Source organism: Glycine soja, chromosome 19, assembly GCF_004193775.1.
Source record: "Glycine soja cultivar W05 chromosome 19, ASM419377v2, whole genome shotgun sequence".
Lineage (NCBI taxonomy): Eukaryota > Viridiplantae > Streptophyta > Magnoliopsida > Fabales > Fabaceae > Glycine > Glycine soja.
In genome coordinates this window covers 43,179,399-43,320,465 of record NC_041020.1, presented here as the reverse complement: position 1 = coordinate 43,320,465, position 141,067 = coordinate 43,179,399, and the positions used below count along the sequence as shown (strand labels likewise).

The 141,067-nt window shown below is 32.2% G+C and overlaps 21 protein-coding genes, 1 non-coding gene and 3 pseudogenes across 26 annotated transcripts; 14 read left to right on the top strand and 11 right to left on the bottom strand.

Moving 5' to 3' along the window:
• The first annotated feature begins 9,582 nt into the window (after positions 1–9,582).
• LOC114398184 (soluble inorganic pyrophosphatase 4-like) lies at positions 9,583–13,457 on the top strand. 2 transcript variants are annotated; one of them, XM_028360353.1, is made up of 11 exons: positions 9,583–9,603; positions 9,860–9,879; positions 10,465–10,505; positions 11,023–11,167; positions 11,293–11,321; positions 11,720–11,785; positions 11,860–11,967; positions 12,363–12,428; positions 12,518–12,638; positions 12,794–12,875; positions 13,157–13,393. In XM_028360353.1, the coding sequence occupies exons 3-11, from the start codon at positions 10,476–10,478 to the stop codon at positions 13,197–13,199; spliced, it is 690 nt and encodes a 229-aa protein (XP_028216154.1). In that variant the 5' UTR covers positions 9,583–9,603; positions 9,860–9,879; positions 10,465–10,475; the 3' UTR covers positions 13,200–13,393. The 2 variants fall into 2 exon arrangements, with proteins under 2 accessions (XP_028216154.1, XP_028216153.1); XM_028360352.1 differs by lacking the exon at positions 9,583–9,603 and adding an exon at positions 9,610–9,719 and having other exon boundaries at positions 13,157–13,457.
• Positions 13,458–21,483: 8,026 nt separating this feature from the next.
• Positions 21,484–23,542, top strand: LOC114398175. 2 transcript variants are annotated; one of them, XM_028360337.1, is made up of 2 exons: positions 21,484–22,226; positions 22,314–23,228. In XM_028360337.1, exons 1-2 carry the CDS (start codon positions 21,610–21,612, stop codon positions 22,375–22,377), a joined length of 681 nt encoding a protein of 226 aa, XP_028216138.1. In that variant the 5' UTR covers positions 21,484–21,609; the 3' UTR covers positions 22,378–23,228. The 2 variants fall into 2 exon arrangements, with proteins under 2 accessions (XP_028216138.1, XP_028216139.1); XM_028360338.1 differs by lacking the exon at positions 22,314–23,228 and adding an exon at positions 23,244–23,542 and having other exon boundaries at positions 21,511–22,226.
• Positions 23,543–25,854: 2,312 nt separating this feature from the next.
• Positions 25,855–26,497, top strand: LOC114398014 (probable histone H2B.3). The gene has a single exon (XM_028360122.1). It carries the CDS (start codon positions 25,934–25,936, stop codon positions 26,348–26,350), a length of 417 nt encoding a protein of 138 aa, XP_028215923.1. The 5' UTR covers positions 25,855–25,933; the 3' UTR covers positions 26,351–26,497.
• Positions 26,498–29,317: 2,820 nt separating this feature from the next.
• On the top strand, positions 29,318–33,215 carry LOC114400835. Its single transcript, XM_028363479.1, has 3 exons — positions 29,318–29,939; positions 31,102–31,469; positions 32,508–33,215. The coding sequence occupies exons 2-3, from the start codon at positions 31,128–31,130 to the stop codon at positions 32,928–32,930; spliced, it is 765 nt and encodes a 254-aa protein (XP_028219280.1). The 5' UTR covers positions 29,318–29,939; positions 31,102–31,127; the 3' UTR covers positions 32,931–33,215.
• Positions 33,216–36,943: 3,728 nt separating this feature from the next.
• Positions 36,944–39,724, bottom strand: LOC114399126 (organelle RRM domain-containing protein 2, mitochondrial-like). Its single transcript, XM_028361240.1, has 3 exons — positions 39,454–39,724; positions 37,585–37,653; positions 36,944–37,487 (listed from the first exon to the last, which is right to left on the bottom strand). The coding sequence occupies exons 1-3, from the start codon at positions 39,566–39,568 to the stop codon at positions 37,252–37,254; spliced, it is 420 nt and encodes a 139-aa protein (XP_028217041.1). The 5' UTR covers positions 39,569–39,724; the 3' UTR covers positions 36,944–37,251.
• Positions 39,725–40,695: 971 nt separating this feature from the next.
• On the top strand, positions 40,696–47,051 carry LOC114400891 (eukaryotic translation initiation factor 3 subunit A-like). The gene is made up of 14 exons (XM_028363552.1): positions 40,696–40,813; positions 41,283–41,357; positions 41,496–41,977; positions 42,417–42,632; positions 42,711–43,079; positions 43,180–43,209; positions 43,646–43,873; positions 44,002–44,163; positions 44,452–44,673; positions 44,871–45,077; positions 45,188–45,394; positions 45,599–45,679; positions 45,948–46,149; positions 46,362–47,051. Exons 2-14 carry the CDS (start codon positions 41,312–41,314, stop codon positions 46,781–46,783), a joined length of 2,874 nt encoding a protein of 957 aa, XP_028219353.1. The 5' UTR covers positions 40,696–40,813; positions 41,283–41,311; the 3' UTR covers positions 46,784–47,051.
• A 1,091-nt stretch (positions 47,052–48,142) lies between these two features.
• Positions 48,143–52,596, top strand: LOC114400764 (UNC93-like protein 3). Its single transcript, XM_028363393.1, has 10 exons — positions 48,143–48,523; positions 48,604–48,767; positions 49,648–49,711; positions 49,799–49,912; positions 50,003–50,050; positions 50,786–51,042; positions 51,163–51,253; positions 51,535–51,647; positions 51,749–51,872; positions 52,122–52,596. The coding sequence occupies exons 1-10, from the start codon at positions 48,284–48,286 to the stop codon at positions 52,314–52,316; spliced, it is 1,410 nt and encodes a 469-aa protein (XP_028219194.1). The 5' UTR covers positions 48,143–48,283; the 3' UTR covers positions 52,317–52,596.
• A 148-nt stretch (positions 52,597–52,744) lies between these two features.
• On the top strand, positions 52,745–53,884 carry LOC114400765. The gene has a single exon (XM_028363394.1). The coding sequence runs from the start codon at positions 53,092–53,094 to the stop codon at positions 53,461–53,463; it is 372 nt and encodes a 123-aa protein (XP_028219195.1). The 5' UTR covers positions 52,745–53,091; the 3' UTR covers positions 53,464–53,884.
• Positions 53,885–54,602: 718 nt separating this feature from the next.
• On the bottom strand, positions 54,603–58,473 carry LOC114398477 (short-chain dehydrogenase TIC 32, chloroplastic-like). Its single transcript, XM_028360683.1, has 8 exons — positions 58,269–58,473; positions 56,963–57,194; positions 56,557–56,636; positions 56,114–56,267; positions 55,919–55,997; positions 55,355–55,439; positions 55,211–55,257; positions 54,603–55,071 (listed from the first exon to the last, which is right to left on the bottom strand). The coding sequence occupies exons 1-8, from the start codon at positions 58,387–58,389 to the stop codon at positions 54,898–54,900; spliced, it is 972 nt and encodes a 323-aa protein (XP_028216484.1). The 5' UTR covers positions 58,390–58,473; the 3' UTR covers positions 54,603–54,897.
• Positions 58,474–64,424: 5,951 nt separating this feature from the next.
• TRNAC-GCA lies at positions 64,425–64,496 on the top strand. The gene has a single exon. It is a non-coding gene; the product is annotated as a tRNA-Cys (tRNA).
• Positions 64,497–67,726: 3,230 nt separating this feature from the next.
• Positions 67,727–71,799, top strand: LOC114399494 (ADP-ribosylation factor GTPase-activating protein AGD7-like). The gene is made up of 4 exons (XM_028361691.1): positions 67,727–68,664; positions 68,762–68,839; positions 70,509–71,115; positions 71,382–71,799. The coding sequence occupies exons 1-3, from the start codon at positions 67,879–67,881 to the stop codon at positions 71,112–71,114; spliced, it is 1,470 nt and encodes a 489-aa protein (XP_028217492.1). The 5' UTR covers positions 67,727–67,878; the 3' UTR covers position 71,115; positions 71,382–71,799.
• Positions 71,800–72,263: 464 nt separating this feature from the next.
• LOC114399495 lies at positions 72,264–73,767 on the bottom strand (annotated as a pseudogene).
• A 3,495-nt stretch (positions 73,768–77,262) lies between these two features.
• Positions 77,263–77,973, bottom strand: LOC114398106 (histone H4-like). Its single transcript, XM_028360250.1, has one exon. The coding sequence runs from the start codon at positions 77,956–77,958 to the stop codon at positions 77,488–77,490; it is 471 nt and encodes a 156-aa protein (XP_028216051.1). The 5' UTR covers positions 77,959–77,973; the 3' UTR covers positions 77,263–77,487.
• Positions 77,974–80,518: 2,545 nt separating this feature from the next.
• LOC114398090 (dolichyl-diphosphooligosaccharide--protein glycosyltransferase subunit 4A) lies at positions 80,519–81,460 on the top strand. Its single transcript, XM_028360234.1, has 2 exons — positions 80,519–80,602; positions 81,049–81,460. Exon 2 carries the CDS (start codon positions 81,049–81,051, stop codon positions 81,160–81,162), a length of 114 nt encoding a protein of 37 aa, XP_028216035.1. The 5' UTR covers positions 80,519–80,602; the 3' UTR covers positions 81,163–81,460.
• A 209-nt stretch (positions 81,461–81,669) lies between these two features.
• Positions 81,670–84,825, bottom strand: LOC114398857 (annotated as a pseudogene).
• Positions 84,826–88,221: 3,396 nt separating this feature from the next.
• On the top strand, positions 88,222–91,120 carry LOC114400757 (heat shock cognate 70 kDa protein 2-like). The gene is made up of 2 exons (XM_028363380.1): positions 88,222–88,547; positions 89,172–91,120. Exons 1-2 carry the CDS (start codon positions 88,334–88,336, stop codon positions 90,920–90,922), a joined length of 1,965 nt encoding a protein of 654 aa, XP_028219181.1. The 5' UTR covers positions 88,222–88,333; the 3' UTR covers positions 90,923–91,120.
• A 2,275-nt stretch (positions 91,121–93,395) lies between these two features.
• On the bottom strand, positions 93,396–95,850 carry LOC114400758. Of its 3 annotated transcripts, none has more exons than XM_028363383.1 (2): positions 95,582–95,850; positions 93,396–95,251 (listed from the first exon to the last, which is right to left on the bottom strand). In XM_028363383.1, exon 2 carries the CDS (start codon positions 95,137–95,139, stop codon positions 93,646–93,648), a length of 1,494 nt encoding a protein of 497 aa, XP_028219184.1. In that variant the 5' UTR covers positions 95,140–95,251; positions 95,582–95,850; the 3' UTR covers positions 93,396–93,645. The 3 variants fall into 3 exon arrangements, with proteins under 3 accessions (XP_028219184.1, XP_028219182.1, XP_028219185.1); XM_028363381.1 differs by having other exon boundaries at positions 93,396–95,218; XM_028363384.1 differs by having other exon boundaries at positions 93,396–95,172.
• Positions 95,851–99,828: 3,978 nt separating this feature from the next.
• On the bottom strand, positions 99,829–100,776 carry LOC114398856. The gene has a single exon (XM_028360972.1). The coding sequence runs from the start codon at positions 100,774–100,776 to the stop codon at positions 99,829–99,831; it is 948 nt and encodes a 315-aa protein (XP_028216773.1).
• Positions 100,777–110,031: 9,255 nt separating this feature from the next.
• On the top strand, positions 110,032–110,770 carry LOC114397994 (glycine-rich protein 5-like). The gene has a single exon (XM_028360096.1). The coding sequence runs from the start codon at positions 110,111–110,113 to the stop codon at positions 110,450–110,452; it is 342 nt and encodes a 113-aa protein (XP_028215897.1). The 5' UTR covers positions 110,032–110,110; the 3' UTR covers positions 110,453–110,770.
• Positions 110,771–112,957: 2,187 nt separating this feature from the next.
• LOC114398128 (glycine-rich protein 5-like) lies at positions 112,958–113,650 on the top strand. Its single transcript, XM_028360282.1, has one exon. The coding sequence runs from the start codon at positions 113,016–113,018 to the stop codon at positions 113,313–113,315; it is 300 nt and encodes a 99-aa protein (XP_028216083.1). The 5' UTR covers positions 112,958–113,015; the 3' UTR covers positions 113,316–113,650.
• A 5,275-nt stretch (positions 113,651–118,925) lies between these two features.
• LOC114400038 (26S proteasome regulatory subunit 4 homolog A-like) lies at positions 118,926–124,102 on the top strand. The gene is made up of 6 exons (XM_028362282.1): positions 118,926–119,453; positions 120,533–120,778; positions 121,813–121,982; positions 122,148–122,364; positions 122,478–122,618; positions 123,413–124,102. The coding sequence occupies exons 1-6, from the start codon at positions 118,971–118,973 to the stop codon at positions 123,494–123,496; spliced, it is 1,341 nt and encodes a 446-aa protein (XP_028218083.1). The 5' UTR covers positions 118,926–118,970; the 3' UTR covers positions 123,497–124,102.
• Positions 123,775–125,610, bottom strand: LOC114398855. The gene is made up of 2 exons (XM_028360971.1): positions 125,326–125,610; positions 123,775–124,299 (listed from the first exon to the last, which is right to left on the bottom strand). Exons 1-2 carry the CDS (start codon positions 125,608–125,610, stop codon positions 123,775–123,777), a joined length of 810 nt encoding a protein of 269 aa, XP_028216772.1.
• A 633-nt stretch (positions 125,611–126,243) lies between these two features.
• On the bottom strand, positions 126,244–126,900 carry LOC114398854 (annotated as a pseudogene).
• A 535-nt stretch (positions 126,901–127,435) lies between these two features.
• Positions 127,436–128,284, bottom strand: LOC114400031 (ankyrin repeat-containing protein ITN1-like). Its single transcript, XM_028362273.1, has one exon. The coding sequence runs from the start codon at positions 128,200–128,202 to the stop codon at positions 127,567–127,569; it is 636 nt and encodes a 211-aa protein (XP_028218074.1). The 5' UTR covers positions 128,203–128,284; the 3' UTR covers positions 127,436–127,566.
• Positions 128,285–137,132: 8,848 nt separating this feature from the next.
• Positions 137,133–137,811, bottom strand: LOC114399597 (two-component response regulator 24-like). Its single transcript, XM_028361802.1, has 2 exons — positions 137,555–137,811; positions 137,133–137,373 (listed from the first exon to the last, which is right to left on the bottom strand). Exons 1-2 carry the CDS (start codon positions 137,753–137,755, stop codon positions 137,248–137,250), a joined length of 327 nt encoding a protein of 108 aa, XP_028217603.1. The 5' UTR covers positions 137,756–137,811; the 3' UTR covers positions 137,133–137,247.
• Between the last annotated feature and the right edge of the window lie 3,256 nt (positions 137,812–141,067).

Genomic DNA, 141,067 nt, shown 5'->3' with positions numbered 1-141,067 from the left:
TATCCTAACTCTGATAGAGAAAGGTTTACAGAAGAAAAAAAAGGGGGGAGTTTGATGAAAGGAAAGGGTGTAAGACAGGGTTTAAAAGAATATTAAAAGTGGGAGTGTGAAAATAAGGTTAAAACAATAAATTTAGTAATAAAAAAAATATAGAAAGGGGAGGGTGTACTTAGCAAACTGGAGTGTACATAGCAAGAGCCTCTCCCCGAAGGAAACGGGTAATCTTGAAAAAAGAAGAAAAAAACTCATATGTAAAGAAGTAAAACTTGTGAAAAAAGAGTACAAACTCAAAAAAAAAAAAAAGGATATAAATCCATAAAAGTTGTATGGTATTACAAAACATTGCTATGTGACCACATGCCTTTTTCGGGGCACTGCCGACGAAGTGGCCAACACTTAAGTGTGTTATTCTCTTTTTTTTACGAAGAAAAATTTAGATGAGATGAGTTTCCAAGGACTCACCTAAACCAAAACATTAAATACGTGTTATTATCTATATAATTCAAAAGGAATTAAATAAAATATTGCGATTCAATTCAAGTACTAATAAGTATACTCTTTAAAAAATAATAAATAGAAGATTATTATCTATAAAAATCATACAAATAAATCTTTATATTGATAATGTATGAAAATTAAACTTTAATAAAAAAAATTATTATAAACATTGAATATTATATTTAATTAAATAATGATCTAGGATTATTTTTAATTATAGACAATTTTTTAAAAATATAATAGAGATAAGAGACTAAGAGACACCAGTTTAATGTGTGTAGATGATTTAGAGAGGAAAAAAATTATTAATTGCGAGAATAGTATGTGGTAAACAAATACTGAGAATGTATAGTTGAGAAAGTGAAAAGAAAAAATAAGTTATATGTCTTAATTTATTATATAAAGCTTTCAAAAACAAATATTATATAAGAATAAATTTTTCTATTACAAAGATATTGAACCTCCAACAATTTTGCTACCAATGAAAAAATTGAGATCCGTACTAGTTTAGCGAATTGATTGCATTTTTGTACAAAAAAACAAATGTTTTCAAACAGTGTGCTTTATTTTATTTTGCTCCCTCTCTTTTGATTTTTTTTTCCTTTTTCTTTTTACATGAACTCTTGAAATATTGATTTCAACATCAGCTGATACGCTTGGTACATGTTCATGGGTGATGATTTGCGTTGTCATTGACTGAAAATATGTGAAGAGAGACGAGTGTGTCTCTTATTTTGTTCCTCGTTTCGTATCCAAATCAACAAAAGTATTTTTTTTTTCATGCGATTGCGATGTGATGGCCGGTTCACGCGGTTTATCCAATTCAACTTTTGTCCATGATTTTAAATTTAATTATCTTTGATAACAAGAGTCAATTTTATGGTGGGTTGTGTTTGCGCATGTCCTTGTCTTTGTCTTGAATTGGATATGCTTTAAAGCTTGTGTTGTGTGCAAGATGAAAGTAGTAGTAGATAGTATTAATCAAACGTCTCTCGTGTTTCATTCTTCTCTTCCGTTGCATGCATGAATGATGCACCTCACTTTGAGAAAGCAATAGGTGAAGTTATAATACCGTCTTTGTGTGACGTTGTGAGCATTTTAGTAAACAATTGGTGAAAGAGAAAACTATTGCCCCCTCGATCACATATCCAGAAGATGAGAATGAAAAGATAAAGAAACCAAAAGAAAAAACGTGTTCGCGGCAATTGTGTAACGGAAAGTGGATGCTTAAAGCTACAATTGTATGACGAAGACGTTCAGCCCAAGTCGACTGGCATGGCACCGCATAAATTTCAAACAATGATAAACATAAATATCAAAGATATAAGGTTCATCTAATAATGAAAAAAAAAAAGGTCACATATTTAAATTTCCACCGATAAAAAACTAATAATATTAATAATTAACTAATAAAAAAATAAACCTCATTCACTTTTATATGTGTGTGTGTGTGTGACGTGATTTTAAGTGAAAATATTATACTAGTATTTATTTATTTATTTTAATTCAAACTAATTTTATTATTCAAACTATATATGTTTCTATAAAAATAAACAAATATAATGTTTGTGTCCAGTTGAAAATTATATATAAAGTTTTATTGTAAATTTAAACTTACAAATACAAATTATTGTATTTCAAACTCATGCAGTTTTAATTGACAGTTATTTGTAAAAATATACATCATCATCATCTTAAATTAAAATTGTAATACTTACCTAAATTTATACATTTTATTTTTATCAGCATTGTTTGCTAATTACTATTCCATCGGCTTAATTAAACAAAGTTAATGACCAATCTTCTTTCTTCGAGCAAGATGTGGTTAGTTGGTTGTTGCTGAATTTAAAAAGTAACAAGGTTGTGGATGATGTTTTTCTTGGAGCACCTTGTTTGCTGCTACTCTTGATAGGATTTGGTGGAGGAGGAATTCTTTGGTTTTTAACCAAGTCTGGATGTCAAACAGTGTGATGATTGCTAACATCAGAGCTATCCTTAAGGATATTAAGGGGAGTAAGATTAGTTGCACAAATCTGCAATATGGAGTTGCTGATGTGGTCAATAATGTTGGTGGCCTTGAGAATCACACTCTCAAGGATTGTTTTATTATGAATTGTGATGGTGCTTTATGTCAAGCTACTGAGGAAGGATAATGGTAATTTTATACAGGCTTTTTCTAGAATTGCTCTAGCATGACATTATTATTGGATGATATCGTAATCCTTTAATAAATTTTATTAATATAATATCTATAATAAAGTGGAATGTTTTAAAAAAAAAACTATTGGGTCATCATATTTTGGCATGTTAATTTTTTTATATTATTTTTTAGAGAATTCTTTTTTTAGGATATGTTTGAATAAATTTATTCAAAAATATTTCTATAAAAAATGAAATAAATTTCTCTATAAAGTCAAATTAATTTTTACACAGATTAATTTATAAAATTTATTCCATTTTTAAAAAAAAACTATATAAAAGACCTTTTATAGATTTTCTTATTCATAAACTACAATTAGTACAATTACTCATTGTAGTTTATGTAAAAACTAGTTTTTTATTTTATTTTTCTATAAATACTTTTGAATAAACTTACCTAAATAGCGAGATATATAAAGTGTGGAATAAGCAAGTAATATAGCTAATTGGTTTTAGCATATTTTGAATGACAAGTATATCTGACATTGGAACCTCGCCAAACAACTTAATTATTGCAAAAGTTACATTAAAATGCTTTTAAAGGATGCGGATCAACGCCAACATAGTGGAATAATGTCAAAGCAAACACTGCAATTGGGTTGCATTAGACCCTGGAGATTTAAAATACTCCTTATAGTTAAAAATTAAAAGCAAATTGCCAACGAATGGCAAACATAGCCTACATATAGTCCCCCTTATAGCACACACAAGTAGCACAACGTGTTTAAGTTGTATTCAGATAAATAATTTAAGTGTTTGTTTACAACTCAACAGCTATATTAATTGAAACAAGATTATTTTAGTTAAATTAATAGTTTTTTTTATCTTATCAATCTTCTTAAGTTTGAATTTTGTGTAAATATTTAGAATTAAAATTTTGTTATTTATAATGATTTTTTTGCTCGATTCAAGTGTAATAACTTCTTAGAATTGTTTTTTTATTTAAATTATAAGTTGTTTTCATAAATTATCTTAACAATTTTGTTAAAATAAACTAAAAGCAATTAATTGATATATGACAAATTATATTCATAAAATATCTTACATGTTGATACAACAACGAAGCAAATTAAAAAAAAAAAAAAAAAAGATTCAGAAGGAAAAAAACAACAACTTTGCCATATGGAATTGTTTACGCACAGTCACGCCATGGCATGCAATAGCTAGCTAAAAATGGACTCTGGGCAAAGCCTGGGATCCATAAGTTTGGACTCTGGACTCGAAGTCCATGCCTTGCTTTGCTTACTTGTATTTCTTGACTGGACATGCGAGTGTTGTATTGGGCCTTTGGCCCATCTTACTAAAGGATTAATAAAAAAGGCTCTTGTTATTTACATCCCCATTTTATTTTTAAGTTCAGCCTGTATCCCCTCTTTACCTCTTAGTTACCCATTATATTTTTTTTCTTAAAAAGAAGTACACCTTTTTTACTTTCAAGAAATGTATTTCTGAAAATACATATACATATTCTAGAAATGTAACTCTGAAACTATGATTCGTAGTTCTGGATATATACTTTCAAAATAAATATATATTTTCAATATAATATCACTTAAGAATTAAGATGATTGATGAGAAATTAAAAAAAAAGAGGATAAACACTTATCTTATATTCATATTTATTAGTTTTATTTTCACCATATCATTTGTATTTTTTAATTTTTTCTGCAATCTTATTTTTATTTTATCTTTATTATTCTTTAAATCCTAATTTTAAATTATCTTCACCATATATTTATTATATAGTATTGTTTTTTCATCATTATTATATAATATTTTATATTTTTATTCATTTAACATTGTGTTTCAAGATACATTCATCAATAAGTTCATATATTATACACCTTAATTACAAAATAAACCTCTTAACTTCTTTAACTGCATTCATTCATTTTCTAATCCAAGTCAACGTCAACGATTCAATGTCACATAAAATTATTGATGAACATATCTTGAAACACATTGTCACATAAAGAAAAAAGAAGTATTATATAATGAATATATAGTGAAGTTAGTTTAAAATTAGGGTTTAAAAAATAATAAAAATAAGATAGAAATGAGATTTTAGATAGAATTTAAAGAAATAAGATAAAAATAAGATTAAAAAACATGGGTATAAGATAAGTGTTTATCAGTTTTTTTTATTTTCTATCAGCCATCTTCATTCTTAAGTGATGTTTTATTTAAAAATATATATATATATCTATTTTGAAAGTATATCTCTATAACTATGAATCATAGTTCCAGAGATACATTTCTAGAATACGTATATGTAATTCCGGAAACAGATTTATGGAAATAAAAAAGTGTGTGTTTTATTAAGGAAAAAATATAATAGGTAGTTGAGAGATAGAAAGAGGGATATAAGGGTGTACTTAGGGAAAACAAGTGTATAAATAGCAAGAACCGGAGAAAATGCACTATGAAAAGTTGGGGTTTTCATGACCCGATCCATTCCACTAACACGATATATGATGGAACTTTTGACGGTTCTGGTCTAAGAATTAGACCAAGTACATTTTAAGAATGGATTTGGGTTATCCTCTTAGTCATCCCAACCTATCCTAATGTTACAAAATATTTTAAAAAGTATATACATTTTTTAAAAACAATTATATATTAATAATACAATTTCTTGATTTAATAAATAATATTTTATTTAAAATGATACTATATTTATATTGATAGCATGTATCTTAAAATATATCTTAATGTAGTTATATTTTTCTTTAACTCTATATTTTAGTTATATATAATGTCAAGATTAATGTATTGTCCCAAAAAGTTGAATTGACATATATAGTCTTATCCCAAATATTAGAGTTAAATTCACTAAATTGATCCAAACAAAATTATGGACCAAACAAGTTGATCAATTAATGTGGGAGTTTAAATTTAATCGATGATCTGAGTTAGAGTCCGAGTATGTAGTTATATTAAATACTTAAAAGAGAACTTTATTGCTTAACTCAAAATAAATTGTCTTTAAAAAAATGTAGGACAAGTGGCCTCAGAAATTTTAAGAAGGGGGGGTTGAATTAAGATTTCGTTGACTATTCCTAATTGAAAAATTCTCTTTCTTAGATATTCCCTAGATTCAATTATTTCTTTAATTATAAGTTACTCAAATAATAAATAAGGAGAAGTAACTTTAAAGAAATATAAACACAACAGAAAGTAAAAGATATTAAGGAAAGAGAGAATGCAAAACCGGATTTATACTGGTTCGGTCACAACCCGTGCCTACGTCCAGTCCCCAAGCAATCCGCTTGAGATTTTTACTATCCTTGTAAAATCCTTTATAAGCAATGAACCACAAAGGACTTGTCTCCTTTGTGTTCAGTGATTACAACCAAGAAGTTATTCTCATTTCTTGCAATGAACTCCAAGGAACATTGGTCCCTTGTTTTCAGTAATAACAACCAAGAAGTTATACCCACTTCATTGTGTCCAGTGATCAACCAAGAAGTAAATCTTGTTTCTTAGAAGTAAATCCTGCTTCTTACAATGAACCTAAGGAACGTTGGTCCCTTGTGTTCAGTGTTTGCAACCAAGAAGACCTTCTCTTGAAAACAGTCACCAAGAGTAGGTCTCTTGAAAAACTTTTTGTAAGAATGGAGAAGAGGAAGAAAATAGAATAACACAAGTTTTTGCCTAATGAACTTTTATTGACAAAGCAAATGTTGAACAAAAACTCTTAGAAAGATGCTGAGAAATTGTTTAATCAGTATTCTGAAATTCTTGTCATGGTCACATATTTATAGTCATTTGATGGCTCTTGAAGAACCATGTTAAAAGTTGTGACTCTTGGCAAAAATTAATCACTTTAAAAGTTGTGACTCTTTGGCAATTTATTTTTCAAAACCAGTCACTTTAAAAATTGTGACTCTTGACAATTTCTTCAAAATCAGTCACTTTAAAAGTTGTGACTCTTGGCAATTTTTCAAAACCAGTGGTAATCAATTACCATTATGGTATAATTGATTACACAGTTAAAGGTTGTGATGACTCTTCATGTTGAAGTTTAAAATTCAACGTTCAGAAATCACTCGTAATCGATTACAAATATTATGTAATCGATTACATTATTTTGAAAATATTTTGTCACAAGTTGTAACTCTTGAGATTTGAAATTCAACGTTCAAAAACATTGGTAATCGATTACATTTCCGTGGTAATCGATTACTACTTTGTAAAACAGTTATAAAACTGTTTTGGGCTTCTGGTAATCGATTACCAGAGAGTAAAAACTCTGGTAAAAGATTTTTCTTTAAAAAATTCTTTTGGACAAATTGTGTTATTCAATCTTTTCTTTGAAAAATTATTTTTATACTTACCTTGATGCTTTTCTTGAGATTCTTGAATCTTCTTGATTCTTTAATCTTGTTTGAATGAATCTTTAATAATCTTTGGCATCATCAAAATAATCTTGGAAGCTTTGCTTCTACAAAGAATACTTGTGATATAAACCAAAATATTTTTAAAGGGAATAAATTAAAAAAATGATTATCATGTCTCATAATATTAAAAGAAGATTTAATTCTTTGAAAGTATGGATCTATGCAATATGACGAGGGATACCCCGTTACCTCATGAACTCCATAACTTAATCTAAAATCTAAAATAGTTTGGATTAAATCAGCAAATTTAAATGAATTCAAACCTTGTTTGGTTTGAATAATGGGTTTATCATTTAAAATTCGTGAATCCAATGACTAGTGCTACTGGCTAATAGTGCATTCTTTTTATGGCTTAACATTTTTTTTAAGAGATACATTACGAGGATTTAAAAATGTTTTTCAATATTACATTTAAATCAAATCAATAATGGTGTAACTCTTACTGATAAAACAAATAATGGTGTAACTCATATATAAATGGCTTAACTTAGTATTACAGTATTATACTTTTTTAAGGAGACACTCCATGATATATCATAACATTTATGTGTTTACTTAAAAGCAGGTCATCTAACTATTTGGATTCCCCAGTCCCCTCCTTTTTTCTGAAGTGCTTGTTCCTCCTCAGCACCCTTGTCTTTTTTCCTCCCTTAATTTACTGACCCCTCCTTCTCCACGTACTACCGCTTCTTTAACAAATTCATCTCTTTTCTCCCATAATCCCCCACATCACAAACTTCACTTTGGATGACAAGCAAAGGGGGTGATGGTGGCTGGTTTGTGGAGGTTGGAGAAATGGCGATTATTGGGTGGTGGTTGGAGACTGTGACCAATGGTGCTTCGATCCTAATTTTTCTTTTGTTCATGGTTAAATTTTCATATAATTTTTTTAAAGATTTGTTTCAATATTTTTTGTAATTATAATTTTCAGTTGTTTGATTGAATGGATGTTTGTTTATTACATACATTATGCAGGTTGATGATACATTCTAAATCAAATTCTGGATTCATTGTATCTCTTGGTGTTTTGTTTTATTAAAATGAATTTGCATTTTGGGCCCATCTTATTCGATCATTATGCAACCCTATCACGTGTAAGGAAGGAAAATGAGAAACTTAGAAGAGAAATAGAAAGAAATTAAGATAAAATAAATATAATGAGTAATCTGATGAGAAATAAAAATAAGAATAATGTTATGAGAAATAAAGACTGAAATACGAAGAAAAGTTTAGATAAAGTTGAGACAAAAGAGAAAGAGAGTGTAATGAATTATATTTTCACTGAAATGTGACTTGATTCAATTCACATAGAATCACATGTTGAAATAGTTGCTTAACGAAAGAAATGGATTTTTAAGTAACTATGTTAAAGTATTCATGGGTGTATTATTATAATACTAATTTTGACCCAAGATATTGGAAAGAGTTGTCTCTTGGTGAATCCATGGAATATGAACTACGAAGGCTGACCTGAACCACATGGCAATTCCAAAGCTATCAACAAGCGAATTCAGGACTAGACTAGACAACTGTCAACTAATATCGCTCGCCACGCCAGATCATGACTATGTCCAATCAAAAAGAATATTCTTTTTCTATATTTTGGCACCAAAGTAAACCAAACTGTCCAAACCTAACAGAATATCTCAGTTACACTGCTCGACCGCCCGCTAGAAACGCTGTCATTGTCAAAAGGACCGGTTCCTGTCCCTTGTCAATTTTCAAGGACACCCAATCGGAAAAGGATGCGTAAAAGGTAACGGCTTAATTCTTCCACCGTCTATTTCTTTTTTCTTTTTTTAAGAATTAAACATATCGTCAGGAATTTATAATAATTTACATTCTTATTTAATTAATTAAGTTGGATTCTATTAACCTGTATTTCCTTGATCTTTTAAATAAAAGTCAATTTTTTTATCATTTATATAATTTAATGATAATAAAAAATTTAATGTATAACTTTTTTTTTATAAATAACATGTATTTTTTAACTGAAGTAAATTCTCGTGGGATAGATTGTTTTATTTAATAATCTAAATTTAATGTAAAGAGTTACCAATTAGATTCAATGCATATAGAAAAGAAATTTACATTTTTAATAATTAATATTTAAATAGTTATTATCAAAATAAATAAATTTATTATAATAATTTGTGGTTAGACAACAATTGGTCAAGTCTTCTACCTCGCTCATACCAATTGTAACTTGAGTTTGATCAAATGTTTCTTATTAATGAATTATATGAAAAACCTACTATAATTTTGTGTTCAAATTAGTGCATCTTTTTAAAAGAAGGGCGAGTTAAATAATAATGCAATGTTGTATATTTTTAAATAAATTTAATTTTTGTAAGTTTATTTTTTAAAATTTTAATTTTGATAAATATTTTATATTTTTAGTTTATGTAAAATTTATGTTTTTTTTAATTTTATCTCCTTATAGGCTAATAAATTGATTTCATACTTAAGTTACTTTTCTTTTTCCACCACAAGCCAAGCGAAGAAGGTAAGAATTTTCTTACTACTTGAGTTTCCTTTTTCTTATTGCTTTGCACTTTTATTTGTGCTCGTCTTCTTCTCCTTTCCTTACCACAGAAGAATAGTAGCAATCAGAGACTGAAGGTTTTCCCCTCCATCTCTCTTTTGCTCTTTTTGCTGACACACACACACACTCACTCACAAGTATTAACTTCTCTCATACGCTTTATTTGCCTTTTCGAGATCTGTGATTAAACCTTCACTTGTTTTCCTTCCTTCTGCAGACGAGCTTCCCCTTGCGCCGGTGAGTTTCTATTTTCGCTGCTCTCACTTCACACTCGCACGTCGTCGTTTCACTTGCGTTATCGTAACTGTCTATGTCGGATTTGTTCTGGTTTCGCTCTTGAGCCCGATCACTCGCTTTTAGTGTTTGCAACATTATCAAAAAACTATTTGCAGGCACACTCGTTCTAATGTTTCTGTACATGATTCTTAATGTGGTTTTACAAATTATCTTTTCAATCTGAAACATGGAACACTGCTCAGCTGATATCTTTGCAAGCGCGTTTGTTCTCGCCACTTGAGGTGGCGTGTGTTGCTTTAGCAAAACTCCGTTCTGTTAAGCGTAGGTCATGGATTCGAATTGATTAGATCTGCGCTCATTTTCGAAGTTTTTCTTTCCACGGTTTCTCAGTGTTTCCGGTTCACCTTTTGTAAGTTCTGGAAACGGAAAAAGGAAAAACATGTCCAGGATTGATTAAAAAAAAAAAACATTTTAGAGTGCTTGATTGATTCATCTATTCATTTTTTATATATAAATAAGATAAGAAGAGTGGTTGATGCTCTTTGGAGCTGAATAGCAGATTATTTTCTTTCTTTACTGTTTCAGAAGGGCCACCGATGGTTGAAACCGAGATGGATGCAGAAACTGTAAGTAATATCTTCTGCTTTCTTTAATTTATTAGATTGGAAAGTAAACAAGGGGCATCTATTTAAATATTTAAGTAATTTATTTGTTTATATGGTGTGATTATACTTTCTGGATGTCATTATAATATTAGTTTTCAGATTACGTGCTTTTTGGTACTCTCAGAAAGGTTAAATTGCAAAAATATTTTTTAATCTTTAAGTGAATATTAATGTAGTTGAGATTTAGAAATTATATTAGTCTGTGTTTGGTTTAAAGGAATGAAAGAGGTATGAAGGTGAAAAGGGATGAAATGAGATGAACCATTTGAATTAAAGTAGAGTGTAGGTGTGGTATCCACACTAATTTTTAAAATTTTCATCTCAAACAAACCCAAAAAAATTTAAACCAAACACTACCTTAACCAAGCTACCGGTGATTGCGCCTGGTGGGGAAAATAACTAGAGGAACAATGTTCCTATATATGGTGACTAATATAGTGATATCTGAAAAAGCTATTATTGATTATTATAATTTCAGGTTGCAAATGTGGTTCCACCAAAGGAGACTCCAAATAGTGTTTCCATTTCTCATCATTCCTCACACCCTCCCCTTAATGAGAGGATTATTTCATCCATGACCAGGAGATCTGTTGCTGCACACCCATGGCATGACCTTGAGATAGGTAAGCATTCAGAAATAGGTGAAAAATGGTGACTTGTTAGTGCTTCAATTACATCGAATTGTGTTTCTTCGTTTCTTTTCCTTAATTGGTTTGCCAAGGTAACTATGTTTTCTTCCGCAATGCAGGACCTGGTGCTCCAATTATCTTCAATTGTGTAAGTATGCCTGAATAGTGAATAGTAAAGTAAACGTTTCATTGTAGAATGTAGGAGCCATGTAGTTCACATATTCTTGAAATTGAATAATCAAATTTCTTCAGAATCCAGGATTATAAAGGTTAGGACCAAAGAACTTGTTGGATAAACTAGGTTTTCTGAAGAATTCAATATGGTCAAGTAACAAAAAGAAAATGCCCTCTGCTCTGTTTTTTTTTGTTTACTCCCCCCCAAACCTTTGATACTACCTTGGTAACATATGTTTGCATGTTAATTGTTAAGTTGTGGAGTTGTAATATTGTTGTTATATTTCCAAAGGACAAAAAAAAAGATTTTTTTTTCTTTTTCAAAGATTACATTTGAGCAATTTGTTAATGTAAGTTGACTGAATATTTCAGGTGATTGAGATTGGGAAAGGGAGCAAGGTGAAATATGAACTGGACAAAAAGTCGGGGCTTATCAAGGTTGTAATAGTTGCTGAGTTATTTTCGATTCTACGGTTACTAAGTCAAGTTGCTAAACACTAATCTATGCACAGATCGACCGCGTGCTTTACTCATCAGTTGTTTATCCTCACAACTATGGGTTTATCCCTCGTACTATTTGTGAGGACAGTGATCCCCTGGATGTCTTGATTATTATGCAGGTATTTATATATCCGTTCATATTATCAAATTTTCCTTGTAAATCAGTGGGCATCGTGTATATATTTAAAAATGAGATTACTTTCAAACTGACAAACTTTCAAAATAAGGTCATTCCTACGATTGTCTGCATCTCATTTTTTTATGAAGTAATCTCTATTCATTTTTAAATCCATTTTAAGCATGAACTTATTTTATAATGAATTTGATATTGATAATTATATAATGAATTTATCAATTTCAACCGATGTCTTCTAGTCTAACAATGCTTGGCGATCATCTCAATTCCCACAGTTATGGATCTTGTCGTTGTCGTCTTAGTATTAAATCTGTCTTAATTTATGTTATGTATGTTTTGTAAATTGTAAGATTCAAAACTTAACTCATACTTGAACAGGAGCCGGTTCTTCCAGGTTGCTTTCTTCGGGCCAAAGCAATTGGTCTCATGCCCATGATTGATCAGGTAAATTAAACCCTCTCATTTCCCGCAAGGCAAGAACTCCTCTTTTGATTATTGAATACTGAATAACCACTAATTGTGCTGATGTAAAGGGGGAGAAAGATGATAAAATTATTGCTGTCTGTGCTGATGATCCTGAGTATAGACATTACAATGATATCAAAGAGCTTCCTCCACATCGTTTAGCTGAAATTCGTCGTTTTTTTGAAGACTGTATCCTTCCAAGAATTCTAATTCCAATGTTTGATTTTCAAATTTTCTACTTGTTAACGTCTACAGGCATGTTGAAATCATGAAATACATTGGTCCTTTTCAGTGCAGCATGTGAAATAAATGTTATAGTTTGTTTTCCTTCATAAAGGATTTAGACAAGAAGAATGAAAACAAGGAAGTTGCAGTAAACGACTTTTTGCCTGCCTCAGCTGCTTTTGAAGCGGTTAAGCGATCCATGTAAGTCCTCTGACTCGCAAACACTTTACTGTTTTACCTAGTCATGAGTCTCATGACTAATCTGGAAACTGAATTGGTTCAAAAGTTTCTGATTGATCTATTTAGTTCCCCCAGTTCACACCATTTCTAATTTTCTATGAAATAGTTTTTTAAATTAGTAGAAACTCTTTCTCTTTTCAAATTCCCCGGCATTTTAGTTATAATATTTTGTTATTTTACATGCATAGATTATCAGATCACAATATCAATCTCTTAAAGTAACATTTTTCTATATTGAGAAGGAGCTTGTATGCGGATTACATAGTGGAGAGCTTGAGGCGGTAGCCGATGAATGATGCACGTCAAGGATTTTTAACTGACGGACCAATGGAAGATATTTGCATGAAAAAAGGCTGCATTATCAATATTATGTAGGGATAAAAAAAAAACATTTTACTTTAGCTGCCTCTTAGCACATGCGTGTTCTACAGACTACACGTGCTTAATTTCAAATATTTCATCTCTGCACTTTAGCCACATGTTTTATCCCTGTATAATTTTATATTCATTAGAAAGGGTAGAAAGGGTGTAATATTTTTTTTTGTTTTTTACAAGTAGGTTAAAATTATTTTCTCATTTTATGTCTTTATTAAATTAAAATATGACATGGAGTAAAAAGTACAAAAAATTATTTTTTTCCTAATTTGCTATATTTATAAATTCATGTTAAATGAATTTTCATATAAGTGTAACATATTAACATATAATAAACACATTATAATAATTTAAAGTATTTTTTTTTAACATGAAACAAACAACAACTCATTATAAAAGAAATTAAAACAAAAAAATAGTATATTAGTAAAGAATAAAAATATATTGTAAAAAAAACAGCAAAAATATATGATTGATGAGAAATGAAAAGAAAAAAAGAAAGAAAAAGAAAATGAAGAGAATTTATAAGAAATAAAATTGCACCAAAACATTATATATTCATATTGTTTATATATTTTCTTCTTTTAAATGTGACAACCTTATACATAAATATTTATGTGCAAATAATTTTTTTGGTGATGTAAATTGTGATGCATATTTTAGTTGTTAAGATTTATTAAAATCATATTTTTTTTCTTAGTGTAAACAAATGTATCATTGTTCCTCGAATTGTGTGTATATTTTTAATACAAAATATGTTTTCATCTTTAAATATTTGTATATAAGTGAAATTAGGTCTGATTTTCTTAAGTAAAATTTTAGATTTAAGTGTTGTGAAATAAAAAAATATAATTAAGAGAAAATATCTCATTAAAAAGTAGTTAGTAAAATTTCTCATCAAAATTTAGTTTTTGGCAAAATTAGTGAGTTTTTCACACAAATAAAATAATTACCTTAAAATATATATATATATATATATATATATATATATATATATATAAGAATTTTTATCTATTATTTTGCTCAGGCTCCATAAAATGTGAGATTGATCCTAAATCTATTGAGATAAAGTGTTAAGAAAAATTCCTAAAATCGTTCTATAGGAAAAAGTCATTGTTAAGATCCATGGTGTATTAAGGTCGATCTCAAAATAATATGAAAAAAATATAATGAAATCATTGAAAAAAGTCTTATTAGTAAATATATTAATTCAAAGATTTTAATTTAATAAATATTCAATATTTTCTGCTAAACATTTTAAATTGTCCAAATAAAGTAAGTAATAAATAAATTTTATATTTTTACTATAATTAATAAAGATGTCTTTTGTATTATATCAAATGATTAATATTAACAAAAAGAAGATGTCAAATAATAATAATAGTAATAAATATTTTAATAAGAATCTGGATTTTTTTAGAAAACATGGATACTTGTAAAATCTATTACGCTTTGTCAAAATTCCTTTCAACTCTTTTTAAAAAAAAATCCCCGGAACTTAATATCATTTTTCTTCTTTGTTAGAGTATAAATAAATATAATTAAGGTTTTGTAATTTCATGATTTTGTTGCATATTCTACCTAAATTAAAAAAAAATCATCAATCTCTCATATGTTTGACATGAATTTTATATTAGAAAAAAACTTATTTTGAAGTATATGTGTTTACAAATTGGACTAGACTACAGCATAAATATTTCACAAAAGGAAGTCGTGATGTATCGTGGTCAATCTCCCAATAATAAAAAATATATACATTGACATGACTAAAAAAGTCTTATTAGTAAAAATCATGATTTAAAGATTTTAATTAATACATAATTAATATTTATTTATTAAATATTTTAAAATCTTTAAATAAAGTAAGTATTAAATACCTTATACAAACTAAACGAAATGATTCCTTTACCATTTATATACTGATTCAATGTATCATCTTGTTGAAAAATGATTTCCTAAGAAAACGAAATGATATAAAAAAAACATCCAGTTAAATTTAGTTATAAAGGTGATCTCTACGCAAACATGCATTCAACTCCTTAGAGAAGCAACAATGACATTTTATGAAGATTATGAGTGGTGGAATCCCTGGTATCTAGCAATTTCCTAAAATCATGGTTCTTATGTTCCTTTTCCTTCTCATGGTTCTTATGTTTCTTTTCCTTCTCAAGAATGGGATGTTTCATATATATACTTAGGTTCTCCCTAACTTCCTTGTTGTAGGCCATGGCATGGTTGTGCCATTCCTACTCCTAATAGTCATCAATCTCTTCGTCTTCAAATGTCACACATATACGGTTGCCACAAGTGGATACAGTTTGCCCCAAATTGGACGTCAATAGAGATTCGTATTGTTGTTGCTCATGATAGTGGTTACCACTTGGCCTTCCCTTTCACTTACTTTGACTTGCCTTCTATTTGCTGTTGGAATTTTCTATTCCAATAATTAATGTAGGCTATTATTATAAGATAATTATATTATATATTTATCATTAATGAGTTTTATTTTATATTATCAAATTAAGTGAGTCTGTTAGACAATTAAATTAGAGGATAAAAAGGCTATGGTCCCTACTATACCGAGCAGTCACATATAAATTTTCTTCTCCTCATCTGAAGAGTTACGAAAGTCCTATTAAAGAATAAAGATATTTTGGTTGAGAAAGAACCGTGAAGTGACAGTTACATTGTTAGTTAGTTGTCCTTTCCGTAATAGATCCTAAAAATAGCACATAGATCAAAAATCACCTACAGATTTAGATTCTGCTGCGTTTGTTTAATCAATCATTATAAATCCAGATATTCCTAAAACTCTTTTTGATAATCTAATATAATGTGTTCGGGTGATTATATTGATATTTTATAAGAATCCTATAAAATTATAACATTTGTCACTAAAGGCAAGTGAGATTATGGCTAGAAAGGAGGTCGAGGTGGAAAGAGAAGTGATAAAGATTATCCTTGAGGGCAATGACAAATCCATTCTAAAGCTTAATTCAAGGTACGTCATGTTGATTCTCAACAACAATATTTGTGTAACATTTTAAGATGTAATGATTGTTGGTTATTGGTCGTGGGAGTGACACAACCATGTCATGACCTATAATGAGGAATTTGGTGAAAGCTTCAAGTATGTACATGAAACTTATGACTAGTTGTTTAAGCTTAGACCTGTTCCTCATGCTATTGCTGTTGTTAAGCCTCTCCAAAAGAGAGGATGAGGAGAAATGGGAGAACCTTGACTTGAGGAAATTCATTTATACCAAGAATTACATCGAGGCTTGCATTCTTCTTAGGAGCGTCAACGTTGCTCTTCCAAGGTGATGGTGCCACCAATGCTGGGATTATTGTTTTGGTCTCTCTTCTTTCAATCCAAGTTTATTTTAATCATTTTTACTCCAATTATAATTCTAAAAAAACATTATTGCATTTGTAAATATTTACACAAGGGAGTACCAAAGCCCAACTATTGTGAAATTGACAGATGAATAATATGATTAAGTATGAAATTTAGTAACTTAAGGAAAACTCTAAAAAGCTAAAAAGATTATTGCATTTGACAGATGAATGAATAATGTGATTAAGTATTTAAATATGCTAAAAAGTTCAAACCAAACTTTCAAATCATAAAACAAAAACTATGACATGTAATAAATTAGGCTTGGACCTTGATTTTTTTTTTTGATAAGTCAGGTTTATTTGAAAAAAAAAAAAAAACTATTCAACCTAGCTTATTTTCATTTGAACCACCAAAGTTAATAAAAAAGAAAGGACAATTACTTTTTTTGCTGGTGTAATTTCTACAAATTTTAATAATGAATATTTTGTAGGATGATTCTAGTTAATAATCAACCTCATGATAAATATTGAAAAAATGTTGAAATGATTAAAAATATACTTTTAATTAACATATTAATTCAAATATTGTAGTTAATAAATATTTGTTTTTAATACTTCAAATGAAGTAATATTAAACATATTATATTTTTAATATAATAAAGTTTTTTTTACAAGATCATATGATTAATATTTATAAATATTCGATAAAAATTTAGAAACTTATTTTTTTTAGAAAATATGAACACATATAACTCATATTGTCAAAAGTTATAAAATTAATGAACCATAAGTTGATTGCCAAATGAATAAATATAAATAATTTAAACATAATGTCACACTCACAAAAAATATTATCTTACTAAATTTTCTTTCTTTAATTTTTTTAAAAACTGTAATCACAATTAAATAAAGTCTTATTCACCCCAATTTATTTCACCCCCATTCACCAACGTCAATAAAAAAGAAAGGATAATTTCTTTTTTGTTAGTGTAATTTCTACAAACTTTACTAATAAATATTTTGTACGAAGATTATAAGTAACAATCAATTGTGATTTATCAAAGTCAACCACACCGTAATATCGGAAACAATACGTAGAATCGATTATAAAAGTCTTATTAATGAACATATTAATTCAAAGATTTTAATCAATAAATACTTAAATATTTTTTATCTACTAATTATAAAGTATAAAGTAGAGATTATAGATTGGAGTTAGAACTCTCGTTGGATGATTGGAAATAAAAAATATCTTGGTCTCAATTTTGTCATTAGTAGAAAGAAAAAAAATAGTTTTTTGAATGATAGGCTATAGAGTCGGATTAATCACTAATCTAATAAACATTTATCCAAAACAGACAAAAAATTTCTCCTCAAATCTTGTGTTCGACCTATTCTTATATATTGTATGAGTAATTATCTTTTTTCATCAACTCTAGAGGATGAAATTCAAAAAATGATGAATTCCTTTTGGTTGGTCTTGGGAACTAGATCAAGGAAGGGAATTAACTAGCTAAGCTGGGAAAATTTGATAATGTAGAAGGAATTTGGTGACCTAGATTTTTGTTATCTTCATGGTTTTAACCTAGCCATGCTAGGGAAGCAAGGATGAAATCTCACAACAAATTCTAATGCTATATTGACAAAGGTATTTAAATCTAAATATTTCCTCAATGGTGGTTTTTTGAATGCCCCCTGGGGCATAATCCAAGTCATACATGGGATAGCATCCATGCTTCACAAGCTTTGGTTAGGGAAGGCATGAGATGAAGGATTGACAATGGCAATAAGATCAACATTTGGATCCAACCTTGGTTACTTAATTCATACAATTCTTATATATCATTTCCTCCATCTATGGATTTTGAAAATTTGCATGTAACTTCCATCATTGGTCATGAATGAAATTGTTGAAAAATGGATATTGTCGAACAACTTTTTAATGATGTTGATGTGCAAGTCATTTGCTCTATCTCTTCAATGATCACACAAGCTAATGATCTTATTTGGAATCAAAATGCCACCAGAAAACATCTTTGTGAAAATAGCTTATCACCTTCTTATGAAAAAAATGATTTGCAACAATGCTCTTAAGGTGTAAGGCAATTGGTATCTTCTATGTGTTAACTTATTGACAAGTACACCAAATTGTTCCAAGTAGTAAAGTAAAACAAAAGTCCGAGTGTCGAGTCCACAATGACTTTGTTTGTACTTAGATTGATGTATATCCAATTTTCATGCAATTAATGAATTAATTTAAATAATTGTGAAAAGGACAATAAAATAACTTGACATAAAATTAAACTAATTATCTAATATGTGAAAGGGAAGAAAAGCAAACACTTATGGTGATGAAGCAACGATTGATTCAGAATGTGGATATGTTGGGACCTAGCCTACCAAACATACTTTCAATGTAATGTTAATAATTTTTTTCTATTTAATATTATTTCAGTTATTACCTACGTCCACTCATATACTCTAACCATGATCCCTTATATGAAAGAGCTCAATTCACCTAATTTCTCTCTTAATCCCTTAAGAGAATAAACTAGTTAAATTGCATTATAAACAAAGATGCATAAAACAGACTAAACAATGTCATTCTATCCTTAGATATAAATCATTTAGATGTCATTTTTTCAGTTCTTAAGAGATAAACATTTCTCAATGCCTAAATCCTAAAACATACCATGAATATGAGTGATCAAACCATAATCAATAAAATTAAGCACAGAAAAAGAGACAATGAAATAGAAATGATATTAAATAGATAGTAGGAATAATTACATCACGAGCGGTTGGTTGCTAAGTTCCCAACAATGGGGGAATTTAGCTTCTCATTGTCATGAGAGGCTTTACAATTGCAAGGGGTTGATAGGGAGAGAAGAATAATGGAGATGGAATGGAGGAATGACTCATAATGATTGGTTTCCCTTGTTCCTGCACGAATCCTAGCCTTTGCTCTCTATGAGAAGCTCTAATTTCATGGATATTTTGTGTGTCATTGTGTGTGTGTTTTTTCTATCCTTCTTCCTCTTTTATAAGTGTAATCTGCTTTGATTTTACGCGACCTCGTGCTAAGTGCAACTCTCGCGCAAAGAAGTCATATGGAAAAGTCTGATATGTGAAGACACGCTTAGCACAAGTCACGCGCTAAGTGAGAGTTTTCAGATTTTCAACTTCTCTTCAAAGCTTTTTTCTGTGTTTATGCAACAAATATAACACCAAAATACTATAAATTCACCATATTAGATATCTACCAAACAAAAATTTGAATGATGTTAAAATTCTAATTATTCACATAAAAAGAAGCAATAAAAGAGATGAAGTCTAACAATTTTTATATGAATTAATCACAAAATATATACATGCACAACAGTTATCACTATGAAACCTTAAAGTCCCACCAAAAGTGAAGCATTTCCTTTAGCGTACTCTCCAAGGTTGCCTTCCAACAAGAACATGTCTTCAACACAAAGGAGTTCAATGCTCGAGCTTGTGTGAATATTGTGAAACTAACATGGAGAATGAATGACATGTTTTGTTTTATTACTTTTAGGCTTGAAGTGTTTGCGAGGCTATTGGTCTATGGGACAACATAAACCTTCAAATGCAAAGATAAGAATCTATAGTGGACTTGATATTTTCTTTACTGGATTCTCTTTCCATGGAAACTAGACGCATTTTTGCCATCACCATATGGTGCATTTGGAATAAACAGAATGAGTGAGTTTGGGAAGGAATGAATACTCCTCCAACAATTTCAACAACATAAGCTATGCAATTCCTCTGTGAATGATCAAGAGCTTAATATAATTCAACAACTTTCTCTCGACACACTACAAACCAATGCAACAGAGACCAGATTTGGAAAAGGCCACCATCCAATGTGGTTAAGATAAATGTTGATGCAACCATCTTTAAAGATCAAGGAATTTATGGTGCAGGTATGGTTCTTAGAGATGACAAAGGTAGTTTTCTTAAGGCTAAATCCATAACAACTCAAGGAATTCCAGGCATGAAGAAGGAAAAGGCTTGAGCATTATTGCAAGCAATCCTTAGGAGTAATCAAATGGAACTTCAACATCTTATTCTTAAGGTGGATTGTAAACCTGTTGTTGATGGTTTATCATCCAACTCAAGAGAAGTTTTAGAATTTCATAGCATGTTTGCTAATTGTCAATCTCTTTTGAATAATTTTCCAAATTCAAGGGTGAGTTTAGTAAAGAGGCAAGCAAAGCAAGTTGCCCACTCCCTTAACAAGGCTTCTAGGTTCCACACCATGTGTTTTGAACGTATTCTCATGTGTATTTATGCTACAATTTTGAATGAGATGAAATAAGTTTGTTTCCTAAAAAAAAGTAGAGATTATAAATACTAAATTAAATATTATTTTATTGTAATAAATTTATTTATTTTTGTTTTTTTGAAATATTTTCACCACATTCACATCTTTTATGTCTAAAAAGGTATGACTCTATTAAGGAGATTTAATTCAGTCCATTAAGTAAAGTGTATGAATTGTTATAAATTCTCTTATACTTAAATTTAATTTCTTCATTTTTTTAATTAACGTATCCCTCACCCACAAGTCAAAAATTAATCCATCAAAATATTAAGATTCATCTCTCAATAAATATTTTTTCATACGCATGATAACATAAGTCAGGACTCGAATCCATGATCATATGTTTAAAGAACAAGATTATCTATTAATTTCTAAAAATAACAATAAATACAAAAAAGTCATCACTCTCCAAGAGATGTTGGGTTAACAACTCTCTTTCAGTCGGGCTAACAAAATGGGTTAAACATGGAACCAAGCCCGTTTTGCCCCGATTCGTTTCCCGTAAAGTGGCTAAGCAGTCGCACAAATATCCCAGCGGTGGCGTGTGTGTATAAATAACCCACCCATAAATCCTTTCATTCTAAAACCCTGTCATTTCATTTCATTCAGTGAGAACCTTTCTCAAACACCATGAGTGCATTCCCGAACGGTTCCAACTCGAACCTCGACAACCTCCTCCTCCAAACCATGATGGGCAGGCTCCAGCTGCGAGCTCCGATAAACAACCCCTTGGTCACACAGTCCCTCGAGGACTTCCTATTAACCGATCTCGGCGACGACGACGACGACAACGAGGGCGAGGAAACCTTCGAGGGACAGTCGGAGCTCGCGAGAGAGGAGGCCAAGCTAGAAAGGGAAGTCATCAAGATCATCCTCAGCGGAAACGGAGAGTCTGTTCTCATGCCCAATTCGGGGCAGGCCGTGTCGGTTCGCGACCACCACATATGCGTGGGGTTTCAAGACGAAGAGGGTTCTGGGTATCGCGTGTGGGAGTGGCATGGCCACATCATGGCTTTTGATGAGGAATTTGGGTACAATCCTGAGTATATATACGGTAATTACTTTCAGTGGTTTAAGGCTAGACCTTTTTCTGTTGCTGCTGTTGCCGATGCTAGGGCTGATGTTGAGAAAGAGGAAGAAGAAGAGGAGGAAAAACTGGAAAATCAGGGTTTGAGGGAGTTGATTGATAGCAAGGATTCCGCGGATGCTCGCATTCTTCACAGGAACATCAACGCTGCTTCTCCAAGGTTTGTTTTTGTCACCACAATCCTTTTTTTTTATGCTTCTCCTTTTTCAATCGGGTGACGCAGATTATTCAAATATTATGCAAATAGGTTGTTCATTTTTTTTATGGCAAACCTTGTTAATGGGGCGATTGATTGCTTGAATGGGGTATAAGCGAGCCACACATTCATAAAAGTACTCCTGGCACAAGGTTTTTCTATGTCAATCTGAAATGTTGGTTAGGTTTTTTCTCTCCCTGATTTCATATGCATAATGGGTGTGTGTTTGACTGAGCGGTTCTAAAATTGATTTTGAATGGAGTGTGTATCTCAATGAGGGTTTATAAAATGGATTTTAAATGAGATTGATTTTGGTTAAATTTGATTTTGAAATAGTGTGATTTATGTTTGATTTTTTATTTTATTTTAAAACGAAGTTACTAGTAAGTATAAAGTTTATTATCCAGCGCAAAAGCTAGTTAAAATTGTTTGAACTCAAAATTAATTTTGGACTCGGACTCAATAGTCCTCAACGTGAAACCAAACACATGAATAATCACCTAAAAATTACTTTAGCACATTAGCTGGTATCTCAACGTGAATCCAAATATGCACTGCAAATGGCAAATTTTAGTCTTTTAGATGGTGTCTGCTGGGAGCAAAATTGCTAATTGTTTCAGTGAACATAGGAGATGATTTAACCAATGCCTGGATTATAGTGTTGGTCCTTCTGGTTTCACCCAAAGTTGATTTTGACCTTCCTTATTTCAATTATAATAGTGTCTTCCCAAGAGTTTTGAAATTGATGTAAGTTGTTGTTGATGCGACTGTATCTTTGTTGAGATGGCTGTTTTAAATAATTCTGCATCACAATACCCTTTTGACATTCCTTTATGTGATTTTTCGTAGTGTTATGTTGTGCTTTATTAAAGCGACATCATTTTTTACAGTTTTCCCTGAATGCAACTGTGGAAACTTTTTATCATTTTTAATTTTTTATTACCCGTTTGACTTGTCTCATGTTTTCCCCTGCTGTGACAGCCTGACAGGTACTAGATAAGAAATGATTCTTCATTGGAAATTCAAGTTCAAAGTGTTGCGAGCAGAGGTTATAGCCAACATCTCATTTCCCGTGTTCAGCAAAGATTTATTTCCCCTGCTTTTCACAGTTTAAATCTCATAAGCCCGCATCGAGGAATTTGTTTGAGCTTTAAATTACATACTGTAAAGGATGTGAGACATAGATTTCTTCAATAGTACATTCTCTTTGCTCAGCTTTTTAATCTTATAGCAATTTTTTAGTTTTCCCTTTTGCATTAAAACTAGCTGTTTTGATGGTAGATGGTTTGTTTGTGGGTAGAAATGAGTTGCTTATTTACTTGGCAGAGAAATGCTCATTAACACATTTTTTTAATACACATTCTCTTATAGGGTGAAATTATTGAAAATCATATTAGTCTTCGATCATATTTAATGATTTTCCCGGTTAATTTTGTAGTTTTCAATAAATGTTAACCAGCAAGTCTACAAAAATTGGAAAATTCGTATAAAGACCTGTAGGAGTGTATTTTCTCTAGACTGAAATGGGTGAATTGTTACTTTAGTCCATTAAAGTATCAAAATATTATTTAGGTCATAAATGTGTAATTTGTTAGTCATTTTAGTCTCATTGTTAAAATCTTTCTTTAAAGTTAATATTTTGGTAAATGGATTTGGTTGAGAGACTTTATTGCTGTGTTCCTCTTGCAGTCCACGTTAGATGTGCTACAACCAAAGAAGGTCATATTGACACCCTAATAGTTGCATAAGGAGTTGCAAGCCTTCCAACACATCTTGTATTAATTTGAAATCCTCATTTCAGACCCTTGTCATCCACCTAAAAAGGGTGCTACACAAGGTCGATCTAACAGAAAATAAGAAAAAAGTTATAAGTGAGGTCTTTTAGTTGACATGTGAGATTTTTTTTTTTTACTTTAAAAATACTAATAAAAAGTGATTTTTTGGTAGATTTAAATTTCAAGCTTTAATTGTTGGTAAAATTATAAATTTGGTTCTCCATTTTATCTCTAATTTCGGATTTTGTCCCCTGGTCAAATTATTCATGAATTTTGTCCTCGTATTTAATCAAATCACGTAATGTTGGTCTCCCAATCCACAATTAGAAATATAATTTTGCCTTAATTGTTTTATCCTTGGATCTATTCTAACTATTACAATAATTTGGTCATTGGCGATCATTAAAGAGTATATACCTACTATCTGGAAATGTAATGTGAGGTTTATTCAATATTTCCATCAAATTCTTGAAGATTAGACTAGAGGAACGGTTTTACTTTAGGTTATTTGTTAATGTATGTGCATGGATACTTTGAATGGTTCTATCACATTTTTCAGTAAGGGTGCCAATGGGTTAACCCAAACCTGCATTCAACATGTTGAAAACCATTTTGGAGCAGGTTGGAGCTATTTTTGTATTCAATTGAAAATCCTAGCCCCACTTTTTTTTTTTTATTGGGTTGCAAGTTGCGTTAGGTTGGCTTGTCAATCTTTTATAAAAAAACATTTAATCATTTTATTTGTCTAAATTTTTTCTTAATCTTATAATCAAATATAACTAAAAAAAGAGAAAAAAAGTTATAAAGCTAGTAAATCAAGAAAACACTCAAGAGATGTTGAAAAACTCGAGTAGTTATGCAGCTCCCTAAAGGCAACCAATTAAAGTGAGTTTTTGAGATTCTTGTGTAAGTATATATATCTCCCTTGTGTATTGAGTGACAATAAAATCATCATAGAACTTACTTATATTCCTCTTTGTAAACTTTATTTGAGATTGTTGCATAGAAACATAAGTTCATGCTTGATTTGAGGATGGTTACTTAGGACATTGATGCTTATACCCGCAGGCAATACTCATTAACATTCACACAGTCAGGCATTATAGCGAGATACACATCAGAGGAGGAAGACCCATCAATGATGTTTTGGTGTTATTATTTCACTTGATTGTATTATTTTGTATCTCATGTTCACTTATTTTCTATTATACGTTGACTTATTTTGATTTTTATTTGTCTCATACTATGTGTCATTTTTATTTCTCAAATTATTCAACTATCAATACTTTTAAACAAATAAAAATGGTAAAATGAGCTAAATTAATTAATGTTTTATTTAACAAGTTATTCGACTCATTAACTACAAACTAGAAAACTGATTTTTATTGCATATTTTAGATGAAATACAAAGTAAAACTAGTTTCCATTGCATATTTAATTTAATATACAGAAAAAATAAATTAGTTTTCGTTGTGTATGTATATTACACAGTAAAAACTAGCTTCTGTTAAGAATTGAAATAAACAAAAACAGAAAGTGCAAAGATAAAAAATAATGTGAATAACAAACATGTCACATAACTGGGCCAAACCCCAACCAAGCAAATGAACTTATGAGCCCACGCGAATAGCAAAAGACGGAACGAGGAAGCTCCCGAATCCCCAGCAATCCATTCGGCGCAGAAAAAATAAGGCGCAATCTCAACCGTTAACAAAACCACCCCAACAACGAAATCAAACGCGACACGTCACCGATCCGTGTGACCCATCCCCCTCCAATCAAAACCTTTCTCTCTTCCCTATATATACACACACTTTCTGCGGTTCCCTCCCACATCTTTCACTCGTTCTCTGAAATTTTAATTGACTTTTCTCCCCTCATAAAAAAAACCTACCAATGGCTCCCGCAAAGGCAGAGAAGAAGCCCGCGGAGAAGAAGCCGGCAGAGAAGGCCCCAGCGGAGAAGAAGCCGAAGGCGGAGAAGAAGATATCGAAGGAAGGAGGAAGCGAGAAGAAGAAGAAGAGAACAAAGAAGAGCGTTGAGACCTACAAGATCTACATCTTCAAGGTGTTGAAGCAAGTGCACCCCGACATCGGGATCTCCAGCAAGGCTATGGGGATCATGAACAGTTTCATAAACGACATCTTCGAGAAGCTCGCCCAGGAGTCATCGCGTCTCGCTAGGTACAACAAGAAGCCCACCATTACTTCCAGGGAGATCCAAACGGCGGTGCGTTTGGTCCTCCCTGGGGAGTTGGCCAAGCATGCCGTTTCTGAAGGCACCAAGGCCGTCACCAAATTCACCAGCTCTTGATTGGTTTCGTGTGTTTATGTCAGGGTTTTCTGTTAGCCCGATTTAATTAGGGTTTCTTTTCCTTTTTATTTCTTTGAGTATGTAGATGTAAAATTAAAGCCTTTTATTTTTAAATAATATAATTGCCGTTTTGTTAACTTGCGTTTATACGATTGCGTCTTTGTTCGGTTTTGTGGTTGCGGAAATAACCAAATTGGTTCCGACCTTTTATATTCACTTTGTGCATTTTTCTCTGTGATACAGATGATCATTGTGGGGTTTCTCTCGGGAGATTGATTGGTCCTTTTAGTTGAAATTCGACATTCAGTGAAATGCTGGTTTTTGTATGTAGTGTTTGCTAACAGAAGTGCTTGTTTATGATTTATTTGCCTGTTTATGAATGGGGGTGTTTGGAATAGCGAGGTGTATATTTATGTTAGTTTATCAAGTATGTGAAAGTGATAATGTCTGCTCTCAGGAACTTGCATAATGTGTCTTAATTATCCTTATTCTTTGTGCCTAAGGGATTACGTCTACTTGCTCGTTTGTGAAAATTACCAATTTTTGGCTTGACCGTTGTTGGTGCTTGTTCTTTTTGTTTTTGGAGGATCGGGTGGTATGTGATTTTTCAGGGTAAAGTTATGAAAAATCTATATGCAGTAGTGGAAAATCAGAATATATTTTTACATCGAGAAAGAACACATCATCTATTCAACTATCAGTGTTTCATAATAATCATAGCATATATGATTTGTGCATTGCTATCATGTATACTAGTTGGTGTTTATTCTGAATCTAGTTGATCATGAGTTAGTGTTTATTCTGAATCTCGTTGTGCAGGTTATTGTTGCCACAGTTCTGTTGTGAAGAGTTGGAATTAAAATGTGAATGCTTTTTATTTATAACCAGTTTATTGTTGGTATATGTCACACGTCTTCCCTCTTTTTAGGAATTTGGTTGGTTAATTTATTTATTTTTTAGATGGGTGGTAACAGTCTTGTATGCCCTTTTTTTTTTTCCCGGTTTGAATTTTTGGCTCTATACTCTGCATCTTCCCGCGGTACCCCCAATTTGGAGGTGTCAATTTCGGTTCAGACGACTAAATACTACTATAGTAATGTCTATAGGATCATAGAAGAGAGCTAGCCTTACATGAGCATTTTTGCTTATACAGCTTGGTACAGTTTGTCAGATTCCAGATTCCGATTATATATGTGCATGCAAGTGATAGGTTCATTTTAATGCGACTAAGGATTTTTCAGAGGCTTGGCAAGTGATAGGTTCATTTAAATAGTATAAGATGCTCTCAAAAAAGAATAGCATTTACTGTATGCGGATAATTTCTATAGGATGTCACTCTTTCCTATAGATTGTTAGTTTGGAAAAGATGATGATAAATTATCGGATGTCATTCGTTTTAAACCATCGTCAATGCCATTTTTGTTTTGTTTTTTTTAATCTTAGGTAACAGGGCCATATAACATAACCCTCAGCTTAATTTCTGGCTGGGGTATACCTGGAAAACTAACAACATAACCCTCAACCTTAAGGGGGTGTTTGTTTCAAAGATCATGTTATATTTTCAGAAAGAATAGTATGACTAGTAATGATATTTATAGTATATTTAAAAATGTTTTTGGTTAATTTTCTTGAGAATCTTTTGAAATTCAAAAAAATTTAAATAAAAAGAAAGTTATTAGTATGTTAGGAAAATAACTTTATTTTTCTCATAGGAATAACACATTCTCATCCTTTTTCATAAAATAAAAGTGTAGAAACTTACGGTAAAAATTTATAACATTCTTGGAAATTAATAATATTCTGGGAACAATTTTTTAAAGCTTGTAACAAACATAAATATGTAATATTTTTTTAATCAACTTTTAATCCATGAAACAAACACTACCTAAGTTATTAAAAATATATTCAAACGAAAATAAAATAAAGATCATAACTTTTGATTTTTTTTCCTGATATTGCAAAATATCCAGATTAATCTGAATCATGCGGGTCCTAAGTAAGAGAACACATAAAAAGGGATTGAGTTAATTTAGCATTAAATACTTATTTATTCAATTATATTTTTAAAAATTTCTTTGAGTTAATCATTTTAAAACACAAGGAATAAAGTAATAAATAAAAACACAAACATATAAAAATTGTTCAAATAAAAAATAATTGCTTCTATAGGTGAAACAATTTTTTTTATATAGAAAAAATCAATAATTTTCAATACAATTTATAACATATTTCTTATTATTTTTTTAAAAAAATAATTACTTTGCAAAATAGATAGGTTACTTGTACAAAGTATGTTTACGTTTAGAGAATGAATTAGTTATAGAATGTGTGAAAAAACAGTTTAAATGAAGTGTAATATCAGTATTCTTATTTTGAAACATTAAATACTTGTTTTATTTCGTTTTTAGCTACCTCTTTTACAATTTTGACAAAGACATCCTTTGATCTTAAATGAGGATATTTGAGAAGATGGATTATCCCACGTCTGATGGACTAAAAATATAAATTTAATTTAGTTATTTGACATTGATAGAGAGAGTTGATTGCATGGGATAATAAAATAGCAAAAGGAGTGAAAAAAATCCAGGTAAAATAATTTAGAAAGACTCACATCTAACCTAATTGAATTATACAAATATCTAATTTTAACATAATATTATAGCTCCCTTTGATCTATATAGCCTACCTTACCTAAGAAAAAGAAGCTTTTGTTTTGGTGCATAACCGCAGAGTAGTTAAGAACAAGATTAGATGAGACGTTCCTTTCAGGATTTCGTTATAATAATATACACGGGCCCATGTATGTTAGTGGGCCTCAACGTAAGCAAATGGGCTGCCATTGATAGTGGTGAGAAGGTAAAAAATATCTACGATCATTACGATGATTGAAACGTGTACGTCGGAGATTCGGTCTCGTTTACAGACAATACACCATGTTCCTTGACATTCTAGATTCTCTTCCTATAAATCCATTTTTTCTCCTCTATCCCAACAAAAACAACAACCTAATCCAGTTTCGTTCTTCGCCCGACACATTTTTTTTCTCCGATCTCCTATTCCTCCTCCTATTTTTGTTACTCGAAGCGAGATTGATAGATAGATCGATCCTCTCTATGGGTTAAAGTTAAATCTGAATCCGAATATGATCTAATCATTTTCATTTTAGGTCTTTCTGATTTGGTTTTCGGTGTTGAATTGAGCGCGGTGGTTGTGTTTAGGTTTCGTTTTGTTGGGCGTGTGAGTCGTAGGGGGGGTTTCGAAGAGCATAGAATAATGCCTTCGGTGCCTGCTGATCTCCGTCTAGTTCCTTCTCTGACCGTTTTCCATGGTGAATCTTCCTTTCATCGTCTGAAAAATCTTGAAAAAAGTGATCGGCGTGGTAATCTTAGTTAACACTAGGTCTTTCGTTTTCTTCCACCCTCTCTCTCTCTTGGTCGTTGTTGGTTCTGCTCTGAACGAGGTGTGATATATTCGGCAACGGATCGGGATCGAGGGATTGATATTGTTGTTTTTTTCCCGTGATTACTTGCTATTTTCAGCTCCTGTTTTGATAGTGTTGTAGTTGCAGCTCCAAACGTCGTTTTATAAGGTATTTCTGTGTAATCTTGTTAAACTTTCAAGCTTAGGTGTCATATGCTTTCCGACTTGTGTTAGTAATGTATGAAGTGATTGATGCCGTGTTTGAATTTAACGAGCTTTTCCTTTGTTATATATGTAAATAAAACATGTTCATAGTTGATAACTATGTCTGAATTAGTTTTTTGTCTTCAAAAGCATGCTAGTGTTATCTGATCTGACTCATAGCGTGGTCATTTAGCCAAGGACAATGCGATTATGAGTTGGTTATATTTAATTTTGGTAATTAATAATTTATTTGTTTATTATGTGTTGTGGTAATTTTCTTCTGAATTGTGGTACTGTCTATATCACCTCAAATCTTCTTGAACTGACTATCTTCGGGGTACAAAGTTTACCTTGTTGGTCCTTTCTCTTTTTATTAAATTTTACTTATAAGGAAAAAAAATGAACATTTGATTCTTGGTATTTTGCATCCTCGCAGCACTTTTTTTTATTAGAAGTGATGTGATTACATGTCTATATTACGTTAATAGATCCTTGCTATAAAATGGGTATCCTGCTCCTGGAACGGGGTATGTTTTAATAAGAGATGTATTGGCCAAACAGAAGTTGGATAAAATGTTTGTTTTGCCAAAATGGAACATTCTGTTTGCATATTTTTGCATTTTGATTCTGAGTTAACGATTTTTTTAATTGATATCTTTGATTGCCCTTATATTTACAGTGAAATGATTTTTATATACTGTAATCAAATCCTAGATTGTCATATAGTTGAAATTTAATGACTTTTGTAATAATAATTTTAAAAGTCATATAATTTCTAATTGATTGATTTTTATATTGATGTGTATCAAAATTAAACACTATTTCCTATCTTCTCTAAAATAATGTTATATATTTTTGAAACATTTGATAGACACTAATCATGTTGCCGTCTTACTAGAGAACATCAGTAGGGGACTATTGGCTCTTATCTGCTAGTATTTATTGGTTCATCGCCTGTCATCATTTTAAAACCTTTTTGATGGCTTTTTTATTTTAATTCTGGTCCCCAATGTACATAGACTAATAATGAAACATATCTGTGGAATCTGTTTAAATTTTTAATACTTATTATGCAGACTAGTGATAATTGTGTTTTGATCATTGATCTGATGTGTTGTTTTTTTTAGTTGCCTCTTAGTACCTGATACAATTGATGGACACATGCTCTAATACTAATGTTGTGCTTGACGACAACTTCATAAGTAATCTTGGAAGGACTTTCAATGAGTCATTACAGATTCAAGATGCTCATAAATCTGTTCTTGCTTCTGAGGAGAATGATATCTATAATGTGAATGAGGAAAAATTATGTGAAGCAATGAAAGATCAAGAGACAAACATAAATATGACGTGCTTGAAAAAATCTGCAACTTTTCCAATTCCTAATACAATGTTGCCTTCAAGCCCATCTGATAAGGAGGCTGATACTTCAGTCACAGGACCACTCAATGAGCATTCTGCTCATCAAACTTACTCACTCTCAGTATCTCCGCCTGTAAGTTATCAGATTTATATTACTAGACTGTTAGTAATGTTTGAAGGTATCGTTTGTAAGCAATGCATGCTTTTGCTCAATGAGGAAATACTGAAAAATTTAGAAAGGATTATTTGACTTGTGTTTTCTTTATTCCTGTGTCTTACGTCAACAATTGCTTCCATGCTTCCTTTGGGGCGTTGGTTTGTTGGTATATTCTGCATTTAAGCAAACATTTTCTAGTTATGTAAAGGGTGATTTGGTTCTTGAGCCTCCCACCTATGTATCACATATGCAGTAACCCTGGTAAGCGAAGAGCCATTTTTTCAGCAAAATCGTGACCTAGGTCACATTGACAAGGCAGCAACCTTACTGGTGAAGGGTTGCACTCAAGTGTTTCTAGTTTTGTATCATATTGAAAATTATATTTAAGCATTTAACCAATGTTTTGTTTATGAATACACTCTGCCCCCAGCCCCGCCCCGCCCCCCCCCCTTCTCTAATTTTTTGGGCAATGAAAATTTTGGTCTGCCTTTTTGGATTTATTGCTGTTATTTATTTACAAAACTTTAGTTTCTCTACAATTTCTATATTTCCTACCCGAAGAGAAGTAACAAAACCTCAAAATATATATTGACACTTCAAATTTTTTGTATTTTCATGCTCATGTCAATGTCCATCAGAAGTTAGATATGAATTCAATGCTGTTAATACTTTGTTTTGAGAGTATCATGATTTTAGTTATATTTCGTATTCTGTCTTATGTTTTTGGTTAGGTTTTTGAGTCTCTATTGACAATGGGATAAGTATATCTTGTAAGGTTAGTATGTTACAACTTTGTCTCTGTAACATTTCCCTTTCTATTTGGCTCCTCTCAATAGAAGTGAGGCTTGAAGGGATTAGAAAATTCACATTACTATATATGCATTGAAGACAGGTGATAGAATCATATTTTGTGAAGTATAGTTTTTGGCTATGGACTGATATCTACATTATTCTTAGCATCTAACATTTCTTCATTAATGGCTTCCATTTTTTTTTCTGTATTTTATACCACAGGCTCCTCTGAAGCTTATATCTGCCATGAAAGGTAGCCGTGAGAAACATGGGGGATCACAGGTGAAATTGAATGTGAAATGGGCCTCTGATGTGTATGATCCTATACCTACATTATTATCACACACTGTTAGAAGCAACAAGAAGCAGCAGAAATCCAGGAAGAAGAAGCCTGAAAAGAAGAATGGAAAGAAGGGTCAAAAGGGAAATTCATCTCGAGGGGGCAGCAACAAAGATAAGCAGGTTCGCAAGCTAGGTGGGACTTCTGGTTTGTGCTACAAGTCAATGGATTCTTGTGATAAAGTGCTTGGAGCTTCTACTGAATTAGATGCTCTTGAAGTTCGAAGCCAGGATTCATACTGTGGAACTAGCTTCCTGAAAAAATCAGTTACTGAAGTGCACTACTCGGTTGCAGAAGCACTATGAGTGAAATACTCTGAATGTCTTTTCCTATTTCCTTGAATGTACATAAATAAGCGATATTTTGCTGTTGGCTTATTTGGTGGAAAAATAAAAAGAAAAAGACATTGGGTTGTATGGTGAAAGTTGTTTGGTTGATGTGGGTGGGACAAGTTTTGGTAGACGAGGTCATGTCTAGGCTTCTGGCTTTCCAGTGATAATTCTAATGAGGAATCTCTAAGTGGTGTTTTTTGTTGATAACCTCTGTATCGTTGGATTTGTGTTTTGAATAGATTGTTGTTTGATGATAAATGGTGGTGCTGCTGCTAAAATCTGAACAAGTACTTGACCACCAAAATAAGGAAATCTAGATCTAGACTCAGAAGCATATAAAGACGGGAACTAATAGCACATGTATTAGCTGTGTCAACTTGTTAATAGCTGGGATGGTAACGAGTTATGATCAAATCAAGTCATACTTGCTAAATAAGTAAATATTACCCTGGGTGGACCATGTAGCTAGGTGGTCCGTTTTGGACCGTGCTTTATTCACCATCCGATCAATGAGTGTTATATTCAACATGTGAGATTTGTTACTGGGAACAGCTTTCTCCAACTTAAAATACTATTAAGTTATTTAGTTGTTTTAACCTGAGGTTCATGTGTTTTACTTGGAGGCATTATGCATTTATGGTGCCAACGGGAAGTGCTCGTGGACGGGGTTTAGCTAGACGAATTTTGTTTGTGTTTGCAAAGCGAATGTTGTTAAATTGAAGTGGGAAGATCCTCCTTCTACAGCTTTCTTAGCCTTCTCCGCAATCATCACTGAAAACATGCTGAGAAACTGTCGATGTCTTCAACACACCTACGATCTCCCCGTTTGCACCACCGACGAGAACAAAGCAACTGTCAACACTGTCTCAAAGACTCAAACACGATATTGGACCGCAGCACTTGTCGGACTCACACCTTCTAATTCATAGCTTGCACTCTTCTGGGTAAAAACCCTTTTGTTCTCTTTCTGTTTAACTTTTATCAAGGGCTAAAAGGTCATTTCCAACTTACTAAAGTTATCATATCGCAAAATCAAAACATAAACATACTGAAATTATAATTTCCAACTTACTTATTATGTGCATAACCGATATCATTTTGGGATTCAGAGTTTTTCTCCAAAATTTGCTGATTTTTCATGGGAATCTAAATTCCAAACTCTATAATTTAATGAATGCTAAATGAGTTAAGAGATTTGTCATCTGCTGATTCGCAGAGGAAATCAATGAAAATTGGAAGATGCTGTAAAAAATTCTGTTGTGAAAACAGATTGAAAGAAGGGAGATACAATCAAGTTTGAGTTTGGAGACAAGAATGAAAATGTAACAAAGGTGACAAAGAAAACAGTTTAAAAGTGAATGAATTTGGTCATGCGATACTACGGGGTTAATGTTTTGGTGGTAGGTAAAAAATATAACTCAATGACTGAAAGTTTATGCAAACTATATTTTTGGTGTGTAATTAGTTATCTTAAACTTTTTGAACATTAGAAAGTACTTAAGGTTTATTTTCTTAGCACTTCTGAGGTATAGTAATCATCAATTACGTATCTGTATCTAGTGTTAGTGTTACTGCAAAACTCCCTGCTGTTGACCATTTACTATGACAGAAAATATATGTGAATGTTCTAACTATACTATTATCTATTTGTATCTAATGTTAGTGTTATTAGGATTTGTAAGTTACATTTTGAGTCACTATAAATATATTTTATCAAATATAGTTGAATGTTCTAACTAAATATAATAAGTTGTATTTAATGATTGCGAACTTGGAAACTTCTTTAGGAATCTTCTGCACGAAATATATTGCTTAACAGTCAAATATAAAGAACAAAAGATAAATGATTTTGCATAAGAGAACCAGAGGAAGTTTTTCCACCGTACACAAGAGTCAATAAGTATTTTTTTTTCTTTTATTTATTCAAAACAAAATCTACAAGTAATATTATGTTTTCTTTTCTTTATTTTTTGGAAACAATATTATGGAGAGATTGAGTTGTGCTTTTAGAATGTATTTATGTCAGAACTTCATAAGAGATGATTATTGTATGATGCTAAAGGAAACAAACATATAGTGAGTATAAATCTTGGGAACAATCTTTTATGACACAAGATTAATCTAAACTAAGGATGTTTTACAATTTTATTGAGACCAATCTATCATGTTTTGTTATGTGAGTCATTCAAGATTTCATATAATTATTTGTAAAAATCCATTTTTTACTCTACTAAGAACAAGCCATGTGGCAAAAAGACTCCAATGTGCATCATTCTTTGCCGGTAAAAATAAGTTTTTGATGGTTGAAACAATTGTAGTCAATTAGTAGGGCTTAGGTGATTAAAATAGTTTGTGTGCTCAATAAAAAATAATATCATGGTAGAACGCATATCATTCTTCGTTCTTATTTACTTCAAATAGAGGGATATATGTGCAATATTACCTTTTATATATATATGTTGTCTATTTTAGATGTTAGTTTTACCATTTACATTATATAAACTCTTATTAATTACACTTGCTTTGTTTCTTTAAATATGTTGAATATATTGATACAATATAATATGACATTACTTTTTAAATTATTTCTTTAATTTATAAAATATATATTATAAATAATTCTTAAATAATAATAAAAAATGCATGGTCCACGGGACCAATGAACTTATAGATATACCCCAATGTGGAATCACATTTATCCACGATTTTTGGTTTTAAGTAATTATTTTAAGACTTGTATTCGTAAGTATAGATCTATTGGTCCTAGAGGTTTATTTTTAACTTTAATAAATTTTACTATAAAATAGTTTTTTGGATTAGATTGAAATTGTAAAAGGTTAAGTCACATCTTGAATTGCACTGTTTTCTTTTTTAGTAATAATTTTCTTCTTAACTATCAGCGATAAAATTGTGCCTTGGTAACTTGTTGGTCATGGGTTTGAATCTGCATATGCAAGGGTAAGGCTGCGTACAATATCCCTCCCCCATACCTTCGCATAGCGAAGAGCCTCCGGGCAATGGGGTACGAAGTTTTTTTTTTTTCTTCTTAACTATTCTAAAATCACCATTATCTAACACATGACGGGTGAATTGATTCTTTTGTAATTTTAATCCCGAAATGTATTAAATGATTTTCTAAATTTTATATCTAAAATGTTTGTAAAAAACAATGTTTTACAAAATATTTTAGAATTGAATTTATAAAAGAATCAATGTTTTTTTTTTAAAGATTTAATTTAATTTTGTTTATATTTAGAAACAATTTTTCAGATGTAATTTACAAAATATTTTGGAAATAAATTTTCAAAAAAATAAATAATACATTTCAATATTAAATTTGTTGAAAAATGTTTTGAATGTGTTCTACAGATAAAATTGCGGAAGTTATTGAAAAAAACGTTTCAAAGATTTAATCCTTTTACATAAAATAATATTTTTGATTTTTTTTTAAAAATTAATGATGGTGAAAAAACCAACTTGCTAAACAGATCAAACTTGGTCCTTTAGTTTGGTAAGCGAGCTAAAATTAGATCTAACTCAAGTTTATGCTACTCCTATTTGATATGCATTAAAATAAAGTTTATAAAAAGTAAGAATGAATTTGTACATCACTTGTCATGTAAATTAGACGATTTATTCTCGTTGATATAGAAAATTAAGAGCATTAGAAAAAAAATACTACTGCAAAGAAAATTCTAAAAATCTAAAACTGTTCCTGACTTGTTGTCACTGATTTTAAAATTCGCATTTTATCATTAGGTAATAAAAAATAAATAATACACAAAAAACCTAGTTGTTACCATTACAGTGTTAAAATTGTCAGTTACTATCATTTATTTCGTTGGTAAGATTATATTGCTGGGCAGAAATATCTCCAACTTTGGTATGAAGAGGTGTTATGGAATAGTAACAAGTGACATTAATGTATTCATACTCAACTGTAAACAATCACAATTATAGCATTTTTCGTGACAGACCAATGAAAATTAATTAGTAACAATTTTTTTTACAGAACTTAGTAATGAAATTCCCTGCAGATGCACTACCAGGGAAAAGAAGTTAGATGAATATCACATCACGTCAGCAAAGGAACGATTAATTTCCCATAAACATCAAAATTTGCATAAATATAATTTAATGCCTTATTGCTACAGTTCAATCATCAATCACGACTGACTGACTGATACAAATATTTCTCAACAAATGGCAGTATAATTGGCTGATTTGAATTATAGTTTTTAAAAAATCATCCAAATACCGTGACTTGTGAGCATAATTGAAGTTTCTTTAGTGATCAACCACACCACCCAACCGTTTTGTTGACAGTGAAACCTGTTTCAGAGGGTTGAGACTGTGACTGCTGGGGAGGTCTGGGCTCTCTTGGCTTGGCAGGATCAACAAATATAACCCATCCATCCAAAAATTTAGCGTTCATTCCTTCTCTTGCCTTTTCAGCTTCCTCTATGGTTGTATAAGTTACAAAAGCAAACCCCTTTGATCTTCCAGAGGCTCTATCAATTATCACCTTAGCTGTATAATCAAAAATTCAAAAATGACTGAAGGTCAAGTACAACATACTTCAAACTGAAAAAATAATGAAGAAGAAGAAGAAGAAGCTCATTATTACCTTCAACCAGCTGCCCAAAAGACGAAAATGCTTCCTTAAGTTTTTCATCTGTTGTCAGTCTACAAAGACCTGTTTGAATACACAACATTCGCATTCACAAATGTTAAATACAGAATCACATATGCTAGATAAATTTATTGGAAATTTTTAACCAGCAAAAGGATTTAAAACATAATTTATATGTATGCAACAGTTATTGTCATACATACACAATTACATATGTTATACACCTAGTGCTTTCATACAGCAATGGTGCCAGAAGAAAGCATATAACTTTATTGAAGTTCATGCCAAATAGACCTCAAAATTGGTCCCTTCAAAGTTCACATAAGTGAACACTAGCCAGAAATAAGAGGGTAACCTGTGAAGAAATTCTTGTCAGCAGAAATCAAGTAAGTCATTCAAAGAAATCCAACTTGATAACAGCTATAATTTGGTTTTCACTTAAAGTAGCATTGTCAGGAACAGAAATTTGGGGTACAACAAAGTGCAAGATATAATAAAACCAAATTAAATCTGCAGGTTGAATATGAACTAATGGGCTCCATTGATTCTCTCTTCTTCCCTGTATATATATAAACAATAAACATTTTTTTCCTTCAATTTTGACCAATATTTCCAGTTTCTATGTGTTCACCACTGCTTTTTGGAATAAAAAGTGGAGCTTCATTAGAAGGGAAGAATGAACACAAAGAAAAGGATATACAATACTTTACTTAGACAATAAGACAGAAAAAAATAACCATGATAGGAGATCTCTAAATAGAACTGGCATTTATGCCAAGGAGAAACCTAGCAAACATACACAGAACACCAAAGAGACACCATGAAATGAATGCTGTTACAAAGCAACTGTAGCACCGAAAGTTTCCATTAGAAGTACACACTACAGAACACATAATCATAACTTGTTGTCCATCCACAATCAAAAGAAAACTTCTTGGTTCACGGACACACGAATGACCCACTTAAGACAAACAGACACTCCAAGTGTGACTAGTTTCTAGGGATGTTTAAATTATGTTCAGCAAGTTTCTGCCTTAGAGGAATACATTACACAAATTTCCAAACTTTTCTTAGACCCACATATCTGCATCACATCATTATTAGTCCTATTGAGTATCATGTCCAAATGGATGACTGGAGGTGATCTTTAAGTTTCAAAGGGGTATTTGTACAAGAAACCTCATTCAACAATTATGTTCCCAAACCACCGCCCCAAACCAGAGAACCAAGAGAAAACACTCAATGCAAAATGTTAAGCAGAATGTGTAATTTTCTAAGGGATCCGGCTCCTTAAAAGTGCAGATAAAGTATCAATAGTTAAGATTGTGATAAAAATCAATTAAATGTATAACAAATGCTCAAGTTAGTTACAATCACTGTAAGTGCACTTTATCTTCTAAAGTACATTTCCCTCATTTTACCGGAGCCAAATGCTTTTCTAATGAACATGTTCTTCTCCTTTACTCCCTTCCCTCGTGATTAAACAAACAGAATCTTGTTGAGGAATCATCTGTGGATGGATTGCAAATTGACAAAACATAATAACTAGGGCAAGTGAAAGTTGCAAATTGGATTTCGATGGCAAGTAAATGGATGTTAATATGGGTATGCCGGATTTACAATATTATGTATGGTAGGAAATGAAGGTTTCAAGAAACCCTCGTAGGAAAAAGGCATTATTAGTGACACACAGCAGCTAATTAACAGAACACATCACAACTATAAAAAAAAGGGGAATGAAATATGAACAGAACAATAAACATTCATAAGTAAATGATTCATTTCATTAAGTAAAAAGGTAAAAAAAAGAGGGAATTTGCGAGATGAAAAGGGAATAAGGCAAGGAATTGGGTAGTAGCTCACCGCTTACGAAAAGTTTGGGGGAAGTGAGAGTTGAGCTGAGACGAATAGAAGCATAGTGGGAATGAACAAGTGGAGTGCGGCGAAGCAGACGCTGAACTCCAGACATAAAAGCCATTTGATGAAACGATGTTAGAATAAAATCTCACCCAACACAACACAAACCTTGGACGAGGTTTTGGAGGATCCTTAAAACCCTGGTTCTCGTTACACTCCAAATAGGATCCCTAAACCCCAAAATAAGAGTTCCGTAAACCTAAACGACACATGGACATAAGAAAACATAATAATGGTTTTTAAGTGTGGAAGTTAAAACTGTAACTTTCATGTTTAAAAAAATAAATAAATACAAGAGATTATGTATTTTAAAATTTATACAAAAGCAATGAAAAGATGAAAAGTTATTCAATTTATTAATTATTATTTAATATAAATAAAAAAATCAGTATTAATATATGAAGTTTGATTTTAAAAAACTGAAAATACATTTTTTTATTTAGAAAACTAAAAATTAGATCCAGTTTAAGAGATTTAAAATATAATTAAACTTAAAAATTGATATCATATAAGACACCGTATATTATTATTTTTTTATCTCTTAAGATCTGGTGTTTTAAAAATATAGAAAGCAACAGGGAGCGAAGGCACTTCGAATAATTTGTATACTATGATTTCAACAAGATGAAATATGATATTTAAATCTAAAATACTTATCTTTAAAGATATTTAGAAGGACAAATTAGAAGGATATTTATTTAAAAAAAATGCACAACATAGTTATGATTTCGTTATATATTTTTTGGGACAAAAAAGAAATACACGAAAATATGATTTTGCTGTGTAATTTTCCTCTTTTGGAATAATGCATCAGAATCATGATTTTGTTGTATAATTTTTTTCATTCCAAAAAATACTTAAAATGAAAATATAATTTTGTTATGTTTTTGAAAAAAAAAAAAAGCACAGTCAAAGCAACTTCCTTTGTGTAAAAAAATGAAAAAAAAAAAACTTATGACACTTGTTTGATGGAGGGATGAAGGAGAAATGAGAGGGAGAAGAGATTGGGCGCATAAGGATGAGGGAAGGAAGGGAGAAGAGTTGGAGGTGTAGGAAAAAGATAGAAGGGTAAAATGGACAATTTGCTATGGATAGTAGTGCCCGTGGCAAATTTGGTAGTGGCAATAGCAATGGCTAAATGGGAGTGGACTCGGCTCGGCCCAACCCAATATATTATAGATCCACAGATTTACAATTTAGAATAGGCACTCGAAACGAACACTACTGCTTGTGCTCCCATCGTCTTCTAGGGTAACCACGGCGCCACTCGAACAAGTGCGGCAATTCCCAACGCTTCTCTTCTCAGGTTCGCTTCTCTCTTCTGTTTCTCATTCCTTTCTATCTCTATCTCTGTCTATATCCTTTGTTTCAAAACCCTAGCTCTGTACGCGACACCTTCGCCTGGGGCAGTGGTGGTGGCGCACGATAAAACCGCTCTACACTTTTTTCTATTTACCAGATCCTGATAATCGTGAATCTTTGTTTCTTCTTTTTGGTTCTACAACTATAATACTCGTTCTAGGTTTAATGTCAATTCGTCATTTCGCTTCCTGTATACGCCGATTTAATTGTCGTCGTAGTGAATCTGTGTTTTTCTGTTTTTTATTAGAGGTTAATTCAGCTCAGCTATGCGAACGTAGATATTTTCACTTAATTCCTCAGTTTTTATCTTGATTCCAATCCCTGAACTGTGAACCTTGCGTAGACATAAGATGTCGTCTTCTGTTGATGTGTCGGGCTGAATTTTTGTTTAATTTTTATTTGTACTTGAACAGGGGGAGTTCGAATCCTGTGAGCTTTCAATATGACGTCGTTCTTGAAGCCTGAGAATGCTCTGAAAAGGGCGGAAGGTAAGTTCAAGAGAATGATTATTATCCATTTGTGATTTATGTTGTTTTTCCTTGCATTTTTGTTTGAAAAGCGTCAATCCAGTCTTTTATATGTATAATGATGCTATTGAATGATTCTGTGTAAAATTCAATATGCAGAATTAATCAATGTTGGGCAGAAGCAGGATGCTTTGCAGACTCTTCATGACCTCATCACCTCAAAACGATACAGAGCATGGCAGAAGACACTTGAAAGGATTATGTTCAAGTATGTGGAACTTTGCGTCGACATGCGAAAAGGCCGTTTTGCTAAAGACGGGTTAATTCAGTATAGGATTATATGTCAACAAGTGAACGTTAGTTCACTGGAGGAGGTCATAAAGCATTTTATGCAGCTTTCTACCGAGAAAGCTGAACAGGCCCGTAGCCAGGCACAGGCACTAGAAGAAGCCCTTGATGTTGATGATTTAGAGGCCGATAAAAGGCCGGAGGACCTGATGTTGAGCTATGTCAGTGGCGAGAAAGGGAAAGACAGATCTGATCGGGAGACTGTTACCCCCTGGTTTAAGTTTCTTTGGGAAACTTATAGGACAGTGCTGGAAATATTGAGGAACAACTCAAAGCTGGAAGCCTTATATGCTGTAATATTTCTTTTTATGTTCTTTTACAACTTCATGCTATACGTAACTTATATTGATGAATGACACCTGACTTGACACTCGCTATTTGGCTTTTTATAAATTTTGATTTTTTTATAATTTGATGTGTAATTATTCTCCCCCACTCTGTGAGCGGGGTGGGTGGTCTTGATAGACTGGCAATGGTATGTCTCTGTGTTAGTATCAATTCATCATATTCCATATATTGTATTACTAAATTTAGAGATTTAACAGTGCCATGTATGCCTGGGCAGTAGTAATTAATCGTTTGTTTTTTGGGGATATATTGTTGCTGTTCTTATCTTAATCTTATTTTTCTTTGTTGTTTTCAACTGTTATATGCTGCTTTGTAACATGATAATTTAAGGATGCATACTACTTGTAATGTTGAACTTTTAATAGACTCTAATGCCTTGTGCAGATGACAGCTCATCGAGCTTTCCAGTTCTGTAAGCAATATAAGCGAACAACAGAGTTACGCAGACTGTGCGAAATCATTAGAAACCATTTGGCTAATCTTAATAAATATCGTGACCAACGAGACCGGCCTGATCTTTCAGCTCCTGAAAGCTTGCAACTGTATCTTGATACAAGATTTGAGCAGCTGAAAATTGCTACTGAACTTGGACTCTGGCAGGTTGCCCTGTTTCTCATTTTTATTTTTGCATCTGTTACATTTTGGCAATACGACCTGACAATTTGTTGCTGCATGCAGGAAGCCTTCAGGTCAGTGGAGGATATACATGGACTGATGTGCTTGGTCAAGAAAACACCCAAGCCATCCTTGATGGTTGTTTACTATGTGAAGCTGACAGAAATATTTTGGATATCGTCAAGTCATCTGTATCATGCATATGCTTGGTTCAAGCTCTTTTTATTACAAAAAAGCTTCAATAAGAATCTGAGTCAGAAGGATCTGCAATTAATTGCTTCATCTGTCGTTCTGGCTGCACTTTCAGTGCCTCCTCATGATCGAACCCATGGTGCATCTCATTTGGAACTGGAGCATGAAAAAGAGAGAAATTTGAGGATGGCTAATCTCATTGGCTTTAATCTTGAAACTAAACCTGAGAGCAGAGAAATGGTATTTTACTTCGTCTCAATTGTACTCCTAAGGTAGCATAGAGATGTCTGTTTTGTATATCTTACTATTTGCTTCTGTGTTCTTTTTGGTTTGTCCCCAGCTATCAAGAGCATCACTTCTTGCTGAACTGGTAAGATATTCTCTTTAACTTTATCTGTGTTTTACCTGTTGCCTCTAAATATTTGCTGTATAGTAATTATTTTAACCTAAATTTTCCTACGCTGTTGAGTAATGGCTGTTGAGAATTGAGATTACAAGGATTAGATGAAAAAAAGCAAGAGAAGATATAAACTATTATTAATTGGATGGCACTTGTGGCAGAAAATACTAACCTCACTATTTATGCTAATATTCTATGTAGTATAGTACAACTACTACAAGTGCTCATAGCAGTTTTGATTTGTCATATATCTTTTTTTTTTCCAATTTCATTTTGGCTTCAATAGCCTTTAATTGGAGGTTGGTTGAAGTCTGGGTTACCATGACTATTGCTAAGTTAAATACAATATTTTCAAAATGATGCCAGTAGACTCAGTCTAAAGTTTGTTTCTGTTGGTTCATTACAGGCATCCAAGGGTGTGATGTCTTGTGTAACTCAGGAAGTGAAGGACATTTACCATCTTTTGGAACATGAGTTTTATCCCTCAGATCTTGCATTAAAAGCACTGCCCTTAATAACTAAAATCTCAAAGTTAGGGGGCAAGCTTTCTACTGCGTCATCTGTTCCAGAAGTGCAATTAGCTCAGTATGTTCCAGCACTGGAAAGACTGGCTACCATGAGGTTGCTGCAACAGGTGGATTTTCCTATCTTGCTTTTTTTTTTGTGGGGTGGGGGGGGGGGTGTTATGTAAAAAGCTCATGTATTTTTCCTTCTGTTCGGCTATGATTATGCATTCTAACATGTTCCCCCTTGGTCTTCTAGGTGTCTAATGTGTACCAATCTATGAAGATTGAGACCTTATCAGGGATGATCCCCTTCTTTGACTTTGCTCAAGTGGAAAAGATTTCTGTAGATGCTGTTAAGCAGAAGTTTGTATCGATGAAAGTTGACCACATGAAAAATGCTGTGATTTTTAGTAAAAAGGTATGTTTTTGTTCATTTTGGTGTGGTTGCCTCCCTTTAAAATTTATTTTGTCTGTTTGAAGTTCATCTAAATAACTTAACAGATAAAATTTCTGGCATGTTATGTTATCCTCAGAATACATGGCTTTGTCAATCAATCGTGTTTCTGCAGTATTATTATACAATGCAATATAAAAATAATGTCTTGAATAAGTTGTTTAGAATGAAGTTTTAAATGTCAGCACCCAGCACTGCTTATCAATTTATCAGTTGTTTTTATGGCAATTGCCTGATTGATTTTTAATGTAGAGTCTCGAGTCTGATGGCTTAAGGGATCACTTGGGCAATTTTGCTGAACAATTAAATAAGGCAAGACAAATGATTTATCCTCCTGATGGGAGACCATCAAAACTTGGAGCTTTACTTCCAACTTTGACAGAGGTTGTGGCCAAAGAACACAAGAGGCTTCTTGCTCGAAAATCAATTATTGAGAAGAGGAAGGAAGAACAAGAACGACAGCTTCTTGAAATGGTATACTTTTATGAATTATAGTTTTTCTCTTCTTCCTGCTTATTTTTTAGTAATAAGATTTTTTTATAGCTCAATTGGGAAGCTCTAAAAAATTGTGTTTCTCCGAAATAAATTAATCCAAGCATCCACTTTCTACTAATGTTGTATATTATGAGTTCTTGATTTTTGAACGGATTAAATTTTTCCTTTAATATAAGGAACGGGAGGAGGAGTCGAAGAGGCTAAGACTTCAGAAAATAACCGAAGAAGCGGAACAAAGAAGGCTTGCCACTGAGTATGAACAGAGAAAGAATCAGAGGATCCTTAGGGAGATAGAGGAGAGAGAAAATGAAGAAGCACAAGCTTTACTCCAGGAAGCTGAAAAGCGTATTAAAAAGAAGGGAAAGAAACCAATCATAGAGGGGGTAAGTTGAAGTCTGCCTTTCGTTAAACTCCTGATTTGGTGGGTCTGCCTTTCGTTAAACTCCTGATTTGGTGGGTCTGCAAATGTTGACTATAAACCCTATATCTGTAGGACAAAATAACCAAGCAGACCTTGATGGAATTGACTTTGACCGAGCAACTCCGGGAAAGACAGGAAATGGAAAAGAAACTCCAGAAGTTAGCAAAAACCATGGATTATTTGGAAAGAGCCAAAAGAGAAGAGGCTGCTCCCCTGATTGAAGCTGCGTATCAACAGCGTCTAGTGGAAGAGAGACTTCTTCATGAGCGTGAGCAGCAGGTACACGTTGAATCCATGTTTGTTGTTGCATGTTTGCTTTTGTAACTTGGATATTGGCTTTTTCATTTTATTTTTCTCTTTGAAGTGATCAAGTTATTACATATTTCTCACTTGATGTTGTGCCTTTATCTTCATCTCCCACAACTCTCCATTTGAACCAATTTGTGTCTTGTACTAACTGGGTCAGACCATGATTTGATGCAGCAAGAGGTTGAACTGAGCAAACAGAGGCATGAGGGAGATCTCAAGGAGAAGGAGAGGCTTGTTCGAATGATGGGCAATAAGGTTATTATCAACAACTTTTTTGCTTCTCGTCTGTTTCTTGGCCATTATCGTACGCAAAATGTGTTTTCTGTCCTTTTTTTATTGCAAATTTTTTTGGAGGATATTACAGGCTATGACGTGTGAAGACCTTTTCTTGACTAGAAAATATTGTCATTTGGACATCATTTTTGTGGAACTATCTATTTATTATTTAATTTAATTTACCTAATAAAAATAGATTCTTGCCTTGGACTTCGGCTGATATGTTTTCTTGTCATTGACTATGCAGGAAGTATATCAAGCAAGGGTGGTTAGTCACCGCCAAGCAGAGTTTAACAGATTGAGAAGAGAACGTGAAGAGCGAATCTCTAGGATTTTACAGTCCAGGAGACAGGAGAGGGAAAAAATGAGGAAGTTGAAGTATTATCTCAAGTTAGAAGAAGAGAGACAACAAAAATTGCGTGAGGCGGAGGAAGCTCGGAAACGTGAAGGTAACTATTTTACTTTGTCTGTTCAGGAATAGTTCAATGCTAACTTTTTTAAATTTTACTAAGATTGTCATTTTTTTTTTCACTTTCACCTTATGTCATTTTTCATTCAGAAATGCCTAATACACTGTGGAATGATTATGCCATCTTTTACCACAATGTAGTAATAGCTTATCTTTTGTATTTATCCAACTTGTGGTTTCTTTGAACTTCAGATGCTGAAAGGAAAAAGAAGGAAGAGGAGGAGCGCCTGCGTAAATTGGAGGAGATAGCTGAAAAGCAGAGGCAGAGAGAGAGGGAGCTTGAAGAGAAAGAGAAACAAAGGAGAGAAGCATTGTTGGGTAGAGCTGCTGCTGAACCAGCTCCTCCTGCCCGTCCATTGGAATCGGGATCTGCTGCTCCTGCGGCAGCTGCCGCCGCCGCCGCTGCTCCAACACCTGGGAAATACGTACCTAAGTTCAGGCGAGAGAGAACCGAAAGCGCAGGAGCTGCGCCTCCTCCAGAAACAGATCGCTGGAACAGTAGCAGCAGGCCAGATGGTGACAGGTGGCGAAGTGATGATCGGAGAACCGCATTTGGTTCTGGTGGAGGTTCAAGGTCATCTTCTACTTGGTCATCTTCCAGGAATGCCCGTTGAACATTTTGTGGCCTGATTTATTGCTGGCGACTTTTTGGGAGTTCTCTTTGTACCGAGTTCTTAAATTTATTATCTTTTTAATACTTACGAAGTCCTCTATTGGATTGGGGAGCCTGCCAACAAAATTTTCTATTTATGATTGAGTGGATTGCATATGGTATTCGAAGTTTCGATTAGACGAGTACTTCCGAACAATTTTTCTATTTTTTGATAATGTTGAGCCTTCGTAGAAAATGAAGGGTAACCGTATACTTTATTTTCTACGAAACTTTTTGCTGCCTCTAATTTCTTTTATATGCGCGTATTTTCCGAGTTAGATTAAACCACTTCAGTTGAAGGTGAGAAACAATGGAAAGAGCGAGAGGAATTGAGTAGAAAATGATAGAGAAATTGAGTAGAGAAAATGATATTCACGTAACTCTGGTCTTATCCTTTGGACGTGTGGGTGGAAAAATAGAATTCAATAAAAATGTGGGACTCACCTAGTTGGTAGCTGTGACTCACTTAGTATGTTAAGTAGGCACCTAAAGTTAATAAACTGATGATTTTTCTTCGTGTAATTCTTTTGGAGAATGGTTGTTACCTTACTTTCCGGTGGTAATCGTAAATGTTATATTCAATTTTTGTATAAAATTGATTCTTAAAATTTCATAATATTCAATCTATATACTAAATCCATAAGGTTCATATCTCATTTCAATATTTACACAATGAAGAAAACAGCATAAATTTATTTTGGACTTGTGATATTAAGTATGCGAATAACCTAATTTATTTTTTCCTAGAGTGATATCATTCTTTTATATTATTTGGAACCTATGCTTTATTTTACACCATGGGTGGTTCCAAATAACTTGGATTAGATTCTCCTTTCTTTAAAAGAAAAAAAGTTGGATTAAAATGTTTTTAAAATATAAATACCTTAGTTTTTAATGTTTTACAAAAAAAAAATTGGGAAAATGAGATAATTATTTTTTTCTCCCACATATTTTTTCCTGTTCTTTTCTCTTGAATAATTTCTTTTAAAATGAAAGAAATGAAAACTATTGATGTAAGTAACTAGTAAGTCAAACACACCCAAATTACGAAATTAAGAAGAAAAAAAAACCCATCATTTCAATGTCGAGCTAAATTAAAAAATTATCATGTCAGCAAAGACTGTTACACCTTCAGATTAGTAATTTTTAAGTGTTTTTATGTGGAGGTAAATGAAGACGGGGAAAACGATACTACTAATGTCAGAAAGATGCCCAGACCAAACCCAATAATGAGAGGACTTATTTATTATTATTATTTGTATTTTGTTGACGTAATCAATCAATGGAAAGAGGAATCTTAAGACGGTATCTATTATTTTAGGTAACTATTATTCTGGGATCCCAAACGGCGAGTCTTAGGAATCGAGGATATTAAACTTTTAGATGTGTCTTGTAGCGTGCAACATTGGGGCCGGCAAATAATGAAATGCTGTAACTTTTTGTGTTTGAACGTTAATGCTTGATGACGTCTGAGGGAAGCAAATTTGGAAATATTAATAGCCAACCATCTTGCAATCGAGAACTACAATCAATGGCGTCTGCACTACCTGGCGACGAAGAAACGCCACTTGTGGGCGATATTTCGGGCCTTGAAGGGCGCAAGAGCCACCACACCAGGGATGTTCATATCCTGAGCTTGGCCTTTCTCTTGGTCTTTCTCGCCTTCGGTGCCGCTCAGAATTTGCAGAGCACTCTCAACACTGTCAGTCTCTCTGTCTCTCTCTCTCTCTGTGTGTTGATTCTTTATAGTGTTTTATTATTGGTTTTTGAATTTGACTTTAGGAGGATGACTTGGGTACCACCTCACTTGGGATCCTGTATTTGTCTTTCACATTCTTCTCCGTGGTTGCTTCTTTGGTGGTGCGAGTTCTCGGCTCCAAGAACGCTTTGCTTATTGGGACTACTGGATATGTGCTTTATGTAGCTGCCAACTTGAAACCAAATTGGTAATTACTATCTGTCTGTATGTATCTATCTTGTTTTTTAATTTTTATATATATAAAGTGTGCTTTTTGGTTCTTGAAGATTTGGTCAAACTTAGTCTTGGTGTACGTTTGGATTGGTGGTGAAGTGAACTCACCGTGATTTTTGGAAGCAATAAATAGTTGCTTTTGTGTTGAACTCACTCTGATTTTATCTGTTTGTTTGCTTCTAAAAATCATGGCGACTTCAACTCACTACCAATCCAAAAACACATCTAATCTCTGTATTTTAAAATCGATATATTTGGTCCTTGCATTTTTTAAATCTGGTCAATTTTAGTCCGAGATGCCATGTGGCGGTCACGTGACTGTCATGTGTCTACGATTGGCCATGTCAACAAACTAGGCAAATAAAGTGAGGAGAGGGACTAATTTCTCCAAGTTGTAGAAATGTAAGGATTAAATCATCGAAGAGTATGTAAAATTAGTTCGTTGAAGTCAGGATTATACATATTACAGTGCAACATATGCCGGCCCTACTGTTTTATTTATGGAGAGTAAACTGAACTCTCAAAATCTGACCCATATGTTGTACTTAGTTCCATTCTTCAAAATTTAAATGATCATTATTTTCCATAATGGATTGGTCCCTATATTTTAACTTAAGTCGCTAAGGGATCAAAATTCAAATGATTGACAACTCTGTGAAGTTGGGAACCAAAATCTACCTTAAACCTTTTCTTTTAAGGTTGACCATCATTTAGGTTGTTGCTCATACATGTTCGTGTTCATAGATCTGCTCTTCTATCCGAGTTCCATTTCTGTTTTACTTAATGACTATGTATACTTTCATAATACTAATTTATTATGCATATCCTTGACCATTGAGCGATTCTTCTTGCAGGTATACATTGGTTCCTGCATCTGTGTATCTTGGGTTTTGTGCTTCCATAATATGGGTTGGAGAGGTACATGTAACATGTCAAAGGTTTTATAGCTCCTTCAAATTGTCATTAGTCACCTTCATCTTTACTAATTGTAGTTTGACCTGTCAGGGAACATATCTCACTTCTGCTGCACGCAGCCATTCTACAGATAACAATTTGCATGAAATTGCAGTAATTGGTGACTTCAATGGGGAATTCTGGGCTGTGTATGCACTCCACCAGGTGATCACTTTGTTGTTTTTGTTTCTTTTTTTTTAAAAAAAAAAAAAACTTTTAAAATATGAAGTTGATTGAGAAATACCTGTTTTGCAGTTTATTGGAAATCTTATAACATTTGCTCTACTGAGTGATGATCAGCAGGTATGTGGTGGTTAGTCTTGCAAATTTTCTTTTAATCTGTTTGTTTTAAATATCAGTTCATGATATTGCCCAAGCTTACCCCTACTTTGTTAGCTACTTAGAATGAAGAACTGCCACTTGTGACAAATCTTCAGAAAAAAGAAAATACTTAAACTAACTTTAGAATTTATGGAACCCTAGGTCCAAATTGATGAATTGAAATAGAATTAACTTTTCTGTTAAAGAAGTTCTTAACTTGTGATAGACCTCTATTTATTTATGAGAAATGCTAGTAGCACACTTTTTAACACACTTTCTCTTATTAGATAAAATCCATGCCCATTTCCTATTTGGTGTGTCTCATTACCAAACTAGTGAGAACACTTGAATTTCGACCAAGAGAAGAGAGTGTGTTACTAGCACTCCTCTTTATCAAATATTAGGCCTGTTTTTGATTTTAAAACTAAGCAGTTGTAATGGTTTGCCAAGAAGGTTCATGGTGTTGACACTGTAATTTAGCATTTCCATGTTTTGCTTTTCAATTTCCTTTTTTTTTATGTTTGATTAATATATGAAAATATGTTTATTTGTATGATATGCAAAAGATTTCCAAGGAAATGTGAATATGAGCTTGGATTTCCTTGTACCCTTCAAGTCTTCAACAATAAATGCTCTCTCACATGCTAACAAGTTTTGAGTTCTATTTAAAATGTTCTACATATTCTCAGGATTTAATTTTGTTTCTCATCACTGCAGGAGGGAAGTACCAAGGGCACAACTTTATTGTTTATTGTATTCCTTTTCATTATGACCTTTGGTGCAATACTAATGTGCTTCTTGCGCAAACGGAGTGCTAATAGCAAGGGACAACAAGAGCTTTCAGGTGCAGATGCTGGCGCATGTGCGTCCTTGAAGTCTCTATCCAAATCACTTGCCAGTGCATTGTCTGATGTAAAGATGTTGTTGATCATACCCCTTATTGCATATTCAGGTCTACAACAAGCATTTGTGTGGTAATTTCTTATGAATTATAAGGCATTCATCCTTGTGGTCTTTCTATAATAGTTCTATGATTTATGGTGTCCATTTTATTCACATTATATCTTGTTTGTTAACGAAATACTTCTGTATAGGGCTGAATTCACAAAGTATGTTGTAACTCCTGCAATTGGTATTTCTGGTGTGGGTAGTTCAATGGCAGCGTACGGGGCTTTTGATGGAATAGTAAGTACAGGAATGCAGAGTTATATTTCCTTGCCGTTGATGGTTGTTTAAAATTAACTTTGATTATATCATGCTAACGAGCATCTGTTTCTTATTTCCTCTTCTTTTATTTATTTACTTATTTGTATTTTGAAATGTCTTGACCAACTGATACCAATATCTAGACAAGAAAACTGCCATGTTCTACATTTTTTGGGTGGTCTAACATGTAGAGCCCCTTGCCACATCAAAATACGTTCTAATGGGATCTATTTTATTTTCTTAATTTCTATGAATTTCAGTGTTCTCTGCTTGCTGGTCGTCTCACCTCTGGTCTCACATCTATTACAACAATAGTTTCTGTAGGACTTTTCGCTCAGGCAGTCGTATTAGTCTTACTTCTGCTAAATTTCAGGTCAGCAGTAATTAATTTTACTTGAATGAAGTTCATATTATGTAATTTATTTCCCCTCATGTAATTTCATCTAGCCTATTTCTTTGTCACTCCTGATGCAGCATAAGTAGCGGATTTCTTGGTACTGTTTACATACTCTTCTTGGCTGGTTTATTGGGCATCGGTGATGGAGTTCTAATGACACAACTTAATGCACTGATCGGAATACTATTTAAGCATGACACGGTATACAAATGATCTCCTAGTAACATGTTCATCATGTCTCTAAGCTGTTGTTTTGTTTGAGTTATTTTGCTTGCTCATCATATCACTAAGCTGGTGATTACCATATACTTGATTCACAACTTGGACACCCCCCGTTTTTTCTTCTCACACTGCACATGCTTCTTGCTTGACTTATTTTCTCTATCACCTGTTTTCCCATTAGCTCTTCTTTTATAATTAATGTCAAGTCTGTGTTGCTTTCCTGTGCAGGAAGGGGCTTTTGCTCAGCTAAAGATATGGCAATGCGCTACAATTGCTATCGTGTTCTTTTTCGCCCCGCTTATCTCGTTCAAAGCCGTGCTTGTGATTATGCTTGCTCTCCTTTGCTTCTCATTCTGCATTTTCCTATTGCTTGCTCTGAAGGTGGGGAAGGCACCATCACCCTCCACCAGTCAGCGAAATTAAAGCTGCTTCAACTGTAGATTGATTTTTTGTATTCATTCTCAGTCTGTCATCTCGCGTGTAGCACGCCCAATCTGGACTATGTCTTTATTTTTGTGGTAGAATTTCCTTAAGTTGAATGAGCTGTACAATTTGTGACAATCAGTGTGTTTGGTAACACATTTGTTACCACTGGCTGGACGTGGTTCTGCGAAAGCAATTAATAGTTGCTTTTGCATTTTTTGTGACGTGAATTTCTCATAAACATGAATCTCCTAAAGCAAATATAAGCTATACGTTCATTTGTCGCGTGGCTATATATAGTTATTCACTGAAGAATATTCATAGAAATGTGTCATACGAGCCAAATTCAGACACATATTTGTAGGTTTTGGAATCTGTCTCGGATCAATATATGTAACCTGCAGAGGATGTCTCGGGTAAGACATGAAAAATCGGTTTTGACCTTTGTGAACTACTACTATTTTGCCAACTACCATGTTTCCACGTGTGTAGTACTCTTCAATTTTTAATGTTTTGCCGAAGTCGCTCTACGGTCTAAGTGTAGACTAAACCGAACCTATAAATCACGGCCTAATGGCTAATTCTATACCTCACAACTTGGTCAGCACCCCCTTCATACGAGTCTCTCAAGTCATGCTCCACTTCAATGCTCAAAAAGTAGTTGTTATGATTAGGTAGTTCCGCACCAATTTCACTTCATTCCTGTCTTGTTTATAAAGGCAATTGCCAACCCAAAACACCAGCGATTTCACCTACCATCCTAGAGCTTCCCACCATGTCTTTTTTCTGGTTCTCTAACTTGGTCCGTATGCACCTCTCATGGCCTGTGCTAACCTATGCTGCCACGTGGATAATTCTGCTAACGTTGACGGTGGCAGTGGCATCTATGTCACCGCAGGTGGCATTTGTCTCCGCCATAACGCCTTCATCTTCGTTCTCTCAGAAGTGCAGCAGTGGTGGGTCCATTAGAATGCCCCTGGATGTTCCAGGTGACATCCTGTGTTTTCCTGCTCATATTTTCGTGAGGTCCAAGGTTGATCTAATTGTTCCACCCGTCTTTGCAGCGGTAATTGTAGCGGCTTCTGCTTGCGTGGTTCGTGCTGTGGGCTTGTGGGAGCATGACCAAACTTCTTCAAATGCAAATTAACTTGGTTATTGGTAGTTGTCTTGGGGTCAGATTTTCCATACCGCCGGCAAGAGAAATTATTAAATGGTTCAGGATTAGGATTACGTCAATTTTCATGTGACACAAGTTTTTCTTAGTTTCGGACAAAGAATGAATAAAACAAAATTATGTGTCACGTGAAAATTGAGCAGGATCATGGTTGTCCAAGATTATATGATAATTTCTAGTTGGGGAGTGCTTCTGCTAAACACGACCTGACGTGGAGATTAGGCTTCCCCTGTTTGTAAACACAAGGCTAAGAATTTGAGCTAAACTCATTGATTCTATAAACATGGGCTCATTTGTCTTTGTAAATCAACACAAAGACATTGTCAGCTATGCTGTCTTTGTAATAGACTTCAGAATTATTCAATTGCCAGCAATCATGTTGAAATTCCTGTTCCTTGTTCTTTTGTTCTTTTTTTTCTTTCTTTCTTTCTCTTTGGCCTATGCTGTAATTTGGGTTCGTGTCTGGAGTGTTAGACTGAGGACGATTTTGATCTTATTTTTCAATTAAAATCAATACTTCATACTATACAATAATAACAACAAATAATAATGTAATTCGATGACTGAAATGAAACGAAATGCTATTTTTAATTTCAGAACAAGTAGTGAACAACGCTTTTTTTTTTTGACAGAAAGTAGTGAACAACGCTAACAACCTATGATAATGTTTTTTTGTCTTTTGGCTGGTCCTTACTTTAGAAAGTTCGATATTCACGAGATCCTCAAAATCTATAATATATTATTATAAATTTTAACCATATAAAAATAGCATTTATTCTGTATAATAATAAATATTAAAATAACAGTTATTAAAAGAATTGTAGACTCAATAATAATATTGTTAAAAGATTAAAAAAATACAGATAGTGTTTTTTTTTTCCTCAACTTAATACAAGACCAGATGAATTCAAGAATAATATATAACCAAAATTTCTAAGATGGAAAAACTCTTCATAATGATACAAAATATGTAAAACAATTATTATGAGGGTGTGTTTTTTGTTATTAACAGAAAATGAAAGGAGGGAGAGATCCTATTTCTTCCAATTCTATCACGGCACTACTAACATGATAGGAACACTACTAGAGGTCTAAATAACCCAGAAAGATTATGGTATAAACATAAGCCAGTAAATTGCAAACAATTTTATTTGATTGTAACTACACAACTAACTTATGGATGAAACGAAACGTTTGATACAGAAATGTTTGGATGAAAAGAAATGAAACACCTCCTGGTGGTTCAGTGGGGAATAAAATGTTTGGAAACATCCTCAGACAACGACAAATTATAACTATAACTGTAACGTGCTTTTTATTGCATAACGAGCTAGTTTTCATAAACTGGTGACCACAACGAAGGCTTTTAATTTCCCTAAGGAGAAAACCACCTAGCTGCAAGTGCACTCAAGCTTTCGAAATTGATTTGATCAAATCGTTACTGAAATCCCAGAGTTTCTTTGCAAGCTGTTTGTTTTTGGCGTGTGAACTTGGTTTGCATTGATTGCAATCCACAAAGTACTTCCCAGTTACACCTTTCACGCTTGGGTGGAGAGCAACATAGCATGTCGTGGCTGCTCCCTATGATATATATATATATATATATATATTAATTAAACAGTGATTAGTGACAATTTATTTGGACTTTTGAACCCTTTCAAATGTAACATTTTGCACCTATATAGTGGAATCCTAAAATGATGGAGTGAAAGAAAAATACCTGGGGGACGTTCTTCCATATGTAAAAGGTGAAGACCTTTAAGAAATCTGCAATTAATAACATTTTGGCGTTACAAAGAAGTAATTAAAAATAAAAGTGCATCTACCTGTGTAGTTTGTTTGTGCTTAAGGGGAATTAACATACGCATAAGGTAAGATGAGTGTCTCATAAGAGGAGTCATTATCACTCCTGGATGGACCGAGTTGGCTGTGATATTCACACCCTCTTCCTGCACACAAATATCAGAAACCAAAAAGTAAAATAATACTTACTCAACGGCTAGTCAATTAGGACATACTCAGTTTCCAATCCATGGTATCATCATGAAAGGAAAGGACCTTTGGGTAGTTTCTCTTATTAATATGATCAATGGAAGAAATTTGCAGCAAAAACACATTGTTACATTAAAAAAATGTTAGCAACACAAACTATAACATATTCTTTAGAATACATTTTTTTTATCACTCCATTAGCTAAAATTTATTAGAAATCACAGAATTTTGAGGATTTTACTTCTTATTTAATTAATTCACTCGTGATTTTTGTAGTTTCAAATAAGTTTTAATAAAAGAAGATATGTTAAAAGGAGTATGTTGCTAGCACTCCTCTAGACATTATTTCTTTGTTTGTTTGTTTATCATTTTCTACATTGAAATTTATTTCAGGTTTATGGAGAAGGTCAGAGAAGCACAGCACTAGATGGATGACCTGCAGGCGACGAGAAAGCTCATTTGTATGTAATATGTTTGCTAACTTGGACTGCCCATACGCCTTCTTGTTACCATAACTGAAAAGTTATATCAATAGAAAAGAAATAAAAAGATGTTAAGTTCTACTTATCAGAATCATAACCATGAAGCAGTAAATTCAGGGCAGAAGCAACTGGAGTCAAAGTGAAAATACCCTTTTCGTTCATTGATCTTATTAAATCTAATCCCCTTTCTATAAGTGTAGTTATGGGCAATTGATGACAGATTTATGATCCTGCCCTCTATTCCAGTGGCTTTTGCAGTTTGTTGCATTTTGTCAAGAAGCAGGTTTGTCAAGTGGAAATGACCTGAAAAGTGAAAAAGATTAGAAAACATAATACTACTAATACCACCAGCAAGGGCTAAAGCAAAAGGCAAATGCTTTCCACCAGTGTCCTTATGACATTGGTTAAAGAACTAAAAAGAAAAAAAAAAATTATTAGGATGAACAGAATTGAGTTGTCCATAACTTTTTTACATTCTCATATGATCTTTACAATAAATATTTTCTCCTTCTATTTCCTTAACCAATGTCCTAAGGGCACTAGTTAGCAAGACTCAAAGCAAAAATGTTATGCAGGAATGCTGAGACATTACCAAGATGGTTTGTTGCAAATTGCATCTCAATGCCATCCTCTGAGAGCTTGAATGGGCAGAACATTACTCCAGCATTGTTTCTGACATGAAAAGCCCATGATATGATCCATATTTGGATTGACTAACTCAAAGATAATTAATGAATTGAACCTAAAAACTGAGAATGAGATAGAAGGTGGGGACTGAAAAAATTAGAAAAATGTAAGATACTCTCTAACATACGTTTTTAAACATATTCTCTATATTGGCCGAAACTCATTAGAAATAATAAATTTTTGTAAATTCTATTTCTTATTAAATGACTCTCAGCCGTAATTTTATATTTTCAATAAATTTACACTAATAGTATTAATAGAGAATGTATTAAAAAGAGTGTGTTTGCAAGTAATTAAACAAGAAAACCAACATTAAAATGTTGAGAGGAAGATCAAGAGCTATGAAGTTGTCCACAAATGATGTAATAGAATTCACTGAGCAAAGGTCGAGCTTCATTACGTCCACTCGTGCAGACTCATTCTCCTCTAGTATTTGTTGTTTAGCCTCCTTTGCAGACACCATGTTCCGAACTGCAATGATCACATGGACCTTTCGAAGAGCCAACACTCTTGCTGTCTCCAAGCCTATACCACTTGCTCCTCCTGCGTTTTTTTTTAGTGCTTAATTAGTAAAACAGATCAATATGTTATGTTAGCACAGGCATGATGCATCTTATGCATAGATAGGGGTGATTTAGAACAAACAAATAAAAATTAAAATGTTAAGTGTATGTTTGATTTATTTTATTTTAAAGAATTAATTGTTTATTCTTATCAATTTGTTAAGAACGTTTTTTTTAAAAAAAGTGATTATTTAATAAGCAATTGCTTCTTTAAAAAAGTATTCCCAAACAAGTATATATTCTTGATAAAAATGAGTTCATCATTTACTTTATAGGAAATGGTTATTTAAAAAAATATTATATTTTTTAAAGATATTTTTCAAAACTAACTGTTATTTTTAACCCTGCTGGATATTGGTGTCAAAGGTAAAAAATAAATCCTTCAATGTAGGAAGATTCTTTTAAGAAAGTGATTTCTTCCAACTAATTTTTTTCTATATACACATGTTGAAAAATCAAACCTCTTAATAATATTTAATATTAGCCATTAATACTCCATACCAATATAATAATAATAAATAAATAAAACTTATTTTATATGGGTATAAATAAATAAAAACTTAAGAGCATAATTATCTAGCAACTATATATTCAACACCTTGTTAATTAAACAAAGGGGTTAATTTTCTACAATAAACCTGGAGGAGATCATCAACACACTAATTTCAACTTCACCCTGCACTTCAAAATGAGTTGCAGGTGGTCCGCGCCAGACCTAAAACTTCTACAAGTATGTTTGAATTTGATTTACGGTGGGGAATAGTTAGTTATTTATATATTTTTTTGGTATCACCATAATTTTGTGGAGTAGAATTGATTTATGTATGTTATCCAAACATGTTATACATACATAGAGAATATGGACTAAAATACAAGAAGACAGCAGACAAGAATGTAATAGAACTGTTTAAATTGTTTCCTATGAACTTAAGAAGTGAGATTGATAACATAAGGTGTAAGGAATATCATGAATACGAAGATTTTGTTACACTTGTGGTACGAAACTGATGCATATATATGTAGAGGGATATTGAAATTGTAAATTAAAACTGACCTGTGATAATTGCAGTGAGGTTGCTGGCATCAATTCCATCAGTAACCTGTTCTGCAGTGGAAGCTGATCCAAACCCACTAGGACCAGCCATCCCTGTTACCAACGAAATAACACCCACCATCCTCTCACCACTCTAAAATGCGGAAGAAACCTCAAAGCTTTCCTTTCTGAGTTGTGACACAAATGAAGCCTTGTCTAGGAATATATATACACATGTGGCCATGTAAGGTATATAAGCAAATAGATAATGAGAGTGAATATGGGACCAAGAATTAAAAAATTAAAAAAAAAAAGGTTTTTTTATTAATAATAAAAAGAAGAAAGTTAGTAAGTATTGGTTAGGTCTGAAGCACGGAAAGAAAAGTTTAAATTTGACGAGTCGCGGGTAGTAGCTGCCCGGTTGTAAATCCCCTTTATTTAGAAGAGGTATTTAATCATCACCGGTGAAACACTGTTAACGCCTTCAACTACTTACGTACTACTCAACTCTTTATTTATGTACCGTATGGTCAGTAACTGCCCCAAATACCCGAAATAATGGAAGGATAATACATATAATAGTCTGTTGGTAAATATTTGTATTTTAATTTAAAATTTATAAATATATATTAATTATATTAATTCTATTTTATAAAATAAAATATTTATTTTAGATTTTTTTAAGATTTTATTTTAACGAGTCAACTAGTTTGTTAAATTTGTTTTAACAACTGTAGGTTGGTCTTCAACGGTCATAGGTTTGTCTATATATATACTCCTTTTTAAAAGAGAGACGACAGAATAACGTCTGATCTTTTTTCTCTCAAAAAAATTATCTTTCTTTTTCTATAAAAAAAATTTATTTTTGTGAGAACAAGAGCAATGGTGTTCAGAAGGTTCGGGGATCCGTACCTTGGGAGAGGAGCACAATCAAATTTTTATACCAGTGCAGTGAGACGTTTTTTCTCTAAGGATAGCGTTTACGCACTTCAACCTAGGCTATATCTTTCTTCCCCTAATTTATTTTTTCCTTGTTCTTATTGTATGATATAATGCATTATTGATTTATGTGGTGTCAATTAAAATTATTTTTCTACTGTTATTTTGTTATTTAATTAAAGACTCTACATCTTCTTATTTATTTCTTTCATTTTTATTTTATTTTTCTAACAATCTTAAAGTTCTGGCATGATCTTTAGCATTTAATTTTACCAAAATATCTATTATGAATATGATTGACTTCCCTTTTAGTAAGTCAAAAAAATTAATGGATGAAGACACAATGTATTATGCTTTATTAAAAATGTTTTATTATATTATTTCATTTGCTTAAATTTTAAATTAGTGAGAGATTTTTGAAAAATATTTTCTTATAATTTGAAATTTAAAATATATTTTCTTTATTAATGATGGTTTTGAAGAGAAAATGCTTTTAGAATTAGTTTATGTGAAAAACTAAAAGCATACTTCTAATTTCATTCCTACATGTCGGAAAATTATCTTTTACTTGGTCAAATGATCATGTGAACACAAGTTTTTAAAATCAAAACATTTAATGTTTGGTTTTTTAATTTCTATTATTTAACGTTAGTATTACTACTGCAATGTTGCTACAAGTTGACTGATTGTCTCTTTATATATAACTCATTGATAAAAGATAAGCCTGTGAAAATATAACACACAAAAATAATAAAATAAACACTTTGGTGAAACTTTATATTCTACATGTCGTATTCTTAATAGAGTACCTTATAAAAAAAATCTTTATGAGCTATGGAGAAAAAGAGAACCAAATCTGAAATATTTTAAAGTGTAAGAGTGTCCAGTAAAGGTTAATATTCCTATTAATAAGAAAAGGAAAATTGAAAAAAAAATGTTAATTGTATTTTGTTGGATATTTTTTTATATAATACTACTTATAGATTCTTAGTTGTTAATTCAAAAGTGACTAAAATTTCTAATGTTATTATTGTGCAATATAGAGATGTCACTTTCTTTGAAAATCTTTTTTCTTAAAAATAAATCGTTAAATCTTTATATGGTTTGAAACAAGTTTTAAAGCAATGACACAAAAGTTTGATTAAGTTATTCTTTTGTATGATTTTCAAATTAATGATAGAGATAAATGTGTGTATGTGAAACAATTTGATGATAATGAATGTGTCATTTTATGTTTGTATCTGGATGACATATTTATATTTGACAGTAATATGCATTTCATAAATGATGTGAAGTCCTTATTGTTTAGAAAGTTTGACATAAAAGACCTTGGTCAAGTAGATGTGATTTTGGGAATTAAGCTTATAAAGAAAAATGATGACATGACTTTTACCCAATCTTATTATGTTGAAAAGTTATTGAAGAAGTTTAATTATTTTGATGCGAAACATATTTTTACTCCTTATGACTCATCTATCAAGTTAAAGAAAAATTTGAGTAAAGGAATTTCTTCACATAAATATTCTCAAAGTATCGGTTCTTTGTTGCATTTGACAAATTTCTTTAGGCATGTCTGATATTGCACATGCAGTTGGTAGATTGGAAAGTAATTGAGGAATTTAGTGATACAAAATTGAAGTTTCTGATTTTGATGAAATAAAATTGAAAAGTGGTTATGTCTTTGTTTTAGCTGGTTGTGCAGTATTATGAAAAATCTACTAGACAAATTATTATTTCACATGAAATAAAAAATTATTGCTTTAAATACTGCTACCAGTGAAACTGAATTTCTTAAAAATGTATTATGCGATTTGTCATTGTTGAATAAGCATATACCTCCAATTTCAAATGCATTGTGATACTCAAGTTGCTATATATAAAGTTATTAGCAAAAATTTTAATGAAAAAAGAAGACACTTAAGAGTGAGACATAAGTCTATCAGAAATTTGATTTATAATGGTGTCATTTATCTTGACTTTGTCAAGTCATAAAACAATATTGTGAATCCGCTTACAAAAAGGTTGACATGTCAATAAGTATTTGAGTTGTTGAGGGGAATGAGACTAAAGCCTATTATTTAGTTACAATAATGGACACCCGTCTCCGTGATGATCCTATGAATGAAGTTCAACGGGTAACAACGAAATTGTTTGTTGACTAAAGTATACCAAAATGAAATTTGACGGAGTTGTTTCGTTTCTCATTCCTATGACAAGGTGTATTATAAATTGTGGCAATATTAAGGTTGATGTATTTATATGTGTGTATTTTTTGTTAAAAAAATACCTCTTTAATGAGTGATGACAATTATTGTAGGGGTGGGGGGTCAGAACTCACTCTTTGAGAATTCACCTAGTGAGTGTGGTGGAGGGACCGCCACGATGAGATATGAGTTAATCTCTAAGTGACACTCACGAAACAAGATACAAGCGCAAAGGTGTAACACGCTACCACTGATTAGAACCTAATTAAACGTCAATATTGTAGGGACTGTGTACTAAAATCTGATTAAAGAATATGTAGTTCAAGACAATCAAGTCACTACATTTTATCGGGTGAAAGTTCATAAACACTAGGTATAAGGCTCAAACCCAAAAGGTTCCTTATACCGAAATACAATATCACATGCTCTTTCTCTCATGTTTCTATACAAATTATCTTTTAGAAAATATATCTTAAAATTTTAAATTATGTGGGGGAATGTTGGTAAATATTTGTGTTTTAATTTAAAATTTATAAATATATATTAATTATATTAATTCTATTTTATAAAATAAAATATTTATTTTAATTTTGTTAAGATTTTATTTTAATGAGTCAACTAGTTTGTTATGTTTGTTTTGACAACTGTGGTTGATTTTCAACGGTCATATTTTATTTGTATTTCCTCCTTTCTAAAAAAGACAACAGAGCAACGTCTAGTTTTTTTCTCCCAAAAATTGTCTCTTTTTTTCCTATAAAAAAAAACTTATTTTTGTGAGAGCAAGGGCATTGGTGTTCAGAAGGTTCCGGGATCCCGGGATCCTTTCGCGCACACGATCGGAATTAACGGGTTGTCGTATTTTAGGAGGGGAGCACAATCAAATTTTTCTAACAGCACTGAAGCGTTTTCTCTCTAAAGATAGCGTTTACACGCTTCAACCTAGGCTATATCTTTCTTCCCCTAATTTATTTTTTCATTGCTCTTATTGTATGATATAGTGCATTATTGATTTATGTGGTGTCAATTAAAATTAATTTTCTACTGTTATTTAATTAAAGACTGCGCATCTTCTTATTTATTTCTTTCATTTTTATTTTATTTTTCTAACATATTCAAACACACCATCTTGTTTTTATTGCGTTAGTTAATTAATAAGACTAAATTTTGAATTGGTTATGTCTTTCTAAGTTAACTTCCAACATTTTTAACGGGTTAAAAAAGCTTGTTTAATCAGCAATTGGCATTCATCCTTTTCAAAGACAATGAGAACGGCTACAACAGAATAGGATATTTAATGCTGAAATGGATCTCTCCATTTTCTTTTTCCTCCATTTCTTTCATTTCATAAACTTTTAAGATAATAATTAAAATGAAGATGAAAGGTGATATTTATTGTCTGAAAAGCTTAATAATAAGAGAAATAAAGAGAAAGTGAAATGACGAAGATCCAAACTCATTTAATTTACTCTTTATTTACGGACTATCGAGAAGCGCTCCTCCGAAGGGAAAAGAAAACTAATTAATTCTTATAAATATTTTTTTCATTTCATTTTTACTAGGTACTTTACTTTCTTTTCATTTTTTTATATTTTTTCTTTATCTTTTTTATTATATTAAAATTAAAATATATGTTTCATCAAATAAAAATATTTAAAAATTATTCATGTGAAATTTTCAATATATATTGTGTCATCACAAAATTAAAATATGTTATTATTTTAACTTACAATGATCATTTTTATATTAGTTATGAGGTGGTGCATGATCAATGTGAATATTATGTTTTTTTATATTGAATATACACATAATCAATGTAAAATATTTATGCAAGTAAGTTGGGATATTTGAGTCATGTTTTAGATAAAATACTAAAAATTTTAATTTTGTGAGGATGAAAAAAATACTAAAAATTTTATAAAAATAAATTTTGAATATTTTCATATATGAGAATGAAAAATTATATTTTAGTGTTATATTTATCACTTTTAGTTTTTATATTTTTATTTGAAGAACTTTCATTTAAAATATGCTTTTTCCCCTTAGAACCAAATTAATAATTTTTAAAGAATCATAAGAATAAATTGAATCAAATAAAAGTATATTATTTACAAAAAAAAAAAAAAAAACACTTTGAAAAACGCTGTCCAAAAAATCAATAATGGGTTTTTGTAATCAACAATCAACTAACAGGAGTATATTATTTGTATCATTTAAGGCATATCGTACCATACAATGAACTGAACTCAAGGGGAGTTGGTTTTGTTTTCCTTTGAGGGCAGGTAAATGGACCACACGGCAGAATTAATCCTGGCTCATATATCGTTGAAACAATGACATAAATTCACTCGTGATTGCTGTTGTTCCTCATTCATCCTACTTGAACCTACATCTACATTACATCCAATAATACACACATATATGTATATATATATATGATATGATATATAGCTAGTCCTTCATGTGGCACCGCCGGAGCAGCAGAATTCTGGCGACAATTAATGCGGTATAGAGCGTGTACCGACGGCGACGTACCGTAGTGATGTAAAGATGAGTTTAATGCAACGTTCATTGACTCCGAAGCTGAGTCCCATGGATTTTTTTTTATTTTTTATTTTTTGAAGAGGCAAAGAAAGAGTCCCATGGATGATGACACTTCATATAATAGTTATTTATTGCCATTGTTTTCAAATTTTAAATTAGTTAATCACAGTTTAAAAATAAACGGCAAATTAAATGATGAGAATAGACCTTATTTCAAAATAGATTATTATATTGTGTATTAAATTGAAGTTTATTTTATTTAAAATCATTCAATTTAGTTTTTTTAAATGAAACATGTGTTAAGGGAATTTATATTAGTTGGTTGAATAGAATTGTTTTTGACTTCAACAAATAAAAAAATTGGCACATGTTAATTTTAATTTTGAAAATAAATTTCATAATTATATAAAAATTAATTAAATTTTTATCATTGCCACTTTAACATGTTAACTTGACACATGTTAAATTTTTATTTTCACTTTAACATCAGTAAGGGTCCATAGCTCAGTGGTAGAGCATTTGACTGCAGATCAAGAGGTCACCGGTTCGAACCCGGTTGGGCCCTAAGTTATCCATATTTTTTTCTCCCTTTCTTTTCCTTTGTTTCGTTAAAAGTATGTTCTTCTCAATGGGCCATAAATCCAAGCCCAACTCAAGAAGATGTTGCACAGCGTGTTACATGGTCTAACTATGCATAAAGCGAGTCTAGTTCCCAAAAAAGGCCCAATTGCCCAAAACATCTTTAGAATATTTTTCTCTCACAAATTATTTTAGAATATCAAAAATATTAATTACCTTTTCCAGTGATTCCTTCAAGAAATAAATGTGCTTGTGGATATGTAGTTATAATATACAATGTAATTAATACAAATATTTTAGTTAAATAATAATGATTTTATTCAATTTGGGAATTTTTTTTAAGGATTTACCCCTAAATCAATCCAAGCAAATTAGAGGTGTGCAATAATACATGGATGCTTTTAATATGACCTTTACACATGTAACATTTCCTTCAAAACTAATTGCCTTCAATATATTTTTCGCTGGCCACAACCATTACACACAATACAAGTCCGAATTTATTCTTTTTTTTTTTTAAATTACTCACGGAACTAATCTAACAAATTGCATGAAGCCTTAAATGCATAAAACACACCACCTCACAATTCACCAAACCACCACCAAACTACAGTATTTTCTAAAGCATCAATTAGTATAACAAATCTTCTACAGCTCCAAGTGTCCCCATTAGCAAAAGGCTCCTAAACAACAACTCATTACCTAAATACCTATTGAAGCCAAGTCTCGTAAGATTTGTACTATTGTTGAAATGGCTAATCAAAGAACAACCAGTTTATGCATATTCTATAATAAACCATTTACCACTTAACATCAACCAAAACATAAGTTGGGGAACCTTTATCATGTAAATGCGTGAAGATGAGAATTCAAGAGTTCATAACAGTTATGTTAGACTTAAACATAATTTTTCTTGTCCAATTGATTAGGCTTTTGCTATCTAGCTATGAATATTCTTTGCACTGCTACGTTGATTTTAATAATGAACGTGCACATGTCAACACATAATCTAAAGGTTATAGATATATTCATGAAAAGGTTATGTCCACAATGCCTCACCTCATTATGAGCTACAAGAACTTCCATCTGTGTGAAGAGGTTTACCATCTTATGCAGGTATTCTTCATGAATGTGTAAAGTGCGAAAATAAACGTGTCTGTTCCTATTGGTCATTTAAAGTGAGTTAAGTTTATCAAGTACTTTATTTTAAATTAATGGTAACTATAGGCCTACTTTATCTCTTTACCCGTTTCTTGAAGCAAAATCCATTCTTCATGCATTTTGTTTCAACTAGAGGTAGGTACATATTAGTTTAATCCATTCCACGTAAACCCACAGACAAATGGGCCAAACCTCATATACCTGCAACTTAAGAACTCTATTTAACTTTTACCCTTTAAAGAATTGTACGTAGATTTTATTATGTACTTTTTTAATTTAACATATTTTAAAATTTGATCGACTATGTGACGAAGTTATGCTGACCAATTTGATCATGTTGCTGTTTATAATCTGGCTCAAAGGTTTTCTTTGGAGTGGACCTTAGTGGTTTGATAAAAGGATTAAACGTAATGTAGAGGGGTTAGTGAGGGACCGCAATGCTTGTTGAGCTGGACTTTTTAGAAATCACTTGGGTATGTGGCAATATGGCTTTATCCACAATATTGGTCCATCAAATGTGCTTATGGCCAAGTTATGGGGTATGTTGATGGAATTACAGAAGGCCTGGGATCTTGGGTACACAAGATTGATTCTGGAATCTCATTCGAAGGGTGCCCATTAGTTTGATTCAGAATGGTTGTTCTAACATCCATTCGTATAGCAATTTTGTTAATTCTATTAAAGTTCTTGTAAATAGACAATGAGAGGTGAAAGTCACACATGTTCATAGAAAATCCAATATTGCTGTTGACTGTCTTGTCTTGCGAGTTAGCTCATACTTAATTGTTTACTATAAATTTGACATGATGTCGAAGGAAGAAGACAAAAGAGAAAAATTATGAATTTGAATCTTTTATATTAACAAAATCTAACAACTTAACAACTAACATTTAGTGATAAAAAAGAAAAAACTTATGACATAGGAACACACTTGTTACAGACTTAGGGACACTATGGGGCTTTGTGTGTAGCCCATGCCTTGAATAAAAAAAAAGTTAAATTTAAAAATAAATTTTTATATAAAATTATTAATATAATAATTGGAAAAATTATTGACCATATAATTCCATCCATGCTCCCAGCGTATAAATTTTCTTTGCAGCTCTCATAATTACAAAACGACAATATGGAAATGGAATGGAAGCATATGGCCAAGTGGCCACTGACTAGAATGCCGCGCTTTCTCTCCACTCCAGGTGCAGGACAGGTATTCGGTTACTTTATTTCTTTGTTTCATTTTTTATACAAAAAAAAAAAGGTATTCAATCAATTAGTACATAGAAACACAAAAGTTTAAATTAAAATAAGGTGCATCCTTTTAAATTTATTATATTACGTCCTCAATTTGTTTCTTAAAAAACAAATAAACCATATTTAAATTAAAAATTTATCGTACATTTTAAATTAAATGAAAAATAAATCTCTATTAACTCTTTTTATAATGAAAAATGACTTTCTCAATAGATATTTTTCTATTCACATATATTTATGAGTAACTTTAGTTTTTATATCTAGAAAATGTATATTTTAATTTTTATACGGGAATTTTTATATTTTAATTATTATATATGCATTTTTTTCATTATTTTATTCTGTTAAAAAACTAATAACAGAGATTAAAATATTACAAAAGTTATTGTTTAGAAATTAAAATATAAAATTTATAAACAGAAGAAAGAAAGTATTATTAAATTTTTAGTTTATAAAAAAAACAGATTATACATTAATAATATAAAATAATTTCATAATATCACTTAATAATAAATTAATATGTATGATAAATTTATTTATTTTTATAATAAATATATTAAAAATAGTTTATAATTAATTGATTGTATTTATTAACAGTAGTAGATGAACACTAAACTCTTGGTTTTTTTTTTTTTGAAAAATAGTATTGGTTATTTTTTTATTACAAGGGTGAATAGTGTAGTATTAGTTTAGACATGTATCATTAAGTTTTTTTTTTTGAATACTAATTGAAGTTAAAAAAATAGATGTAAAATTAGTAAAAATGAATTAACACTAATAATGGCGTACCAAGTCAGCATCCAATAAACCGCGTCCCAATTTGACGGTGTCGGTGATTCACCAAATTCTCTCTCTCTCTCTCTCTCAAATCTCAATTCACTCATTCATTTCCCCTTTCTTCTCTTTCTCAATTTCGCTTTGTATTGTCTTCAATTCAGTAAACCGCACCAATTCCGATGGCGGCGTCGCGGCGGCTCCGGGACCTCCAATCCCAACCGGCGAACAAGATCTGCGTCGACTGTTCCCAGAAGAACCCGCAATGGGCCTCGGTTTCCTACGGCGTCTTCATGTGCCTGGAGTGCTCCGGCAAGCACCGCGGCCTCGGCGTGCACATCTCCTTCGTGCGATCCGTGACGATGGATTCGTGGTCTGAAATCCAGATCAAGAAGATGGAAGCCGGAGGCAACGACAAACTCAACGCGTTTCTCTTGCAGTACGGCATCCCCAAGGAAACCGATATCGTCGCCAAGTATAACTCCAACGCTGCCTCCGTCTACCGCGACCGCATCCAGGCCCTCGCCGACGGCCGCCCCTGGCGGGATCCCCCCGTCGTCAAGGAAGCCGTCCGTTCCTCCTCCGCTGCATTCAAGGGCAAGCCGCCGCTCTCGGCTAGCAGCAACAACAACGGCGGATGGGATAATTGGGACGCCGACGACGGATTCGGATCGGCCAGGGGCGGGTCGGATCTCAGGCGGAACCAGTCCACCGGGGACGTGAGGGGATTCGGCGGCGGCGGGAACGTGGCGAGGTCAAAATCGACGCAGGATATTTACACGCGGGCTGAATTGGAAGCTTCTGCTGCCAACAAAGAAGAATTCTTCGCGCGGAAGAGAGCGGAGAATGAGTCGCGGCCGGAGGGGCTTCCGCCGTCGCAGGGTGGCAAGTATGTTGGATTCGGATCTGGCCCCGCCCCGCCCCAGAGGGGTAATCAGCAAAACGATTATTTCTCTGTCGTTTCTCAGGTCCCACATCCAAGCTCTCTCTCTCTTTTTTTTTTTTAAGGTGGGAAAATTGTATATACTATCGTTGAGACCTGTGATGTATTTTCTGTGTGTTTAGGGACTTGGTAAATTATCCTTGGCTGCTGCTTCTGCTGCTAATGTTGTTCAGGCCGGGACAAAAGAGTTATCCGCTAAGGTTTTTTTTTTTTTTTTGAAAGTCTCTCTGTTAAGGTTATTATTGTTTCTTTGCCTTATCTGCTTATTTTATTATTAGCCTCTCTATGTTTTGAATGGAATTAGTGATTAGGATATAATAGTAATAAAGGAATACATGAGATGAAACGGTGTTGATTGGATTTTGTTGTTGGAAATTGGAATTGAAAATACTAGCTTTGCGTGGGAGGGGTGTGAGTGAGTGGCAATAAATTATTATTGATATATCATATAATATAATATAATTTTTGTGCCTCCGTTGAGTTTTGTCTTGATTTAGAGGATTGAGAACAATAGTGAACGAAGGTTATACTGATCTCTGACTTGCTGAGATTTAAATTGGAGCGTAAGACAATTTCCAAACTCTTTCTCATGTTTTATTTTTTTGCAAGTCGATTTACAATATAATAATTGGTAATTAAATCCTATATCTACGTTTTTATTATGGGGAATAGAATCCTGTTCTCTTATTCTGGGAACACATTTTTGGCATGTTATAAGATATTTTTGTCCTTAAGTCTTACGATATAAATATCTTTTTCAAATATGAAGATTAAATTGTGTTGGTATAGTTTAAAAGAACCTGCAGCAAATGTCGGAAAGTGGAAAACTTTTTTTTTCTTCTGTATATTTATTCTTAGATTTCCTTGAATTGATTCAAGGAAAAATGATATTGGACTCGGCCAATTGAAACATGACTGGATATTCTTGTTGTTGTGAGTTGTGACCCTTCATGCTTGGTGGAACACATATTTAATTAGAAGCCACCTGTGGCCCTGCTTCATGCTGCTGAAAATTGGGTGGTTTCACATTTCAGATTCTAATCATTCTAAACTAGCTTAATATGGCAACAACAGTGTATGATTAAAAATGAAATGCACGTTAAATTTTATTGTTGCCCTCAACGAAATACCAAGTATTGAAAATGAAAACCTTTCCATTTCCACCTTCTGCCAATAGTTTTGTTTTGAATTATAACTAAAAAATGAGGAGAAATTTGCATTACAAATTCACTACATATTATCCCCACCACTTTTGCCTGTCCTATTTTTTGAGGTGCTTTTCTTTAAAATTAATATTATTATTTATGTTATTTATATATTGCAGCTTAGAGTCAGTTTATAGTTGCACCCATTTTGAAAAGAGAAAATTGTCATGCCTAAGATAAAGTATTTTTTCTCATGCAACACCACTGGTGCATTATGAATAAAATTGTTTGGTGGCTGCTTTTTGGCAAACATTTCCGATGCCTGCTACTGCTAATAGTTCTAAACTTCTAGTAAGGGTGGCCTGGTGATGAAGTTTGGGTGAATGTTGTGCTTTGCTAAATGTTAGCTAGATATGCATTGTTGGAGATGGTAACAATTCTTTGGCTTTGCAATATAGTTTGCTGAAATCTTATTTTCTGAGGCTTTCATACTACTGTCATCCATTATTATATGGGGATTAAGTTATACAGGTTTGGAGCTTCTAAGCATATCTTTTTGGGTCAAGGAGTTGTGTATATTGTAAATTTCATTCTGTGGTTTAATTTATTTCATAGAAAGGTGGAAAAAGGCTGGGATTTTATTGCTTATCAAACTTCTCACAGCAATTTTGTTGTTGGCACTTAGCAGTTATTGTTTTCTGATTAACTGTATTTCTTGCTTCAGGTAAAAGAGGGTGGTTATGATTACAAGGTCAATGAAACTGTCAATGTTGTCTCTCAGAAGACAACAGAGATTGGACAAAGGACATGGGGTATGATGAAAGGGGTCATGGCATTGGCTTCACAGAAGGTTGAGGAATTCGCTAGAGATAACCCGAATTGGACGTCTGATAACTGGCAACGAAATGAAAGTGATAGAAATGGTTTCTACCAGGAGTTCAATCGAGAGAATAATGGCCGGAATTCTTCTACCAGAGAAGGACAACATTCTTCAGGTGGACAAACTAATACTTTTCACTCAAGCTCTTGGGATGATTGGGGCCACAATGATTTTAGGAAGGAAGAGCCAGCTAAAGGATCAGCTCCTCAGTCATCAGGTGGGAAGTTTGATAATTATAACTCGAGCTCCTGGGATGATTGGGACCAGGAAGATACAAGGAAGAAAGAACCAGCTAAAGGGTCATCTGCCCGTAGCAGTGATGGTTGGGCTGGATGGGATAATGCCAAAGATGATGGATTTGATGATATCTATGGAAGTGCATCTAATAGTAAAGGTGTCACTCATAATGACAAGTCAGGTGCTGCCTGGACAGGAGGAGGCTTTCTCTAAGGTTTGTATCATGCAATACTCTCAAACCTGCACTACTTCAGAACCTGTTGAATTTTTAATGTGTTTCTTTTTTATTTGTCTGTGTAGTGGAAAGGGGGAGGGAAGGAGGATGGTTTTTACTTATAAAGCAATCAGCATCTTGAGATTTGAATTCGTTATTTTACTTCTATTATGTGTTATTATTTTGATGCTTAATGTCTGTTATAACTCTGATTTCAAGTACACACTTTTGAACTAAAATGCGACTTGGTATATGTCTTGAACCAGGTTTGACCCGATCTCTATCAGCAGGATCAAAGTTTTGTTGGAAATGACCTCTTGGACTGGTGGCATGCAAACCGAGCAGGGGTGTTGTTTAGTATGATGGATGTGACCTGATTGTCAACTATAAGTTTGTTGGTCACTATTAAATTCATGCCCCATATGTACTGGATGAATGATTATTTTGAGGTCAGTGTATTGTCTACAAGTATTTATTTTTCAACATTCTCCCATCCTCCCTTGTGTAATCTTTTCATGTGATTTTTTGGGGACTTCTGTATGGTTGGAAACTTATTTTAAATGTACAAGTGTCTAAAGAAAGGGCAAATTGCCCAAATTTATGATTATTTTTACTGGAAGTGTGATGAAACATTATTGTGACACGAAAAAATTTCATAATTATTTTGAATTTATAGCAACTTAATTTGCTTTGTTTTTAGTTTTACTTGCTCTATAATGAACATCTGGTTCCTGATTGTTATTTCCCCATAATTTGTCATCATCCATTGTTTAAAAAATTCTCTATTTTGGGGAAAAAACTTAGATCTTGTGCCATCTTCGTAAAGCATAGATGGCGAAATACTTCGATCGCATTAGATGGCTTTTAATAAATAAAAAAATTGAATAGATTGATCTACAGGTATTGTACGTCTTAAATCTTAATTAATTGGCTTTACGTATACTTGCTGAATTACGTACTTCTCAGATACCTGGAACATGAATGTGTGCGATGGAAGAGAGGTATTGGTAGTAGTTTTTGTCGTTTGTTTACTACATGTGGGAGTGTATTTTTACAGGTGGACAACACTGCATTACTTCCATATTTCCAAACAAGAGTTTATATATATTAATGAAGGTTCAAAATACAGCACGCGAGATTGGGGAGGGTTTATACGCGGATGATTGTTTATACACATATTTGATACTACTATCATTTGTACATGGATGGTTAAAGTTCTTCGATAGTATCTTTAATCACAGTTCTCTCGGGGCTTGCTTTCTTATCGAGAGTACTTCCGTTTGAATTTATCAAATGTCGGTCCTGTATAACGAGCAATGAACTGATAATGCTGTTACCCGAAGAGACAAAGAGATCTCCAATGGGTCCCAGCTCTTAATGCTCGGGACGAAAATCTATGTTTGTCAACTTGGTTGACTCAATCTGTTGTTGCTTCCCCACAATTACTAGGTCGTAATCCTTGGCTTTCCCAATTGACAACACCTCCTCTGTTATGTTGGTTGCGTTCTTTTCAATGTACTCCACTGACTCCTGCCATTTAGCCTTGAACTCGTTTATTGCCTCCTCATCCAACTCCTGGTCATGAGAATTAAATTTGTGAGAATGGCTGGTTCTTAATGATATCCTTTCCTATGTTGTTTCTAGCTATTGGCTAAACCAATTAAGAACAGAATGTTTGACACAGATTTTATTATTTTTTTAAAAAAGCTCTTTTGTTTGAATGGAAATTGAAGAGGGATATAAGAAACTTTTATTCTTCACAAGGGTAAATACCTTTTCTTTTTCCCAGTTGGTGGTGGATGTTGGTGAGTTTTGTTTAGGTCCCTCGCCCCTAGCTTCTTTGTATGAAGTGAATCTCACTAAAAGCAACCTAATTGCTGGATGTTCTGCCATTCTGCTACCTAACTCCAAAACCTTGCGATCATATGGCCCACCAATGAAAATTATACACTCTTTTCCTAGCGACATCACTGGTCTTAGGTTCTTGTTCATACCTTCTGGCACCCCCACGGTAGACTAGCACTGCGACAGAGCAGGGTACATTTTGAAGCACCCTTCGATTGACTTCCCTCCAACCCTGCCCTGAGTCTTCTGTCACCTCTTCATCTTCCCTTCCCCACCTTTTGTGGAAGGGCAATATGATCATTGCCACACCTTTTTTTCCAGCAACGTGGCATATGTCCTCGTGCATTGTAGCCATTAGAGAGATGGATGTCAAATGATGCACAGTAACTTGACCTACTTCACCATTAGCCTGGAATGCTGTGGCAATTTGCTCATGCATTGCTCCCCTTTTGATCCGGTAGAGGAAGGGAAAACCATTCTTTCGGCTGCGTTGAACCATCAAGATGGAGGACGAGCAATCAGTGAGTTCAGTAAGTTGCATCACGTACAATTTGAGCCGTGACATGTTGGTGGCCCGAATTGATTCAATGAAATTGATTAGTGAGGGTATGTTGCCAGGTCCATGATGCAGGCAAGAATGCGAAGCTTTTCTTGCAAATCTGTCAGCTGCGACGGTTTTTGTGATCCAGAGTTTACAAAACGAGAGGGTTTGTATATGGCCAAAACTATTGGAGTTGTAATGAAGGTGGTGAATGCCATCAGCACCAGGATGGTAAACATCTCGTCGTTAAGGACCTGCATGGCCATCACATTTAGTGTAATCAAACTTAATCCCACATAAACACAAGGAAAACAAACAAGTGATAGATTCTATTCAAGACTTAGAGAGAAGAGATAAAAATGTAAGTATGATAAAAGATATAATGTGATGGAGAGAGAAAGAAAGAGAAGAGATAAAAATATAAGTACAATAAATAATAGTGTCGTAGAGAGAGAAATAAGGGCATGTTTAGATTTGCATTCTCAAATAATGAATCTGCATATGACAAAAGAAGCTACTCTTACATGCTTCTACATATTATATGTATTTGACGTAATAATAGGAAAAAATGTGCATTAGTGATGTGTGTCTAAACACATTTTAATAGGTGTTGATGGAGTTTTTGATATAAAGCGGTGTCTGCAACACTCATAAACCTTATCAATTTTAAATAAATATAGATGTATATTTACTTTGTCACTTTGTACACTTTAGAAGAGTCAGATTTGAAAAAATGTGATACCTTACAATGTGTTTGACAAAATTGGTTTATCTGCTGGTTCAAAACTGAAAACTAAATAATGCAGCTCTTATCTATTACTTCATAAGATTTTAAAATCAAATTGAGATCCCATAAAACATATTGTTCATTAAACAAGGCTTAATGCACAAATATAAGGCATTCATAAGAGCAACCTTTCTTCTTCAAATGATATGCAAAACATGTAACATTTGTTCATTAAAAAAAAAAAACGTTAACCTATGTCCTGAAAAGTATTGGTTAAAGAACTTAAGATAGGAATGTTTCTATTGAGAAACATAAAATTACCTTATGATTTATTTTTTTTACGTTCTTATGAGACTATAATTTATACAGTAAATATTTGTTTTTACTTCCTTAACCAATTCTCAAATAAGACTGATTAGTTAGACCCAAAAAAATATATCCAAAATTAGTACTTTGGTGTTGATGAAAGAAGAAGGTAAATCTGTTTTCATGAAAGAAGAAGCAAAACTCACCTTCTTCTCTCTCACCGGCACCATGCACACTTGGTAATTTAGTCACGTCAGTTTTCAAACCACTGGAAGAAGCAATGTGGACACGAAGTCCTCAATCCTCCTTGTCATTCTGCTTGCGAATTCGCTCCCTATGATGTCTGTCATGAACCCCGATAACATTACTCCCGCGAGGGTTAAGCATACATAGATTTCGGGTAACACGTCGTGTTCGTAAGAACACTTGCGAGCAACACGGTTCATCACCGGTCAAACCACGATCATCATCGCGGCAACAAATGCCATTCCTGAAACATTAGTTTACTTAATTACTTCTTTTAATTATGAATATTAATTATTTTGTAGTTTGATTGTATTTTTATTCTTTACAATATATAATTTATGCGTACTTTTTAATTATTTAGGTTTCTTACAATATTTCAATTGTTAAAGTTAAATTTTCATCTCGAAATTTGTTCAATAATTAATAAGAATATGACAAAATTATGAAATTACATTAATCTATGTAAATTATTAAGGAGATTATTTATATTTGTGTACACAAAAAGTATTTAATTTTTTATTATTAAACTATTATTTTAGTTCTTAAAATTATGGAACCATATATCTCTTATTTTTAATATAACTTGTCTATATTGACATATGTAAGACTATAATTCAATCGTATTATAAATTAAGATTACACAAATTAAAGTGATTGATGTTTTTAAGTTTTTATTACACAAATTAAGATAAGCAAGTATGGTAAGAGAAGAGCATTATTAAGTCTTTCAAAATAATGATATTTATTAGAGAACTAAATTGTAATAGATATTTGAATATCCATTGAAAACTGAAAACATTGGACAGTTCGAATTTTTTTAAGGCTGAGACTGTAATCATTTGGGAAGAAGAGAATAATATATTTGGATTAAAATTACCTTTGTTTTTTTGTGAAAAAATAAACTTATTTAATACTTTGGCCCTTGATGTTTTTATAGAAACCTTGATGCCACCACTAAATAAGGATACATTCAAAAAATATTAATTAGACTTTAAAATTTTAAAATATCAATTATTTTAGAACAAAAATAAAAGCTTAACATATAAAGATATGAAAAGGAGATAGTATATTTATATTGGGTCATCAATCATTGTGGAGGCGTTTATTTCAAAGAATATTATTAGATTCCTAAAAATATAGAAATGGAAATATAATATTTGCATGTTTATTATAAGTTTTGAAAAAACATTTCTATTATTGATCCTTCAAAATGTTATAATTTTTTTATCATGATTTTTTACATTTCTATTCCCATGAGGGGTGAGAATTTATTTTTTAATATACATGAAACTTCTTTTTTATTTAAATTATTTTAAATTTTAAAAATTATTCATGGGAATATTAAAATGTAACCAATTAACATTTTTAAAAAAAAATCCGGGTATGATATTTTGATGTTATATTTAAAAAAAATTATGAAAAAAATGCCCCTATGATATTGATGTTACATAATATTTATTAGTTTTATTAATAATTAATTTTTATGACTATTGTTAATAAAATATATTTTTCTAAATATGTTTATTTTTTATTCATAGTACTGGAACGTGATAGTCTTGAGATATTCAAGCCAAGTAAATATAGATAATATATTTGATATTTTAAATTATTTGTTATTATGTATATTATATAAATATTTTATCATTCATTTAAAACTTTTAAAAATAAAATTAAAATAAAAAATTGATTCAACTCAAACAACTTTAGATTTATCATATTGGACCAAATTTAAATTTTATATATATTATATCAATTGAATGATAAATTAAGCTATCTACACTAATTAGCATATTCTGATACTTTAATTTCATAAAAGGCACTCGATGATAGGGATGCGGTTAGATTGGGTAGACGAAAAACACAAATGAATGATAAAATATTAGTGTAATTAGTTAAAGTATCAGAATATGCTGATTAGTGTAATTAGTTAATGATTTTAGACGAATCCTATTCCGCCAATAAAGAAACTTGGTAAAGTTTGTTGGCATTATGTAGGAAGATGTTAACTTAAAATAATCTCGGCGACAACTTTGGATTGACGAAAGGGTTTGAGGAGATAGCCTAGGGTGCGGCTCACGAAGATTACGAGAATGGTTTGAACGATCAACAAAGGAAGAGAGTGGTTCATATTACCTTAAAAAAAAATTATGTTTAAGTAACCTAAATAATTATTTGTAATGAGATAACACGATAAAATTATTTTATATTATCATTACATAAATAAATATGAAACTCAAGAGAAAACAAAATTACACACTAATAATATAAAAATTTACACTTACATATAATCAATTGCAAGCTAGACCAACAGCAGAAATTTAATTTCAATCTAATCCGCGACCTAGGAATCAACTTGTTCCTCTTAACCTCTGGCTACCCTTTGAGCACGGTAAGAACAGACGCAATAACGATCACAAAAGCTGCAAACTAAACACGAGGGTATATTTGCACTGCATGGTGCAGCCACAAAAATTAACACAAATTTTATCTCCAAAGTCGCAATTAACTAGCGGGTAATCAGTGTACACCTTCAACAAGAAGAGAATTCCAGAAACAAAACACTCTTTGTTCCATTTCAATTGAAGCAAAAATAACAATACACCTAACAAGAAAGGCTAAAAAACAAAAAAGCACAAAATCAAATACTCCCAAACAAACGACCATTTACAAAAATAACCAGCTGCTAAGCCCATCAAAACCCTAAAATTTAACCACCGAAACCATAGAGAGTCCTGCCCTGCCTCTTGAGAGCATAAACAACATCCATAGCGGTAACAGTCTTCCTCCTAGCATGCTCGGTGTAGGTAACAGCGTCGCGAATAACGTTCTCGAGGAAGATCTTAAGGACGCCGCGGGTTTCTTCATAGATGAGGCCACTGATTCTCTTGACGCCGCCTCTGCGAGCCAAACGGCGAATGGCGGGTTTTGTGATTCCCTGGATGTTATCGCGGAGCACCTTCCTGTGCCTCTTGGCTCCTCCCTTACCCAAACCCTTGCCTCCCTTTCCACGACCCGACATCTTTGCTCGCTTCTTCTGATTCTGATTCTGACTGTTTCTTTCGGAGTTTGTTTTGAATGTGACGCTGCGATGCGGGGGGTTATATAGAGCCAACTTTATGAACCGGTGCCATTTGTGTTTTTCGTCTACCCATTCGGAAGAGCGGCGTGGGTCGTTCATTTTGATCTAATCGACGGTTGATGATTGCGATCCGCGTCGTACTCGTTCGTTCGTGCCAGACCGTTGATCTTCCGAGATGGACGGCTTTTTTCTTCGATTGATTATTTATTTGCGGATCGATGGCGTGGCATATTTTTTCGACTAGGCGCTGTTTAATTGATTAACGATTAATGATTGACTTCGCTTATGTATGAACAATAATGCAATTAATCAATAAACATAAAACATCCATCACATAGCATAACGTGATCTACAATTATAAACAAGAGTCGAATTCGTTTCAAAAAATCTAGGTATAATTGTAATATTTCAACCCATGGAATAAAATAAAGCTTTTTTTACTGTGGAATTAAATGAGCTTGTAAAAAAATAAAAATAAGAAACATTTTTACTGCAAAATAAAACAATAATTTTAATCCATGTGACTTGGACGATCAAAAAAATAACATCGCGTGTTGTGTTCTGCTTCATTCTCAATTTTTTATTTTTATTTCATCTGCATTGTAAAATAGGTCGTTGTTTTGCTTTTTTGTCCTACAATAAACTCAATTTTATTCGATTGGGAAAAACTTTACCCAAGTCGTGTTTAACGCATATAAAGATAGATGTTATTGTTAATACTTATACCAACAAAAGAGATTTAATTCAATTGATTAAGTATCATACGTAATTTATGATAAATTTTTAGATATATGTGTTCAATTCTTATTGATAAAAAAAAAATACTAATTCATCTTATAATTTAGGGTTATATAAATATGTAATCTTAAATCAATTTTTTTCAAAAATTCCCATTGAAACAAATTTAGAATAGAAGACACCTTTGTTTATTTTCTCTTGTTTTTGTTAATTCCTTGATAAACATATTAAGTCGTATAGGTGTATAACTTAAAAGTTTAAGTATCATATCGAAAAGGATTAACATAATACTTGATAAAATAATAACATTCATTAACTATGGTTATCGGAATAATGATTTAATTGAATTATGAGAATGTAAATAGCAACAAATTAAATTCAAGAGCAAAAGAACAAAAAAAAAAAAGGATAATTTTTACAAACAATTGAATGCAATAAAAAAGATTAAACAACACTAAACAAAAGTGTTGAGATTGACTTTACCAAACTTTATTTTTATGCATACAAAAATCACTCCTCTAATTTAGAGTTCATTTATTATCATCAACTCATAAAATTATTCAAATCTCTACTCCTTTGATGGAAAGAGTATATAAGTCTATTGACTAAATTATCAATCCCTTGAAATAGTTTGGCTTAGTAACTTGTATTAAAAAAATAACTAATAAGTCTGACTTAGTAACTTGCATTAAGAAAATAACTAATAAGTCTGATTTCATCTCGAAACATAGAACTCATCAAATTTCATTATCTATTTATAAGTTCAAATACTTTTTTCAATGAATATTCGAATCACAATATCAAACAAATAGACGATCAAGCCAAAACAAATATTAATCAAAGAAGAAAACACATAATAATGAATAATAAACATAGATTAATAACTATAATGTAAACATAAGAATAAGTTTAGTTACATCAACTTCCACCAAAAGTAAATCTAACTACATAATTATAAGAAAAAGAAGAAAAATGATGCAAAAGACGAAGAAACATGATATGGAAGCCATGAAGAATAAGCAAGAGCTTCTCAACCCCTCACATTGCCCTAAACAGCTCCTCCTCCCTAATATGTCGAATTCTCATCCAATTAAACCTTTTTGTCCTGTTGTTTAAGCTAACGAACACCACCTCAATAGTCTTTGTGCGTAGCCTTAGGTTTTTCACGCTTAACCTCAAATTAATAGCAACAAAAGAGCTTTCTAATGTTTTCAAGCTAAGCCTCAACTTTCTTAGGCTTAATCTCAAGATGACAAAAGCAAAATAGGTAAAAATTGACCTTGAAAACTTGCTTCCAAAGGTGGGACTTGATCCTCCAAATGCTATTTTTCCAATATAACCAATTCCTTTATTTCCTACAATAAAACATAAAAAGTTAATAAATCCCTAATAGATTAAACACACCACACACATATATAATTATCAGTGAAATTAACATGAAATTAAATGAAACAAAGTTTTAAATTAGGAAGATGTAAGATAAATGCTAAGATAAATATTAATATTAGGCATTTATGAGTTTTTATCTTAAAATTTCATTTACAAAACAACTTTACATTGCTAAATAATCAATTTCTAATTTAAAACTCACCAAGCATGGGTCACTTATCTGATTTGCCTATATCAACCTTAACTTAATTCCAATTTCAACATTTGTTAAATTGACTGAAACATTACAGACAAAGTCTTAATCTAAATAAGATAAAATTGAGTAATTAATTACTTTTATTTTATTGTGTGCAATGTTGTACACATTAGAAAACAGTAAAAAAGAAAATTATACTTTTTAATTATTTAACTAGTGCCCTACAACTAAAAGTATTAATTAGCAAAGACCATTATTATTGTGTAGATTTGGGAAATGGTGATGGGTAAAATGGTCAACCAAGTGAAAACTATAGTTCTTATTTGTGTTGGAGGGACTGTGGGGGAAGACCGCAACGAGACCTAGGAAGCACGACGACAACAACACTCGTCCTCACACCGACTGCCACCGCGTCCAAAGGTAACCTCACCCCTCTCAATTTCGTCTCTGATTTCCTTCCTTTCGCTCACGGACGAGATCTTTCCCCAATTTCCGCTTTCTATTAGTTATTTCTTAGTTTCATTTTGCTCAACATCTCCAATTTTCCATGCCAATACCAATTGTGCGTTTTGGTAGATGCCGCACTTTTTCTTTGATATGCTTCTTTTTCAGATCTCAGATCGGGGCTTATTGCTAATGTTTATAGATAATGTCGGCATTATTTTAATTAGTCGGTTTTTGTTTTTTTTTTTTACCCATTTTTTTTGCGTCTCCTTGTTTATTTTGATGCTATGTCATGACAGAATCAAAATTTGGAGGGTAATAGGATGGCATTTTAGATTTGATGTCTATGTTGTGAATTCATTTTGTGATATCCCAAACCAAGTTGCTGACGTGTGTTGATTTTGTTGACTGTGATGTGGCAGATGATTGATGATCAAGATCTGGGTTTCTTTGCCAATTTTCTTGGCGTCTTCATCTTTGTACTGGTCATAGCGTATCATTTTGTCATGGCTGACCCAAAGTTCGAAGGAAACTAGGAATGTAGACTGAGGTGCTTTGCAAATGGAAATGAATTTGATGCAATCAAGAACTGTAGTTTGGGAATGTGAACGTTAAGCTTACTAAAACTTTCATAAACATCAAAGGAGCATAACATTTCAATTTTCGCTATACTTATGCGTGCTCCCTTAAGTTATGTTTTGCAGTTAAGGAACTTTCGTTGATAGACTAATGAAAACACTGAATTTGCTTTAAGATTAGAGGATTTTGCATGATGATGTCCTACGTGCAAGCATGACATAGCAATATAGTATAGTTTGGTATCTTCCTTATTGACACATTGTGTGCATAGCATATGTGAATTCAATTAAAGCTTTCCCCCTTAAGGTGTTTGCCATGAAATCATGGATGCTACTTGATGTGCTTTGTAGAATTAGGTAATTTCTTTCCTTAAGAATTGGTTGGTACTGCATCAAATATTGGATTTTCTTTTTGGGTGCTTTAAACACCAGTTGTTGGAGATGGATCTTGTTTTTATTAGCTGGATGATTTTATACAAATATACACACGTTCTTGGTTAATTTGTAGAGCTAAGCCTCTTTTTATTAGCTTGATCTTTACCATAAATTTTCTTGTGATTTGTTTGACTTGAGGGATTCTCCCACATAAGTAGTTCTTTTACTTCACTCTGAATCTTTATTGTTTCTCTCATCAAGTTAATTTGTACAGAACCCCAAGCAACTGTAATGGAAAAGCATTTGACTTTTAAGCATCTCCTCATCTATGTTGGTATGAGTTTTGTTAGCCATCTCCTCTAGATGTTAGAGAAAAGAGTCTGTAATGCTATCAACCACTTCATCTCCACTCCAGACCCTAAATTCTTCTGCATTGGGATGTTCTGGTGCCTCGATATCACATGGAAGATTCCTATTCAACTCGTTTTCAAGTTTCCTAGGAGTCTTTTTCCTTGTTATCTCTTCAAGGCGTTTCAATGTGGGGCTAACTTTTTTCTTAAAAATCCTCACATTCTCATTTATTCTATCATGGAGATCCACCCAAAATGCTTCATTTTTCTGTGACAATAGCATCATATTTTCCATTGAGTATGCCACAAAAAGTAAGAGATCTGCCATCTTTGATAGTGATTCCAGCATCTTTCTGTAGCAGGCATTATGAAATGGAATGAACCAGAAATTTGGCTCCAATTCAGCCTCTGCTGTGAACTCTTCTAATTGGCCCACTAGAGATTTCAGCCTTTTCTGTCCTTCTCTCAATGCTTGAGAGCTTGAAACTGGCATCTTTCTTTTGTAGGAGTAATGATGGCAATCTGGTCAATGCAATCTTGAAGTGATCTCAAGCATTGAGAAAGTTCAGATTTTGCTAGAGTTGCATCTCTGCAGGGATTAAAAATAATCTCTACAATAACAAAGCAAGGGAGGCCTATTGTGGCCTCGACCATTCTAGCAAGTGCAAATTGACTTGGATGGTCATTTTGCTTCTTACCAACGACTAACAAGGCCCCTGTAACTGCTGCAATCCCACCAGCTTGACCATAAATTCTACTATACTTAAGAAAAGAAGAGAAAAAGATCCATGGTAAAAGAGGCAAGAAGCTGAAATCCACAATTTTTTTGAAAATGAAGCAGCAAAGGATTCCATAGATTGATCCCATTGCTGCTCCTTGTCCTCGTGCATTTGCTAGTGAGAATGTTGGATGGCGTCCAGTCACGAAACACAGGGCGATTAAGAGTCCTGCCCAATATCCATTTACCTTATTATATGTTCTAATGAAAGTGAGGACTTGAATGAAAAGGCCAAGTTGTGGTTGCTGGGAATCAAGTTCATCACAACCTCTCTGATCTTTCTGGTGCTCCATTTAAAATCACCTCTTTTCTGAGTTTTTCACAACACGTGGTCAGTTTTCTTTGCAATGGGTGAATCATCTAGGAGAAGATGCACACAGTATAATAAGAATGAGGCTGGGAGATCTTTATAGGCTATAGAGAGGTTTTTGGTAAAAAATTCTTTGTTCATCTCTGAACGAGGTTTCTGACCCAATATTTTGCTGAATTGTCCCCTGAAATTGAGTAAGACACCTCTGAGCTCCTCATCGATGACCCCAACAGGAAAAGAAGTACAAGTTGATAGAGCAATGTCCATAGACTCTTATTGTTAACTCCAAGTCTTGCAGTTTATCTTCTGGGTCAATCCAATGGGAGTGGAAAATTCTTGTTTGTGGCCATTCCCAATGCATGCCATCCTGTTTGATGAAAAAACCCAGACCAAACCTTTAGCTCATTTGCAAATTGCAACTCATAGGAAATTAATGATACTGCTGTCCAAGGTTCAGTGTTAAATGCCATGATTTAGACTTATCTTACCTGTTTACTTCTAATACTCTGTAGAAGCTTGGCTCCTGTTGTGGAGAGGGACTTGACTTGAGCGATAAAACCAGCAGCAGTTGAGTTGTCTGAGGCAGAAATGGTCTCAATGTTGCAATCGAACCTCTCACAAGTATTCTTAGCGTATAATCGAATATATATAACCTATATTTGTAATTTTATGGAACTAAATCAATTTTTATATTTTTATATATCCTATATTTCTATTCTATTCCTCTTTGTATCCAAGACTTTATTACAATCGAAATGAATTAGTTTTGCTACTGTTAAAATAAATGGAGGTGTTTGTTCTAAAAAAATTTAAGAATTAAATTGGCTTTTAACTTTTATTAAAAAATTACAATAACTCCTTTTACATAAGAGGAAAAAGTATTTACAAGATTTTTTATTCTTCCATTTTTTTGTTTTGTTGTGTTGAGTTTCACGATAGGATCTTATGTTTTCAACCGTTCATGTGTTTCTCAGGGTGATGCTAAACGATGGACACAAAGAACCAAATGTCTTTCTAATTACGTACATGTACACAAACAAACACTTGAAGACAGAGTTTGTAGAGATATTTTAAAACTGGAATAACGCCTGGGAAAAATTGCAGATTGGCTGTAACATTAACATTTTTTTTAATAAGTACGACATGACACGTGAAAAAAAATCGAAAGTGTAAAAGAATATCTATCATAAAATAAAAGAGCACAGCACGTGAACTGGGTGAACGGCCACCCCTGTCCGTCCACTATCCACCACCGTGCTAACAAAAACTTTCACAAGCTGTCCAACTGAAAGTTGCTTAGTGACCAAGTGCGTCGATTCCGGCAACCCAACGACCAACGCCGAAGCGGCCATGGCCAGCGCAGCAACACAGCCCTATATATGAGCAGAAAGCATCATGACCTGAATATTCGAACAAAGGACGTGCCAGCAACCTCGTACAGTGTCCTCTAGTGTGGCGTCCGACACTACGAGGACCGTGGTGGCGTACATGAAGGACGGGAACTCCAGGTAGCGGCGGTGCATGCTAAGGTGCTTCGTAGGGCAGAGGCTAAACGAGCACACCACACCTTAGATTTAGAGTCGTTGGAGAATGTTTTTGACATGGGTGGGGAATGTCGAAGGAGAGGTAATTTGATGGACACAAGGAAAAAAAAGTTGTCCATTGTGGGTAATTTGAGGAGTGCATCTCTTTTCCTTTTAAATGGCATGAAATAGACTCAACAGTTGCACTGCTGCGCAATAAGGCCAAGAGGAGAGGACGACCCCATGCTTTCGTCACCCTCCCATGACATTGTTTTTTCACCCCAAACAAACCCTATATCTTATCTTTCAAATTAATAATATGGCATGTCCTTCTTCCCATTATAATTATTGGTTAAGAAGAATTTTTTATTTATAAAATTGACTCGATTGTTAAAGAAAAAAGAAAGACTCGTTGATTCGAATATCTTTTATTAACAAAAACTTATAAATTAATGATTAACAATATTTTATATTTTAATATAATATTAATTATTATTTATATTCTTAATAATATTAATGGAAAATAATAGAAACAATAAATATAAATTCAATTTTACAAAATTGTTATATTTTTTATCTATTTATTAATTTTTTTTGGATGACTATACGTAAAAAAAATTTAGGTAAACATTTTTGTTAAAAAATTTAAAATAACAATGAGATGAAAGAAGTGTAAGTCGTGAGCCATAAGCTCCTGAAATAAATATAACTTGTTATTATGAACTTTTCTTGCTTTCAATTGCTATATTCTTCTAGCTAGTAAACATAATTTGTGATATTTTTTCATTGCTAGAAAATTTTGCAGTTTTTTTAAAAGTGTTTCACATAGTGGACTTACATTATGCAAACAATTTTCTACAAAAGATATTCGTGTTAATAAATTTAAAACCAAAATAATCCATTATGTTTGAGTAAAAAGGCCCTCAGTGATATAAACAAAGAGGAACGTTTTTGAGTTGATCTTTGTATTTACAAAAGAAAATCTCTTTTAATTTTTATATTTATAAGCATCCTCTTTTAATCTGCACATATCATTTATTATTTTCAGTTCTGCATATATCATTTTAAAATAATATATGCACGAAATAAAAGAGATAAAAAATAATATATATTTTGACTAAAAGAAGATGTTTTATATAGATTAATAATAATAGCTTTTATAATTACAAGAACCAAAAATCCAACACTACAAACATTTTTTTAACACTTGTCATTTTTCTCTGTTTTTTTCTTCTCTTTATATCGTACTAGTTGGGAAACTAGCACTCTGGCTTGTCAATTTGTGTTTCTTATTTTTTGGAGACAGATTTAATTGTATATTTAGTTGAGTTTTTTAATTAAAAAATGGTTAAAGAATGTAAATAATTGTTTTGACCAGGTGATTTTCAGAACCAATTGAAAGATAAAAATATTCTAAAAATATGTACACAAAAGAGGAGTATCCCCTTTATTATTGATATAGGTTAACCATCACATTTATAATTTTTTGTATTTCTTTTCTTACTATATATTTGCTAGCATGGAAATGTTCATGCATCGTTTTCCATATATAAAGAACATGGAAAAAGTATCCTTACACGAGAGGAAAAATAGAGAGAAAATGAAACAATGATAATAATATTTTATGTTTAGTTGAAAAAAGAATCAGAAGAAGTGAGAGAAAAAATAATTTCCAGAATTTTTTCTTTTAGCGTTTTAATTTTAAAATTCAAAGTTTTCTTTTACTTTTACCTTACCAAACATTAATAGGGACAAAATTTGGCTGAAGTTTATATGATTGCGAGAGTTATAAAGCGAAGAAATAGAACTAATTTTTTTTTGGGTACAAGAAATAGTACTACTATGTAATAAAAATTATAAAATAATCGAGGAATAAAAGAATATTATTCTATAAATTTGATATGAATAATTCGATTCTAAGTTATTTTACTTACGCGGCTATACTGTTAGTTCTTTCGGTGGAATAGAGTTAGAGTGAAGTAATAATGGTACTTATGCCAAACGAATAAAAAAATGCCAGGGATCGTTAATTATATATGGTTCTACAACTGATGTGGATATGCTTCTCAAATAAATAGAGAGCGTTAGTTCAAATTAGTGTCAGTGATTTTGTTTTTTTGATTCAGAAACTAGAAACTACTGTGAACGATTGATCAGCAACAATCCAACATAATATTAAATAAAACTTTGCTTTAATTTTCAACTTATGGTAAATATAAATGGCAGACCAAGTATCTCAATGGCTATGAATAATATGAGTGTGTTTTTCATCTGAGTGTATTTGTCTTCCTTATAAATGAACTTTGGGCTAACATTCGTGATTTGGCTCTTTTCTGTCGACGTTTAACTTCTTTACTGTATATGACTGACTTTTTAATTAGGGGTAGATCCACATCAGCTGTTAAAAAAAATATACTACGTTGTTTGACTATAACAATTACAGTCTACTGCATCTGGCTATCTAGGAACAAGCTGATTTTTGAAGATTATCAATTTTCTGTAATAGAGGTTATTAGCAAGATTAAGTTTCTTATGTATAGACAAGCGCACTTGCATTTGTTTTAGCATCTTGATATAGGTCTTATTGTATTAGGGGGACTTTTGATTTTCTATGTAAATTTCATAACTAAATATTTACATTATTCTAAAATTATTGCTTCACGCATATATTATAATTTTGAATATCTCTCCTATTTGAACATTTCATGATAATTTTATCTTATCATTATTTTACTTTAACAATTATTTCATGCTAAATTCTAAATAGTACAATGCACATGTTGTGGCGCTAGTTTTATACACAGACTTATTCAAATTGAATTGTGATGCGTATGTGAGATTGTCTCGTCAGGCAGCTTGCAGTGGGGTGCTTAGGGGTCATTGCGGTTTAGTCATTGATGGCTCTTCGGCTAGGCTTCATCCATGCTCCATGAATCACACTCTAACTTTGCTATCAACATTACCCAAAGTGGTTGTTCATATTATTATAATCAAGTGGTTGGCGCTTTTGCTAATATTTTTAAACTTAAAGGGAGATTAGTTTAAGAAAATACAAAAGACAGTGTTGTGTGTATTACACAAAGTTTTAAGGGGTGTTGTTGTAATTTGTTAAATAAGTTAATAGTAGTACTTTTGAAATGAACATATAATAACATGAATATATGATGGCAGCAAAGGGGCCAGCCAGTCACCACTTCTTCCTTCTGATATCTCTTTTTTGTTTTGTTTCTTTCTTTTTTATTTATAAAAATACTCTTTGTGTATAGGAATACTATTTTTTAAGATACAAACAGAAATATATTTTTAAAATATTATCTTAATAAATACATTTTTAGCATTTATTTTATTAAATTTTATCTTATTCTGTAAAAAAATGTCTTATTTATTAATGTATGTTTCAGTAAATCTTATCTTTTTTTTTTTACGTCTCAATAAATCTTATTATCTTATTTGGATACATATTTTTGTCAAAATATTTATATAAAAAATAAATTTGAAAAAAAGTTAGGTGGCTTATTGGGCTGGATGAAAGAGAGTCAGGCCCGCCACGGGCCCACGGTTTGGAAAATTCAGATCTGCGAGCGTGAAAATTATGCATACCCAACTAGCAACGCCAACGACTCTAAAGAACATTCTGGAAGGACTCCAAACCCTAACTATTCTACTATATAAGCTAACTATTGCCCCTCAGATCTCTCACTTGAATCACAGTGGTGCCTTATCGCTGTGGTTTTCATCGTCTTCCTTCTCTTATATTTCTTTTTTTTTTTTGTCTTCGCCGCACGCCGAAACAATGGCCGGAAAAGGAGAGGGTCCTGCTATCGGAATCGATCTCGGAACCACCTACTCTTGTGTCGGTGTGTGGCAACATGACCGAGTTGAAATCATCGCCAACGACCAAGGGAACAGAACGACGCCGTCTTACGTCGGCTTCACTGATACCGAGCGTCTCATCGGTGATGCGGCTAAGAACCAAGTCGCCATGAACCCCATCAACACCGTCTTCGGTAACCTCTCTTAACCCCAATTTTTTTTATCTTCTGTTTTAGTTTTTCTGTTTATGCATTTTTATTTTAGTTATCAGTTATAGGCTAAACTATTCACTTTCTCCTTATAGTTATTCCATTTTTTTGCTTAATCTGTTTTTTTAGTCCTCTAATTAGAATTTGCATTTTATTCTCTCAGTTTTGGGAAATTCTTTTTTAGTCCCTCTTGTGGTCAATAATCGTTCTAGATTGTACATCCAAACCGTTAAAAATAATTCATGAAAGACAAAATCAAGTATTTTACGAAAGCAATGTAAATTATAATATTTATAACTAAAAAGGACAAACCCTAATTTAAGACCCTAAAAACATTTTTTTAGGGTTAGTATACATGCTCGGAAGGGAACTAAAACCTAAAATTAGATAAAACTGTAAGTATCAAATGAATAGTTTAACCCTAGCAATATGTATATAATACCTCAAGTTTTCAGATCTACTGTGGTATAGAAATTTGATCAATTATAAGATTCATGGTATTGAGTTAATTTAAATATTTTTAAGAATGTTTGATTTATGTTTCAAATTGTAAGTGTTATTGTGAGTTGCAAAATGGCTTTTTCGTAAGATGCTTTGTTTTTGTTGCAGATGCCAAGAGGTTGATTGGTCGTAGATTCAGTGACTCCTCTGTTCAGAGTGATATCAAATTGTGGCCTTTTAAGGTCATTGCTGGTGCTGCTGACAAGCCAATGATCGTGGTTAACTACAAGGGTGAAGAGAAGCAATTTGCTGCAGAAGAAATCTCTTCTATGGTGCTCATCAAGATGCGTGAGATTGCTGAGGCTTACCTTGGCTCCACGGTGAAGAATGCTGTTGTCACTGTCCCTGCTTACTTCAATGATTCTCAGCGTCAAGCTACCAAGGATGCTGGAGTCATTGCTGGTCTTAATGTGATGCGAATTATCAATGAGCCTACTGCAGCTGCCATTGCTTATGGTCTTGATAAGAAGGCCACAAGTGTTGGTGAGAAGAATGTGTTGATTTTTGACCTTGGTGGTGGGACATTTGATGTTTCTTTACTAACCATTGAGGAGGGTATCTTTGAGGTGAAAGCCACAGCTGGTGACACCCATCTTGGAGGTGAGGATTTTGATAACAGAATGGTGAACCACTTTGTTCAAGAGTTTAAGAGAAAGAACAAGAAGGACATAAGTGGGAACCCCAGAGCACTTAGAAGGTTGAGGACTGCTTGTGAGAGGGCCAAGAGAACATTGTCATCCACTGCCCAGACCACCATTGAAATTGATTCTCTCTATGAGGGAATTGATTTCTACTCCACTGTTACTCGTGCCAGATTCGAGGAACTGAACATGGATCTCTTTAGGAAGTGTATGGAGCCGGTGGAGAAATGTTTGAGGGATGCTAAAATGGACAAAAGAAGTGTTGATGATGTTGTCCTTGTTGGTGGTTCTACCAGAATTCCCAAGGTTCAACAACTGCTGCAGGACTTCTTTAATGGAAAGGAGCTGTGCAAGAGCATCAATCCTGATGAAGCTGTTGCATATGGTGCTGCTGTTCAGGCTGCAATTTTAAGTGGTGAGGGCAATGAGAAGGTTCAGGATCTTCTCCTCCTTGATGTCACCCCTCTATCTCTTGGTTTGGAGACTGCTGGCGGTGTGATGACTGTCTTGATCCCTAGGAACACTACAATTCCAACCAAGAAGGAACAGGTTTTCTCAACATACTCTGACAACCAGCCTGGTGTGTTGATCCAGGTCTTTGAAGGTGAAAGAGCAAGGACTAAAGATAACAATTTGTTGGGCAAATTTGAACTTTCTGGCATTCCTCCTGCCCCCAGGGGTGTTCCTCAGATTACTGTGTGCTTTGACATTGATGCCAATGGTATTTTGAACGTCTCTGCCGAAGATAAGACCACTGGCCAGAAAAATAAGATCACTATCACCAATGACAAGGGTAGACTGTCAAAGGAAGATATCGAGAAGATGGTTCAAGAGGCTGAGAAGTACAAATCTGAGGATGAAGAGCACAAAAAGAAGGTTGAGGCCAAGAATGCTTTGGAAAACTATGCATACAACATGAGGAACACTGTGAAGGATGACAAAATTGGTGAGAAACTTGATCCTACTGACAAGAAGAAGATTGAGGACGCAATTGAGCAAGCTATCCAGTGGCTAGACAGCAACCAGCTCGCAGAAGCAGATGAATTTGAGGACAAAATGAAGGAATTGGAAAGCATCTGCAATCCTATCATTGCCAAGATGTACCAAGGTGGTGCTGGTCCTGACATGGGTGGTGCTGGTGCTGGGGCAGCCGAGGATGATTATGCTGCTCCTTCTGGTGGAAGTGGTGCTGGCCCCAAGATTGAGGAAGTGGACTAAATGTGTAGTTGCTTTCATCCATTTATCTGTTTAAAACTTATTTGATGCTTTTTTATTGAATTTTAACTTTTATGATTTTTGTTGGATGGGATACTAATTGTTTTGCCCGTGTGATATGAACGTTGCTTTACGCATTATGTCATTTGCTTTATTTCATTAGATGAGAATACTCATTGTTTTACACTTTGTTCGTAGGAATTATTCTGTCTTGATATTTTAAATGGCATGATCATCTATTTTGCCAGGTGTGTATGTTTTATTTTGGCAAGTTGGGTTGGGTAGGAAAGTGGAAAAACATGCACATTTCAAACATTTCAGAAATAGGTAATATTTCAAACGAATCAGTTTTGGTATTAATGAAAATTTAATTAGATTTCAAACATTTTAAATTATTTTTATATTTTATATTTTGATTTTGAAAATTTATTTGCTTTAAAATTAAATTGTTAATAATCAAACGAATCAGTTTTGGTCAACTCTGTTTTTTTGGGTAGCACATTATATGCTAACAAAGGCAAAACAAAGAAAAAACACACCCTAAGTGGCAATCTCATGGCATTCGTCAAGAGAAGCCTACAAAAATCTGGAGGATTAACCCCATCATGAACGAAACCCCGGAGTTAACTACAAAGAGGGGAAACGAGAGTAAAAATTGAGATGATTTTGGAAGTTGTTTCTTGTTTTTGTAGACTTGACACAAAACCCAACTCTAATTCAAAGTTAATTGGACTCATTATCATTTGCAAAACCAAAAGGTTATTAGTCTAAAAAAAGTATAAATTATCTCGTCTCTAATCTCATTTTTTTTTTTGAAAGGCCACCTCTAATTTATTCACTCCAATCTACGCTCGAGTGTTAGAGGAGTCTTTGAACACTTTCTTTTTTGAAACTGTCATTAAAAGTCTCGGTTCATTTTATAGAATTCAGCAATTGATGGACTATCACACTATCTTGCGATTGTGAAGTATTTGATCATTTTCGTCTGGGTTTGTGTTGAATAGGTTTTGACTTGTGATTTCAATCGCGTTTATTTCATCTGATCATGTGTCATCGAGTCTCATCGAAATTGTTTTGCGTCCAGTCTCTCTTCAGTCTTCCCTACACGAGGTCTTAGTCTAAGACTGCCTCAAGAAAAAACAAACGGAAATGATATATGTTCATCTATTAGTCTACTACACGTTAGCTGTCGAGATAACACAGGAATTGAGTAATAAAGGCATTTTTGTACAGCCTCCAGTATTATTCTGTGGGTTAAGGTATTTTAATGGGTGTTGATTTAGTCTTTAGCCCAAGTGCATTTGCTTAAATTCCAAAATGGTGCAGTATAAAAAAAATGTACGAGAAAGTCTAACATTGACAAACCTTTTTTTTTCATGTAAGATTTTTCATTTTTTTCTCACGTAACTAACATACTTTACACATCATCATTACTTTCCTATCCTTTTACGACACATTATCTACAAACCACGTAACTTAATACAGCATACGTAACGCTTTCCCACAAGGTGACATTGCAAGGTAGTACAAGAATGAATCCCTCAACGTAGGCTTTCATATTAGAGCATAATGAGATAAAAGATAAATATAAAGACCTAAAACGAAACTCCACGGATTTGGATAAGGTCTGCCAATAATGGTGCAGGTGAGAAGCAGTTTCATAGATCCCCACATGTCTGCTAATAATAAAATCAAGATTAAGATGTAAATAACTATTGATTTCAATGGTTTGTTTTATTAACAAAACCTTTTTAATTTTAACAATTTAATGACTAAAATAAAACATTTAGTTCAACTAAATACTACACAAGTTTCAACATTTGCTACAAATCATAAAGCCTAAGAGTCTCCCAGAAAAACTTGAACTAAAATTTTAAGTTTTATCAAACGCCCAACTATTGGCTTCATTTCCTTACCTTGTTTAATGCCATGGTCAAAGGGCAATTTGCAAGTAAATTGAAATTTTAAGCAGTTAATTGAAATGGTAATTTGACATGGTGAGTTGAAAAGGAATATTTACAATTTAACCTGTCATTTTCTATTTTTTATCCAGTGAGTGTGAACCTGATAGTCTCATAACTGGTGGCAGAAGACAACCAATGACCAGACTAATCATGACATCCTATATGGGAAGGGTATACTTATTTCCTCACGGTAATAAAACTTGAAACCAAAATAAAGATGCTATTATGCACCAAGAAACTCAGAATTGGCTAAGGAGGTACATTTTAAAGGATAAAATGCAATATTAACTACTGATTAAAAAATCTACAGTTTGGATTATAATAAAACATATAAACATGTTTAACAAATTATGAAGTTGCTAAAATTTAACTGTTAATTTTCTAATCAGCAGTTATAACTACATTTTATCCTCAAAAGAACACCTCCCTCAGTTCAAAGGCAAGAAACACAAATCCTATTCCCAAAATATCGCCAAGAGATCAGACAAGTAAAAATCCAAAGCAAATCAGTATACACAAGGTCGGATTTAATAATTTCATATAAATGATCAGGGATGGATGTTAATAAATGAAGAATGATTACAGTCAAACACTAATAGATGCATGGACCCAAAAAAAAACCTTCGCAATTAGTAAGAAAAAAATGGAGATAATTGTGAGATGCACTTTTTTGTATTGTAGATTACACAGGTACAAAGTTAGTAAAACAATGATTTTCGGACCATGCTTGCAACCCCAATAATTTTAATAAGAACCTAAAACTCAAGTCAACATAAGATCATTCCCTCCAAGATGAGGGCGAAGGCAAACACGGACTTCATGCTCTTCTGATCCCACACGAAGTTTTGGCACCATGATCTCGAGCACTGATCCTGGCCCATCATAGTATGCTTCTATATTGGCATCTTCAGGAATTCGAGCGGAAAGAGGGATTTCACGAACAAACTCACCAGGTGGGCAGTGTTCCGATGATGGATCTGTAAGCTTGAATGTCCTATCATGTCTCTTGATATATGGCTTCCCAGATGTGCTCACACAAGAAACCTTAATGATACCATGAGTGAGAGTATTCCTCCAAGAAACTTTAACACTTGAAAGATCCACACACGGCAGACTTATAACAATCATGTAACCTTCTTCATCCTCATAAATAGTTTTTGCAGCAGTAACAGGGCCACGGACATTCTTCATCACCCCACTAAAGTCATTCAACCAGGGATGCTCACTTGGTTGCATGTCTATATCTGGAACCCGATCAGAAGGAGCATTAACAGACAAGTAATAGTCTTCATCATTAAGAAATAACTCCTTCCTCTTCTTGCCATTTACAGGAGATAGATCAATGGCATCACCATTGCTATGGTTAGACAGATTCAGCACAGTTCCATTAAGCAGTTTTTTAGGATGAGAATTAGGAGCACTCTTGATTGGGTGAGGCGGCCTTTCAAGCTCAAAGTCGGTGTTAGGAAGGTTTCTCCACGAACTGAAATCGCTTGCTTCAGGAGGGATTGTGAAATTCAAGTCTCGGCCAGTGAGTTCCATCCACCTCTTCTGCTCATCCTTATCGAGACCCATTAGATTGGGTGACGGAACAACCTCAATGCCATGCACACATTGGGGATTTGACAGTCCTCTATAGTGCTTCCGCTGCATCCTGTGGGATCGAACAAAGCCCTTCTCAGCACTAAACGGAAACGGGCGCTCCCCTTGGCGAGAGTGCCCGTTCATGTAACTCCTGAGCTGCATCTTGCCCAATGCATTCTCCGGCCTCCCCTTGAAAACCCACATGTACATGTTCTCCATGTCATGCTGAACCATGAAAACATCAAGGTTGAGATCGGTCTTGTCAAACCCCGAAAAACCAGTGCTGTCCCTGATAACCTTGGCCTTAGATTTCTCATGCAACACGGGCTTGAAGTAAAACCGGAAGAAAAACCAAGCGCCCCAAATGCTATCAACGCGCTTGGTGCATTTCCTTCCAGCTTTGGGAATGTTGAGAAAAGTCTCAGTCTCATAGCCTTGAGTACCAAGACCAACATCCAAAATATCACAAGGATCAGAATTCCATGGCTGTGGAGGAGGGCTGCGCTCTGCTGAAAGGGGCAAATTGATATCGGGGGGACGCGAAAGTATGATCTGTGTGTTCATCTCCAAATCCAGTTCCTCATGTGAAGAAGCACTAGAATCCATGGACAAGAGCGTGGATGGGTGGTGATTCTCCATTGACAAACAAGTGAGAAGAGAAGAATCACCCATTATTTTAGCTCATCTCCTTCATGACTTGTATTGCTGTTGCCATCCCACAAACAATTCAACAAAACAACCTCATACACACCTTCATCACATCAATTTCCCCACTATCAAAACCCTAGATTTATAAAATCAAATCACACCACATAATCCTCACACACCACCAGAACAAGAAACGAAAATTCAAACTTCTCTAGAAAAAAATGTTTTTTCTTTTGGGAAAAAAAAAAGAGAGAGACTTGAACGATTTGAAAAATGCTACAGAAAAATTATATCTAACCCTAACCAAGGGATCTCCATAAATCTTCAAAATGAAAAAAGAAAAGAAAAGAAAAGAGAGAGTATATATTATCACACCATGATACTCAAAAATTAAAAAAAAATAAAAATTGACGGTCAGAAAAGGAGAGAGCGAAAACGAAAATGAAGGGGGATTTTCAATAAGTACCTTTGAGAAAAAGCATCAGAAAACGGAGAAGAAGAAGAAGCTGGAGAGGCGATGGTGCCCATAACATATATTAATCTATGAAACCTTTCCTTTCTCCTTTTTTGACCGAAACAAAATAAATAAAACCCCTGATTGTTGTTGTTGTTGTGAGGTTCGACCCGTTAAAAGAAACACAACACGGAAGAGGATAGAGTAAGAGAGGAGAAGCAGAACCGTGAGGAACCGTCTCACTATAGCGACAGCTTACGCGGCTCCAACATATTCAACCGGGTCGGTTAAGGTTTCACCCGAAATCAATCACTTATCCTTTTTTTTTTTTTAAACATTAACCATTCATTTATCGTTTCCCACTATTCTAACTACCCAATGTTTACTTTAGATTTATTTTTAATACAAGTTCCATTTTTTTTTACTTTTTTTCTTAAGAAATAATCGTTTTAATTTTAAAAATTAGAAATTGAAAATTTAAAAGAAACATGCCCAATTGATTAAAAAAATTAGTAAAAAAATATGTAACTTGGGTTTAGAGAGAGAAAAAGTTGAAAAGAATTAATTAAAATGTGTTTTTTACGTTCGAAATTGGAATTTAAAATTAAAATTATACAATATAATTATAATGTTAAAAACTTAAAGTAAATTAAAATCATAAAGTTAAATTTCATGAAATTGTAACATAACCTAACTAATATATTCTAATTCTTATTTTTTTATTCTTTAAATTTCAATTTTTAAATCATTTCTAGCCTTAGTCTCATTAGTTATTTTTCTTATTTTTTTTTTAATCAAGAAATGAATTAATTCAAAAAAAACGATAAACACAAGGCGATCGCAACCGATCCAGCCCCAACAAGCCAAGAAAACAAAAAGACCAAGGAATTGGTTCTAAACTAAACCAAAACCTCAAAAAAGAACCTATGTCATCAACTCAGCAATATACCTCCTATACCTCTTTCTATCCCACACTCTATAGATTATCGTATTGATAATCGAATCCTCAACTTTCCTGTTATTTACATTTCCACCAAAAACCCTATGGTTTCTATAAGCCCAAATATGATATATTGTTTCAGTAAAAGCACATTTGAGTAACATAGCACGCCATCCCTTTCCTTTACACTTCCTAGTAATCCAATTCAATTCTTCTGACCAAGTACTTGGCATATGAATTATCTGCAACCAATTAAGAACCGCAGTCCAAATAGTCTTCAACTCAATACAACCAAAAAAGAGATGTTCATGGGATTCCATAGAGGAACAAAAAGCACAGTTAGCATCAACATTCAAACCAAATTTTATCAGGCGATCTTTGCTAGCAAGCCTGAAGTGACACGCCTGCCACAAACAAAAAAGAGCCCGCGGTCTGGCCAGATTGTTGCACATTAGAGTCCTCCAACTCATTTTCTCACTTTCCTCAAACAGAGCCAAATAAATTTTTTTCATTTTAAAAACATCCTGCATTCTGGACTGGTATTGCAGCAACAGGGGCCTCAACTTCATCATGCTGCTCATAATCCAAGAGTGACTCTTCTTCAAAACCATACTCCAAATTGATTGACCTCGAATATAGTACGTGTGCAACCATTTAATCCAAAGATTATCAGATTTATTACAGACATTCCAAAGTAATTTCAGGATACTGATTTTATTCCATATAGCTAAGTTGATGATGTTCAAACCACCATTAATCTTCGGACTGCAGACTTTTTCCCAAGCAATTGGAGACTTCCTAGAAATGTTGCTATTACCTATCCACAGAAAACTCCTACAAATAGCATTTATTCTCATGATCACAAATTTTGGCAGGGGCAGACATTGCATCCAAAAATTGATTGTAGCAAAGATGACACTTTGAATAAGTTGCACTCTACCAGCATAAGAGAGAAGACCAGCACTCCAATGAGTAATCCGACCAACAATTTTATCTATGAGAACTTGATAATGCTTTATGTTGAGTTTTTTGCTGGATAAAGGAATACCAAGATACCTAAAGAGCATTTTTCCTTCTTTAAAACCAGAAATCAACAATAATTGCTCTTTGACATTAATATCAACAGATCCGCAGTATATGTTGCACTTTGAAGGATTCACATGAAGGCCCATAGAACGGAGGAAAGTGTTGAACTTGTCAAGCATAATCTGCACTGAACCGATATCACCCCTGGAAAAAAGGAGAAGGTCATCCGCAAAACACAAATTAGTTATCTTCATCTTCTCACATTTAGAATGATAATTAAAGTTAGGAATTTTATCCAGTTGGCTTAGAATTCTGTTGAGATACTCCATAACCAGGATGAACAGCAAGGGGGAGATAGGATCCCCTTGTCTAATTCCTCTCCTAGCCTCTAATCTTCTAGTGAACCTGCCATTGATATTAAAGACATAGGTGACAGATCTGACTGCGATCATGATCCACTTGATAAACTGATCAGGAAAACCAAGCTCTCTCAAGATATGCTCCAAAGCATCCCAATGCACCGTATCATACGCCTTTTGAATATCAATCTGCAACATACATTTAGGAGTACCATGTTTCCTCTCATAGCCCCTAAGAAGCTCAAAAGCCAGCAGAACATGATCATGAAGTTGCTGACCTGGAACAAAGGCAGCTTGATTCTTTCCCACTAAAGTGTCAATAACTTTACTCAATCTATTAGTTAACACTTTAGAAATAATCTTGTAAACAGTAGAACAACAAGAAATAGGCCTAAAATCTTTAATCATCTTAGCTTCCTTATGCTTGGGAATAAGAGCCACCACAGAACTATTGAAACCTTTATGAAGCCTATTACGAAGGAAAAAGTCTAGGATAGCTTCTCTCACATCACTACCAACTATGCTCCAAGCATCTTTGAAAAAACCCACACCATAGCCATCAATTCCTGGAGTTTTATTCACATCCATACCTTTAATAGCTGTATCAATCTCAGCATTCGAAACAGGGCCAATGAGCATATCTCTTTGAAATTGATTTAGAGTATTGCCATTCCTAATGGCAGGAATGTTCAGACCAGCCAGATTGCTCTCACTAGAACCCAAAAGAGCACTGTAGAACTTTAAAACTTCTTCCTCGATATCCTCATGAGAAGTTATGCAGCTCCCATCCTCTTTGATCAGAGATCTGATAGCATTATGCTTATATCTACCTTTGATAGTAGCATGAAAGTAGTTGTTATTACCATCCCCCTGACGAATCCAATTAATCTTAGCCTTTTGTCTCAAATCACTGTCCTCCAACTCATTGAGTTGAAGAAGCTCAGAAGTCCTGTCCTTTACCCTGTTAATGTTATCCACATTGAATCTATCTCTGCATAGATCTTCATGAGCTTGCTGCAAGTTTCTTCTAGCTTCATCAATTTTCTCCCTTAGGCCATTTAGAGGACTGCTGAGGTTTTTCAGAACAGATTGAAGTCTACTGAGCTTAGTCCAAAGTTTATACATAGGATTACCATGTACACCCAAGTTCCAATTCTTCTTAACTTCATCATGGAAACCATTCAACCTAGCCAGACTGTTTCTGTACTTAAATCTACCCCTGAGCCTGCTACTTTGATCTTTACAACTGAGAAACATAAGGGCATGGTCTGAAATACTAGGAGCCAAAATTTTTAAAGTGGAATCAATATGCATTTGCATCCAATTGAGATTACCCAAAAATCTGTCAATCCTAGAGTATATGGTATTATCAGCTTGTTTGTTGGTCCAAGTAAAGAAATCTCCACAAGTATCCATTTCATACAAACCAACTCTAGACATCATCTCTCTCAAATCAACATATTCAGACTCAGTTACATCTCTGCCACCAATTCTATCTTCAGCCTTTAGAACATTGTTGAAATCGCCCAAAAGACACCAAGGATCAGCCTGCTGAACTCTGAGATCTTCGATATCTTTCCAAAGCTTCCTTCTATCATCTAAGTGATTAAGAGCATAAATAGCCGTGCACCAATGCAAGAAATCACCATTGGGATTATAGACACCACAGTGAATCAGCTGAGAAGTACTACAAATGTGCTTGATCATAACTTTGCTATCATCCCAAATAAACCAGATTCTCCCATTTTCATGCTTATCATAGTTATCCAAATACTTCATATTCAGATTGAGTTTATTTCTAACAGTAAGAGCTTTATTCTTTCTTACTCGAGTTTCAAGAAGAACAATAGTAGTGGGGTTGAGACTCTTGAGACGGGAACTGATCTCTATCGTCTTACCAACCTTATTTAGTCCCCTAATGTTCCAAGAAATCATCATGGCACTTTCTCCTGCACCACTAGAGAGTCATTCACAACTCCTAGTAGGCCAAATCCATTAGAGCAATTCAATTCAGAGGTACCTGTATCAGTAATTATCTTCTTTCCAGCTTTCTGCATTGTACCTGTATCAGTAACTGTCTTTTTTCCTGCCTTCTGTACTGTAGTCCACTCTGAAACCAGGTCCTCAGTATTAGTAGTGTTGATCATCTGTGTCTCCTTATTGCTAGGCCCCCCTTCCTCTTGCTCATTACTTTTCAGAATAGGTTTTGGTACCCAAACTTTCTCTTTTCTGACTTTAGGTTTTTCACACACATGTCCAAACTTTTTACACTTTCCACAGTACTTTGGTTTCCATTCATACTCCACAGCTTGAATTAACTCATGCCCTTCATTATCAGCAATAGTGACTTCCTTTGGCATTTCTTGGGTGATATCAATCTCCACTAACATTCTAGCATAAGAGATTCTCAGCCTTTGAGCTGTGCATTCATCTGTAACTATCGGTTTTCCCAGTATACTACCAATTTTCCCCATGGTTTTCGCACCCCAAAGGTATAAAGGTAATTGAGGAAGCTTAATCCAGATAGGGATTGTTCTCAGCATGTCTCTCTTGAGATTAAACTCAGGGGACCAATCTCTAAGGAGCATAGTCATGTTCATAATTGTGTAAGGACCCTTCGATAAAATTTCATCCTTGTCCTGGGAAGAATGGAAACGCATAATGAAGTATCCTTCATCATTATAGAACAGATCTGGCAATTTCACAAAACTCCAATTCTTTTCCATGAATTGCTTAACAGAATTCATACTAAGATCTCTCCCTATGACATACATAATCAAAGCAGATTCCCAATATTTAAGCTCACCAATGATGTCTTCAGGTTCAATTTCAGCAATCGACTTTCCTTCCACAATCTTTGGAGCAAAAAACTCAAGAGCCATCCCATTCTCAGGCTTACGATTTCCACTAATTACATCAGTCCATAGCTTTCTTGGTACCTTATTTTCGTTCGTCTCCTCTTTAGGTTTCTCTGGTACATTGCAGTTCGGTAGGTTAGTTGAAGGAATTGGGGTTTCTTCAGATTCATCATCCTCAGAGCTCACATAGTCTTCAACAGTAACTTCATGACTAGCATTGCTAGGTTCCGGGTTCAATTTCGGTGGTGATTTTTGAGTAGTTGTTGACGGTGGCACCGGAATTTTAGCCGGCCGCCCTCGCCCTCGTCCTCGCCCTCGCCCTCGTCCTCGCCCTCCCCAATATTTTTCTTATTATTATCATTCTCTTTGTTATTACTACCAATTACTACTATTACTCATCAAAATTTAGTATGACGAATTATTATTATTATTATTATGTTGATTATAATCCTTTCACTTTCTGCCATCATCATTATTATAACGTGACCATTGATTATCATTGTTTGTTATCTCTTTTATTTCATCATCATTATCATCACTCTTTATCTTATTATTGTCAACATCATTATCATCCTCTACTACCCAATTCTAATTCTAGATGAGTATTTTTACATAGTTTTAAATTGCGATCCACATTTGCAACTGTGGCCGTAATATAAAGGTTTTTAACTTATTGCAGTCGCAATTTTGACTACACCAACAACAAGTGTTCGCAACATAAGGTTTATTTTTACTCAATGCAACTATAATAACTACTTAAAATTGTGTCCCTTTATTTATTGTTTTTGGAGATGATCATGTTGTTTTACAAAGGTTCTATGTGTGTTAAGATAGGGAGAAAGTTTTTGTTGTGTCTTGGGGATCCTTGTAGAGTGAGGGTTGAGATTCTTGCCTAACTGACTGATGCAGATATTGGGTGTAGTAGGTGATTGTAAATAATCTGAGATTATCTTCTTTAGTAAGTTATCGCTGAAACTGAATGTGTCCTTATAGGTCGATTAAGGTCTTGTGCATCATGATCACAAAGGCTCATAACTATAAGTAGAGTAGCTTGAGGAACCAAGTATACCAATTAAGATCCTGCTATTTCGTAGCTAAATTTGACATAATCATACTCATAACTATCCTTAACTAGACACATAATATTAAATTAGAATTATAATTTTTTATTCAAATTCTTTATACAACTCAAACACATATAACAATTATGATTCAAAACCAATTTTATTCTAGCAATTAGAATTATAATTATAATTTCCAATTCCAATTTCATGAGCCAAACAAATCCAAAGGGTATGATTATAAAAATAACAAATACTCGAGATAAAAATAATTAATATGAATTTTTTTTTTAAAAATTAAACACAAAATTGAGAAGAGAAAAATTGTTACCTAAAAGGAAAAAAATATAATTTTTTAAAAATATAAAAATTTGTTAAAAAATGGCCATCTGTTACATAAAGAAAGATTGCAATAAAAATTATTTTTACCCATAGGTTCTAAATTTATAATATAATTTTTTTGTCCAAATATTATAAGATTTTTAATATTCATATACTATATTTAATTATGAAGTTGTTGAAATTTAGATTGGTATTTTTTTCTTTCTTTTAGGGAAGCACCTTTTTTTAATCTCTATGGAGAAGTTTATAAAAAAATGTTCCTATAAAATAAAATAAATCAAACACACATTTATTTTATTAAAATTTTAATTAGTAATTTTAATTTTACACTTTAAGCCTAAAATTACATCTTTCATTTCAAAACATGAACACTTTTTTTTGTTAATTAAGTTTTTAGTCTCAACTTTTTTATATTATAAATTTTGGTCCCTCAAAATATTTTTGGCAACTTTTAGTCTTTCATTAATTTATTATCATCATTTTTAGTTCTTCTAAAACTTTTTGTCTATTTTTAACCTCTTATTTATTTTTATTGTTCAAAAATAGTCCCAAATATAAAATAAACAAGGAACTAAAAATTGAGGACCTAAACACTTAATTATTATTTTTTACATAAAGGACTAGGCCCCCAAAACAGTAACATTCTAATGGCTAGCATGATGAAATTAAATCCTTAAATTGCCGCTAAAAAATTAACACACGTTAATTGCTAAGTTGCTCCACTTAGTCCTTTTCCTAAATTATTGAAGACACCTGCATACGAGTCTGTCGGTTATTTGTTGAGATAATGGACTTTTATTTACGATTGATTTATGAAGTTAGTCTTTCTTTGACATATTGTGACTTGTGTTTATGTGGATCCTATTTTTTTTCTTTTCTAGCAGAGTCTTCAAAACCACTCGAAAGGTTGGGGAATCCCTCTTTGGATTCATCTACGTTTATTTATAAGAGTCATTACGTTTTTTTTTTTGGACTAGAGAGTCATTAGTCACTACTTTTATTTTATTCAAAAAGAAAAATCATAATATTCTCTTGCTTATGATTGATCGGTTTTGAAACATAAACTAAGATATTCAAAACTAACTTACAAATTGGAATGGCATAACCTTCCTACTTCCAATGTAAGAACTAATCTATTGGACTCTTATGCTAAAGAAAATAAAACATCAATTTTGAGAATACTACCACGCTATCACCAAGCCCAAGCTTTCAAAACCTCAAAATTCCCTAGAATTTTTTTATAAAAATTATTAGGGTTTTTATTTTCAATATGATTTCTCAGTGTTCCAATAATCTTCCGCCAGATCTGCCTCTGAATTGTTAGTGAACTATTGTCATCTGTTTTTTTATTGTTCACCAATCTATTGATATCTTCAGTCTTCATATGATCTGAAAGGTTGAGTAGTTGAGTTAAGTAGAAGCCAAACTCTCTTATGTCCTTTCGTCATACTGAAAGGTCAAAGGTGTTTTTTTTCTAGCCCCCTAATCATATGCACTTGATCTTGCTTGAAACTTTTATTTTTTGGGGACCAAGTCTTTATACAATATTTTGTTGCCTATAAGCCCAATCTGGGTGTATGGCTTTGTTGGGCTAAAATTTGAGCCTTGTATTTGGGTGTTACTTGGTGTGCCCAGCATTTTTGCTGGGGCACCTAGCACCCGTGGTGAAATGGTAAAATTGTCCTTCACCCTAATATTATAAAAACTCCTAATTTTTTGTCCGTACAGCACGATTCCTTCTCCTCCTACACCGCCTCTTCCTCTATCATCTTCCTCTGTCATCTTCCTCTTCCGCTTCCTTAGTTGGTGCTTGTTCCTCTTCGTCTACGTCAGTAGTCTATTGATGAGAAGGGGCAAGGGACAGCTTGAATCCAATTCCTACGGTGATGAATAAAAGTGCAATTAAAATTCCTGGGAAGTTATACATTTGTGTATTGATAAACCATGAACCAGAATAGATCCCGCGCTGTTGTTCTTATTCTTCCTCTCCAACAAAAAATTACATTTTCCTGGAAAAACCCCATAGGGATCATCAATCCGTATGATTTTTTTTTTAATAATTTTCTTTCAATTTTTCTTCTTCTAAATTTGTTTTTTTTTTGCAATTTTTGATTTATCAATTATTATTTAAATTGTTTCGTAGTGTAATGTTGTTTTGTAATGTTAATGAAATTTTATAATGTTTTCTGATTTATATGTTAAGTATTGATTTTATTTATAAAAAATATATTAGTTATTAGCAAAATTAGATTAGATTACTAAAATTAAGATTAGATTAAGATTAGATTGGTGAAATAATTAATTTTCAATATTGTTATATTATATTGTCTCACTTTTTAAAAAAATCGAAACAAATATTTAAAAGATGTTGAATTTTTTACTTGTGAAAAAATACTGAAATCATAATTAAAAATAATTTAAATTTTTTAGTTACAATAAATATTTAAACTAAAATTTTTAATAATTAAATTTTTTTATAAAAATATTGAAACATAAATTTTAATTGTACAATAAATCTGTTAGTTATAAAAATTATGAAACCAAAATTTAAAATTTAAAATATGATAAGATTTTTAGTTTAAGATAATGATTGAAATCAAATTTAAAAAATATATTTGATTTACTAGTTATAAAAAATATTGAAACCAAAATTTAAAATATGATAAGATTATTAGTTTAAGATAATGATTGAAATCAATTTTAAAAATATATTTGATTTAGTAGTTATAAAAAATATTGAAACCAAAATTTAAAATTTAAAATATGATAAGCTTGTTAGTTTAAGATAATGATTGAAATCAAATTTAAAAATATATTAAATTTGTTAGTTATAAGAAATATGGAAACCAAAATTTAAAATATAATAAGATTGTTAGTTTAAGGTAATGATTGAAATTAAATTAAAAAATATATTTAATTTTTTAGTTATAAAAAATATCGAAACCAAAATTTAAAATTTAAGATAGGATAAGATTGTTAGTTTAAAATAATGATTGAAATAAAATTTAAAAATATATTAAATTTGGTAGTTATAAAAAATATTGAAACCAAAATTTAAGATTTAAAATTTATTTATTAATCCATATGTTTTAATTTTTTTAAATTATTTTTTTAGAAATATTTTAAAAATTATATTTTTAGAAATTTTTTATTCTTTTAATTTATTTATAAAATTTTATAATTAAGAAAATTTGATATTTAATTGAATGATGTATTTAGATGTTTATTATAATAATTAAAAATTAAATAAATGTGATATTTGATTGAATGATGTATTTATATGTTTTTTTATAGCAATTGATAATTAAATAAATTTAATATTTTTTTACATCTGTAAATACTTATTAAACCTATCATTTTTATTTATAATTTATATATGTAAACAAATTAATTATTATATAAAAAATAATCATCACACAATTTATTATGTAAATTTACATATACATTAAATATAAATTAAAATTTTTTAGTGTTATATATAACGACACTATTTGTTTATAATATAATGTGTCTATTAGCTCAGTTGATTTGAATGTTCTATTAATAATGCATGTGACACACAGATTGTTGAGCCGTATGTGCATACCATTTTGTTTTCTTACCTTTCCTTCTTCGACGATAAAAATCGATAAAAAAAAAACCGATCAAAAATACGCTTCCAAACTACCCTTGTCGAAAGCAAATTCCTCTAAATGACAAAAATTTTACAATCTTGCTATTATTTATAACCGAAAATACCATAAAGATATTTTCGGCATTTTAAAAAATTGCTGGATGACCCAACAAAAATGCTGGGTGTCCCAAACAATTCCCGCAATAGTTCTGTTGCCTTCGAACTGGCTTTTGGGCATGTGTATGAATCTTTTCTTTAACCATTTTTTTTAAATATATATATATATATATATATTCTACTAGAATACTAGAGATTTTATAATATGGAGTGTCAAATTTCATTTGAAAAGCTCCTAAAAAATAAAATCTGTGCGCCATTTTAAAAAAATAAAACCATGTTTTATATTTAAATGGAGGGCTCGGAAAGTTTTTAAACCAACTTTTAAGTTACTAATCTATGATTAAAACATGTATCTTCTATAAGCTTACAACTCCTGTTTAATTTAAAACACCTACGGTTTATTATTTTCTTAGAGATTCGTTAAAAAAATCCAATCCAAAAATGCATAAATTTTAAAAAATAAAACGACACATCATATTCATAATATCGTTGTATACTATCCTTGTTATTTGTTAATGCAAAATGCAGTGAATTTCAAGGTAAAAAACTATTATCTTTATTTTTATATATAAGAATTATAATAAGAAAAGGCATTAATTTATTTTATAAGACCCATTCACTTCTTAAAATACTTCTTACTAAATAAAGAGAGAGAGAGCGAAATAGTGTATTGATAAACATTTATAAGAGAGATTTAATGAAAATTATATTTTTGAAAAATATATAAATTTGGGACAAATTTAGTGTTATCAATTAAATTAATTAATTTATTTAATTTTAATGAATTAGGCAATTGAATCTTATAAATAAGAATTAAAGTAGTAGTTATTTTATATCATGCAATGATTACAAAATAATACTAAATATACAGTAAATACTAATATATCTTAATAAGGTTCATTATTAGGATTTCAAAATAAATGAGACTTGTCTTTATATATTAAAGAGGTGTGTGTATATGAAAATGATTAGAAAATAAACAATTGAAAATTTTAGTTGATTTCAACTCTTTTATTTTGGTGTTCAGAAGTTGATTTTACTGGATTCATACTCGTTTATTTTTTCACTTATTTTTTTAGTGTATATATATATATATATATATATATATATATATATATATATATATGTATATATATAAAAGATGAGTTTGATAGTTAAGGAAAAAATGAAGAGAAAAAAGGTCGCAGTTCGATTTCTTTTTCCTCTGTAAACTTAACTTTCTAACAAATTGAGATTTTTTGATGAAAAACAATGACTCTATTTCCAATGGATCAAGTACCAACCAAAGTAATTTGAATGGTTAATATATTAACTAACAAAATTAACTTTAATGTTTAATGTTTTTAATTCGTTAATACTGGGGCTATTTTAGTCTAATAAAGGTAATTTCAAAGATTATTCTAATATTTTGTGTGTATAATGACGATGACGAGGATCGAGCCTAAGTTTATATTCATTTTTACCATCGGTAATTGCACATGAGCCTATTAATTTAGTAATATTGACAAAAGAGTCTTGGGCCAAATAATAGTTCGACTTCTTTTTTTTTTTTGGAAAAGGCTAAATCAAATATTATAAAACCAAAGCACCACTTAAGCACAAGTTGTGCCTAAGAGAAAGAAAGAAATTAAAGTTATACAAAAGCTGCAAGTCCGAACACGACATAAAGCAGCACAGAAGCTTATAAACAATAACTACACCAAACATAACCTAATTATATACTCAATAATCCGAACGTATATCACAGCTAGCTATCCCGAAATGTCTAAGTCACAAACCAAGCACTTGCCCAACAACCTGATAAAGAAGTATTATTGCATCATATATAACTGAAATCCCGAGCCTGACTAGAGTTCGACTTAATTTTAGGTTTAATTGTTTAGATGTTTAATTACTAGTGGCTTAAAAGATCATAGCACCAATAATATTCTATGACGAATCATTGTAAATTAAACATCTTAATATTAATAAATAACTGGAATTGGATCCTTAATGGTAATGATGACTCATGAGTGACGACGGATGAGTTACCAACTTACCATATTCAATATTGTTGGGTTAATTTCTGTAAGCTTTTCAATTCGGAATGACCCACCGGCCACCAGTGTTGCATTTATTCGTCCAGAAAAAGAATGTTAATTAAGTTTCCACTGCATTTACTAATCAAACACTTTATTTATTATAATTCATATAACGTTATTGCTCCCTAATTACATGTTTTAATCGTGTCCAACTTTAATTTTCTTCTTGGATTTATGCGTCTGATTTGCAGAACCCTCTCTCAGTTTTAATCGGGTGTGCATGCCCAAATAAAATGGAAATTAATAATAATTTAATGCTGAATATAAATTAATATAATGTTGCGTTAAGTTGGAGTAGAAATTGACTTAAATTCTTTAAACAAGGTCTTAACTTAAGTTTATGAATGAAAAAAATTGCAAATATTAATATCTTATAAATAAAATAATGCTATAATACCATATCCAAATATTGTCCATTGCTATTGCTCTTCTATTAATAGTGTATGGTTTAGATGTGCAAAATTATAGTAAAACTTTATCTTGTTGTATTTAATTCATTTATAACTTAAATATTTATTATTATTTTAAAGATTATTAGTTTAATATTTAATAAATATCTTTTACTAAGATATAAAATAAAAATTTAAATAAAAATATAATTTTCTGTTCGTGATCTATTACATAAAATTTCATAAGCAAGTATTAAAAAATTTAAAACATTTTATAAGTGTTCTTATAATATTAATATTCGCACTGAACATAAAAATAAATAATAATAGAGACTAGCGTGAAATCCCATCTTTAAATTAACTGGCAAAGTCGTTTCTTTTGAAATGTTCTTCACAGGTGCCCACACACACAAAAAAGTATTAACAATTTAACTCTATAAATAATGCATACGTGACCTATATTTGTATAAAAATTATATTGTTACTAAACATTTTTTTATGAGATGAATCTAAATTATTCACAAATAATATAGTTCATCTATATTGATATTTTTGGTATTTAATTACATATATATACGCCGCAGTTTTTGGCATAAACAAAAGAGAAAACAAAGTTGAAATATATATAGAGGTTTTTCAAGCGAGGTAATGACTTTGCAACCTATTTATATAAGAACCAATACAAGAGGGGAGGAAATTCAGAAAAATAGGTATTAGGTCGTGCAATTTAGGGATTCAAAAGCATGATAATTATACTTGACAGAAAAATAACAGTTGTATTCGTTGAACAAATTAACACCGAATTAATGTTATATATATATATATATATTATGATAAATAGTCATTTTCTTTTCTAAATAATAAATTTTCTTTTTGAAAGATAAAAATTTAAATTTTTATCTTTTAAAGTTATTAACTTATACCTATTACGATTAATAAAAGAGCTTGAGTAAGACATTTACTACTACCTAATGTTGTTAGATCCAATTTTCTTTTTTTAAAACATTTAATTATTTTTGTAGAGAACTTTTTTTGACGTGTATACACGACACTATATGTCAGTCTATGTTAATTTTATTTTGTGTATGCATCCATAAAATACTTCATACATGCAGCAGAATTTCCCAAGTTTTTGGCCAAAGATATTTACGTTTCTCTCTCTGTTGCTCCTGACAAAAAAATGTAAAGGTAAATAACTTACATATATAATGTATCATGCATGGTCCTGCTGCTTCCTTTGGACCGGGTCCACTACTAGCAGGCACCCAATGACACATGACACAGGTCACAGGTCACAGGTGGATCCCATTCACGACTCATCTTAAAATAATATTTAATACTCATGTTTTATTATAAAAATTAAATTAAAAGTAAGATTAATATAAAATTTTGAATCTAACATATAAGTTATTTAAATTATTTTAATTCAGAATTAATTTTAAATATTTTTAATGTAAAATTAAATACGTAAAAATATATTTAAAATCAAATTTACACTCAAAATCAGGAAGAAAAGGATACCGTGTTTCAATTCCAGCTGAAAAACTAATACATACACACACCGATAATAAACAACGTATGCGCCTACAGTGACATTAAAGTTTCATTTACCATTCTCAACTGCCCCTCACCGATTACTTTATTTTTCCCTCTATAAAAAACATGCTCCTTCAAACACTCATAGTAGAGTAACCAAAGGAGAGTAGTGCAATAACTCATTGTACGTTCCTAGTGTGTGGGAGACAAAGAAAGATGGCTAAGTGGTGTGTTTTGGTGTTGGTTCTTGCTCTGGCTCTGGCCACAAGTGCCAGAAATGTTCCCAATCCCAAGGATGCTGGTCTCAAGGACCAGAAGAACTTCATCAGCTATGGTGGAGTTGGTGCTTATTCGGGGATTGGTAGCAATGGGCTACCTTTTGGAGGAGTTGGTGCCGGAATAGGTGGTGGTTTTGGCGGTGGACTTGGTGGCGGTCTCGGTGGCCTCGGCGGCACTACCGGTGGAATCGGAGGGTTCGGTGGTACAGGTGGCGGTGTAGGTGGTGGTGGCGTTGGAACCGGCGTTGGTGGTGGCAGCGGTGTTCTTCCTTTCCCTTGAAATGATGAACATGCATGCATGCATGGATGCGTGGCTCCTAGCTTCTTCACGTCTTTCTTTTTCGTTCGGGAAATAATTGTGGTTTAATTTGTGCATGTAAGTGTCGTTAGTCGTTCAAGCTTTCTAGTGTTTCTCTCGCCTGTGGAAAGTAAAAAATAGTTATAATGTGTCATTCTGTCTTTCATTTGCTTAGGTTTTGTGTCAACCATAGCACTCATATACGTGGTTCTTTTACATACGTGGTTCTTTCATTTGGAAGTGATGCAATCAATATGAGTTACATTTACTAGCTACTTGCTTTTTTGCCCGCTCTCTCTATGCCTCCCTGTTGTTGGTTATAAGTTTCAAATTAATGTTCAAGATTATATATATGTTGTGGTAATGAATATTACTTTTAATAAAAATAAATATTTATTTCAAGAATTCTTTTAAAATGTTGATATATATATATATATATATATATATATATATATATATATATATATATATATATATATATATATATAACTACTAAATCAAAAGATGGTTAAATATAAAGATGGTTACTTTATATTTATATTATCATATTAATATTTGGTAACCTTATAGAAGGTTGTTGGATTTTTTGGACATGTACAGAATCTTTTGTATATATAAGTTTGGGTACCCTTTGTGCCTACATATATTAATACAATTATGTTACTAATTAAAAAATATAAAAAAACTAACCAATTAAAAGAATTCATCTCTATTCGTGCTGTCACTTTTTGTAACGTTTTAAGATTAATCCTTGAAAAAAATTCACATGACTTATATATTTAATTGGAGAAACAGAGCCTTTGCATAAGTTTTTTTTTCTAATGATCATGATATTAGTAAAAAAATAATTTTTATCGAAAGTAGTAACTAATGTTCTTTGTAAATCATGAGTATAATATGAATATTCAACACGATTAATTTTATATTTATCAAAATCAAAATTTTATATTATTTAATTATAAGACACAAATCACTATCATATTTTGCATAAGTACAATAGATCAACAAAGAGAATTAGATTGAATAGATAGCTTCCAATATAGCAAGTGATATAATTAGGTGTATTCATATATATACATCAGAAAAGAGGGAGAAATATATGATACGAGAAAAAAAAAGAAAAAAATATATACGAGTGATGTAATAAAAAGGAAAAAAAATAAAAGAATGAAGATCACACAAATATTTGATGTAAGTAAAATTGAGAAGTAAAATACGTTCAAAGTTATTTTTAAAAAAAAAATTGTTTCACATAATTTGTTTTGATGTCTTTACACTTTCTTTCATATTATTTCCTTATATATATAAGTATAAATTATATATTAATTTTGAATAATAATTTTTTATTATTTTGTTTATGTTGTCAATTATTCACCAAATAAAATACAAGATAAAAAAGTTATTATGTACTGTCCTCCTTGTATTGTATCATGTGCATCAAACACACCCTCAAATTTTCATTTTTAATATATTTTATTTGTATGATAAAAAATATATGAAAAGTATAACATTGTTACAAAATCATCTTTTGATGACAATCGCAGAACATCGTATAGGAGAATATAGGATCCATTGGGAATATTAATATTGTAGCAATCATAACTCAATTCTGTATATCCATTTTGATGGAAGATAATTATCCCTTGTGTGTCAACCCAAAATGTCATAAAGGGAAATATTTAAAAGATTAGCAAAACAATTTTTAATGAAAAAAATTTAAGGATACTAAAGGTTCGTTGGGCTTTTAGGAGTGGAAAAAAATTTGCAGTTTATTAATTGTCTTTTTTTTTTTTATCAACTCTTATAACTTAAATATTTTTTTAAAATTTATGAAGTTTTTAAAAATTTTATAAATTCATTTTTTTTAAAATCTTAAAAATCATCACATTCTTATAAAGTCTTTTAAAATTCACAGAATTTTTTATATTAAAATAATTATTTAAAATCCTAATCTATATACCCTATAAAATTTACTAATATTTAAGGTTTAAGGTTTAATCTTAAGGATTTACTAATAACATTATGTAAAGGTACACTAGAATATCTAATAATATAGAGGTTACGTACTTAAATAAATAATTTTTTTACTAATTTATCGGAAAAGTAATTATAAAATTGAAAGTGATGTGTCCTTAATTAAAATAATTAATCAGTCAAGTGATTTTCAAGTCAGCAATATAAAATTGAAAGTGATGTGTCCCTAATGCACATGGATCATTATTAACAGTTGGAAAATAACTTCATGGGTGCAGTCATTCAATCTTCCACCATAAATTCTTATTTATTTTATTTTTCTATTAATATTAATTCTGTTCAAGTAAAGATGTAAATCAAGTTCAAAAATCAACCGAAGAAGATCTATCTATATCGACCCAACTCCTCCACAGCAAGCTGTCTCTGCAATGGCATTAAAGTTTCATTTACCATTGCCAACTGCCCTTAACCGGTTAGTTTATTTTTCGCCCCTATAAAAAAGCACACGACACAGTCTCTGAGAGTAACTAAAGGAGAGTGCAATTACGTAGTGTGTGGGAGACAAAGAGAGATGGCTAAGTGGTGTATGTTGGTGTTGGTTCTTGCTCTAGCTCTGGCTGTGGCCACAAGTGCCAGAGATGCACCCGAAGATGTTGGTCTCAAGGACCAGAAGAACTTCATCAGCTATGCTGGAGTTGGTGGCTATTCAGGAATTGGAAGCAATGGACTACCTTTTGGAGGTGCCGGAATAGGTGGTGGCACCACCGGGATAGGTGGATTGGGAGGATTCGGAGGTCCCATTGGCGGTGGTACTGGTGGCAGTGTTGGAGGTGGCGTTGGCGGTGGTAGCATACCTCATCCCACCCCTTGAGTGAATGAACATGCATGCATGCATGCATATGGAATTTCTCTTTCCGCTTCTTTAATTTGGATTATCTTAGTCGAGCTAGCTTTCTTTTTCGTTCAGGAAATAATTGTGGTTTAGTTGCGTGTCGTTTATCTTACAAGCATTTTAGCGTTTGATTTATTATCGCGCGCCTATTGAAAGCAAAAAAATAGTAGTAGTATATCTTGTAATGTATGTCATTTCTGTCGATCTTTTCTTAGGTTTTGTGTCAAAGTGTCAACCATAGTATGTGCTCATATATATATATGTGTGGTTCTTTTATGGAATATTCACATTTAGCATGGAAGTAATTAACGTAATCAATGAATTCAATTTACTACCTACCTGCTTTTTGTGCGCTCTCTATCTCCATGCTGTTGGACGTTAATTTCAACTTTCACAACAAATGTTGCATTAAAATATACTAGAACAACCAATAATTAAAAAAAATCACAAATATTAAAATATACTGACATTTATTATGCACTTAGTTAACTATCACAACATTATATTACATATAAATCACATGCCTGAACTTTGCAACACTTGGGTGAGTGAAATTTATAATTAACAACATTCAGTACACCACACACAACAAACACAATTAATCCTAAATTTTATAACAATTCTACCCAATATATTCATAACGGGAGACTTGGTTCCCTAATTTACAAAATAAAAGAGACTTGATTGGTCCCCCTTCACTTCATACGTACACTTTTAAAACTAATTACCACCTTATCAGTCCATTTTATTAATATGTAATATATTTTGAAAATATATAAATAAATTTATACTAGCAATTAGGAGTATTGATGTTATTTAAAATTTAGCATATAACATATTATTATATGATTCAATTATTAGATTTAGCAAAGTTTATATTCAATAAAAAGTTAATTATTAAATAGATTTAGTTTCTTAAACTTCTAGAATAAAGTTAATGATCATGTGTCTAGCTTTCTTTCAACATCCATGCGAGTCATTTCATACGAATAAAAAATTATTGCTCTTAGCCTCTCATAGTCGTACTTAATAGTATACATCTCATATAAGCCACAGGATAAATCATAAATCTTAATCGTATAGCAGCAATATATAATTTATACATGTTCTCACAATTTTTACGTATGTACACGAGTGTGTGTGAGAGAGTATACTATTTTTTTTTAATATTTAATATTTTATCTTTTATAATTATTTAAAATACATGCAGTTGCTAATATAAATTAATGCATGAATGTGTGTGCTAACTAAAAAATACAAGGATCTATTATTATAACAACAATTAAATTTATTTTAAAAAATATGTTTTACTAATTTTTGGAATAGTCTTTATAAAATTGAAACTGATGTATTGTTAAAATAATTAATCAATCAATGCTAGTGATAATAAAGTCAGCCATACAGTGGCTTATTTCATAGGAAATGATGAGTATCTAGCTACTTTTTTTTTTTTTTATGTAAGAACTAAGAAGCGAAAGTACAAGAAGAATACAAAGGAAAAAAGCACAAGATTAGAGAAAAAATGAAAGATGAAGTGGAAAGAGAAAAAGGGATGTAACAATTTAGAGACAGAATTTAGATGTAATTTTTTAAGTAATTTTTTTCTTTGGTATAAATTTCTTATTAGAATTGAAGGTTACGTCTGAAATTTTAATGCAAACTTTTTTTATTAATCATATGTATTATTTAAATAACACTTTAATTTAATTCAAGAACAACATAAAAAAATATCAAAAACATCAAAAGAACTAAACTTGTGTTTTTCTTTATAACGATAAAAGAGGTAAAATATGCTGTTATTTTCTGTATACCTATGAAATTTCCCTTTCCTTTCAGGCCTGAAAGTAAATAGAGGGCCATACATTAGCTTTATAGCCACATGTTTTTATTGTACGGATGTATTTCATAGAGGCAAATTAATCAGAAAAAAATAGATCTTGTAGTATTGGTATATATAAGTTCTTCAGTTTTTAAAAGATGATAGAAAATAAAAAATAGTGTTGACTATTGAATGTAGTACTATAACTTTTTTCCGTAAGAATTAATTCGGTGGTCATCAGGAATTTACTATATTATTTTTGAATTTATACGTACATGTCATGGGCCTCATGGCCAACCAGTTATAGTTTGGACCGAAAGAAAATATACATTAGAGTCAAACATTTGGAAGTTCCCTAAAATATATAGACAGGAACATTACGTTATTAATCAATGGAGCCATTGCAAAGGCGAGGGTTCAAAATACTGGATTAATTATCACTATTTGAATTTGAAGGGGGGAATATTCTGCTCTCAGCTTTCTTCTTCCACGTAGTTTATAGCTACTTATATAAGTGGTCCACAACATAATTCGATCCATCGCGAAATATAACTAATGATATCTCTTTCAGTAGGTGCGGTCTCAGTTCTTAAGGCTGCAAGGGAGTAAGATAATCAATATCAATACATTCAAATTAAAATTGGCCAACTTTTATACTAGTACAATAACCACATAAATTTTAACTTATGTATGAGTTAGGTTATGAAAAAAAATTAATTTATTTTCTTATAAAAATTTATCAAGAAGTTTATATATAGATCATATATATTCAAACTTTTTGGACATCAAGTTTCTTATTCCTGCAGGTGTGGTGCCTGCTGAATGCTTACATGTATTAAGTATTAAATACTAATGTCAGAGTTTGGTGAAGTTTTGAATGGAGTAGAAGAAGTTGGGCAGGACCAGTTAAAAGTGTGCAGATGGCACACCAGCTCTGTGTTACATTTACCAGTTCCAGTATTGTGGCACATCTTGCAGATAGTAGTAGTAGTAACAAGTAGCACGTCAATTGAATGATCGAATTGAATAAGAACTTGTTAGGACGTTAACAAGTAGCACGTCGATTGAATGATCGAATTGAATAAGAACTTGTTAGGACGTCAACGTTAGTGAATAACCATCACCTACCTTCTGTTATACTCTATTACAAGCTAGTATCTAACAAAATCATGTTCTTATTACTGGTTTTTTCCCCGCAATTGGAAAACAAAAATGATGCATCATGCATATGTACATACTCATGAGTCATGACATGATGCATGTACATTCTCATAGAAGAGAAAAAAATTGTAGATATAATAGATGAAATAAATAATTTGATATAAAGAAAGATGGAGAAAAGTAAGAAGTGTAAAAAATGATCAGTATTCATACATACCATTTTAATGGAAGGAAAAATTTAATTATTACGTTTAAAAAATAAACACTGTTTAATTACAGTTTTTTTTTATAAAAAAAAGTAAGAAGTGTACAGTAGTGTACACAACAGTACACAATTACAGGCATTCAACAAAGTCAGCTAAATTTTCTAGTTTTCCAATTTTACTTATTTTAAGCTATATAGGTAAAGGTTTCACAGTGAGTCAACTCCATCCATTGTTGATTCATCACTAGTTGCTAATAAAGTAAATTAATCTAACTTGATTTACTTTTTGTGAGCAAATTAAATTAAAAAACTATACGACTTGTAGTTTAATAAGTTTATCACTTTTTTCTCTTCTAAAAAAGAGGTTATTCATGAACTTGACTATGATGTTCAAAAGGGTTTATATAAAGTTTATTTGAGCTTAAAATGTTGATTTCAACTTTTTTAAATTTTATTTTAATAAGTTTGATAAAAAATATTTGTCAATTTTTTTTTACCCCGTTACCTTTTTTATTTTATAAAAAAATACGTTATTATTATTACTTTTTAAGACAAACTCAAAAATTTTATTCATAGGACACAAAATGTGATCCTATATCAATGATATATACAAAAAGATTAGAATATATCCCCCCAATTAATGAACAACCACTAAAGAATATAAAGTAATCTATATTCTCTGTAAACAATCAAGAGGACTTAGGCACCAATTTGGAAATCAAATAATGAACACTTGAGCACGGTCCCTTATATCTAAACCAAACCCAAGACACACCTTGAATATGTTGAAACACGGATTAAATGTCAGGAATTGTCCTTTAAAGATCACCTTATTGCGATGGAACCAAAGACACCAACACACAGCATGCCAAACTAGAAAACGAAAACGTCTCAGCCTTTTTTTGCGAAAAAAGAAACCATGCTACAAAAAATATTGTTGCAGTTAAGTATGCTAAACCAAACTGAAGCCCCACCAACAATACACTGGTTTGGGTGCAGTTCATGGGCATGGTCCAGTCCCTCCCACAATATGTATCTTAAGGATGTAATCTCACTCGAGTAAAATACGATCATTATAACTCAAACAATGAAATTCTCTTCCTGCATGTTTAACATAATTGCATATTGAAGATTTAAACTCAAATTGGAAACTCTAGTTTTTTTAAATAAAATTTGCAAACTTGTAATCTACTAATACAATTATACACATTATTGGTGGGTTGGTGTGTGTAGGGGTTGTAACATAAACCAAAAACTGATCTCAACTCTCAGTCTGTTGCTGATGCAGCAAGCTGCTTTCCCATATTGTAGTTAGTTTTTTTCTGTTTCTTTCCATTTTGCACGTTAAAATTTATTTACTTTTGACTTCTCAGTTCTCATTAATTATTTTCTTAATCTTGAATACGTACATGTCACTTCCGGATATACATGGTCAAAGTTCTCAAAGTAAAATAGTCAACTATATATATGCTGTTTACGATATTTGTGTTAGCTAGAAAAACAAAATGCTGTCAAGATGGGTGAATAATTGTTTCAATAGTTTTATAGTTATGGTTATTTTAAATAATTTTTATTTAAAAATAGTTCTAGTTATAAAACTAGTTATAAAATGAATACTTATTTTTATTCTTTTATAATCAGTTATTTAATTGATTTTAAATATAACTTTTTATACAATTGATTATATAACTAATTCATTCATAATCAATTACATATTCATATTTTAAAAATAATAACTTGTTATATCAAATTATAATTAATTATAGTTGTAGTTATAATATCCACTTATATTCTAATTATTTATTAGTTATGATTATAGTTATGTAAATACTTGAATGATGAGTACCTCTAGTTATGAAAATTGGATTGACTATCAGTTTGATTATGCTATCAACTTGGATAAACTCGATTTTGATCCGATCAAGTTTGATAGACAATAATGACCCAAACCATGTTGACATGTTTTGACATGATTGAGTAGATTTTTTTTTCCTTCCTAAAACAACGTAGATATTTGAAATCTTTTCTATGGTACCCTTTCAAATTTGAAACCCTTGACAAAAACTTTGACAATTCAAATATTGAATGCTTGATATCCATAATATTCCAGCGAAACTTTTTTTTTTTCTTATACGTAAATGATAATTTCAAGGAGAGTTAAGTTTTTATGTCATCATACTGTTTCAGAGATAATTTTGGATTCACAACAATTTCTGGATTTTTTTTTCTTGTCGGTCGTACAGAGGCAATGAAAACAAAGGGCTACCAGGCCCAAGTGAAAGCGGTTTCTGGATTTGAAATAGCAGTAGCAAGTATAACGTGCACAAAGGCCCAAAGGGCCCAAAGGCCCAATTGCTAGCTTTAACTTGTGCACAAAGGCAAGTAGCAAGTATATGTAAATCATTCTAATTTTTCTTCTCTAACTTTCGCATATTCGAAAACCAAAAGCATGGGTCAGGGAACACCGGGCGGTCTGAACCGGCAGGGTCTTCCGGGGGACCGGAAGCCGGACGGCGGCGACAAGAAGGAGAAGAAGTTCGAGCCGGCGGCGCCGCCGGCCCGCGTGGGCCGTAAGCAGCGTAAGCAGAAGGGCCCGGAGGCGGCGGCGCGGCTGCCGACGGTGACGCCGCTGTCGAAGTGCAAGCTAAGGCTGCTGAAGCTGGAGCGCATAAAGGACTACCTCTTGATGGAGGAGGAGTTCGTGGCGAACCAGGAGAGGCTGAAGCCGCAGGAGGAGAAGGCCGAGGAAGACAGATCCAAGGTCGATGATCTCCGAGGTTCTCCTATGAGCGTTGGTAACCTAGAGGAACTCATTGACGAGAGTCATGCCATAGTTTCGTCCTCGGTGGGGCCCGAGTACTATGTTGGTATCTTGTCTTTCGTCGATAAGGATCAGCTCGAGCCTGGATGCGCTATTTTGATGCATAACAAGGTAGGGTTAGGGTATGCTGCTGATTTGTTGAATTGTTTTAGCGTTTTGATTGATTGACTGCCCTATTTTGTGATGGATTTTGGGGGGGGGGGGGGGGGGGGATAGGGTTTAGACTTTAGTGGTTAGATTGTGTGTTTGGTTTGTGGGTTGGGATTTTGTGATTTTAGATTGAATAGCTTGGGGTGAGAGACATTGTGATGCAGTGGAGTTCAAATGAAAGCTGGTTTGGTCATTTTGAGTTGGTAGAAAATTGTTATTTCCCCTCTAATGCTCTCTCTCTCAATAGGGTTTTGATTATAATTATATTTTATAGCCTGTTTTGAAAATATATTAAGTTAATCAAAGGTATGCATTAGGTTGAACACTTGACATATTTGGTAACTTTTTGACATGATAATACTGTATTAGGAAGTACTAAAAGTTTCGTTGATAATGGTGCTTGTTGGAATGGTTAATGGGTACACCCTGCTGTTTTTGTTTTGGGCTGCCAGGGGTGGTTGATCTTTCATGTATCTAAAAAATGTTATTAAGAGCTGTTGAATATATATTTTAAGGTTGTTCAAGGGTTTTCTGTTGATGTGGCAACATGTTGGAGATATTGTGTGTTTGGATTTCCATTCCCACATCTTAAACATGGTCCGTTCATTTTAATCCAACCAGAGACAAACTTTTCCGTTTAGGTGTATTGGACTGTGTGTGGACGGTTATTCAAACACACCCATTATGTGTTGCTGTTGTTTGGTGTAGTCTGGGATTGTGTCATGGAAAGTTGTCTCACAATCCACAGAAAATATAAATGAGGAAGTGTTCCTATCTTGTTGAAGAAGTTATAAATTTTGAGAGATGTGAAATAACACATTACTACCTTGTAACTAACTTGTGGACACCGGAACCTGGAAAGAGGGTGAGAAAAGTTGTGAATAAAATATTTTTGTTGAACCATGTTTTTTTTTGGAAAAAATGGACATGGATATTGACATAATTGTTTTTGTATTAAGATCAGTCATCTCTTTTTGTGCAGTTGATATGATTAGATGCTGGAAATGTAATGCTTCTTATCATGTATGGTTCTTTATCAGGTTCTCTCTGTTGTTGGGCTTCTTCAAGATGAAGTTGATCCAATGGTCTCTGTTATGAAGGTTGAAAAGGCACCTTTGGAATCATATGCTGATATTGGTGGTTTAGATGCTCAGATACAGGAAATTAAAGAAGCAGTCGAACTTCCCCTGACGCATCCTGAACTGTATGAAGACATTGGTATCAAGCCTCCTAAGGGAGTCATTTTATACGGCGAACCTGGAACTGGGAAGACGTTGCTAGCTAAGGTGTGCATTTTTTGGGGTTTCTTATATGGGGCGATGGAATATAATCCTGACATGTTTTTTATTCCTCATTTTCTCTGTTTAATAACATGGAGTTTGAAATTCTTTCGCATGTCTTCTTCCACAAAAAAGAGATTTGAATTCTTATCTGCTTTATATGGTTTATGAATTACAAAGTATTTTTTTAAATGTCTGTGTCTGCAAAATTGATTTTTCATGTTACTTGTTTGAAATTCAGTTATTTGCTAGTTATTGATTGGTGGCTTTACGGAAACTGGAGGACATTGCATGAATTTTCTCTTAAGACTTTTCGCTTTCATAATCAATGTACAGAAGAAAAAAGTTCTTGAGTTTTTAAGATATTAACCTGTGGTTGATGAACTTGATAGTAAAGTGAAGCTATAGATATAGAAAAATTCTTTGATTTTGTTGAAATTACAGGGTTTTAGGAATTAAAGGAGGAATTTGAGAGAATAGAGACTGAATAAAATTTTTTTGAGCATTGCAAGGTATTATAATGTTACAAGATATGATACACTGACCTTTATTTATACTATTATTAGATCATAATCCTAAGTAAATAAGGAAACAAATAATAAGATAAGAAATCCTAGGAGATAATAAGGAAATATGAAACTAATCCTACAAGATAACATAAGATACCTTTTTTTTTAAAAAAAATTCTTCATTAAAAATTATATTGATATTATTTAAGCATTTAAAAATCACAGCAAATTTTTTATTCCTGCAGGTGTTAGACATCATTTAATTAACTCCAAACATGGCTAAAAAGTAATGTTTTGCTGTTTGCATCTGGAAACAGCAACTAACAAAACTTGTGGTAATTTTTATCTGTTAAATAATCAGACTTGATGTTGTACCTGATCTTTACTAGAAATGCAGTTTGATCAGTATGAAGTTATGATACACATTTTTTGACATGTCTCATTGTGTCAACTTTGTTTTTATTATTGTGTGTGGGGAACTACAAACAGCACAATCAGTTTGGTCTAACACAAAGGCTTGCTTACTTTCAGGCTGTGGCAAACTCGACATCAGCAACCTTTTTACGTGTTGTTGGTAGTGAATTAATACAAAAATACTTGGGAGATGGTCCAAAACTTGTAAGGGAACTTTTCCGAGTTGCTGATGATCTTTCCCCATCTATTGTCTTCATTGATGAAATTGATGCCGTTGGTACAAAGAGGTAAGTTATCGAGTATCAGCTTCTGGAGTCACTGTTTTAAGACATTTTCTATCCTCTTTTTCCGGATGTAGTTTTTTGTTTTGGGAGGAGGCAGGGGGTACAGGACTGGTAGAAGAGTGATATCATGAGTCAATTCTTATTATATGTCTCTTATATGCTTTGCAGGTATGATGCCCACTCAGGTGGAGAACGTGAAATTCAGAGGACTATGTTGGAGTTGCTGAACCAGTTAGATGGTTTCGATTCAAGAGGTGATGTTAAAGTGATTCTTGCAACCAACAGAATTGAAAGCCTTGATCCAGCCCTGCTGCGACCTGGTCGAATTGACAGGAAGATTGAATTTCCTCTCCCTGATATCAAAACAAGAAGACGCATTTTCCAGGTCGGAATGACTAGTTCTGTGAAAACATGTTTTTGGTTTTCACTGACATATCTTAATATTCCTATTCTACTTAGTTATATCTCACTAAAAGGTCTTATACTTTTGATATTTAGATACATACTTCAAGGATGACATTAGCTGATGATGTCAACTTAGAAGAATTTGTTATGACTAAGGATGAGTTCTCTGGAGCTGATATAAAAGCAATATGTACTGAAGCTGGCTTACTTGCTTTACGAGAACGCCGGATGAAGGTTAGTAGTATCTTCTATATATTTGTAGAGTTATGGCCTAAATAATGTGATCCTGTGGAAATATATTATTGTACTGTTGCTGTTAGGAATTACAAAGTTATTAATATGGACAAGCTCATTTTATGGCTCAAATTCATATATTAAGATAACAAAATATAGCATAGGTTGGTTGGATATTTTAAGTTTAGACATACCAAACTTTCTCAGCCTACACCATTGAAGAAAGTGGCAGAAAAATTGGAGTGAGTTGAGATGTTGGAAATATTGACAAAATGGATCTGGAAAACAATCTCCCTAAATCTATCTCTTGGAATTTGGAGAGAATGTGTGCTAAACAAGGTGTTGGAGGGAGACCATCTGTAATTTCCTGCCCCTGAATGTAAACTAGATATTAGATTTCCTACTGTTTTCCTTGCAAGAACAGGGTTTCACTGAATTGAATCCATCAATTTGCTTTTAATACTGAAGCAAAAACAGTGTGCCAATGAATGCAAGATACATTTTAATTAGATCAATCAGCATTTGTTTTAATATAATTTTTTTAGGCTCCGAGCCTAATTGTTCATATGGAAATATTACTTTGCATTTTATTGGTAACTTGAACATTTTTCTGGACCTAATTGTACTCTATTTTGAAGTGATTCCAATTATACAAGTTGTGGTCTTCTGCTTAGATATTCAATTTTCTATTTTGAAGTGATCCTATTTTGTTTTCTACCTTTTTTTGGAGGGGTGTGTGTCTTTTCCTTTACTCTCATGACCAAATGTTTTTTTTTTAAAATCTTGCTCTTCAGGTGACGCATGCCGACTTCAAGAAGGCAAAGGATAAGGTTATGTTTAAGAAGAAAGAAGGGGTGCCAGAAGGACTGTATATGTGAAGCATCTTCATCATTTACCCCGGCCTTCTTTCTTTATTACAGTCTTTTTGTTGTTCTGTGAACGGATGTTTGTATTTTGATTTGTGGTCGTTTATGGGTCTACATTATCACGGGATTTAATCTCAACTATAGTTACATAGCTTTCTTTGATTTAAAAAAATCGGGAAAATTTTCCTGCCATTTCTTCATTCTTCTTGATAATATGCATGTTTTCTCTGAGATTATGTTTGACTTGCTTTTCTTAGCTATACAGAAAGACAATCTTCTTGATGGATTAATTATGAAGGACAATTGGAGATTGAGAAACTGCACAAACTGCTTCTTGATGGATTACGTTTGCAGAACCTCTCAAACCTGTTCCATTTATCTTGTCCTTGTTCACTTGTGATGTTTTGTGAAGTCACATGTTGGAGCTGATGAGGACCATTGCTTGGTGAGGGCTGTGGTGGTTCAGGAATATTATTAATGTTGGTTTGTGAGGATGATGATGTTTGTTGAGGTGAGGGTTGTGGAGGAGGATCTAGTTGTACAAGTTCAATAGTTATGCTTTGTGCTTGTGAGGAATTTTGTTGTCGTCTATATGTTGGCAAAGCCGTTTTTTCCTTATTGCTGATTAGGGTTGCTGAGGAAACTACTTGTGCTATACCTTCATTTGCAGGCTTTTCAACTCCTTCAATAAAAGTGTGTTGGCTCACAAAATCTGTTTGATAGCGCTCCAACATGTCCATAGCTTTTAAACCCTCCCTATTCAAAGCATTTATTTCCATACTCATTTCGGATAGGGAAAGCAAGTATTTAATGATCTGCAAAGTCATAGGCAAACATAAATATTGAATATCTTGTGTCAAATTAAAAAAAAAAGTATTTCAAGAGAATTAGTATTTATTAGAAAATAATTTTACTAAAATATCTTTGTTCTCTTTTTTAATTTTAATAAGTATATTATTAAGTCATCCAAAACAATATTTATTAGAAAATAAAAATTGAAATAAATGTTTGAATATCTTTTTGAAAAGAGAGATCATCAGTCAATTTAGAATTATTTTTAAAAGTTAAAGCTATAATCAATTTGGAACCAGTAGAATAGTTTTGATGAATTAGGTATCTTTTTTTTATATATAAGACTGAAAGTAATATCTGATTTTTTTGGTAATTTCTCTTGTGCCCCTTAGTTTTAGAGGATTTTGATATCTTTTTTACTTAATAATTAGTCAATGAAAGTATGACTAGTGTGTATCTTCATTAATTACTCAAATAATTCGGTAATGTAATTCTTATTTTATATTTCAATTACTTCAAGTGGTGTGCGATACTATATGATCGACATTTCTTAAAATAAAGTATAACAAACTCTATTGGTGGATGAACACAAAGATATATCAATACAATGTAAAAGAAAATTATTTTCTTCGATTTTGATTTCACAATAATTATTAAACTGTGCCAACCCAATTAAAAAATAATTTTTTTTTCTAAATCATTTTTTTATTGGAATTTGATATCAAATCTAAAAAAATCGTTGCAAATAAAATCCATGTTAAATAAAGGGTATATTTTTTTATATTGAAATAAAGAATATTTTGAAAATAATTTCCTTAATAAGATAAAATTAATTAAAATTTTTATATTTGAGACTAAAAAATAAGAAATTTTATTCGTTTATATTGGAGAATGAAGGAAATATACTAATAAAACTTTAAGTTTTGAAATAAAAATATTGCATATTTGAGTAAAGGAGAGACACATAGGCTAAATATAAAGAAAACCAAAACCCAAACTAAGAGGGGCACTGAATCAATCACCTTTTGGAGTTTGTGAATAAAAAGTACCTTGATTTGTCTGCGTTTCACTGCTAAATGCAGAAGAGAGTTATCCTCTTTGTCTTTGAGTGATAGGAAATGATGGTCATCTCTCAGTGATTCCACTCGCAATTTCAGAGCCTCGAGATGGTTATAGCGAATGGACAAGTGAAGAACAGAACCATCATCAGTTTCGGTCATCTCCCGAATAGAGTTTGGTTTGGCTTTGATCAACTCCCTGATGACTTCCACGCGCCCTCTCATTGCAGCAAAGTGGAGAGGAAGCATCTCATCTTTGTCACGAACCAAACACATTTCAGGGTTTGTCCTCAAAAGCGCTTCACAACCTCAGTGTGCCCTTTAGCTGAAGCCAAATGAAAAGGGCAACGTCCTTCTGAGTGCAATTCCGTCGCTAAACTAGGATTTTTGTCTAGAAGAACCTGACAGAATTCCAAATATCCGAGCAAAGAGGCTATACGTAATGGGGTTTTAGTGTAGCGGTAGAGTGAAACTCCGCTCAGAATAAGAGGGTCTTTCTTGATCAGTATGTTTAAAGTACTCACATCCATTCATTGATGCTTCATAGAGTTCTCTCATTGCAGCATCCTGTAGTTTTGGATCCTCCAAAATCTCCATTGCAGCAATATTGGAAGTGAAACTAAGTAATGTTGATGTTCTCGGTGTCTCTCAGGTTAATACTATATATAAAAAATATTGATCGATGTAATGAATGAACCTATCTCAGAAAGAGACAACAAGAAGAGAACTATGTTTCTTTGAGCATTGTGTAATGGACATATACGTTAAGCCAAAAACTATGTTAATAATGTATACGGTGTCTTCTGTGTTAAGTGCAATTTAGTTTAACCCTGTTGTACAAATTAACTCATTAAGGGAGGCAACAGCTTCCACACACCCTAGCCCTAGCTATTCAAACTGCCAGGAGAATTAGTTAATGTGACTCAGCGGAGCATTTGTTGAGGACTTGCGGCGTGACCTTGCCCAGAACACTATTCGACTTGTTTGAATCAAACCAACAAGCACAAGCAACATAGCCCAAGTACCAACCAAAAGATAGCCAAGATTTTCAATTCTACTAACCAAGCCCAATGCTCACATGTACGTGAAGAGCATACACGAAGCTGCAACGATCATCAAAACTGCCAAGATCCACATAACGACCTTGTTCTCCAGCGGAAACCCGCTCATGAGAACCAGCATCACACAAAGAGACGCAAAGAATTGAAGAAAACGAATATCAGAAAAGCCGGTGGCCAAGCATAACCCACAACCGCAGTGCCTGCTTAGTTAGGGCAAGAACACCCATCTTGGGATTTATGAGTATCGGTTTGCCATACACCACCGGGTGGACTTATCATTGATTGAAAAGTCATGGTTGCAATCACAGTAGCTGCCACCATCAATTGCTCCCTTGTCTTTTTGTCTATCCAATTACCTTGGTCTAGCAGGTACGTTCTGCAGAACTTCTCAAATCTGTTCCATTTACCATGTCCTTGCTGTTCACTTGTGATGCTTTGTGAAAGCAAATATTTAATGATCTGCAAAGTATACATAAATATTACAATTACGCTATATTTAGCTGAACTTCTCTGTAAAGACTTATATAGGAGAAGAAAATAGAAAGTAAAATTAATTTTGATAAGATAATGTTATATAATATAAGCTCAGTTTCTATAAGGTACAAATATCCTTTGAAATATGCATATACTGTAGAGTTTGCTTTTCTATAAAAGCCAAGTATATAAATTGACTCTCCTCTAATTTTTAATTAACACAGAGTCCATGTCAATCTCCAAATATTCGGCGGTTTAGTCCTAAACGAAATAAACATATAGCTAGGGGACACGAGAGTATGCCAAATAGCAGCTAGTTGTTATCGGATTCAAATAAGAACTTGTTCAGAATTGGTGAAATAAACAAAGTTCAGTTGCAGCTTGCAAGAATCACATCATGCTAGCGTACGTCCAGCATAGGATGCGTACGATGTTCCATTACCCCTATGAGAACTTAATATTCGTGTCTTTCTAGTGGAATTACAACCAGAGAGCCATTTACACGAATTTTTGAATTAGACCACAAATTAGAAATGTCTGAAAAAATTCTATAGTTATTTCGCGGGGTAATCCACATTTATGTAATGAATGTAGGTGTCCCATGTCAATATACCATACCAAAAAACAATAAGAATTCGCGTGGTAACATATTGCTAGAATTTTATATTTGCTCGAAGATCATACTGTGAAAATAGTATCATGCCATTATGTTCTTATAGAAAATTGGTAAATAGTACCTGAATTTCTTTTGGGGGGATTCTACCTTGATTTGTCTGTGTTTGACTGCTGAAAGCAGAATAGTGCTATCCTCTTTGTATTTGGCTGATAAGAATTGATGTTCACCTCTCAGTGATTCCACTAGCAAATTCAGAGCCTGGAGATGGTTATAGCGAACGCACAAGTGCAGAACAGAACCATCATCACTTTCTATCATCTCTTGAATGGAGTTTGGCTTCTCTTCGATCAACTCTTTGATGGCTCCCACGCGCCCTCTAATTGCAGCAAAATGGAAAGGAAGCATCGCATCTTTGTCGCGCACCAAACTCATTTCTGGTTTTGTCCTCAAAAGCGCTTTCACGATTTCAGTGTGCCCTTTAGCTGAAGCCAGATGAAGAGAGCAACGCCCTTTTGAGTCCAATTCAGTGGCTAAATTGGGACTATTCTGAAGAAGAATCTGACAAAACTCTAAATGTCCAAGCAAGGAGGCTATGTGTAATGGGGTTTCAGTGAAGGGGTAGAGTGAAACTCTGCTTAGAATAGGAGGGTCTTTTTTTATTAATGTGTCTAAGGTACTCACACATCCATTTAATGAAGCTTCATAGAGTTCTCTCATTGCATCATCATGTTTGGATCTTCCAAAAGCTCCATTGCAAGAATGTCCGACGCCAGACCTAGTAATATTGGTGTTCGTGGTCTCTCTTACAGGTTGATATATATATATATATATATATATATATATATATATATATATATATATATATATATATGATGAACATATAGTCATGTACAATGCTTGGTCGATTAAATAATTAAGAAAAAAAACTATGTTGATGAGTACGAGCTATTATTTTATTTTATCCTGCTACATGTTTGAACACAATATGTTTGGATGATTTGGTCATTGTTGGCTTTTAATTGATTTGCAAATTGAATTTGGTTATTAGATTTTGTTTGCAAGTCAAGATATAACTTTTCGACTCATAATGTTATCATGTGAATGTTAAACCTGCTGACTAATTACTATAACCCCAAGAGAATTTTGATTCTAAGTCCCATTGCTATCATTTAAAATTAAATAGTTAAAAATACAATAAAACTTGGAATGGAATTACAAATTAAAACAACACAAATATCTTCATAACAAGTTTCACTGTTAACGATAAGTATATATGCGTGATCAACACCCTGACTTTTGGTAACATTCAGGATACCTGCTTATTGATTATTTTAAACGTCATGAAAAATTCAATGAGCATGATCCAGACTATATACATGCAGAGTTATACTGTCCCTTCCCTTTTATTTGCTGTTATATTTAGCCGCTTAGATTAATTGCTCTCAACTCAAATCGTTTTGATTTGTTGACTGAATCAAAAGTAAACCAAGTTCAAGAAAAAACTTAGACTTGGAGCAAGACCCCCTTAAAATAAAATACCCCAAAACAAGGAGGTACATCACATTTAATAACATACCATGAAATCAAAGTAACAACCACAAATTGAAAGAATATACTAACTAAAGCATTAATTTTGGCACACAAAGAGAAGCAAAGAAAGAAGAGAAATTGAGAAAAATGAATTTGAGAAAAAATTGAAGAGACATATGGGTTTTCAGGTATATTGGATTTTATTGATTGCATGCATTGGGAATGAAAAAAATTGTCTAGTTGCGTGACAATGCCAATATCGTAAAGGTGATCATCGGAAACCTACAACAATACTTGAAGTCGTTGTGTCACAAGACTTGTGGATTTGACATGCATATTTGACATTGCAGGTTCAAACAATGACATTAACGTGTTAAACCAATTACTGTGTTTAATGACGTTTTGCAAGATTGAGGTCCTCCAATGTAATTTACAATTAATGGAACTCCATATAATATGAGATACTATCTTGCAAATGACATTTATTTTGATTGAGCCACATTTGTGAAGGTCATCCTAATGCCACAAGGAGAGAAAAGAAAGTTGTTTGTAAAATGTCAAGAATGGGCAAGAAAAGATGTGGAGAAAGCATTTGATGTGCTCAAATCTCAATTTACAATAATCTGTGGTCCATCGCGTAATTGACAAATGGGCACCATGAAGAACATAATATTGATATGCATTATATTGAACAACATGATTGTTGAAGATGAATGAGATACATACAATGATAACGTTAATATTGATTACAATTATATTTTTGAAAAGATTTCAAACATTGATGTTTCTCATGGTGCTCATTCCAACTTTGTTGCATACTTGCAAACAAGACGTTATATGCATACAAGAGGAGTTCATCAACAACTTCCAGCAAACTTAGTGGATCATATTTGGGAATATTTTAGTCAGAATAATGATGAAATTTAATTTTTGTTGCTCAATATCGATGTGTGTATTATTTTATCACTGATATGTATTATCGTAAGTTTAAATTATCTTGATGAATAAATATTTTAATTATTAAAAACTTCTATTTTTGAATTAATTTTTTTCATCATTAAAAATTATATAATTAATCATTTTAAAATAAATTATAAATAATTATTAGAAGGTAGATCCCTTGTGGGACCTACAAAAAGTAGTTTAAGGTCACAAAGCTTGGTATTTTAATGGAGCACAAAATTGGAGAGATTTTTAAAGTGGTATGGCAACACGGGATCCACAAAAAAGTTAACTAAAATCACAAATCTTAATCTTCTATTTAAGATACTCTGAGGAAAACAGAAAGAATATTCTAATATGTGACTGGTCAAAATTAAAATACCAACATGCCAGTGAAGATTTTTCACTAATCCAATTCTCCCATTGTGGGGTTTCCTTTTATTTTGTCCTTGGAAAGTTCTAAATTCTACCATAACACCCTCAGATGTCGTCATCAATGCAGAATACATTGCATAGCTGAAGGTTCCATCAGTGATGAAGGAAAAAACACAAACAAAACGCCTCAAGAATTTTCTTCTTTTGTCATGTATACGCATGCACATGCCCCTAATAAAAGAATGGAAGAGCAAATTTTCGCATAAAAATTGTTAAATGTCAAATTTGTTATACAATGAACTTAAATATGTTTTTGGTCCATGTAAGTCAGTATTTTTATATTTTTGATCCTTGTAAGTTTATGTTTTTAATTTTAATTCTTGTAAGTTTGTACATTTTCAATTTCGATCCCTATAATATATTTCGCTCTATTTAGTCCTTATAAGTTTGCGTTTTTCTAATTTTAGTCTATGTAAGTGTGAACTTGTGGGAACTATAAATGAAAAAACTAGAATTTTACAAGGACCAAAATTGAGGAAACGTAAACTTAGAGGGACTAAAAATGAGCAAATATCTTATAGGAACCAAAATTGGAAAAATTCCAACTTATAGGACTAAAATTAAAAAAAATGAATTTATAGAGACCAAAAATATATTTAAACCTTCTACAAAAATTTGTTAAGAACAAAAAGTCTAGGATGAAGTAAAGTTATTATGACTATTAAAAGAAAGTTATTCTAAGAACGATAAAACATTGGCACTCCAAATTAGGCGTTTTGTACCAAAATGGTGCAATTTTTTCATAAACTACCAAAATGGATAAATTTTTTTAAAAATTACAAAAATGGATAAATCATGCTTCAAAAATCGATTTTAACATGAAAAAATTGTGCTTCAAAAGAAGATTTCAATTTTTAGTTCTTTTTTTAAATTGTGGTGGCTAAAAATCTCCTACAAATTGCTTTTCAGTTGCCATAATATAGGCATTTGTGTAACACCCTGATCGGATCACACCAGAATGAGAGAGATCTAAAGGTTGTGTAGGTATGAGACTGTACAACTGAGAATGACTTAATGAATTAATTGATATTACCTATACCAACAAGATGTCTCTACTTTTTGGTAGCTCGTCACTTAAGAATTTTATAGTTAAACGTGTTTGACTTAGAGTAGTTATGGGATGGGTGACCTTTTGAAAAGTTCTCCGGAAAGCATGTGAGTAGGGACAAAATACGTTAAAAAGTCTTGTTTTAGTTTGTGGGGTCAATCATTGATCCTGAAAGTAAATTGAAGCAGATTTTTGAGGTCTCGAAAAGGGTTGTCGTAGTGTGAGAGTTGTTGAGAAATAAAAAATTAGGGATGCTACAAATAGTATCAGAGAAGACCTTTCTCCCAATACAGTGTGGTTCGAGGAAGAATCAGGCGAAAACTAGTGGGCATGTAACACCATGGTCAAATCATCTTCTAAAGTATGATTTCTTTATGTTGAAATGGTTATTTGAAGCACAAATTATTCATTTCCATAATTTTTTTACAAAAATTTACCTATTTTGATAATTTATGAATAAAATTACATGAGTTTTGTACAAAACCTCAAATTGGATGTCATGGATCGGATCTAAGTGTATTGGTTATTGGATGCTCCTCATATTAAATCTTTGGATATATGTGATTAGTATTTTTTTTTTATTTTCTTTTGTTATTTTTAAATCAATATCAATACAAATAACATGTAGATAAATGACATGGGCCTTTCTTGAGATTAACCATAAATATATTTGCATATTTTTTTATAAAAAATTTCACTTCCTTTATTTTATTTTATACTTTATAACTATATTTTTTTTAAAAAGAATACATATTTTTCCTATTTTATGTATTGATCATACACAAATTTCTAAAAACAAAATGTAAAAAAAATGCGTAGTCTTCATAAAATTGAAGCTAACTTAAAAAGTTAGTGCAATTAGATTTATAATTAATAATAGAATCTTATAAAACAATGGTATATATTTTTTTTTCTACCGATCTTCTATTTTAAAGATAATCTTATTCAAGACATAATTAAATATAAAAAGTGAATACTTCTTCCAACGTGAATCTAAATCTTGATTCTCTATGTAATGCCAAGAAAGTATTAATCCCATCTCCTAAACTCTTATTAATGCTTTTGAGTTAATATTTATACTATCGTGATATATTATATAATATATCTTTGAATTTGAGACGTTGGTGTCCAGTAAAATAAAATAAAAATATTATAGTCTATTTGACTTATGTGTATAATGATTTTTTTTTAAATTTCCATGTGATAGTTAATTAAAAAGAGAAAATTACAAGAGATTTATAATTAAACATACAATTGAAACTGCCAATTTTTATTTAACAATTATAATTAAATTTTCTTATTTTTCATAATAATCAAGAATTTTCATTTATGTATATTTTATAAAAAATATTGTTATTTTCAGTAAATCAATTACATTACCCAAATTAATTAAAATGTTTGATTTAAGTTGGATCAAGTTTGCACAATTTTTCGTCAAATCCAAATAGAATCAACTCGAGGCTGTTGTTGCTCCATGTAATATTGTTTGTGCATCCAGCAATTCAAGTGAAGTGACAAAAATATCTTCTACTTAAATTTTAAAACTCCTCTCCCTCGCGTATTTTGTACATGCTTCCGCTACAACACAACTTCTTCCTCCTCTGTTTCTCTCTTATTGTTGTCGTGTCGCCACCGTCGTCAGTCTCCATTGGCTCCGTTCAGGCCATCTACATCACCATCGTGCTTTTTCGTTGTCGAGATAATGTTTTTTTCTTTCTTTTTTTCGTAGTTGAGGATCACATTTGGTATCCATGTAACACATACAGATTATCTAATCCGTATGAGTTATATAAATTAAGTTATACAAATTAACTAATCCATATAACTCATGGATTACCTAATCCATATGAGTTATACAGATTAGTTAATTCGTATAACTCATACGGATTAGCTAATCCATATATATATATATATATATATATATATTTAATTTATTAATAAATTAATTCTATTTATTTATTTTAATAGTAAATATTTTTTTAATAAAAAGTATTATTTTGATTTTTCTAAATAGCTATTTTTTTATTAAATATAAATATATATATTTTTTGTTTGTAAATAGTTATTGTTTTATTTTTTAAATAAAAATAGATTATTTTGAATTATATTTTTAAATAGTAATTATTTTTTTAATTGTAAATATATTAATTTTATTTTTTTAAATAGTTATTGTTTCTTTTTTAACAATCATATTAATATATTTATAATTTAAAAAAATACAAAAATTTAATATTTCTTTAATTAAAAAAATTAAAAATCCATATAACTCATACGGATTAACCAATCCGTAAGTCATATAAAAAAATTTACGTAAAAAGAAGCAAAAAACACTTTAAAGTATTTTTAGAAATTTTATTTTAATGTTGAGTGCACAAATAATATGTCTGATGCACTTAGCAACACCCTCAACTTGATCAATAATAAGTCAGTTTGGGTCTATAAGTCTATAGTTTAAAAGAAGTTAAATTTTGTTTTAAATTCATAGAAATGAATAATAATAATAATAATAGCAATAATAAAATTATATAAATAATAAAAAAGAAAAAATATCACGAGTTTGTTCATTGGGTTCACAGGTTCAAAACAAAAAAACCTATTACCCAAACCAGAGGTTATTGAGTTTGAATGTCTCACTTTTTTCATTTTATTTTCAATTTTAATTTAAAATTTTATAAGAAAAAACTAAAATAACTTTTTTATTATTATTTATTTTGTCACTATATTTTATGCAATTTATTAAAATAGTCAACAAAATGATAAAACATGGGGACATTTGTACAATGAAAAGTGAAAGTAAGAAAAATAAAATTTCTAATGAATATCTTCTAAAGAAACCATAACCCCCACATAGAAACAAGGAAAACTACCCCATATCATAGAAGCAGATTCGTAGGTTCTTTCACTTCTCTGTGCAACCCATGTGATGGGTCAACTTTATTCCTATTCACTTGTCTTGTTTTTTAATTCCATCCCTTCAACTTCAATTGTGACTGTGAAAGCAGACTAACTCCCTAGCTTTCAATTATTCATTCATAGTTGCAAAATTTCAAAACATGAAAGTTTCTACTCTAGCTACGACTATAAAGATTAGCGGGAACCAAAAATTTAATTTCGGAACTCTTACCGAATGCTTCGCAATTATGAGAATTAATTTAATGAAAGAGTGGTTTGTTATTAATTTAGTCATATGTTTTTTAACACATTAGCCACACTTTTCGAAGTTATTAACCATTACTTTGGTAAATGTTCCTAGCTTGAAAATGTCTTCATCAAGGGTTTAGAGTTTTTTTTAATCTGCCAAAGAAAAGAATACAAGGTGAACCAATTTACAAATCATTTATGAGAAACAGGCCTGGTAATATGTTATTAACTAGGTAGGAAATATTTGACACTTGCCTGGTAATATTACTTGGTCAGTTTTTTCTTTTCTTTTTGTGCTGCATGGGGAAAAGTTCACACTTGGAATGAGGCCTCATTATAATGAGCCCAATTGATCCTATTATGTTACTTTTGCTTTTGGACATTTACCCCATTTGCTCCTAGGCCGCATGCTTCTTTTAATGGGTTTCAGTCGCGTTTGGATTTGGTTTTCTATATTGACTTTCAAATCATCATGTCTTATGATTAATGATTATGACTGAAATGAGCATTCATTGCATTCGTATTTTATACTATAAGTTTAATTTAATTAATTAGATATAATATTAAATGGAAGCAATATGGTTGTATTGAAAAGTTTGATTTGAGATTTTAATTTTGTCCAATTTAGTACGTCATACCTAATGGAATGGTTTAACAAATTAAATTATATCATGCAACTTTGGAATGAAAAATCAATACAGACTTTAGTTGATTATAATCAATTGGTTTGATTATATTTTAAAACTAACAAAACTCAAACTGGTTAATCTTTTTTTTTTATAAAAGAGATCATTTTCAACTTAAAGTTTTACTAGCTTAAAAGGCTCCCCAGCCCATTAAAAATAAAAGAAATTGAAAAACTAACCCATTTAACATACACAAAATAATAACTCATTTATCAATAATAACTTTGGAGTAATGATATTGATATGGTTGGATACTTGGATTGAGTGGTCCGTTGCCTCTGATGATATGGTAGGGTTATACTTTTTATTCATAAAATAAAGTTAGTATTTTATATCACACTTTTACCATATGAAACTAATTCAGAATCGCAAAAACCGTGATAATATAATTGAGATATATCTAACAGGATATTTTCCCCCCATTTCATTTATAATCTACATGTTTTCATTCACAAATCACAATTACAAAAGTGATATATTATTTTTATTAGTATAAAATAATATGGAATTTATACATTAATTCTTAGTAAAATTATTATCAACGAAAAATAAAATAAAATATCCAGAGTCTGGTTTTTAATTGCATCTGAATAAAATTAAAATAATTTTAATACTTCATTTGTTTCAGAATATATAATGTTTAAGATTTTTACATAAGTATTAAGGAATGTAATTAATTTGTTAAATTTTTAAAAAAATATTATAAAACTTTCTAATACGTTATTTATCTCTTTAATTGATGATTCATTTACTTTTTCTATACACTACTCACACTAAATATTTATTAAGGATAGCGTTGAAAAAAATATTTAATGTAGTATTGATTTTGTAAAATGATATATATTTTGGAATAAATTTGTTTCCTTTAAAACTTCATATATTCTGAAATGGAGAGTATATATTATTCATTAAATATTTTGAAGAAATATATGTAGATACATTCTCATCTTTGTAATGTAATTTTATAAATGCATGGTCCAATAACTAATATTAAACAATGAAAGGAAATGAAGTGTTTTGTACTACTTAGTCACGTAAAAATCGTCACAAAATAAAAGATACATAGATTATGGTTGATCTACCATAAAAGATACTATATTACATGCACTAGCATCTAATCTGGCTTAATTAATTTGTTTATCTTGTGAGTGATTGAAGTAAGCTTATCAAGGGTCAAGGTAGGGGTGTATGCACATGTGGATCATTTGTAAGTTTGAATTGACCCAAATCAATCCAAATAATTTAGGTTGGATAATTTTTATATTTGAGTTAGACTTGAATTGAATCAATTAAATCCGTTGAGTTTTGGGTTGGATTCCGTGTTTTAATATCTGAATCTGCTGATCTGTTAATTTGTATTGTATTAAATTATTATTATTATATAATAAATTTTAAAAATATCAAATACTATTAATTATTGATTACATAGACTTTCAAATTGAATTGAGTAAGCATCAATGCATCCTTAATCTTTAGGATCAAAGGGACAAATGTTTTATTGATTAAAGTCACTTCCGATGGATTTCTAAAGACATTTTGAATCTATTTACAAAGAATAAGCATCATAATGTCTTATTGGTTTGATTAGAAAAAAGTGTTTGAAACACATTCTCACTATGTTTATTGAAATTCCTTATTTCAAAGATGGTATGTTGGATTTCCTTTTTAATAAATAGATAAATAGGAGTCAATGGAATGGAATGTGATAGCATCACAATTTTTTTTTAATAAAAAATCCAATAAAAAATAATTATGTCTAATTTATTTAATAAAAAATTTAACTTATAAAAAAATATTACGTTTTAAAAAAGAATAAAAAAAATAAAGTGTTTTGATCCATTAAGCCCAACTCAAATCATTTACAAATAATTTGATTTGGATTGAGTTTTATTTTTTCTTAAAAAATCTACCTAAATTAACTCATTCAAATTTGATGGATCACAAATTTGATTAAACCTAACCTATCCGCTTATCCTTAATTCAAGGCTTCTCTACGTAGTCATCTAGTCCTGCTTCCATAAATTCTCGTATATGCGCTGCCACTGAGCGTGTTGATACACCAGTAATCATGCTATTAATCCCCATTGATCGAAGTGTCTTTGTGGCCTAATACAAACATATCAAATCAATTCTATTAACAAGGTTCTTATTAAATATTTGTCATTAATATATAACTGTCATTATTATTTCTAGTTCCCTATGAAACAATAAGGATCATGCGTATATATACTTGACCAACGATTCGTTGTAGATATTATATATAACACAGGAAAAAAAAAAAAGTTACCTCAATGCCATTCATCACGGGCATATCCCTATCCATGAGAATTAGGTCAAAACTTTGTCCGGAGCCATGAATTTCTATAGCTTCTTTTCCGTTTTCCGCGACTTGAATTTTCAATCCAACACTGTTCAGAATCTTTTGATGAACCATTCGAATCACCATGTCATCCTCAACAATAAGTGCTGTTAACTGACGAGGTTCCATGACTTTTAATTGTTCTTCACCAATCTTTTCCTTTTGTCTTCTCCCTGTAGCACAGTTTCTTTTGGGAATATATTAGATATATGTGTATCCAAAGATAATGTTTCATGAAATATATATGAAGTACTAAACGGAAATGTTAAACCTCCACCCTATTTTGGGTGGATTGGAGCATAGGGAGGATGAGATAGAGATAAAAACAAAAGTATAGAGAAAATGATAGATATAATATGTAATATAACGAAAAAGGTAGAGAAATAAGAAAAAAAATAGGGTGAAAGATAAGTTGTAAGATAATGAAATGTATAAATTATCATTACTCAATACTAAAGCAATCTTGAATTACAGTATTTGATTCATAATCGTTGATGTTTGGAAGCACGTAGATTACGTAGAAGCATCAATTTATTAGGTTGTTTACGCAGAAGCATCAATTTACTGATTCTGAGAAACATAGAGAGAGGAGTTATACGTGCATTTCAAAATTGTATTCAAACACAACAATATAAATTTTTTTAAAAAAAATTATCTATATAGACACCTCATGACTAGTGCTCATATAATATGACGTGAAAAAAAAGAAATAGAAAAAAAATGTGAATGAGATGCTTATATTGTAACAAATATGTATCATTACTCAATTTGAAAAATATAAATACATATAAAAATAATTCAGGTGTGAATCAGTAAAGTATGTAGTATGGTCTAAAATCTGGTAGACCCACTTATAACAACTAATGTTTAATTTGAGACTAACCTGAATGGATAACTCTTTTTCCAACAGTCACCAGGAGTGATAGATGGATAAGTGACAAGCAAGTTGAGCTATATATACTCCCTCCACGTGGTTCCAGAAGTCATTGATCTAAAGCATAATGAAGAGAAAGAAAGAACATGTGGTATAAGCATCAGTATTGGATTCAGAAAAGTATCTTGTAGGATTTTGTTCAATATCTCTAGTACTGTATTCTTTTACCTAAAATGGGTTGATTCCCATCTTTATTAATTAAACTTCTGGAGCATATTTCCTATTTTGACCAAGACAAGTATTTCAAATCATTTTTTATTGACAAGGAGAGGGGGGGTCGTCATTCCTTTCAATTCCTCTCCTTTTCATTAGTACAAAGCACAACTAAGCCTATACCTTTATGAACTTTACTTTTCTTCCTAGGCCATCGAATCAAGTCTATCTATATATACCGTACAATAATGCAAAAAAAAAAAACAAAAACAAAAACAAAGCCACTCCTTCAAACCGTTTTCCTATTAAAAATACAGTTTATATTTAATTTTGTTTACCCAGATGGAAAAATGTTATGTGACTTAGGACATGTTTGTATAAAGAGAAAACGGATTTTGGTGACAGCTAAAAAAAGATTGCGCTGGCTCACTGTCGTTTAATAATTGTGCTTATTATTATAACTTGTGTCACATTCAATTAATTTTATCGCACTGTTAATCTTAGTTCGCAACTCATGTGGTGACGAAGCAACACAGACTCACACATACATTTAGCTGTAAGTTAATGTTATAGTATGCTAAGATTCTTACTTTGTTTTGTGGTGTTATCCATTTTTGTTGATCTTCTTTGCGTTGTATACGCTGTATAGCTCTCACAAGTTAGAGATTCTTTAGTCCAACTTAGTTTTTCTTCTTTTCATATTATAATTACATTAGTGGCAAGTGAAACTTGTGCCATATATGGATTATTTTGTATTTAAAGTACATGAAAAATACAAAATCCGAATATGGTTTTTTAGAAAATTAATTAACATATGCCCGCGCTTGATTTAAAGAAGATTATTTTCTCAAAAAATATATTATTTTCTTTTTAAGTTACGAAACCTTGACCTTTTAGGATTCTATATCTAAATTTTTATGCATCTTGATCAAATTATTCTAATATTTGAAGAAGTAATTTTTTTTCCCGCAAAACAAAATAAGTAAAAACAACTTTGTATATTCTGCACAATATGTTGTCCCTTTGATTACCTCATCTCTGATGGCACCAAAATATAAATAGTAAGAGGTTGCGACTTTTATAGGGTGTGCCTTAAAAAAAAAAAACAAACATCCTACTTTAATTCAAAAGTGGCATCACATGCATGAATTTATCGTCACTCTCCATTTAATCCGTTGTAAAAAGAAGAATTATATTTCTATAACACTTTTCATACTAATTTATTTTTCTTTGACTTTATATCACGTCAATCATTATTATTCTTTTCTTATATCTTTTGTTGTTTGTGTAAAAAATTATACAAATACAATTTATCTTATAAGAATGGTTATGAATTCGCACAAATAAAGTACCTTATAGTATATTATCAAATTCATTCGATGAATTTTTGTTTTTACTTTATTAGTTATTCCTTTACTTTCTTCTCCGATGCCCCTCCAAGTAAAGTTTATGTACATAAAAGTCTGGTGCAAAAAACATTTATGTTTTACCAGTAAGAGTTATGCTGCATGCCCGAGATTGTTAAACCTCCTCGGAAATTAAACCTAGACCTTTTCGGTTGCCGATATATGGTTTGTTGTTTTCTTCCTAGAATGGTCCTCAGTTAGCATTCGATCGAATCTCCTCTTTTGGACGAAAGAAGAAAATGAAAGGTTATATACTATATCAAATTATGTGAATGATTTTGACGACATATTTATGTATAAGGGCTGAATAGCTATATATATCATGAAATTTAAAAAATGAAAATAAATTATTATTTATTTCAGATTTTTTTCATCCTTTTAATGTAAAACTATTTTTAATTTCTTGAACTATTAAATTCATTACAAGTATTTACTTATCACTTTAGTCTAGTTGCTAAATTATCCTGGAACTTATACTTACTATCACTAGAAACATGTTTTAATGGTTAAATAATAATCATGTTATTTAATTATTTTAAAATTATATTTATAAATAATTATATTTTAATTTTTATGCAATATTAATGTAAATTTTTTTTACACGGCCAACCTATAAAAATTATGATAAGTATAACTTTTATGATATATATTGATTATTGTAAAAGATAGATTAGATAGTACAAAATTTATCAACATGCGACTACTTAAAAGCAATTTCATTCCTTTCTATATTATTAGTTGAATCTTCATAGACTCTATTATTGGAGCACAAGACGACCTTAATTTCTTAGGTTTGCACTTTGCAACCTACAGTGAACCCAAGAAATTTAAAAGGAGAGTATGGTGCCACAATGCAAGATATTAGCGGTTGGCACTAAAATTAACCCTCCACAATAATATTAGCGGTTGGCACTAAAAGGAGTACAATATAATTTTTTATTATTATCA

Bases quoted from the DNA above. Each gene is read 5' to 3' on its own strand.
- LOC114400835 (XM_028363479.1), top strand. From the start codon at position 31,128: ATGGACACATGCTCTAATACTAATGTTGTGCTTGACGACAACTTCATA. The intron at 31,470-32,507 runs GTAAGTTATCAG...TTTATACCACAG, and splicing joins CACTCTCAGTATCTCCGCCT to GCTCCTCTGAAGCTTATATC.
- LOC114400758 (XM_028363383.1), bottom strand. From the start codon at position 95,139: ATGGGTGATTCTTCTCTTCTCACTTGTTTGTCAATGGAGAATCACCAC.
- LOC114397994 (XM_028360096.1), top strand. From the start codon at position 110,111: ATGGCTAAGTGGTGTGTTTTGGTGTTGGTTCTTGCTCTGGCTCTGGCC.
- LOC114399597 (XM_028361802.1), bottom strand. From the start codon at position 137,755: ATGGAACCTCGTCAGTTAACAGCACTTATTGTTGAGGATGACATGGTG. The intron at 137,374-137,554 runs GTAACTTTTTTT...TGTTTGTATTAG, and splicing joins CCGTGATGAATGGCATTGAG to GCCACAAAGACACTTCGATC.
- LOC114398090 (XM_028360234.1), top strand. From the start codon at position 81,049: ATGATTGATGATCAAGATCTGGGTTTCTTTGCCAATTTTCTTGGCGTC.
- LOC114400038 (XM_028362282.1), top strand. From the start codon at position 118,971: ATGGGTCAGGGAACACCGGGCGGTCTGAACCGGCAGGGTCTTCCGGGG. The intron at 119,454-120,532 runs GTAGGGTTAGGG...GTTCTTTATCAG, and splicing joins CTATTTTGATGCATAACAAG to GTTCTCTCTGTTGTTGGGCT. The intron at 120,779-121,812 runs GTGTGCATTTTT...GCTTACTTTCAG, and splicing joins GGAAGACGTTGCTAGCTAAG to GCTGTGGCAAACTCGACATC.
- LOC114398128 (XM_028360282.1), top strand. From the start codon at position 113,016: ATGGCTAAGTGGTGTATGTTGGTGTTGGTTCTTGCTCTAGCTCTGGCT.
- LOC114398477 (XM_028360683.1), bottom strand. From the start codon at position 58,389: ATGGTGGGTGTTATTTCGTTGGTAACAGGGATGGCTGGTCCTAGTGGG. The intron at 55,440-55,918 runs GTCATCCATCTA...ATTTGTGTGCAG, and splicing joins AGCTTTCTCGTCGCCTGCAG to GAAGAGGGTGTGAATATCAC. The intron at 55,072-55,210 runs GTATTTTTCTTT...TATATATCATAG, and splicing joins TATGGAAGAACGTCCCCCAG to GGAGCAGCCACGACATGCTA.
- LOC114398014 (XM_028360122.1), top strand. From the start codon at position 25,934: ATGGCTCCCGCAAAGGCAGAGAAGAAGCCCGCGGAGAAGAAGCCGGCA.
- LOC114398175 (XM_028360337.1), top strand. From the start codon at position 21,610: ATGAGTGCATTCCCGAACGGTTCCAACTCGAACCTCGACAACCTCCTC. The intron at 22,227-22,313 runs GTTTGTTTTTGT...TTATGCAAATAG, and splicing joins ATCAACGCTGCTTCTCCAAG to GTTGTTCATTTTTTTTATGG.
- LOC114398856 (XM_028360972.1), bottom strand. From the start codon at position 100,776: ATGGCTCTTGAGTTTTTTGCTCCAAAGATTGTGGAAGGAAAGTCGATT.
- LOC114399494 (XM_028361691.1), top strand. From the start codon at position 67,879: ATGGCGGCGTCGCGGCGGCTCCGGGACCTCCAATCCCAACCGGCGAAC. The intron at 68,665-68,761 runs GTCCCACATCCA...CTGTGTGTTTAG, and splicing joins ATTTCTCTGTCGTTTCTCAG to GGACTTGGTAAATTATCCTT. The intron at 68,840-70,508 runs GTTTTTTTTTTT...TTCTTGCTTCAG, and splicing joins CAAAAGAGTTATCCGCTAAG to GTAAAAGAGGGTGGTTATGA.
- LOC114398184 (XM_028360352.1), top strand. From the start codon at position 10,476: ATGGTTGAAACCGAGATGGATGCAGAAACT. The intron at 11,168-11,292 runs GTAAGCATTCAG...TCCGCAATGCAG, and splicing joins ATGGCATGACCTTGAGATAG to GACCTGGTGCTCCAATTATC. The intron at 12,429-12,517 runs GTAAATTAAACC...GCTGATGTAAAG, and splicing joins TCATGCCCATGATTGATCAG to GGGGAGAAAGATGATAAAAT.
- LOC114398855 (XM_028360971.1), bottom strand. From the start codon at position 125,610: ATGTGTTTGGTTCGTGACAAAGATGAGATGCTTCCTCTCCACTTTGCT. The intron at 124,300-125,325 runs GTACTTTTTATT...ATGACTTTGCAG, and splicing joins TGAAACGCAGACAAATCAAG to ATCATTAAATACTTGCTTTC.
- LOC114398106 (XM_028360250.1), bottom strand. From the start codon at position 77,958: ATGAACGACCCACGCCGCTCTTCCGAATGGGTAGACGAAAAACACAAA.
- LOC114400891 (XM_028363552.1), top strand. From the start codon at position 41,312: ATGACGTCGTTCTTGAAGCCTGAGAATGCTCTGAAAAGGGCGGAAG. The intron at 45,395-45,598 runs GTACACGTTGAA...GATTTGATGCAG, and splicing joins TTCATGAGCGTGAGCAGCAG to CAAGAGGTTGAACTGAGCAA. The intron at 46,150-46,361 runs GTAACTATTTTA...TTTGAACTTCAG, and splicing joins GGAAGCTCGGAAACGTGAAG to ATGCTGAAAGGAAAAAGAAG.
- LOC114400757 (XM_028363380.1), top strand. From the start codon at position 88,334: ATGGCCGGAAAAGGAGAGGGTCCTGCTATCGGAATCGATCTCGGAACC. The intron at 88,548-89,171 runs GTAACCTCTCTT...TTTTTGTTGCAG, and splicing joins CCCCATCAACACCGTCTTCG to ATGCCAAGAGGTTGATTGGT.
- LOC114400764 (XM_028363393.1), top strand. From the start codon at position 48,284: ATGACGTCTGAGGGAAGCAAATTTGGAAATATTAATAGCCAACCATCT. The intron at 48,524-48,603 runs GTCAGTCTCTCT...ATTTGACTTTAG, and splicing joins TGCAGAGCACTCTCAACACT to GAGGATGACTTGGGTACCAC. The intron at 51,873-52,121 runs GTATACAAATGA...TTTCCTGTGCAG, and splicing joins TACTATTTAAGCATGACACG to GAAGGGGCTTTTGCTCAGCT.
- LOC114400765 (XM_028363394.1), top strand. From the start codon at position 53,092: ATGTCTTTTTTCTGGTTCTCTAACTTGGTCCGTATGCACCTCTCATGG.
- LOC114399126 (XM_028361240.1), bottom strand. From the start codon at position 39,568: ATGGCTTTTATGTCTGGAGTTCAGCGTCTGCTTCGCCGCACTCCACTT. The intron at 37,654-39,453 runs GTGAGCTACTAC...GTATTCAAACAG, and splicing joins CCCCAAACTTTTCGTAAGCG to GTCTTTGTAGACTGACAACA. The intron at 37,488-37,584 runs GTAATAATGAGC...TTGATTATACAG, and splicing joins TTTTGGGCAGCTGGTTGAAG to CTAAGGTGATAATTGATAGA.
- LOC114400031 (XM_028362273.1), bottom strand. From the start codon at position 128,202: ATGAGAGAACTCTATGAAGCTTCATTAAATGGATGTGTGAGTACCTTA.